A 125,414-nucleotide genomic window follows, 5' to 3' on the forward strand; every position below is an offset into this window, starting at 1 on the left:
TCTTTGTCCATTGTATGAAATTATATAGAATATAGATATTTACAGAATGCTCAGTGGTATGGGCTTTTGAATGTGCTGTCTTTAAGTACAAAGTCAGTGGCTTTAACTGCAGAGTCACTTCACATAGAGTTAAGATATTCAGTGGATGAAGGATCTGTCTCGTCATAACTTTTACATGCCTAAATGCTTCCCTAATAAGACTTTTTTTCCTTTTAAGTATGACTTTGTGCTACAATATTCTATGTTGTTCTATGTTACTTCATAATGGACTATCCCAAATTTATGTGAGTAAAACGGGTGCAGAGAGAAACTGAGAACGTTGATAACTTCTCCATGGAAAGCCTGTACAAAATACACTACTGGAATCCATGTTTCTTAAATTGTAATCCAGAGCATTGGATGTCCTGCAAAGTTTATCTTTTCCTACAGCTGTTCCGCATTGTCCTCCTTTTCATTAGTTTTCACTTTTTGGAAGGGAATTGGGGAAGAGAATGTAATAGAAGTTGGAACAGCATTCTGTCTGAGAGAAAGATCATGTGATGAGTTCTCCCAAAAAGGGTTTATGTGCAACAGAGGACTGAGTGAGAAAGGGTGTTTAAAACTTTCCAGCTTCTGAAGCTCTGATTGAAACTTAACGTTTCATTGCAATTTTGGATGGAAGGCTTGGTAATGTCAATTATTTGCAGGACTATGCTCTGTACTGTTATCCAGTACTGTGATCCAGTTATTTTCTTAATACATGTGCGCATCTCCTGCAGTCTGGCTTTCATATCTGCATGATTTTATCAATAATTTATATTTTAGTAAAAGTGATGAGCAGTCCTTTTTCCCTAAATACAATCAGATTAGCTTCTATATAAAGTTACAGGACTGCATGTAGCAAAATACGGAATGTTCTAATTCAAACTTTCTGTGTATGAGAATGACTCTTTATGCTTGGCTATTGATTTGAACTTCTGGCACACTGTTCATGCAATTAAATATTCCTTGCAATTTCATATATTTAGAAATACATTTGTACTGCTAGTGGGTATCTGGCAGGTAGCCAGTTTTGCCCTCCTGTGCTACAACTGACTGACTACAACTATACACATATCTTTACATAAACTGACTGTGTATAACATAGTATGACATATTGATAAGATGGCATTTTCACAAGATGAGGTAGGCTTGATGGATTTTTAGCTTCTGCAACTATTCCAAGAAGTGGTTAAAACAAGGAAAAAGCTGAACAACCTCTATTTTTCTAAACGAAGTTAATACTAGGCATTTCAAAATTATTCCAAATTTTACTGGAAGTTTCAACCAAATTAATGCTTTTTGATTCACACAAATTTCTGATTCAAACTTAGCATATTTGAAATTTACAAGTGAACTAAAGTGACCTTTTATAATAATTATGTGATCTTGGTGATGCATTTCCCTACCCAGGCTTGATGGCTCAAGAAATCCTTTTATTTACTCTTTACTACCTCTGGCTCAAGACAGGATGTGTCTTCTGATGTTCTGATGTTCTGATTCACTGAGTAACATAAGATTTATGTAATCTACCCTTTTGTCAGCGTTACATCCCATGTCTCTCAATCTGGGAACTAATGCTGGCCACAAAGTTTTCCAGCTCTGGTGGAACTGGCTTAATGTATTAGCAAAGGAGATGTCTAAGCAGGAAAGAATTCTGTATCTTGTGAAGAACCAGGCAAGGAAGGAAGAAATAGCAAGAAAATAAAAATTAAAATTAAAATAACAAAACCTTTGAAGAAAATTCATATAAGGATAGACATAGAAATAACAGAAATAAGAAGTAAGTATAGAAGCTTGAAAAGAAGCTGTGTCAAATACAGGAACAAGATCTGCATCCCTCTCAGAAGACTTTGTCTTGAAACAGAAGAAGTGGCATGTTAGTTGATGAAGAGAATGAAGTAGGAAAATATGTACAGTTTTATTTTTAATAGATTTGTGTTCTTTTTGCAGTGTTAATTAAAATCAGTAATATTCTCAAATTCAACATGAGATCTGGTACTATTTTTCTTACTATGTAGCTCTGGAAAGGGAAAATGTAGAGCAAGAGAAAGACATCTAGACATCATGTAGAGCTATAGAAAGACATCTATTGCCATCAGACCAGAGGCAAGAAAGTTCATCCTTAAACTGCAGCTTGTAGGAATTTTGTACTCTGAAGGTCCCAGTGGGACTGGGGTTATAGGCATGCCAGCACTCTGCTCCATTCCTGGGTTCTAAGGATATGCACCACTGCTGCAGCAGCTTGGGAGTATTTCACAAGAGTGTGTCAGAGACAATGACATTTGATCAGTCATTTAGTCTGTTTAGTAGAGCAAAAGAGAATTTAAATTGCTCTGTCACACTGAAAAATCATCAGGTCAAGTCTCATGGGAGCCCACACATTTGGCCTGTGCCAAGAAGAAAAGATGGTATCCTTCATCCACAGCAACAGCCTACAAACACAGCTGTACTAACCTCCTGGGGAAATGCAGCTAATCTTAGGATAAGATAGTGAGATCTCCAGGTTGTGGTCAAGGGTCTTTTCTCTTGTGAGAGAATAGACTTCCTGAGGAGACCGAGATAATCAAGGGTTGGACTACTCTGGATTTTCTGCGAGGCCCTGTTCTGTGCCAGAGCACTACTGTCTCATCAGTGTACAACTGAATAGATTCTCTTCTGGACTGAGAAAAATCACTCTTTGTGCAAAGATGAGAGAGGGCTTCTGGGAACTCTCAGGAATTATTCGTAACAGTGTAATTGTATTATGTAACATAAGTGTACTGAGTACTGTAGAAATCCATGACATACATGTCACATTATCTCATTTTCTGAAAAATGTCCAAGGCACACATAGGAACCAATGACAGCATTCTTGAGCTAAAAATAAAAATAAATGCAGACAAAGAAGAATTGGAAAATTTGCTTTAAAATATGGAAGAAGTTAATTTCCATACAGGATTAAGATGAACACAAAGTTGCATTATTTTATTAAGGTAGTATGATTATATATTGGGTTGACCTTGGCTAGCTTGCAAGGTGCCTACCAATCCCACTATCACTTCCCTGCCTCAACTGGGGATGTGACAGAAGGCTCACGGGTCAAGATAAGGGTGAGGACATGACTCAGTAATAACCATCATGGGCAAAACAGACTCAGTGTGGCGAAATTAATTTAATTTATTGCAAATCAAAAGTAGGATAATATGAAATAAAAACAAACCTTAAAACATATTCCTCCCACTGGTCCTCCCTTCTAGGGCTCAACTTAACTCTTGACTTCTTTATTTCCTCCTCCTGAACAGTGCAGGGAGATGGGGAATAGGGGTTCAGGTCAGTTCACAATGCTTTGTTCCTTCCTTCTCATGCTCTTCCCCCAGCATGGGGTGCCTCCTATGGGAGACAGTCTTACACAAAATTATACAACACAGGTCCTTCCCTTCGTGAACTGCTCCAGTGTGAGTCTCTTCCACAGGGTGCAGTCCTTCAGGAACAGACTGCTCCAGTGTGGGTTCCCAAATGGGGTCACAGGTCCTGCCAGAAAACCAGCTTCATCATGGGCTGCTCTCAATGGGGTCATAGGTGCTGTCAGAGGCCAGCTCAGGGATGGGCTTTTTTTTCTTTGGTTCACAGGTTCCTTCAGGGAGCATCCACCTGCTTGGACATGCTATCCTCCACAGGCTACAGGGTGGATGTCTGCTCCACAGGCTGCAGGGCCACAGCTGCCTCACCATGTGCTGCATCACAGTCTGCAGGGAAATCTCTCCTTCTGTGTCAGGAGCACCTCCTCCTGCTCCTTCTTCCTCTCCAGACCATGGGGTCTGAATAATTGTCTGTACCATTCTCTAACTCGTCAGCTGCTGTTGTGCAGCATCTTTTTCCCTTTGTTAAATACACTGTCACTGTGTGCTGCCACCAGGCTCAGCTTTGGCCAGCAGCAGGTCCATCAGAGCCAGCCGGAGCTGACTCTGACACAGAGGGAGCTTCTGGTATCTTCTCACAGAAGCCACCCCTGTAGCCTGCTTGCTACCAAAACCTTGTCATGTAACCCAAATACAGATAATCCAATAATGGGTATTTGTGATTTCATACTAGAATTTTCTAAAAATTAGTTTAGGAGAGGTAAAAGACAAGCATCTTGAACAACAAACAGCAGTTGAAAGAATGAAATAAAGTGACCAGCATTTTGTCTCATCTCTGTCCTAGCCACTTGTGAGGGAGGTACCTGATAGACTGTGAACTGAAGGGTGGAAAGGAGTGGATTAGGTTGGCAGCACATATATGCCCTGAGGTATAACTGATTTATTTGTGTGACTCATTTACCTTTGTCAAAACTTCATGATGCTACATTTTCAACACTATGACTTCAGGACTAGGAGCTAAATTACTAAATTCAGTTACATTAAATTGCTAAATTAAATTCAACAACAGAATCTCTAAAATCCTCTCCATCAGAGAATACAGGGTCTTCAAAGTATGACCAGAAATTAAGTGTTGTTACGTTCCTTGATAAAAAGCTCATCTCCATGCTCTAAATTTGATACAGACCAACAATATCAAGCAGGGGAACCTTCATCTTTATGGGTAACTCAGAAAAAAGATTCCCTGTCCCAGTCTCAGGAGCTTCACAAAGAGAACTGATGGTCTTCATCCAGGTCTGAAACACGCCAGATGAGTCTAGAAAGACTCTCCAGACAAACTTAGGGGTTGAAGTCAGGGGTACTATTGATGTCATTTGGGTTTTTCCCTTTTTTCTTTTATATGTTCTCTGTACTCTTAGCCCATATATTTGTAACATTATCATCTATTGTATTTGTAACTAATTTTCCCATTAATTTTCCATGGCCTTTCCCTAAGCAGAAAGACAAAACAAATTCCAGAGCTCCAAGCCCTGGGAGGTACCAGGCTCCATTCTATTTTGGTTCTTCCTGGGAACCAAGGCAGAAAACAACTCTTTGAGATACATTTTCATGGAAAAAGTACAGCTAGTGCTGAACAGGGGGCTCCAGAGAAAGGGCTTGACCTGGGGGGGGGGGGGGGATTGCATCACCACTTGTCCTAATTGGTGCTTTTATTAATTATGCTAATTCCTAAAACGCACTCACCTCTGGGGGGAGTGGGTTTTGGGGACATCTTTCCATAACTGCCTCTGAAGGCTTTCAAATAAAGATCCCTTTTTATATTGCCTCCTTACTAAAATTACCTTGAGTTTCATTTCCATGGTGGGCAAAAGGCAACACTATCTAGGGGGTATAAGACACACTGTGGGATGAAGAGGAGTGGGATGGGATGAGATGGGATGGGATGGGGTGGGGTGGGGTGGGATAGAAGAATAGAATAGAATAGAATAGAATAGAATAGAATAGAATAGAATAGAATAGAATAGAATAGAATAGAATAGAATAGAATAGAATAGAATAGAATAGAATAGAATAGAATAGAATAGAATAGAATAGAATAGAATAGAATAGAATGTTCATCAAGTCCAACTGTGTGATTGCAACAGGGCTGATTCAAAATTAAAGCTTTTTTTTAAGGACATTTTCCAAATGCCTCACACACTGACAGGCATGGGGCATCAGCAGCCTCTACAGAAGACCTGCTCCAGGGTATGACCATCCTCTTGGTAAAGAAATGTTTCCAGGTATCACGTCTGAACCTCCCCTGACATTCAGGGAGTCTTAGGATTGTACAAAACATATTTTGGCTGGTGTAGGGGACAAAACTAAAGGCAGAGGAAGGGATGGCTTATCTTGACTTGGGGAAAATGGGTCATAGAGGGCTAGGAGGACGAAAGTGGTTGCCCATGTGTAAACAGGTTGCTGGGCAGTATGCTTGTCAGGCCATGACCCATACCAGATGATCACCTGCTGTCCTGCCTTCTTCCTAAATTCCATTTCTAACTACTTTCCTAAATGAGTGGACTCTGTTCTGTGTCGATGTGATTGTAAGGATGTCTAAGAGTCAGCAACTGAAATCAGACAAGGGATTATAGGGCTTGCAAATCAGCAGAGTCATCAACTGAAGGGACTGGAGTGAATAAAAACAAGCATCAACAGCTGCACTGCAGATCAGGGTTTATATGTTTCTGTAGTGCGAGCAATTGAACCAAGTGACCATGTAAATATCAAGCCAAATAAGGTGGAGAAGAGATTAAGAGGCTTGGGAAGGAAGTATGTCTCTGGAAGTAAGGCAATTGGAGAAGGGGGCTTCCAAAGGGACCAAAAAGTCCATGCCAACTGATGGAGAGGATATAAAATCTGAAGATCAGCTGAGAGACTGCAGATGTCTCTGTGCATGTGTACCTGTGTGGGAGGAAGCTGGGGACAACAGTGATCCAGGATGGAAGGAGAGCCTAAGATATTTGTTTGCTCAGGAGAGATCCACAGTGTGCATGTTAATGTGCTGCTGTGTGCAAGGAAATCTGTACCAGCTGCTGGAGTGGGACTATGGGGTCTGGGGAATAGTGTGTCCAGATGCCAGTAACTGGGTGACTTGGGATCCACAGCCAGTTACTGGATGGACTGCACGTCTAAGCCCAGCTACTGAGAGAACCCTGGTGCACGTGAGTGAGGAGGTCTGTACCAGCCCTTGAGAGGGATTCATTTGTGAGGATACAGCAGCTGAGAAGACCGGAGATTCAGGTACCAGCAGATGATGGCATGTGTCTGTGGGTGACGAATGAAAAGCAACTACAGTGGGGTTGTAAGTCTTGGGAGCTTGTCTGCCCAGGGTACAGCAGTGGGGCATGTTGTGGATTCAGGGGTAGACTGGGTATCTAAGGTCAGCTACTGGAGGGATCCACATGATACATATGCATATATTTCTGAATAATACACTTTCACCCTGATTAGCCAAAGGGCAACAAGGTCAGACCATTGGTGCTGTTTGTGCTTGTGTGAATGCTCAGTGTTGCTGGCTGTATTGATCTGTGTAGCTGTCCATGGTGTATGCATGTATGTATTACAGAAATGAGCATGTACGACTGCGCCTACTAAGAACACATTTAGTTTCACTGCTGAGTACCAACACAGGCTGGGGGATGAAGGGATTTTGAGCAGCCCTACAGAGAAGGACTTGGAGGTGTTTGCAGATGATATTGATTTTGCTCTTATGAGAGACCACAGCTTCATTTGCCCTACACTACTACAAAACCTTCATTCATGCTACAGCCAAACTCAACCCTAACGTGAAGGGCTCTTGAAAGTCCCATTATGACAGTCTGGATCATTTCAATAATTGCCTTAAGTTACTGGAATCAGAGTTTTTAAGCTAATTCTATAATAGTCCATAACATATTGTGTATCCTGAGGCAAGTATAGGTATATAACCAATTAAAAAATTAGCCATATATATATCTCCTGCATGTGAAAAACTGAGAATCCATTGTGCAACGTTAGTATTTTGCTCTTTTCCCTCACGACTGCAGGTAGATTGTTTTAACTTCATTCCAGCCCAGCAGCAATCAAGTTACAGTCCACCAAACTCCGCAGGGTCATTGGACTCTGGTTATAAATTCACAAATGATGGCGCACAATGGCTGACTAGATTCCTGCTGACTCCTGGACTGTGTCTGTGCTCTAGGATTTTGGATGGGATTGCTCTAGAGTAGGTTTGTGGCTGCGCCTCTCCACTGCTCCCAGGCGAGAAGCAAGCTAAGGGAAGGTGAGGCTTTTACTGAGCACCCGCTGCACCTCACAGCCCAATCTTCCACATGGTTTTCATTTACGTCGACGATCCCAGCTTCAAACACAGCCGAGCGGCCATCCCGGCCCAAACCTCCCAGAGCGCGGCAGGACCCAGGAGGACATTGGTACCCTTGGTCTACCGGGAAGGGGTGGCACGGGATGCGCGAGCAGGGCGAGGCTCCACCTGCCGCCGCGCACCTGCCGCCGCGCTCCGGGCAGCAGAGAAAACGCGGATAACGGGGATAACGGGGATAACGGGGATAACGGGGATAACGCGGATAACGCGGATAACGGGGCCCGCGGCCGCACCAGCCGCCCATGTAAGGCAGCGGCGGCCGCGCGGCCCCTCAGCGGGGGCGGGGGGGCCGGGCGCGGCCCGGGCCGGACGGCGCGCGCCGCCTATGGGCGCTCGAGGCGGGCGGGCGGCGCCGCGCGCCCGCCAAAGGCCGCGCGGGGGGGGCGGTGCCGCTGCAACGGGCCCGCTGGGTGGGGACACCCGCGGCTGCTCCCGAAGGCGCCGGACGGAGCCGGGCCAGCTCTGCCAGACCTGCCGCACTCCACAGCCGGCGGTGAGTGTGCGGGTGCCGCTCCCGGGCCGGGCCGGGCGAGCGCCGCTCCGACGGGAGTGCGTGTCGTGTGCCGTGCCCGCTCCCTCCTTCCCATCGCGCCGCTAATCGATCGCCGGTCGGCTGCCGAAGGCGTGAGGGGAGGGGGCGGTGGCGGGGGTCTGGCGGCTCCGGTGCCCCCTCCCAGCGCCTGCTCCCAGCGGAGGGGCGCCCGAGCCCAGCCCTGCGCGGCCGCTGCCGCCGCCGTCGTTATGTAACGCCCGCGGGGGGCTTCGCGCCGCGGCCCCGCGTCCCTCCTTGGGGTTCACCTCCGTGCTGTGTCCCCGGTGTTCTGCGCTGCCCTCCGGGAACCGGGCACAAGGGGCCGGCGGGGAGCGGGGATCGGCGCGGAGCCGCGCGCCTTTGCTTGCCATGGGGATGGGCTCCGCAGCCGCATCCCCCGATCTCCATCGAGGAGGGACGCGCGGCCGCAGCCAGCGTGGGACCCGGGCGGCTTCCCGGCCCCGGGCGGCAGCGGGTCCGTGGCTGGGAGATGCTGGAGGCTGGCTGCGGGCGGCTGGCGAGCCCCGCGCTGCCCCCGCGGGCGGCTCCCGGAGCCGGGAAGGAGCCACCTTGCGCACACACGCCGAATGCTCCGCAGTCAACAACAAAGCCTCAGCGCCCCTGCTGCTTCATGCGCTCGTGTAGAGGCAGCGGTCCCCTTTTATGGAGACCGATGTGGAGAGGCTATTTGCAGTTTCTTTTTTTTTTTTTTTTTTTTTTTTTCCTTATTTCTTTTTCCTTGAAATCTCCGAGCGGTAGCTGGAGGAGCTTCGTCTTCGAGAGCCGCTGCTCTGTAGCATCCTACACAAAACCAGCATCAGTTGTGGGAGCCCATTTAGCGCCTGCGGGGTGATACCCGTAGGTATGGTGTACTGCCATGCACTCCGGCATGGAAAACGAGGACGAGACAAAATCCTGTGAATTAATCTGTAACCCTGGCTAGCTCGTTTGAAAATAAATACAACCCCTCCTCCACCAGGTCACCAATGTTTGTAAATATTCCTTCAGTCCTGGGTAAAAGCTCTTGTACATTGGTGAAGTTATTCCAAGGGGAAGTTGGGTGTATGCCACAAGGTGCTGAATGCACATGTAAATAGCATCTTAAACGCTGTCGGCTTCGAATCATATAGGAGATGCTGCTGACAACCAGTTTTCCTGTTCATGTTTTGCAGGCTCTACATGGGCAGGTTTGGGAGGGGACAATTTTTTTTTGGATTTTACGGAGGGTTGCATAACTCCTCATGTTTATTTGAAAAGAAGAGGAGGAGCAAACCCAAGCCCCAGCCTGAAATGAAACACATGATGTGAGACTGTTACTGAGCCATCCCACTGTTTTCTCAGCTAGCATCATTAAATAGCATGCTTTAGATGGGTTGGAAGGGGTTAGCATGATAATAAAGCATTAAGGTTTGGGGCTTTTTTTCCTCTAGTGCTGTGAAAACCTTGGGGAAAACCAAAGAGATACCTATACACTTTCATAATCATAGGCTTAAAATAGCATCACTGTTTATCAAACCTATACAACTTACTTTTAAAATGGCAATAGCCATTTTTTTAATCCTTTAGTGATGAGTCACTTCTTTATGTTTTTAGAGACCCTATCCCAACTCAACCTTTCATCTCCCAAATCCAAAATAAAATGCTGTTTTGAATGCCTTTGTACATTTCTGGGTCACAGTTATATGCTTTTAAATAGTCCATCATTTGTAACTGCTGAAGTGTATGTCCAGTATTAAATTATAGTACAGTGTAATGCTTAGACAGCATGCCATGCAAGGATCAAATTGCAGATAAAGTTCACATAGGAATCTCCTGCAGTGCTTGCACTTGACCCTTGTAAATCTAAGAAAAGATATTTATAAATGGAAATATACATCCAGCAAGTAGTTGTTTCTGTGTCATATTTAATCTGTGTCTTTACTGTGGTGAAAAATAATGTATTTTCATTTAATTTTTGTAGTAGATATATTCATTCCGGTAGCTTTCTGGAGGCAGCTGTGTGATAGAAGCTATTTTTGCCTCTTGTATCTTTGAAAAAATAAAATAAAGCTCTTTCAAGGAGTGAGGCAGTCAGTTATGTCATTTTATGTTAAGTGTATTCGCATTATAGGTAGAAGCAATTTATTGTACTCAGTATATCTCATAGTGCTTCAGATAATAAGCCATACAATGTTTAACCTTGATAACTTGCTCTCAGGTGATAAGCTAAAATACAAATTGAAATAATAACTGATATTTTTATTGCTTTACATACTTCAGTTATGTAAGTCTCCAGTGTGAGGATGTCACCATACTCACATGCATCTATCTCTCTATGTTTATATATTATTGTATATATTTCATGTACTAAGGCAAGAGCAGTCATTCTGCGGCATAGTCAGTCACTCAGTGATGTCATGTCCTTTTTATTTGTACATGCATACTGCTTATAGGCTTGCATAAATGGAATAGATTCTCTTCAGCAAACAACAAAGTTTGTTTTTGTCTACCCCTGAAATCCATTTTTATGCTGTGCCAAACTGAAATTAAATGCAGGTATATGATTTCCACACCTACTGTTTCCCTGCTGTACTGGCATGACTGCTGTGGACATGAGTGCTTCTAGAAGTCTCTGCTGGTTAGTTGAAAGGAAATATTTTGCTTACTGTTTGTATTGCCATAGTGTCTGGAGGCTGTGGTCAGGGACCTTTACTAATGTGCTATGTCCAGTATAATGGAACAAAAGTTTGGCATGACCCCCTAAATATTATGATCCTAAATAAAGAGCAAGGAACTGTGAGTGGTGCAAAAGATAATTCAAGCTGATGTTAGAAGGGTACATTGGTATGTGTGTGTTTTATCCAGCTGTGTACTTTCTCATTCTCGTGTAATAGCAAAGGGGATTGTAGAACTTAATATAAGACTCCCACTGTTCTTTGAGGGTTTTCCTTGGGACATGTGAATGGCTTGGGTTTGGGGGATTTTGAAATGTATCTAACTTGACTAAATGCTGAAAATTAAGGTTAAAAAAATCTACATCAACCCAATATGAAAAATTTGTACCCTAATTTTTACAGTTTTCTAAATTTAAGGTAATAGTTTAAAATTTTGAAATGGAGTTTTCATTTCAAATTCCAGTTATACAGGAACATTTTTTTCCCCTGTATTTCATGTTGTTTTTCTTTATCCTCAGTGTTTTCTATAAGCTGTTCCAGCTCTTTCTTCATCTCATCCCCTTCATGTGCCTAACCCCCTTAGAAATACATAATAACTACACCTTTAGCTAAAAGACTTATGTGAAGGAACACATCACTCTGCCCATACATCGAAGTACTGCAAGAATTTCCCATTTCATCGTAGACAGGTTATTTGGATACTTTGGAATAGTGATGAAAGGAACTGTTCATTGAAAGGACATTACTGGTAAAATACCCCTATATAAATACGGTCTTCAAGTACCAAGGGACTGTACATGTGTTACAGGACAAGTATGCGTATCCTGCTCAGGTTTCAGAACACTCTTCCTGAGTGGGTGTTTATCTCAAGTGGTGACAGAGCAGAACAGACTGATTATGTGCTACTCAGTTTTCTTGGCTCACAGTGGTATGTCCATCAAAATAGATGGGAAGTTTTTATTTATTGTTAGTTGTTAAATGTGGTGGGTGAGCAATTCACTTTGCTGCTGCTAAGAAGGATTCTTAACTCTGTCAGGACTCTGAGGCAGCTGTGGAGAAGCTTAGGCTCTTAATTCTTGCTAGTTGTCTTAAGGTTCCCTCTTTCTTTTCCTCCTCACCCTTCTCCTGCCTTGTAGTGTTCTGAGTTTGTGGTATGAGTTTACCTTGTCCTGGATAGAAACCCAAGAGGTGGCAGCTAAGAGTTTACAGATCAAAGGTTCAATGCATTATGTGGCTGATGAAAAGATAAAAACAAATCTGCAGTGTAACTGTTTTAAATAATGTTTTAAATAATCACTTGAAGTTAATTTTTGCTCAGTTTGGCTAATCTTAGGAGCATGCTTCTTTGTCAGTGTTCATATATTGGGAGCATTTGATCAAATGAACACAGAGAAACTTGAAGTTAAAAAAAAATCAATGAGGTAACAGTTTTGCTTGAATCTATGAGGGTTGCAGTCCTAGTTCAAGTTCTTAAATGGTGTTTTGTTGGATCAGTGCTAAGAAAATTCTTGCAGTTGTAGTGAAAATCTTAGAGATTTTGCTCACAAAATTATTTTTTCATTTGTTGATGACCCTGTTTATTTTTAATTTAAAACCAAACCTATTTAAGCCTGTCTCTTCTGATTTGACTATTGGAAGGAGTAGTACCCAAATATTGCATCTTAGAAGTACATATAGATGTGAAAGAGCTTACTGATTTAGCAAAGGAAGTATTTCTCTTCTTATTTAGGACCAGGCTGTGGGTGGTTGCAAAAAATCTGTACTTAAAGGTTAGTTTATTTTCATGGATTGAGACAAAAGTGAAGTAGCAGATTTTAAGAACATGAGGGAACTTTATACAGTCTAACCTGATTCATGTATTAGTTATATTGAGAGCAATAATCTACATTTGGTAAAAGTCTGTCTTTCAGAGACACTTGACTAAATATATCTTCTGTATTAGAGGCAGTCTAATATGTGGACATGAGGATGTGCGGTATTTGCAGCTATTCTTGGGTTACCTTTAGTACCTGGCATGGTTGATTGTCTCTTCATAAGGAAGTCATATTTCTAGTGTAGTCTGAATTTTCAACTGTAGAGTTTTTTAATATCTTTGTCAGTAAAGAGCCATTTAGTAGGTGATTCAGTTTCTCAGATTCATTCAGGTTTTTGGATCTCTCAAGAATTCCACCAGTGTAATTTGTAAAGTGTCTTAGGTAAAACATCTTGTCTCATGATTTTGCATCTCTTATGTCATCTTCCTTTCTTTGATCAGAGGTGGTGCTTTGTGATTACTAAATCTTACAGTGCTTTCAAGTCTCTGTTAGCTCAGTTTTTCTAATTCCATCCCTGTCAATAGTTGGTTCTCTAGATACTTTTACTTATGGGTGGTACTCAAAGTCCCCCATCTTCCTGGAGTTTGAAGTGATCTTTCTGTACAATCTTTGATCCGCTTTCATGGAGTGGATCTTCATTACTTATGGCTTTTCCAGAATTATTTTGAAAGGGTTCTGTGGAAGTTCCAGGCAGAGTCTGGTTTGTGTGGGGTGGGTGAGAGGATACAATGTACATTGTATGAAGGAATGAAGCTAAGCAAGCTCTACAATTGTATTTGAACCTGTACTCAGCTGATCCTAAGGTGATGACAGGCCCAGCATGTTATTCGGAGCTGTAAATTTACTGTGGAGAGCAGCCGTTGTCTTTCACTCTTTTCTGATCTGTGATTCTAAGTCTTTTTTTGATACACCATGAAAATGTATCTCATATAAACAGTTGAGTCTCCTCTTTTGTTGTGCTTTTGTTGGTGTCATGTTCACTTTCTCCTTTGAAGGTGGTTCTAGACACTGGCTAGTGTCCTTGCCCATGTGTGAAATTGCAGAATGTTTGTGTCCAGATTATTCATCTACCAATTACAGCAGCCTGGCAGAGCTTAGGATGAATACTTAGAAAGTGGAACTCTCAAATGGAGTAGTGGCATGATGAAAAAAAAGCATAATAAGGGTTCACCAGTACATGCACAAGTTGTGGATGCCTTATTTATGTTAGTTAAAATCTTGTGTAAGTGACACAGTGGTATTACACGATATTGTGGAGCTCGTTAAGAATTAGCTATATAGAGAATTTTTGTGTACTTTTAAGTGTTGTCAGGTGAACATGTTTTTTAAAAGAAGTTGCAATAGATCTATTACTGATAAAGTTTTGTCTGTCTGTGTACAAATGCTTTGTTAATATAGAGAGGTGATATTTATGAAGTGGTTCTTTGAAATGGAGGAGTGTAATTTACCAAGAACTAAACTTTGTTTTGTATCTCAAGTGACATTATAGAAGTAACTAGCTGGATAACAATAGTTTTCAGAAATACAACAGTAATAATAATTTGTCAGCAGTCAGAGTAATCTCTGTGCTTGTTAATGTGTTTTCTAAGTTAGATCCTTTAATGGCATATGTGATGGCATATGTTCACAGTCTGAAATACTGTTTTGCTGAGGAGAAACATTAGACAGGTTAAGTAGGTACCTTTTCTATTACTCTGTGTTCTGCTGAAGGTCTAAATGTATCTGTATGATCTGGCCAGCCTTAGCCTTATCCATAGTGCTAAATTCACATATATTCTTAAGAGAACTCGAGGTTCAGCCATGCTCTTCCTCATAAAGCCTGCAAAAGGATTTCATTTTCTTTAGGTAAAGATGGGTTTAACTGTAGATAAAATTGTTAGCTGTGCTTGTTTTGCAGTGGTCTCTGCACATTTGCCTTCTGTGTTGTATGCTAGGGAAAATGGATGGCTGTCATTCACTTCAGCATCATGTGTGGAGAAATATAACCAGAGCATATCTCTGAAGAGAAATGCCTTAACTCTGGTTCCTATAGGTAGCTGTGAAGGAAGCTTAAGGGAAGCTTTAAGAGTGGTCGAAAGCATTGCTTTTTATTATGAGGATGTTGCATTTCTCTGTCTGTTTATCCTTCCCTAAGCTTGAATGTTTATGCAAAAATGTGGGAAAAAGATTCCATCTGCTGTACTTTGTCTCTGCTGTTTTTATTTGGCATAAATAATTACAGAGAGAAAATAAATGAGAATTCCCTTTCATTGCAATTTTGTTAAGTTTTTATAACAAGGAGAAGATGGATCAAGTACTAAAATAAACCAGATGCAGTCAGGCAAATTCAAATGCCTTGCACAGTTTCATAATTCGTTATGAATTCAATTAACTCATAAAAATAGTACCTCCTGTGCTCATTGAAAAGTTGCTTTCTTTTTTACTTGAATTAGCTTTTTTACTTGAATTTACTTGAAAAAGGTAGAAAGTCTGAAGAAATTTTGGATGGTAACTGTTTGTGATGCATTGGATAAGTTTTACCAACAGTGCAGTAATATATTCTGATAAAAATTGTGTCCTAAGCACCTGCATGCTTACCAACACTTGGTGGGTAGGAAAAATCAGCAGGATAATGGAAGGTGAAAACAGGTAACACTGAACATATAAAACTAATTGTCTGGGGTGTATGGTAGAAAGGGTTAAGAAATTAGGGAGGTATCAGGGATAAGACTGAGACACTGAACAGACAGTACATTTTAGGTTGTAGGAGCCTGAGGAATTTGCACTGCAGTCTTTGGTTGTGAGCTAGATGATGGCCTTGATTCTCAGTGTAACCATAACTTTGGAGTCCTGTGTTGTCATGTTGCAGGTTGCACTGGAGGTCGGTATTACATCTGGGAAATAAATGACCCCTTAGTTCACACTAGACTGACTTTTGACCTCATTTTAGCAAATTCTTGGTTGGTAAGTATTCTAAAGAATGTACAGTTTTAAAATACAGTGCCTTTTCCGTTAATACATGAATGTATCTGAGGCTGTAATAATGCTGTGGTGTTCTAGTCTGTTCTGTTTTAGACAGTTACACTCATATTCGTTTCCATGGAAGTTGATGTTGTGAGATGACTGCCATTAAAACTGCTTTTTGACGTTGTTTAAAACTTGCTGCAAATGAAAGCTATTAGAGGTGAGCTAGACAAAGCAGATGAAAAAGTACATGGTATAGCCCAAAAAAAATAGGCATTGAGATTTTTGTACCCTGCTTTATATGTATATAGAAAACAGTTTTTTGATGTGGAGATCCTAAAGGGCTTTAATAGATTTGCAGCTAGTGAGATTGTATTTTTATTTCCTTTATCAAGTCAGAGAACATTGGTTCTTAGAGTAGTCATTGTGCTCATATATCTGCTTTATGTGACCTTAATAATTAAAGTAGTGTAGGATATGGGTCCCAGGGTGCTCATGATGTTCTGAATGCTGGCAGCAGAACAGACGTGTTTCTTCATCCCTCTCCTTTGATTTCCCTAATTGTGGCCTGTCAGTGATGATAACTTGTGTTACAAATACTAAGCTTTCTGCTGAGCAAATAAGCCATGAATTAGTTGTCAGGGTCAGGGCAGGAAAGTTGCTGTCGTGCATTCTGACCTGGTAGGATACATGCATATTCAAAGAGTTGCATAAGCTTCTGAAATTATTGGAAAAAATACTCTGGGATTTAGTAAGTCTTCCTTGCTGCTGAGAGATAGATTGCTTCTAAGAGCAATTCCCACAAATCTAAATCAGTGCTAAACCAGAATTCCTGCAATTTTTGACACTTAGAGTGGGTGTGGATAAGTGAAGGAGTGTAAATTAATATAAATCCTTCAGTGGAGTTGGCATTTGGTCAGTACTGAGGCCTTGGGTATTCACACAGCTCTAGAAATTGACAACTGAAATTCACAGAAACAGTAACTTCTTGTCCCATCTTTTTTGAAGAATCCAGGTTAATAAGTGCCTTTATATAGTGGAGGTCTCCCAGCTGTTTGTCTGCAGATGAGTATATATTCTAATCTCTGGCTAAAAGGAAGTTTGATATTAGAAAACTTTTTCTAATGGGTTAGGCATGTGCTGAGAACACAGATCTGCACTTTCAGTCTACTTAGCATAAGATAGTCATCAAGTCAGTGGCTGACATCAGTTAACATGAGTTAGTTTGATCCCTGGCTTAATCTCTGTGTAATGTACTGTATTATTTACCTATTGCAAAGTGAGGGATGGGACAAGACTGTTTTTTCATGTTACCAAAGGACACAGACTACAGCAGTTTATAACACTACGCCTGACTAAGTATTCTGTGGGTTTCTGAAACTCCATTTTTTTGGGGGATAGTTGTTATTTCATAAACCTCCTAAACTCTAGCATCTGCTTGTACCTCTTTCTTATCTGGCTGCTTTTGATGATGTGGACCTGATTGGTTGGAGCATGCAGTATTTGGAAAGGATTGTATTGGTGGTTAGTCCCACCTTCCTTCTTTCTGCTGGCTCTGGAAATTGGTACCGTGCAATTGTGTACATATTAGACTTTTTGGATAGTGATGAAAGGCATTTCTTTGGTTAGCTGTAATTGTAGTCGGCATCTACACAGCTCATGCTTTTGAACAGTGGCTTAATTTTGTTGTACTGAATTTTAGATTTGGTATTGTAATCACTTTCTTTCGTCTTTCACCAATCATCTTGCTATGGCCCTGCCCCAAATTACTCCTAATCTTTACTTCTAGCAGAATCTACCAAGCTCCTTTGTATTCCTTTGTCCAGGGAAAAAGGGTAAGGAAGACTCAAAGCAGCATTTGATCTTGAATTTTTGTCAAATAGGTTATGCTTCATTTCCATTTGAGAGAACATTTCTTCAATGTGACATGATCTCCTTCCTTATCTCTAATCACAAAAAAAAGTTAAAAGAGCTGGCCCCATTCAAAGTCTAATTTCACATCCTGTGTTATGCAGTTCTTTACCTTCTAATTACAGTATGTTAATAAATACAGTTCTCTTCACACTGTGTTGTTTGTAGTGTTTAGAAATAAAAGTTTAAATTGAGACTAGATAATTTTTTCATAAATCCAGGTAGCTTCTTTTTAATACATTTAATGCTATTACATAGGATTTTAACAAGTAAACTGTAATTATGATTCAACAAGGAGTGTCCATGATAATATTTGGCAACCACTGCACAGCCCTGGTTTTAATCTCTCCTTGACTTTCTGCTTTAGATGGCAAGGATTTATTTGAAATGAGTCTGTTTTGCATACCAGATTTCACCATTCAAAACTAATGTCTTTTCTGTAGTGTGTCTGCTCTGCCTGATCCAGAACTACTCAAACCAACACAAAGTCCATTTATTAATGAGTGAGAGAAGTAAGTCTGGAGCTACCTTTCTGAAGGCCAATTATGTTTCTTTGAGCATTTTTCTATAACAGGTCTATAAAGTTTAAATTTATTTGTAAAGTTGAAATTTATTAGCTACAGAAGGTAAGAAATCTTTTCAGTTGATACAGCTATCATATTAAAGACTGTATAAGATAGTAAAACATGATTTTGCTGTGCTGTGCAAAGTTGAGTTATGGTTATAGGCAAAAAATCATTAAGCAAAATTGGCCAGCAAGGCACTGACACTGGCTAAGGAAAGATTTTGTTCAGGAGATACTTAAAAATGTATGCACATAGTTATGTTTTCCAGTTTCAGATGAGACAGAGTTGCGCGGGTGTTTTCTTGTTTATCGCTTGTAAACTGTGCTATTGTTGTATCTTTTAAAGATACTTACTCTGAGTATAACTTCTTAAGAGAATTGCTAAGAGCAAGAAGGAGCTATCCTTGAACATTTCTTAAAAGTTTATTTGCCAAAAGATAAAATTACAATTTGATGCAAACCATACATACCTTGCCATGGCAAATTCCCACCTTGTCCTGTCCCATTTCTTGCATATGAAGGTAACTTTGGTTTTTAATATGCTGCAGAGACTTTGTTTTTTGCTGATCTGTACTCTCTCTAGCCAGTTAGTATTAGCTTGGAAAATTTCTGGCTCTATAGTCCAGCTCCAGTTGATTTGAAATGGTACAAGCTTGGATGAGACTTCTGCTTTTGGAAGTCAGGCTTCCTTGAATATAGAGGTACATCACAGATCTTCATGATCTGATTTTTAATGAAATACTCTTTGTATTTGTTGTGTCAATAGTATTTTTTGGTTTTTTTCTTACTAATGTTTTGGTAGCAAAAGAAAGTAGCCTGATGAAACAGAAGATTTGATCTAGACAAAATTTAGTAAATATATATGTATCTGTAATGTTTGTAGTAGCTTGCAATTTACTGTGCATGCTTTTTGTTTTGGAGTTTCAGTGTTGGGATGCTTTCAGATCAGTCTTCTGAGGTAAAATTCCTTTTTGGACAGTAGGCAAAATGCAAAGGAAATAGAAATGGGAATTGGTTACTTTTTAAACTCTTTAATGAACTTGCTATTTTCAAACTTTTTTCCCTTCTGTGTTTCTCTTTATTTCATAGATGCACATACAGTTCTCAGGCTACAGGTAGTAAATTTCTGTCATATTAATTACAATTTAGCATTTTGGTTTGTTGGCCAAAACTTGTGCTGGCTGTGTAAACAAAACAGAAGGATGCCCAGGCTTAGTATATAACAAGGGATTTAAGCATTTGCGTGAGTGTTTTCAAAAGAGGCAGTAGTGCTTTGGCCATGCTATGTTTTCTCAAGTGTGAAGGACAAAGGTCCTTTTAGTATGTTTTTAATCAAAAGATTCTTTCTAATTTAAAAGCTTAGCAATAACTGCTGCATAGCAAATAGTTATGGTTAGTTCTGTTACAGTGTGCAGGAAAGGGTATGTCTTGCTTGTTTGAGTGACAGAGTTTAAACAATATAGGATAGAGGTAGAATTTTAAAACTCTCCCTTGCTGAGCCATTTGTACTGATGTACAGTATATAAACCAAAAGAACTTCCTATCTGATGAAGAAATAAAACCTTAACTAGAAATACCTACCAATCTCTACATACGTTAATCATGTCTTACATACAGCTGGGACTTTGGAAGAAAGGCTAGGTAAGTATGACTGGCTTTCCAGCCCTCATCTAGCATTTCCAGATTTCTGACGCTTGAACCATGCCTTTATGGGTTAAAACTTTGTAGCAGCAGCACCGATGTGACTGTGACAACAGTCTGTGTGCAGCTGTTGGGGCAGGCAGGCAGTGTACCCTGTGCCTAGGCTCTTTAGTGCCTCCTACTTCTGCCATGCCAAGAGTGCATGGGCAGAAGGCAGAGGTTTCTGTGACATGCTTCTAACACATCATGGTTTGGTTTTTTTTATGAAGAGACCTGAAAATAGTATTCTATTGTTCAGTTAAGGTTTCATTTAAAAGGCAAACCTATACTATATGTACTTGGAGTAGTCAAGAAAGTTCTTGTCTGCAGTAATGACATCCCTTCTCAGTATGTATGCCTCTGTCATGGATGTGTTCATTCCAAATGAATTCCACAGGTACAGTTCTTTGGGCATAAACTTGAGAAATAAATAGTCTGGATAACAAGAGAGACTTATCATGTACTTGTTAGCCCTTACATAATGTATCATAAGGGTTCTAACATTAATATTTTTACTGCATTTCAGAAGTACTCGATTTTTCAGTTAAAAAAAACCAAACAAACTAAAAGCTAAAGTCCAGAAAATAGAGTGATGTTTCTTTTTCCTTCAGAAATACAAGTACATAGTAATGCCTGTGGTTTAAAGAACATACTTCTATTCAAATCAACAGAGTGACTGTGATGATTGCTATTTAAGAAAAAAAAAAGGAACAAATATTAAATATTCTTTTGATGGCTGATGTAATGATGGTGTAACTAGTTTTGTGTCCCTGGTTTCTTGCCCTCCCCTTTTTTTTTATATTTATTTTTTTAATTTTTAATGTACTAGAATTTTTTCCCCAGGTGGGCAGAGTTACATAGTTATCTGTTTAGACTGATGGTGGAGGGTAGTGAGTTCTTGCTAACTTTACAGACCATTTATTCTTCATATGGACTTCATATGTTGTGACATGGACTCTAGCTTGTAGATTGAAAATAATCTAGTGCAAATTAATGTAATAAGTTTACTCTCCTTTTCTTTGTAGCACAATGGCTGACAAATCAGCAAAACCAGCAAAAAGATTATCTGATTCAAACTCTGAGGGAGCTGCGGCAGGAGAGATAAGTGCTCTGGAAGAGGCCTTTAGAAAATTTGCCATCCATGGTGATACGAGAGCTACAGGAAAAGAAATGCATGGGAAGAACTGGTCAAAGCTATGTAAGGACTGCCATATCATAGATGGGAAGAATGTGACAACCACAGATGTTGACATTGTCTTCAGTAAAATCAAGTAAGTTCATTTTACCCATAATTTCATTGTCTCCCTCCCCCCATATTTTGTAGACACCATCTAAATTTACCTTCTGTTGCTTCTGATGTTGTGAAACTGTATTTGACAAAGTCAATTTCTTTCTTATTCCTTTACAAGATTTTCTTGCTTGATCTGAAGATACAGCTTTCAGCTTCTGATCTGCTATCTAAAATTGACTTCAGTTTCACAGGTGTTATTCTATACAAAGAGTATGATGTGATCAGGATAAATGTGGGCTATTCCAATAAACTGCACTGCAGTAAGTGCTGTCAATGTTTCATAAAAGATATCTGGATGAAAAGTCAGGATGTCAGGATGATCTTGCCAAAACTTGGCCTCAGAGGACTGAGGCTAAGGTGGGATATGTACTAAAAGTCAATTTTCTAACAACAATCATGATGTCTAGCACAATACCAGCTCAGGCTTGAAGTGTAGGGCCGTGCCAGACTGATGGTGAATATGGGATGGTGACCCTTGTCTGTGATGAATTAGGATTGTCTAGGTTGTCTGATCTTATTTTTGTGACTGGAGCTTTAGTGAAACTTTCTTCCCAGTTGAAAACCAGGCTTAGTCAGAAACTTGTAAAATCTAAGAGAAGATATTAAAGGAAATATGTTAACAAGGAATTAATCTGTTATGACATGTTCTGTATTAAGCCCCAAATATTTTTTTTTAGTTTTGCTTTATGTGTAAAATTAGATTATTTTCACCTTTTATATTCCCCTGGCATCTGATATGATAATCTTTTCTGCCTTTTATTACCACAGTAATTGTTTAAATTGTCTCAAACATCATTGTGTTGAGGGACATGCTTTTAAAAGGGGTCCCTTAATTGTACTTGTAGCTTGTAGGAACACTTGGCTTGTGTACTCAACTGTTGTGGTGTAATGCTGGGAGAACATGCAAACTGCATTGCTTACAAGGTAGTTGGAAAATCTTGCTACATGCACTACCCGTTTAGACTGCATCAAAGTGGGGAAAGACAGAGAAGAAAATACCTTTAATCTTGAAAGTTATCCAGTGTAACATATATAGTTAGAATGACTTTACTTATTTGATTTATTTCTATCTTTGTTTCTTTTCTCCTTGGGGATCTTATCTAGATAACTGAAAGCACTACATATGCATACTCTCACCCTCTTGTCCTTGTATCAGTCCCTACTTGTATTTTCTTGAAAGTTGTGGTAATGGAGTTAGATATACCATCAGAGAACTGGCTTATTTGAAATGGTTGTTTACGCTGTAAAGTTTTGTTTCTTTCTTGATCTATGATATTTTTAAGTTTTCTTTGACTTTCATCAGCTTAAAACTTTGTTTTATTATTTCCTGTAGATAAATATAATCTTATTGCTACTTTCTCATATCAGTTTCTAGGCTCTTTAGTGACAGAATGACCCTGTGATATGGCATAAACAGATGCACAGCATTAGCAGTTATAAAGAAGTATCAGGTTTGGTGATTGTTGGGGCAGAAGGAATCCAGTCCTGATGTGCAGGAGTGAATTGTAAGGTGGCTGAGACTCCTGGGGAATGTCAGCAAATCCCCTTGCTGCTGTTGAATGCTCCTGGCTCAGCCTGGGGGTTCTTGTCTTTGTCTCTTGAGGGGGAGGGCTAGTTCAGCAGTTTCTCAGAGTTCATTCCTGTGACTTCTGTTATGTGTTGTCATTTCTCTGGGAAGAGGCATGCCATCTTTTTCTCTATCCAGTTGTCCTGGTTTAACCCCAGCCAGCAGCCAAACCCCACACATCCACTTGCTCACTCCCCTACCAGCAGCACTGGGGAGAGAATTTAGAGTAAAAGCTGGAAAACTCATGGGTTGAGATAAAGACAGTTTAATAGGAAAAGCAAAAGCCATGTGCATAAGCAAAACAAAACAAGAAATTAATTCACTGCTTCCCTTGGGCAGCCAGATGTTCAGCCATCCCCAGAAGAGCAGTGCCCCATCACATGTCACAGTGACTTGGGAAGACAAACATCATCACTCCAAATGTCCCTCCTCTTTCTCCTTCTTCCTCACACTTTATTTACTGAACCATGATGTCATGTAGTCTGGAATATCCCTTGGTCATTTGGGGTCACTTGTCCTGGCTGGCTCTCCTCCCAAGCACCACCCCCCCCGCCCCCCCCCATTCCTTGCCAGCATGGCAGTATGGAAAGCAGAAAAGGCCTTGGCTCTGTGCAAGTCCTGCTCAGCAATAACAAATACACCTCTAAGTTATCAACCCTGTGCTCAGCATAAATCCAAAACAGCCCCACACCAGCCACTGGGAAGAAAACAAACTCTACCCCAGCCAAAACCAGCACTAGTAGTATTTAATAGCTTAGTAGATGGCTGCATCAAATGCAAAAGTATCTTGTTTAATTTTTTGTTCATTCTTTGACATGTACATGTACATATAACATGTATTTTATATATTCTTCTATTTTAAAATTACTTTATTTTTAAATTATATTGCTTAAGTGACATATGGAAGCTGAATTTGCTGTCTTTATTAGGAAGGTCTGTATTTTTTGAATGTATTCTTTCAGTAGGTATACTTCCACAGTTTCTTACCTGTTCAGGTTTTGTGGTTTTTTTACATTTTTATTCTTGGCTGCATGTGTCGCAAGTCTTTTTAGTCTAGATCACATTTATTTCACATGTGATATTTTAGGTTTTAAAAGGGAAGATCTAATGGCTATCGGAACTCAAGTGTTAGTAATATGCTTTAACTTAGGAGGGTTAAGCATCAGCTGGGTATACAGGATTTCTTGAGTATGTTCAGACAGCTGTTTTTCCTTGCTTTCTCTTTTACTTCACATTTAACCCTAAGCTCAAGGATAATGATAGATTTAGTAATGCATCAAAGCAGACATACTCACATAATAAACTCATACTCATTTTTATTTTATAAGCAGTTTTTTTTCCCAGCAGAGCTCTATGGTTTTTTGACATACCAAGTTTTTCCCTATGTATGTATGTTAAGTGTAAAACCTTAAACACTATAGAATAATCTTCAACTCCCTCCAAAAGTACAAAGTGCAGCTTCCATGCCTCAATAAGAATTCTGCTTATGGTTACCAGAAGGCTTTGTGCTTCACTCTTGGTTTTGGACTCCCGAGCTAAAGTGTGTCTCACAAGATTAGCCTCAGCCTGGGATTCTTATGATCAGCCAAAGTAATGGTTCAGTGGGATGGGGTGGACTTTAGCAGTTGTAGGCTAGCCAGGGAGCGCAACAAACATTTTAAAAAAGTGTTTGCCATACCCAACTACAATTGCCATCTAGCATTGTGCTAGAACTTCCAAATATATTTTCTGTTGGTTCTATTAATGGGAAGCAACTGTACATAGCAGGGTTGTTTTCTAACAACCTATACTTAGAGTTTATGACAATGGCATATACTGTTCAGACACTAGAAAATAATTAAACTAGTAGAAATGTTTTTTGGATTCATGAGTTACTATGTATAAAGCCTATATTTGTTGTCTTGCTAACTTTTCCAGGCTTCTGCCAGTAGTAGTAGATACTGGCAAAATAGGTAGGAACTAAACGTTGCTGATAGGGTAAAATAAAGAAAATTAGTGAGAGATATATTTACCTAAGAGCTACTGAAAGATAACATTCTATTTGCCGATTGGCAACTTGCTCTGCTCTAGGAGAGATTTTACCTCTGAAATAATGAACATTTTTATAGACTTACCCCTCTCAACCTCTGCCAAACCAAGTGAACAAAACTTCTGTAAGTTTTAAATGTCTGTGATACTTCTTGAAAACTGGGACCTATGTCCAGTTTCAGAGATTAGTCTTTCAGAGATTAGTTCATTTAAAGTTAAATTTAATATTGTTATAAAGGTTGCAGAAATTCCATTGAGCCTTTGTTCCAAAAAAGAAAATAAGTGTAGAATGCATGAGGATGTCAGGTGAGACTGAAATGTAATTTGTCTGTTTATCTTGCATAAAAGGTCTACTGAAGGGCTTCATGTGAGCACAACATTTATATGTACTTCAGGATAAGAAGAAATCTAATGCAAAGAATCCACAGCAGTAGACATGAAAAAAATATTTCTAGAATTACATTCTTTGGTAAGAAAATATGTAAATTTGGTGATCTCTCCCCTTCCCCCCCAAATATTTTTGTTTAACAGTAATTTTTAGGGTCCCACAAATCCTTCCAATTAGGTGGATTGTAATATAAGTTTGTTTGTTAAAATTGTCAGCTCAGAAAATACAAGAAATGAAGCAGCAAAGAATTTTGCAATGGAATTACTTGAAAGGAAAAGCTAAAGCCCATTTCCGAGAGTAGCCACATGTATGAATATTTATGATTTGCATCCCTAGAGACCAGAGTTAAAACACCTAAATTTATGCCAAATATTTGTATTGCATTAATGCAGTTGGAATAGACTGCTGTTTCTGTAATGAGTAGATGAGTAAACTTCTCTTATTTTTTAGGTTATAAAGCATACAATAAAGCCATCTCTTACAATGTCACTAACTTACCCTGCATCCTGTACCTGGGAGAGCAAACGAAATTGTGAAGAGTGAATGACAAAAGTTCTACCATGTCTTATGGGATGAAAAATGTTAAAAACTGCAGCAAAGCCAACAGAAGTGTACATAACTGTAAATGTAATTATGGAGTAAACTTTCTCTTTTGTAGTGTCATGGTCAGACTTGTGACGTTGTACTCCTCTCTTTGTATGTTCTGTGGACTACATAAAACAGTAACACCAGTTGCAGGGTAAATTTTAATTTCAAAGCTAGCTTAAAGTTACTTGTTTAAAGTTATGTAAAAATCCCTTCTGCTAATTGGTACCAGGAAAACCTTTGCTCTGTAAATAGGAAAAATGAGGCAACCTCTTCTCAGAAAAAAAACCAGCTTACATGATTGTTAAGAAGAAAAAAAAAAATCCTGAAAATACTTCATAGGAAGTGATTTTTTTAACTGGTCCATTAATTCACTGCCATACTTGAAGAAAAAGAATAAATCAGTCATATTCTACAGGAGAAGAAGTTTTTGTAAATTAGTGTATCTGAAGTATTTGTGACAGGACCAAAACTAGTACTACAACAATTTTTGTTATGATAATATCTTCAATTTCTTTGTAGCTCAGGTTTCTGCTAAAATGTAGTTTAGCATAAATATCTTAGTAATATTAGATCATTCAAATAATTAATTTTTCACATACTCTCTGAACTTTATGTAGACATCTTTCTTTTATATTTTTTTAATGAAAAGCAATAATGCAATCTGGGCCTACTGAATTTAGAGACATGCAATATGCAGGCATGCAATAGCATTTGAAGATGGATGTTTTTCCTGACAGTGGGAATTCCAGGGGCATTTTGGTAGCTGAAACACCTGCTTTCTTGGAAAATTTCTTCATTAACTGCTTCTTTTCTGGTACTCTTCTGAAGTTCTAAAAGTTTGTAGGCTGTGTGTCTTGTATTTTGCTTGCAGAGTGCAAGTATGGATTTACTGAATCTTGTTGCCTTGGAGAAAGCAAGGTCGTTTGTGACAGAGGAGAAGGGCACTGAAGAGTTCTGCATTTGGTATGAAAAGCAACATGTGGCTGCATTCTTCTTATTCCAGCAAGATGGTGGGACACAACAGTCTAAGAACTTCAGGATTTTTGTATTAAGGAAAGCAGAACACCCAAGAATAATAGATGCTACTGAACTCTGATCAGCATTCCAGCATGTTGCCTTAGGAACTTAAATTTCTTTGTTTATTGAGGGTCAACAACTGCTCTGGGAAATTTGATATGTTAGCTATGCCATACACATACTCCACTTGTTGTATGTAGTTAACATGGTAATAGTAATAGCCTTGATATAAATACGTCTGCTCTTATTTTAGAAGTGTTACCACTCAGCACAGCAAGAATATGTTTTAAGCACTGCCATAAAACTTCTAATTCTATGACATTATTAGATAGAAAAATAAAAATATTTCTGTTTACACTGGCATGTTGCTATGGTTGCAGGCAGGCCTGGGTGACGTCAGCCCTTGGATCCATTGTGAGCATTTATTTAGGTAGTCATCTCCATGGAAACATTTGTTTGTTTTGATGTTACTATGTGTTAAATTTTAAACAAAATTTTGCAGTTCTATACTGGATTGTTATTGAAGGTTAGTTAAGCTACAGAAGCATTGTATGTATACCTTACTCCCTCCCTCTAAAATATTCTTGATCAAGTGGAAGCATAATTGTCTTCTGAAATTCCGTTAGTAGTTCCTGATGTTGCTTTGACATGTTTTCTTGTTGCTGAGGAAGCCATGTATTCTAAAGGCCAGAAAACTCTCCTCCATCCATTTGAGAAAGGAAGGTTTTGTTCCCATGGAGAATCTTCACAACACACTTTATTGTGCCCTGACTTTTGAGCAGACCCACCCGTGTGCTATCCTCACTGTCTTGCACTCTTGGCTGTTTAGCTTAATTCCCACAGCCTGGATCAGTCAGGTCTCTGCAGGAGTGCTTCCACCTGAGAACAGCTGGGCCCTAATGCAGCAATAGTTCACCATGGCTGCAAGACTTGAAATGGGTAATGTTTGCTCTGAGAAGCTGGCAAGAAAACTCTTGGCAAGAATGAGTACATGCTTTTCTCATTTGTCAGCTGTAATATAATTGTTGTCTTTTCTTTGTATTGAACAAGTATGATGCTTCTTGTTTTCCTATTGTATTTGAAAGGACTAGCACTTTGACCCCTGAGCTTGTTCAAAACAAGTATCTATCCATGAGGTTTCTCTGAAGTAAATAGTCTTTAATAGAGATTTTTACTGAAGCCTCTCTTAAATTTTTGAAGTTTTTAGATAGGTGTGAAGTGGTTTTTATATATAAATGAAGCACCTAGTAGTTGCAAGCTGTGTTTTACATCCCTACTGCAGACATTCTTTTTGATAGTGGCACAGAAAAGGATTTTTATGCATAAAGTAGGCATAACAGTTAACTTTTTTACTTTAAGGTGTCTGCATCAGGAAGTTTTAAGTGGATATTAAACAATGCACAGAGCAAAATCTTTTCTGTTAAGTCTCTGGCAAATTGTGAAGCTGTGCATTTTTAGGTAGAAATGTAAGTTTCAACAGAAAGTGTTCTTTTTTGTGGCATTTTTATTTTAATTTAAATTAAGATTCAACTGCCTTTCTTGTCTAAAGAGCCAAATGTAATTTTGCCATTTGCACTTTATCCTTCAAAAGCTTTTTATTTAAAAAAACAAAGCAGCTCTTCTCCCTCTTCTGCCAAGAAGCATAAATTCTAAAAGTAAAATAGTGATTGCATATGAAATTGAATATGGTTTTAAATTCACTTGCTGTAACACAGGCTTGTTTGATGCATGTGTAATGGATACATTTTATACCTGTGATGATTGCTGATTAGGATTTTAAAAACACCATTTTGTAGGAGCAGACATCACATGAAAACCTATACATACAGTGGTGAGTGATTCATTTCCCAGCTGATAGGGAATGCTGCATGATGTCATACACAGTACTATATATAGCAGTTTGCTTGGTGTTTGCCACACTTTGTGGCCTATTCCACTTGTGTGCTACAAGAACTTCTACTGGCTTAGAGTAGAAGTTGGTTGTTGTTTTGTTGTTTAGTTTTGGTTTTTTTTGCAGGTCAGCCTATTGCACCATAATTTAAAACTGCCTGCTTTTCATTTATAAAAGCAGCTATGTGAAATCTGCCTTGGTTCTACTGATTAAATAAACTAAGTAACAAGCAAGCGTTTTCCAGATTGTTAAATATCAATTTTGATTTCATGGATTGAAGTAAAAGTTGGTTAAGACGTAGAGGACAAGGCAGCCTTTTTTGCAGAAACCAGGTGATTGTACACAAAGTTTAAGATCCTGAGAGGAATGATCAAGATTAACAACAGAATTACAAACCTGAACTTCAGAAGGGCATATCTTGGCCTCTTCATTTGCTCTCTGGAAACTGCCCTGGAGAGTAGAAGTGTCCAGGAGAGCTGGTTGGTCTTCAAGGAGGCTTCATCAGAGCACAAGAACGTTTCATTTCCATGTGCAGGATGTTGGGCAGGCATGGCAACAGGCTAGCAAGAGTAAACACGAAGCTTCTGACTGGGCTGGACCATGAGAAGGAGATACACAAGAGACAGAAGCAGGGAGAGGCTTTGTGGGAGGAATACAGCCCATGCATGAAGAGACACAGTGAGGAAAATTACAGGCCAATCAGCATAACCTCTCAGTCCCTGGGGAGGTTATGAAGCAAATCCTTCTGGAAGTCCCTCCTCAACACACAAAGGACAAGAAGGTGATTCGGAGCAACCAGCATGGATTTGCCAAGGAGGAGTTATGCCTGATTTCACTCACTGCTTTCTCTGATGAAATGACTGACACTGTGGGTAAAGGGGTGTAGTTAGTATGCACTGATTATGGCAAGGACTCGACCCCAGTCACATCATCACTAGATTGGTGAGGCATGGGCTGGAGAGCGGGCCAGCTGTGTAGGAGGCAGCTCAGGAGGTGATGATGGTGTCAGTGTCGTACTTTAACCCCAGCTGGAAAGTAAGCCCCATGTAGCCACTCTCTGTTTCTACCACCACTGGGATGGAGAAAAGAATCAGAAGGATAAGTGTGAGAAAACTTTTGAGTAAAAACAGTTCAATAAGAAAAGCAAAAAACTGCTCACACAAGCAGGAATTACAAATTACAAATTACAAGGAAGTAATTTACCCCTTCCCATAGGCAGGTAGGTATTCAGCCATCCCTAAAAAAACAGAGCTCCATCATGCAAAATAGTGACTTTAAAAGACCATCACTCTGAATATCCCCCCACTTCCTCATTCCCAATGCTTGTATGCTGAGTATGATGTCATATGATATGGAATATATCATGGGTCAGTTGGGGTCAGCTGTCGTGACCATATCCCTTCTCAACTCCTTGCATACCCCCAGTCTTCTCCCTGGAGGAGCAGTAGGAGAAGCAGAGAGGGCCATGGTGCTGTGTTAGTGCTGCTCAGCAGTAACAAACACGTCTCCATATTATCAACACTGTTTTCAAGACAAATCTAAAATACCACTTCATACTAGTCACCGTGAAGAAAATTAACTCTGCTCTAGCCACAACCAGCACAGATGGGAAACTTCTGAAGGTGAGGTGACAGCAGTCCTTGCAGTGAGAGTGACTTGTAGCAGCAAGGAAAGGTAGCTGCATCCTGGGCTACATGAGTTGGTGTGTGGTCAGCAGGTCTGGGGAAGTGATCCTTCCTTTCAGCTTAGATTTGTAGGACTGTATTGGGAGTGCTGTGCCCAGTCTGGGGCTCCCCTATGCAGGAAACCGGAACAGGCCTGGCGCAGGACCACCAAGGTGGTCAGGGCTGGCTGTTGTACATGGTGACCTCTGAAATAAATACAAGTTTCTTTGTGCTCCTGTATAGACAGTAGAAATTAACTTCTTGTTCTGAAGTTAGTGGAAATTTCATAGGGAAAAAAGTGTGTGTATATAGACGTTATTTACTCCTAAAAGTAGATGTGATCTAGAAATCCTTCATCTTGGAAAGAGTATTAATATACTATATCTGTTGTAATTAGATTCATTTAATCTGCCTATGTGTGTAAAACTACTGAAAGAATTTAGATCTAGTCTGCTTGGGATGTGATGTTTGTGAACGGAAGTGCACTCCATCTGACGTATTTATCATTCTTCAACCTTTTTATTTGCCTTAACTTTAAAAAATAACAGTGTCTTGACTTGGAAGAGCCTAATTGATGTATTCTTTCTATTATTGAGATGCTTATGAAGAATTTTTAATACTTAAATTTATTTGGAACAATTTTTAATTGGAAAAGTCTTATTAAATACTGGACATTAAATCCTCACCAGGATTAGTAAAAATGGTGTTATTTTCTGGCAGTATTGGAATTGTAGGGTTTTTTTGTGTGGGTGTGTCTATGTGCATGCTAAACTGAAGGAACATGAATGAAATCCAAATTTATTTTGACGCTTGATCTCTGTCTGACTTTCTGCAGAGTTTTAATGCATGTGCATGTATTCCCATGAATTTAAAAAGAAAGTAAACATAATTTTGGTAGGGAGTTCTGGTACAATCCTCCCCCTCAAAAAGGGCAGACTTTCCCTTTGAAACTTTTTCTTCCATGTTACAGTAATTTTTTGTTTCTCATTTTTACAAAGGTTGTGGATATTACCAGCAGATCAATAATTTTCAAAACCTTGCTGAGCCTATGAATGTTGGTGCTGATTCTGCAGGCTCCCAGAACATTTTAATTGGCTAAAGAAATCTCCATGGCAACTTTTTCTAGGGAGATGTTCTGTTGGATGGTGAAGTTTTATGGTTGAAGGAGCAAATGTAGGAAAGCCCTGAGTTTCAGCGAGGAAAGCTGACTGCAGCTGGCAGTGTAGGCAGGAGTACTGTGGTTAAGGTGTTGTACCCTTGTGGTGAGGAGTAAGAAGAGCAGCTCACCTCGTGCCTGTGCCCATTGTTTTTGGCAGTGCAGGCATTCCCAGCACTGATTGCTGAAAAGCCATTCAGTCCCTCAGGCGGGCAGGGGTTGTTTCTGTATTGTCTGGACATTTGTAATTGAGGAAGGAAGACCAACCAGAAAGCCCTACTGCAGGGTTTTGCATCATTAAGTTTCTGCCTAAGCTGTGCAGCAGCTTGAAACGCAACCGGAATTTTTGTCAGTGATGGCAAGCGGTGGAAAATACCTTGAGGCAAAGTTGTTTGAGTGGAGACAGGAGTTCATTGTGCAAGCCAGGGCACTCGGTGTCTGTTTTGAACATGTGATATTCCTGAAGTCCAGAAGGTTTCCTGGGTGCTCTTCCTGGTTCCCAGGAACTGGTTGTGGAGAACCTTTTGGGACTGATGCTACGCTGTGTGCAGAGCTGCCCAGCACAGAGTTCCCGCAAGCTCGCCAGGGCTGTGGTGCTGCAGAAGTGATGCCTGTGCAGCTGCAAGAGTGTGGTGCTGCAATGCCCTGCTCGTGGAGCTCTTTGCACTGTGCCAGGTGCAAATCTTTTGTGGCATTTGCTTGGGTTTTGAACCGTGAGCTTTGGAGAAGGGATGGTAACGTGTGCTGACAGAAGATGATGAATGCTACCTTGGCAGCACTGAATCGCCTTTCCTCTTCTTTGCTTCAACTTTGTTGTGGATGGAAAAGACCTGAAAGTGTGGGAAATCTTCCAGTCTCACACTGTTACCTTATTTTCATGATTGTGGCACTAGCTTCATATGGTGCTTCTAGCCTTTTGACACAAAATTTGATTTTATGGGGTCTTTTGATTCCATAAACTTCATGCAAGTTTTCCTGCTCCAAACAAGCAGCTGCAGAGCTTTCAGTGGATATATTTTCCTTCAGCAAACTTCTAGATACTTCTGTTACCTTATTTTCACAATTGTGGCACTCAGATTCTCAGAATAGGCAGAAATGTAGAAGACTCTAAAAAAAAGGAAAAGCCACCTCCATCATCTGGTGAACAGGAGCTAGTACATCTGTTTGTCTTTGCTGATACAGGAGAGCATTGTATCACTTAGTGCCATTTGTGATCATGGGCATGAGCAGCTGCAGAACACTGGTGATCTTTAGCACCAGGCTGTGACTCTCATGACACATGACAGCACTTGCTTCATTGCCCAGATGTCTTGGGTCTTTATTAGATGCCCTTCAGTTGCAAATATTGTTTAAAAATGAAAATAAGCTAACAAGTAGTTATTGTACTATAAGTGCGATATTTTTTAATGGTATGTAAAAGGTGCAACTGATAGCTTTTATGTCATTATAATTGTGTACAAGAGAAGTTGTTTTTCTTGCAGTTAGCAGATAATAACAGTGATACTGTAACGCTATAATAGTTCATTACCGTGCAACTGAAAAAATTGTGAGAGAAAACAAAATCGGTCTGTGCTTTTTGTCTGGAATCTCTCTCAGTTATATAGGATCTCCAGATGCACTCATTATAATTCCCAGTACAGTACCAATTAGCCCTGGATTTAGCTGCTTTGTGATATTGGAGGTATTACTCTTTGTGGGGTGGTGTTTGTTAAAATTCTGAATGGAACCAATAGTGCTGAGAATGGAGGGTTTATCTGACTCAGACCAGTGTGAGATCAATACAAGAAGCTACTGATGAGAGGATCGTAGAGTAGAGGGTGGGCAGTTCTTACTCATCATCATATTCAGTCTGTACTTTACAAAAAGGTGTTATGTGTTTGTTTTTGCTAGTACAAGTCTCTGTGTTATGGGCTGCCTTAAAAATGATGACTACAGTATTTACCATCTGCTCTCCCCTCACTCCCTGTGCACAGCAGCTCCTGCTGCTGCACACTAAGGTAGTTTGTGTCACTAGGGGGATGCAAGGCTGTCTTCCTGTGTTGCAGTTTGAAATAGGTAACCTTTCTTCCAAATTTAGGCTGTTTACATTTTCTTCCTGTCATGGATGCTGTATGGAAATAGATGCCTGGGGCATTTGTAATCCAAATGGAAATCAGCCTGTGTCAAACTGCATTTGGCATGGTGCCAACTGAAGGTTTTGTAGGTTTCTAAGCAGCATGCATTGATTAGTGTTTTCAGCTCTACTATAGGGTTTCTAGGGAGAATGTTTTATTTTATTTTTTTTGGCACCTTTTTAGTTTGCAGCAAAAAACTTAACAGGTGAGCTAGTATTCTTAAAAGAGCCTATAAATAGGAAAAACAAGAAAAAGGGAGTAATTTGGCATTTATAGATTGTGTCTTTTTTTAGTCTAAAGAACTTTGGGTTAAGAGGTAGGTTTTATGTCTAACAAAACAATATGAGAAGGTACAGAAAGGTAGTTCTAGTAAAAGAGAACATGTACCTCATACAGTAGCTGATAGTCGCTCTATGAGGCAATTGTCCTGTGTATATCCAGAAATAAAGAATTTTAATTCTAGATATCAGATGAAAATGGTGGTGAACTAACTGTCTGAGATTTGAGTTCAGGACATTCTTAATGCTAATTATTAGACATAATGAGTGGTGTGAATGAAAATCTAAAACTAATGACTATAGTCTGATTAAATGCTTTTTGTTCCTAGTAAGTTCTGGTACTAGTTTAAAAAGAACAATGTAGAATTTAGTAGATGCTTTAGAGAGCCAGTGCATTTGCCATGTGTTTCAGCAGTTCATCCTTTATTAAAAAACATAAATAGCATGATTTTTTCCCCAAGACTTTGCAGTAAAATCAGATAGAAATTATTTCCTTACCTTTACAGAAAAGCTGGAGCTGTGCAGTCCTCTTCCAGACAGGTTGCTTTTCTTTCATCACTCACCTCAGATGAGAGTAATGGGAGAGCTTTACATTATGCTGAAGTGGATGTTGTAGCTTGGAAATCTGTTGAACTAAAATGCGCAGAACTAGCTTGATCCTTTTTTTTTTCAAGACAACAGACTGTGGCCTGATGGGACTCCTCTAACCAGATGGGGAAAGCTATAGAGAATGTACTAGGCGGTTAAATGAGCTGCTTGGTTTTCCTGCTTATGTACTGAATAGGATGAATTTTGTGGACTGATTTAATTTAACATTCTGGTTTTGAGTGTGACTAGCAAATCCAGCTGACTGCAGCTTCAGTCAACATTGGCCATTTTGAACAATTTTGATAATTCCTTTCCTGATGCAGTTTTGTGTTCTTTGCCCAACACTACAGTATCTCATGCATGCTTGGAAGATTGTTCCTTTTATTTCCCTTTTAGATGCTACACTGTGTCACCAAGTCCTTGGCTTCCTTGTCTTTGAGTACTAATCTGAGAAAGCCATAGTCCAGGTGGACTTTGAAGTGATGGTAAGCTGAGGTATATTAGAGCAATCAGACTAAAGGACTACCCATGGAGATCTGGACTTCTTTAATGTTGGGTGTGTTGACTTGGTGTTATCTAACCTGACATTTGCTCTTTTTGGAAGTTTTTCGTCTCCATTTGTCAAAGCTTTGAGATAAAGATGACAAGACGTACTTTCTGGAGACAGTTACCCACATAACTTAGGCCAAGTGTTGACTAGATTTCTATATGTGCTTGCCCCTGGTGTGATCTCTTAATTTTGGAAGAAGTCATTTGCTAAAGAGCACAGCTTCTGTAACATACATAGTGATTTTTAAAGGAGTTACAGCATTGACTAACCTCTCAACAGCATTTTTAATTGTCATATGCTGTTGTTTTAAGAAAATTAAGCACATAGAATGTACCTGATTTGCATGTACTTGGAAGATTTCTGGCCAGAATTTCTGCTTGTCATCTTTGTTGGGCCCCATTTGAAAATCTGGAGGGTTTTTTGAGCTTTGAAGTGTGAGAGGATTTGGCTTCTAGTGCCTCTAAAGGGGTGGACACCCTATAAGTGCTGCAGGTTAGAAAGATGTAAAGACAGTAGTTTTTGTAGCTGTGATCTCAGAGCTTTGTTGATGTGATGTGTATAGGGTACTCTGTTGGTGTAGGATAAGGTGTTCAGGAGTGCATAAAATTTGCTTTGATTGTATTTTACCCTGTCAAACTTTGTGTAAGTAATTGAAGGAGAGTGTTATCCTGAAACATTTGCTGTTGAATTCATACTGGTTTTGCTGTCCTTGCTATGAGACATTAAATAACCATAAATACATTCATAAAGCTAGTTTAAATTGACTACTTGTATAAACATTCCTAATATAGAGTTTCTGTAATAAAAAAGACCAAAGTGTAAACCTGCAAAGATGTTTGTCAGTTGTGTGTTTTGGGAGGTTTCAGAGTAGACCTGCGTGGGCTGGTACATGCAACACAAAATACAGAGCTGAACTGTGTATATGTACATGGCATTGTGATAATCTATCGGTTTTGTACCATTCTATTTTCCTGCAAGAGCCAGTTTGCTTTGTGCTTTTTAGGTTGTGAGGATATATTTGGCTTGTTACAAATGGTATCTACCCTATTGGCAGTGCTGGTGGATGGTGAGACTCTATGTGTAGAGTTAGATCCCATGGAAATTCATCAGTGGTCCTCATTCAGAAGATTTTGTACCACAAATAAGTTACTATATACCTGGAAAATAAGACGATTTTTTGACATGCATTGGAATAAGAGCATGGAAGTATAATACTGATTGTTCCATTAGCTGTCCACTATTTAGAAAACTTGCTCTTCTATACAAAACATTGTGGGAATAGATACATTGAATATTCTTGTAGCAGTGTGTCAGTGGATGACCGTTTGGAGCAATACTTTGTTGCTTCTGCTGGTGAAATCAGAGGCTTTGAAGAAAACAGTTTCAGAATTGAGATAGTAATCCAAGAAAAATGGACATGAAGCTTAATTTTCTGAATGTAAGTAAGTAACTGAGAGCTTCTGGAGATTGCTAGTGTAAGAAGGTACTAATTTGTGTTTGTGGATGAAAATATCCTTTTGTACAAAGGAAAAACCAAGAGGGCAGCAATTCTTACCCAGCATTGCTCGATACCTTCCTTCAGTAGGTGCTGGTCTAAATAAGTCACAGATTTCCAAAAAGTGTGTATGCTTGCCCTTTCATAGTCACCTCTCTGCTTTCACAATTCATTCCAGCATCTTGGAGTCTTCCTAACTGTTCCTTATCATTTTGGTTTGTGATGATGATGTCTGCAATTATGTGGGTAAACCTCCATTTGTTGTAAACTTCTCCATGTTTTGACTAGAGGAGTGTGATGTAAATGAGAGACTATCTGTTTTGATATCAAATGCCATAATGTTATGCCTTTCTTTTGGGTTGATTTCAGATGCACATGAGTTAGCACTGTAAAGACTGATATGCAGATCTTTAATCCAGGGGAGGTGATAGATCGCCATAGAGAATTTGGACACTCTCTGTGTATAGCTTTGACAAAGTGCCAAGACAATATTGCAATGGACTGTTCTGCAGATTCTGTGGCACAACTGAGAGTTCTGTTTGGAAAATGTGTTTCGTGCTCTGGACACAGAGAGAGGATCAGTCTCTCTCACACAAGGAGTCAAAATGGCTTCTTTATGAAGCTGGATGTAGCTTTATTGTATCTACTTGTTTGGTAGGCTTTCTTTTTCTCTAGAGTTGGGTTTGTTTTTTTTTCTTGTCAGGAGATGGATAAAACTCTGTGCTTCATCTATGTTGAATTATTTTGGTCTCTGAGCTCACAGGCATGCCCTAATTAATTATGGAGTATATTGGGGCTTCCTACAGTTGTTCTTGGTTATGATTAGTTTGGGGATCTTCATTCAGATTGAGGGTTGCATCATCAATTGCTGCAACCTTGTGCTGAGATGGAAAGTACCTAGAGATTGCTCTTGAGGTATACCAAGTAAGTGGTCAAATGCATTAGCTATTTTTTCCCTAAGCTGTGCAAAGGTCATATCTCCACAAGATATGGTAAGGAGAAATGACAAAGGCATAGCAGAAGAACTTACTAAAGAATATTCTCGGCACTGGGAATAGGAGACATATGGAATTGGCTTGTGGATCTGTAGTGGAAATGAGGTGCTCTCATGTGTAAGTGCTACAGGGGTTTTGCTACTCTATAATTTAGCCTTAACATTTCCCATCTGCACTTTTTAAAAATAGTATTGTTCTCTTCAAGTGGATACCTCTTCAAATACTCCCCTACTCTCATTTGTAAACTGTTGGAGAGACTGTTTTGGCCACAGTCTACCTATTCTTCTGGCTTGTTTTTTGTTTTGTAAAATGAAAATGCTGCCAATGCGGACAATTGCATCTCTAGTGCCTGTTTCAGAAGACATAAAGATAAGAAGGACATGAGGAGCAGGACATCATTGTGAATATTGTTTTAACATAGAGTGAAATCTCCTTTGCAAGAAACAGACATAGAATGGGAAAATTCTCCATGACTGGAGACTGTATATTTAGAGCTTTGCTGTGACCATCCAATTTTCCCTTTCATATGGGAAGGCAGTCTTCCAGTAGGGGAGAAATATGCAGTTTCCTTATTATTTCTATTATATTGCTTGTTTTTTTTGAAAGAGAAGATGTCTGGTTTCTGCTCTGTGCATAACTGAAGTCTAGTTTCTCCTTTCTTGGAGGTCGTGATTTGGTCCTTGGCTATGGCAAAGAGTTTTGTGGCTTTCTCTGCATGTGACCTGTGGATATGGACTAACGCTGTAATTTAGTTTCTTTTTTCTTACTTGGTACGTCATTCTTGAGTTCACACCTTTCTGTCTCCAGCCGTGGTCAGTGACTCTTACACACTGAGATCACACTGGCGTCAGTTAACACCAGCTGTCTATTTTTAATACTGCCACCTTCTCATATTGCTAGCAAAAAATGTTAGCAGATACACATACATCCATGTTTTTTCTCTGTCATCAGGATCACTGGAACAACCTCTCCCACAAACACATACTTTTTTACTTGGAGAGTTCATGGTCATTGAGCTGTCACAGCGTTCAGAAGTTACTTTTTTGGTTAGATGTGATTTGACATGGAAAGCAATCCAACTCTGTGATATCCTTTGAAAAACTGGAATGGTGCTGTTGTAAAAACATCTTGCAATGATATTTTCTTATTGAGACAATATGATAAAACTTTTGGTTTTAAATTCTGTATAACTAAATTCTAAAGGAAAATTCCACCTTGGATTAGAGGACTGCTGCTCTGGCTTCCATAATTGTATTTTAGTAAGCAAAGAGTTGCTTACTTCTGAGCTTGTCTGCTGAGCTGACTGCAGTTCCCAAATACATGAAGCTGTGTTGCTTTGCTTAAATTATGTTTCAGAAATAATGATGCAAAACTATTTCTGAAAAATATGTATAACGCTTTTTATGTATAGTGTTAAATGGTATTCTACCTTTCTTGCAAAAAACTCACCAAAAACCAGTCTGCAACTGGAAATATTTACATGGAGGATAGGGAGGAATGTCCTGGAGCTGGTTACATCAGCTATCAGACAGCCCTTTCTGAATTTCTTGGCCAAGAAATTCAAGTAAACTTGCTGTATCCTGGCACACTATGGTGATTAACAAACAGCTGCCATGCCTGAACAATAGAGCGAATATGCTCTATATGAATTCAAGGTTGTGTTATTCATCCCTTTTCCTTCATTTTTCTTTTCATCAGCCAGGGACTTCTTTTCTTTACATTGACCAGTGTAATTTTTGAATTAGGGAGTTTTGTTAGAGGCCTCACTGAAACAGTGACCCAGACATCTTTCTCCATAGGAACAAGCAATAAAATGTTTGAGTTGTACTTGTGGTTTTACTTGGCCTTCATGATGATTTAAAAACATGTCCCCACAATACTCACCCTTTGTCTTGCCACCATTTTGCACTGTACTTGGGTCTGATCTGGATTGGCTCCATGTAGGAAAAGGGCTAAAAAATTAGGTAGTCATTAAATTTCTGTCTGGGAATTAAAAATCCCTGGTAATATTAGACATGGTAAGAATACAGCTAGAGTTTTTGCTGAAACGTCACAATATCTGGAGGAAAACAAGAAAGAAATTCCAGGAAAGTCAGTAGTGCATAAAAGTAGGGTTTTTGTTTTAATGTAATTTTAAGGAAAAATTGAAAGGAGAAAATTTTTTCAGTAATACATTGCTAGACAGAAGCTTGGATGTTCACCGTTGTTCCATAACGAAGAGTTGGATTCAGTTATTATTCTGACCCTTGTGCGATAGTTTACCTTCAAAGTCCAGTTCAGTTCTTAATGAAAGCATAATTTAAGCTCTAATATCTTGAGACTTAAGGAATTAAGATCTTACTGTGTCCAGTTCTATTTAATAATGCTATTGTTCTTTGTCCCCCTGAGTTTGAATTTTCTCTAAATCGAGTAGGATGTCATACCATATAACCTTTTAATATCTAGTTCTTAGATATGAAGCTTTTCTGTTCTGGGTCTCATTAATAAAAACAGCACTATCTTGCGTAACTCTGTTTTCCATTGTAAAAATTCTGCTTTTTATTTCCCGTCAAATGTCATGTCCTGTTCTTAGTTAACTGGTCTCATCAAAAAAGGTAACGTCTTCCCTAAATGTTGACTCAGTCACAACATTAATACTGTATGTAGAGAGAAAGCAGTAAGGAAGGCTACTGGTTACCAAAAACCTGAGGGTGCTAACATGGAAGTTCATTAGGTTCAAAGTGTCTCTTTTCCTATCTCTGAGTGCCATGTATTTATATAAATTCAGGTTAGGAATATAAATGAAGTCCTGAAAAATAGCTAGTAATCTGAAAGACATCCTTGAGAATATTTTTGTAGTCATACTTAGGAACAAATTTGTATAGTTTCTATGGATTAACTGCTTGGGATCAAATGCATTCACTTCTGCTGTGAGGATGTTTGGCCATGCAGTGTTGACCTTACTAGTGGTCACGGCTTCTCACAATGTTACAGAACAATGTTTGTGTTGGATGTTGATTCATTATACTTTGGTCTCATTTTTAATCAAACATTTTCACATTAGGTGTAAAATCAAGAGAGAAAATCAAATTAAGCCCAAATGCTGGTTGGTTTGTTTTTTTCTGTTCTGGGACATGAATGAGACATGTCAGCTCACATGGGATTGCTGGTGAGCTGTAGAAGGATGCCTTATCTGTGTATCCTGCTTTTTTTCCCTGGGTTATTAGGCAGTGTGTTCATGTGCACTGCTTTAATTCATGAAGAAAGTACAGGAGATGTTGATTCTTTTCCCTGTCCTCTCAGCTGTAAAGCCTTTGCCCTAAGCCCCTGCACTTCAACAGCAGAAACAGCTTTTGAAACTGCAGTGGTTGTATTAGCTTTTTCAGCTCTCTGGAGATAAAATGGTAAGTATTATATGAAAATAGCTTCTTACCACTAGCTTGTGTGATAAGCTCAGCCTGGGGAAGACTGACAGGTGAAGTGCTTAGTTATTAAGAATGCTTATTATATCTTCATCTATTCTTAACTGCTTTAATTTATTTATTTGAGGCTAACTTAATGAACGCTATGACATAATCTTCTTGGATTTTTGTATTTTGGATGTGCTCAGTAGTGTCTCTGGCAGCTGTGTGCTATATTGGGTTATTACACTGTGGTTTGTTTCTGCTCCTTTCCCCTATGGTCTGTGTCTATGCCTAGCCTAGTGCATATCCTTAAGATGACAAGAACCAAAGAGAACAGCAAATAAATCGAGCCTTCTAGAGGAGAAACCAGCATATATGCCTGAAGCCTGATTTTTAGACATAGTTTTTCTGCTTCAGCACTAGTTTTTTCCCTACCATTTGTGTCTAAGACCTATCTGCAGCCTCTTTTTTGAATTGCTCCTAATTTCCTACGTATTTCTGTACTTTGGCTAATATTCCTGCTAGTTTCCCTCACCCCTGCCATGTCCTTTAATGTCTTAACTTCCACCCAAATTGTGCTGTCAAATGGTATCAATCCTTAATGCACCCAAGGGATGGATTTCTATATTACTGAACAATATTTGCAAGTTGTATGTCATTTACTGGATTCTTTCACAGGAGTAGACAGCATTCTAAGGAGTGATAAAATTACTGTCTTCTATCTTCTGTTGTGTTTCTAGTTTTTGCATTCTTTGGGTAGAGTCCACAGGATTGACAACCATAAGATGTATATCTTTCTTCTTTAACAAGGAAGAGCTGAAGTATTCCCAGACTACTTGTTAGCACATGTTTCTATATTTTTCCAAGCTCTGGTCCATGACTGTCATGCCAAATGCACTTGCAAACTCCTTTAATGTAAGTTGGGATGTGTGCTTTCTTCAGGCTTCACAGAGTTTTCCTAGTACTTCTTATCAGAAACAAATCATTACATGAATCTTCATGATTAAATAATCAAATGTAATATTATTTTAGTTCTCTTAAACTGAAGAAAACCCCAAGCAAATGTGAAATAATTGGATTCTGCTATTCTGTTTAGCTAATTTAATCTTTTCCTTTAAGCCATATATAGCTATCAGAACTACTGTCTGCTTGGACTTTCTCTTTTCTTCATCCTCTGTAAATCCCATTAAATCTCTTTAACCCCTTTAACTTATTCTGGGATTTGCTTTCTTTTGGAAGCTTTTACTTAGTAATGTGTTTGCTGAGTCGTATTTCTGCAGTCCCCCTTCATTCCCTTCCCAATACTATTTCATCTGATAGGCTCATAGCTATTGGGTTTGTCTTTTTTTGAATTTCAGATTTTATTTTAAAGGAAACGAGTTTTCACCACGAGTGTAGCACATAGGAAGCATATAGGATAGAAAAAAAAGAGGAGAGATGTGTTAACTCAAGTATCAGAAAGCAGAGTTTTCATAAGAGAAGCCTAAAATATTGAAGTTGCAGTAAAGTCTAATCAGCTACTGTTTTAGTGAGCCATTGATGTCCTCTTGCTTCAGATTTTCACAGCTTAGCCGCTGCCCCAGTTTCAGATACTTACAATAAACTGGGCATACTCTGCTTTACCCTTGCTCAGTAATGAGACAAAAAGCACCAGGAGGGAAAACTTCCAAGGTCAATTCCTGAATGCATGAACTGAGGTGTTCTGACCTTGTGACCCATTCCCATAGAGGTTTCTGTAAATCATGACTATTTGCAGTGGTATAGTGAGAGAATTTTGTACTGCATTTTGCATTGTGCTTGTCTTGTTTTTCTTTCTTAGAAAACAATGGCATTCCCTTGTGGTCATGGGGTATATGAAGCCATCTAGTCCAACTGCTATACTATGACTTGGCCAAAATGCTTTCTATTTCAAGGAGATGAATTGTGAAGGTTATCTGGATATTGTGAAGGTCATCTGGATGTCTTCATTGTCAGTTGTATTCTTCCCCTCAAAAGAATCCACTTGTGGTAGATAGCCATGCAATAAAAGGTGCCTGTGTTCCAGAAGTGACCACTACTTTAGCTGAAGATCTCTGTTGTAGCTTCTTCCTAGGATCAGTTTTTTGAAAATATCTTCTATGCCTCTTCCCCCGGTAATTTGCCAAATTGCTCCTGCATGCATCAACATACAGATGTCTAATTTCAGTATCCCAGTTTTACCCATTGACAGGGCAGAAGTCTGATGTGAGGTGGTATCTGAAGTTTTGTTACTTTTTGTTTTTTTAACCATGTCTCTTTAGAAATGTTGGTTAGTGCAGTGCAAATACCCTGATAGTATTAAAGTAGCTTTCTTCACGTGCTCATCTGTCTTCAGATGTATTTTTAAAATTTATACAAGCCTGTGCTTTGGGTTCATCATACATTATTCAGTCTTATCCAAGAAAATGTTTTCTTTTTAATTTTTAAGGGTTTTTTTTCACTGTATATCTGAGGGGGGTTTTATTCTGTTCTTGACTAATATATAGCTAAAACCAGACCTTCAGAGGATTTCTTCAATACTCCATTAGATTGCAAGGTTCTACCAGCCTGGTTAGCTACCTAGGGACCTACCTTTAGTTTGGGACTTCTTCGCTATGAATTGTTATGCTGATAGCCCGCTGAGCTGTGTAAGAGAGGAGAAAGTGAAAATTGTAAACCACAAAAAGGAAAAAATAAACCACCAACAGCATAATCTGCTTTTTGGTTAAACAGCCCTGGACTTTGTGGTGATAACGTTACAGCAGACATTCTTGGAAAAAAATGCATCTGTTAGATGAGTGTTGTGTTTTGCAGAGACCAGTACAAACCTATTTTGCTTCAATTAATTTTAATTTGTCTCTGGTACCTCATGACTGTCAAGGTGTGTAGTACAAATACCCACTAGCAATTGTTATTGACATACATCATGTTTATAGATCTCATCATGAAGACTTGGTGTTTTTACAAGTAGCAAGGAAGGGAAAGTGTCTGTTCTACTAAACAAAGAGGGGTGAATGCTCTGGGCTGTAACAATAATAATAATAATAAAGTTGCTGCTGTAAAGTGGTAAATAAGAAAAATATTTTTATGAATATCACTAAGTTTCAGCTGTAGTGAGTTTTTGGTATGGCTTATTAAGATAAAAGAGAAACAGATAAAGTTTGAAGTCAGGGCTGAATGTCACTAGGAAATAAGCCTTTGGTTAGCCCTTAGGATAAAACACCCGACTTGTTCTCAGTGACAATGCCTTTTTATGGTTAATTTGAATATTTTTCAATGTTTATTTCTGATAATGTAGAAATATTTCTTTGTGTTAGTTAGCGGTTGCCTACGTGGATGTGGGAGCAATAGTGGCAAATCAGAGATAGCCTGATCAGGCTTATTGTGCCATTGAGTCAGAAACTGTGACAAATAAGCTGTTCATGTGCTCTCTTGCCAGCGTGGTCCCTAATTCTGTTTTCTGAATGAATGAGACTGCCTTGGGAATGGAATAAATATAGGAAGTACCCAATGTCCTGTTCTAATTTACAAGAAAAGATGCTGTTGTGTTTTACTTGACTGCTCAGTTGATCAGACACCCAAGTCCCTGGTGAATTTAGAACTTCAAACAAAACTCTTCCTGTTAGAGTTTATGCAAAAACTTTTGTTGGGCTCCCACTTCTAGTTACGGTGTTTTTAGACCCTTGTCAGGCCTGCTATGCTCCACAGACCTTTGTGAGTATGTGACAATTTCCACAGCAGAACAGTCCTGATTATTGTATCCTGCTATAATCTTCTCTGACATGCTAACAAAAATAGAAGCTTCTCTCAGTAGTTCTACATCTTTCCTATCTTCAATGTAAGAAAATAGAAAAATGTCCTATTGTGGTGGGAATTTGGGATGACTTTTGGTAGCTTGGAGATTACAGCAGGACCTATTAAGTTGTAGACTTTGTTGTATTAACAGTGAACTGTTTTAGTGCTGTGGAGATAAAAATCTCTAATACCAGTCAAGAATTTTGTGTACTGGGTATATGGAGTGTAGTTGTATAGCTTTTCAACTGAAATTGTGGACAACTTTTAATCCAAATAGTACTCAAGTTCACAGTATCCATTTGCAGCAGTACACTTTCACATTTAAGAACTCGGTGCACTGTTAGTAGTAATATTTGCAAATAAAATCTGCATCACTTGCTGTTCCAGTCTACTTTGGGCTAATGTTTGATACTTTGCACTTTGTTTACTGTGCCAATGTACAGACACAGAACGGATGCTTTTATATAGATGAACTTGGACTCCCAGGAGCAAACTAAGGCTTTCAAACTTATCAAGGAAGGGGAAGTGATGGGAAGCTTCCTAAAATTCTTCTGAGTATGTTCATTCTGTTCCCAAATGTAGGCATAGATACAGAAGGCTGTCATTATTGTACCATGAACATGGTTTCTGCCACTGAAGGATGATGCATTATTGTAATTCTGTTTATTGTAAGAAGCAGAGCTTAAAATAGAATGGTATGTAAGAATGTATCCTTTCTAAACATGAAAGTTTCTTTGTGTCATAATGAAATATAGGGCTTTAAAAATTTTTATTATTAATGTCTCTCATATATTTAGTTCTTTTTATTAAAGTGGCCAACCTTATGGCACTTGTTTTGTAAAAACCTTTTTTCTCTCCTACTTTCCCTTGTTTGCTGCTGTTTTCCATTTTGTCTCATTTTCTGGTCAGTTATAATTTTCATTCTGATGCCTTCATTTTTAAATTTTTTTTTAACATACAGTTTTTATCTTCTTTCTATACTAACTCTCTGGAATACTAAACCTAAGAGATGAGTGTTAAGAACTGAGTGATCACCCTTGGCATACTTAATTGCAGACAAGTTGTTTGAACTTGTAACACTTGGAGAATGGAAGTGAATATATTTGTTTTGCTATTCCCATGGAAACGAGATATTTATAATGAGCTTCTAAAAACAAGTTACAAATATACACAAAGAACCTGATTCTTTGTAGCAGTTGCTTAATAGAAAGGAATTAGTTTATTTGGAGGGGTTATGGGTTGGGGTTTCTTTCTTAAGTTCATGAGGTCTGAAGAGCTAGTACAAGCAAGGGATTTCCTGAATGTGAACAGTGCATTAAAAATGGTGAAAATAAACTGGGGGTATAACAGCCTTGTGTGTTATGTTGTGTTCAGAGTATTATAATTTTTCATACAGTTTGAGTTGGAGGGAGCTTTTTACATGTCATCTAGGTATACACCACCACCTCGCCCTTCTCTCCAGGGACACATTGCATGAGATCAGGTTGCTCATAGCCCCATCCAACCTGACCAGGGATGGACCATCTACCATTTCTCTGGACAACCTCTTGCAGTGTTTCAACACCCTCCTAAAAATGTCTTCCTTATACCTAGTCTGAATCCACCCTATTTTAGTTTTCAACTGTTACCTTGTCCTATCACAACAGCTGTGCTAAAAGCCTGCCCTCATCCTTCCTTGTAACTCCCCTAAAAGCTGCAGTAAGGTCTTCTGGAGCCATGTCTCCACCAGACTGAACAACCCCAACTCTCCCAACTTTTCTTCATGGCAGAGGTGTTCCTTCTCTCTGATGAACTCTGTGGCCCTCCTCTGGATTCACTGCAACAGGTCGATGTCTTTTCCTGTGCTGGGGACCCCAGAGCTGGATGCAGTGCTCTACGTGGGCTCCCACCAGAGCATTGTAGAGGGGCAGAATCCCCTCCCTCACCCAGCTCCCGCACTGCTTTTGGTGCAGCCTGGGATACGGTTGTATCTTTCTGGGCTGGGAGAGCACGTTGCTGGCTTATGTCCAATTTTCCATCTAATAGTACTAGCAAGTCATTATCCTTAGGGTGTTTTTGTGGACCTGGATTGGAGAGAGTATAAATCAGGGTTTGTTGAAAGACTTTTCTTCTGTCATTTCTACCTACTCAGTCAGTGGTCTCCTATACATTCAACCCGTGACTGTACAGACGGAGGAGAGGGGAGCATGCTGTTCTAGTTAGTAATCATGATGACAGAAACTGCTCAGAGCTCTTTGAGACCTGTCTCTGGAGACAGGAAGGGTGTAGGATTGCTGCTTGGTAATGTAGATGCTGGTACATGGCATACATGTACCATACCTCACATACCAAAAGTGCAAGAACATGTCGTGTTCCTAGGATTTTCCACAAGACTTGACATATTTTGCAGCTGTAGAGTTTTGGAGTTAATTAGGATGCTTTACAAGTGGATTTGATAATATTGTAATAGATGGGGAAGCGAGAGAGGATATTTTTGGAGTGTAGAAAAAGACAACAAACTTCAAAATTAAAGCTGGTTTATTTAGGAAACTTGGGATATAGTTGCAAAAATTCCTTCACTTCCAATCCCATTTTTAACATCACTCCAATTAATGTTGTTTGCTGATAAAGAATATCAGCTACAATGCGCATTTGTTCCTCTTTTGGGGTCCAGCTGCAATACTACGTTGGTCATATATGTGTCTAATTTGTGGTTATACCTTAAGCTGAAGGGGAAATATCCACTCACTTCCTTGCCCCATGTAAGTGACAGGCAAAAGACCAAATGTGAGAGCTAGCTATACCTCAGACCAAGTGTTCTTTGTTCCTCTTGGGAGCCATATTTATGTATTTTTCCTTTTAATTGAGACACAAAAAAGTTATGTTCTTCTATTTAATAAGAGTGCAACTTAACAAAATTCTTCATGTGTTAATAAAACCTTGAGATCAGTTCATTTAGAGCACAGTGCTAATAGCGATAAAATAATGGGTTTGATCATTTAAGAGCTGAACTCAATGATCCTTGTGGGTCCCTTCCAGCTCAGAATATTCTGTGAAAAATAAATGAGTCAACATGAATTTCTGCTGGTTTTGCTGAAAGTGATTATTCTCTTTCCCATTGTGATGATCCTGACTGATGATCCAAGCTAAACCTATATGCTGCAGAAAACTGCCTTTGGCAAGGCCTGCATGCTAGACTTGGCCTGTAGAGAATTTAGGGCCTTAGGGTGTTGTTATGCTGAAGCCTTGCAGTGATTGCCAGTGCTTTCTTTTTCTAAATGAGAGGCAAAACAAAATGAAGTCTTTGACCTCTTGAGCTACTTAAAAGTTCTTGGACATGTTTCATCAGAAGAGGGATGTTAATCCTTTTAATGAGAATCCTGGAGAAATTCCAGGTAGTTAATTGCAATTTATTCCACCTGTCTTTCTGATTAATGAAATGCTGGATTATATTCTTTATTTCTACTGTCATGATGTTCTTTTACCAGATAATTCTGTGAGATACTCCAGCATATGCTTTACCCAAAGCAGACAAGTAGTCTGCAAACAGCAAGGTTTGGTCAAAAAACACAAAGTTTATTTTGTGGGGTTGCTAATGTTTGCTACATTTGTTGGACTGCATTGAAAATAAAGAATGCTATGAGCAAATAAAGAATGTAATGAGCAATTATGTAACAGGTTCCCTTAGTGTTGAATTTTGTTGTGAATAACCAATTTCTCTTTGTTTTAAAAGCCTGGGATAAAATTTCATTTTTGTTTAGTTAATTGAAATAGGTTTCACTTTCTGACTGTTGGTTGCTAAACCAGAAATCTCACTTCCCCTTTTCATTAGGGGAGGCATCCTCCAGCTGAGAGAAATTTGACCTCTGAAGGTGTCCAAGAAAAGATCAAAGATAAATCCATGACATACAGCTGAATTGCTCTTCACAATAGTCTTTTTGACATTTGAAATAAAATTAGATTTCTATATACTGTTTTTCTAGCCCAAGATTTCTGTTGCCAGTACACACTTTGTCTATCCTAGCATCTATTGTTCCTTCCTCCTATATAAACAGCTGTCTCTGTTGAAAGGACTGGTCTGGGTTGTGTGTTGTTGGTGCTTGGTTATTTTTTTTCCCTTGATTTGCTTGAAATGTTCTCTAAATTGGCATAAAAAGAAATGCTGACGCAGCAAACAAAACTTCTATAGTAGCATGTTTCCAGCAACATGGACTCTCAAATATTACTTTAACTTTGAGACTTCTACTTTTTTTTTTTACTTTCACTTTTTTGTAATGTTGTAAACATTATCTGCTTTTGAAGATGGTACTGTTTAAGATTATATCAGCATAAGTATCAAAACATCTTTTTGAAAATTATTCTATTTGATATGTTAAATTTTAGTTCAAAATCTGTGGCTAAATTTGGGGGTGTAAATTCTTATTGAAAATATCAGAGGATCTGTAATTTACTACTACAGGAAAAGATGTGGTTTGTGTCTGCTGTAATTCATATCAACTAAAAATAGATGGTTTTGGTTTAATGGTGAGTAAACTCAGTAATGCTGTTGTTTCATACCTGAAATTTAAAATGAGGAGCACTAAAACTAGGTTAATACTAGAGAATTGAGTGGAACAGTGCATACTATACAATGTTATCTCCTACCTAAATTGAATATTTTAAAATGCTAGAAAACAGACATGCATTAACCTCCTTTTGGTTAAATACATCACTGTAGTAAATGCTTTGTAAGAGTTCTATCAACTGCAACCTTTGGTGTGATGGACCAAAAAAGGTCTGCAGGAATGACAGTGTAAACTGGTGTTTGTAAAGTGTGAATTTCGCATTCATCAGAATTTGCACCACACACTTGTACAGCAAAATCCTCTCCATTAAAAGTAAATATAAGTAAGTGATTTACTAATATGAACATATGGTCTTCCTGTTAGTGAAAACTACAGAAAGTATTCAGCTCCAAATTTCTGGGAGGTTTATGAGTTTACCAGACTACTATATTGTGTTTTTTCTGTACCTCTAAATATTTTTTGAAGATGATGGTCTACGAAGGAAAACCGGTATTGAATTTAAATGTGTCATTTAAAAACTTGTCAGTCTTCAATTGAGGAGGAATTTCAAGTTTTTAAATGTTTTTCAATAGTGCTTTACGCAATAGCAGAATAATTCTTAATTTATTTGTGAATACATGAATAGTGACTTATAAATAAAATGATGACCAGTTATTCAAAGAGGAATAAAAAATATTAAATAAAAGTACGCACCTAAGATGCTTCAGTTCTTGTCTTGTACATGCTGGCTTTATGAGTGATCAACAAAATGAGACTGTATTTAATTTGATGAGCTGCAGGCATTTTGACAGTAGACCCAGTCCCTTTATTTCCTCTTTATTTCTGAACATTAATCAAGGGAAGTCTATAAAGTGCTATCCTACTCATGTACATATAAAAATAAGATGGTATTGCTGGGTTATCTTTTATTTGATGCTATAAATGGATTGCATGTGCCTTCCTGTTCTGTTGCAATTTTCTGTTGTTCACTGTGGTAAACTGAAACCATTCTGCTATTCTTGAAATGCTTTTTGTGCTCTCTTGTAATTTCTTTCAATTGCTATGTGTTTCAACAGGGGAAAGTCTGTAAGAACTATTACTTTTGAGCAGTTTAAGGAAGCTCTTCAAGAACTCTCCAAGAAGCGATTTAAAGGCAAAAGTGATGAGGAAGCACTTCGAGAAATGTATAAACTAATTGAAGGAAAAGGCCCAGATTTAACTGGAGTAACGGTATGTTACTGATCTAATGGACAGATTGTTTCTACCTGTCCTTTGTTCTTCTGCAGTGTTATGTTCACCACTTCCCTCTACAAGCCACAATTCCAATTTCTCTGTGAGCCCGAAGGCAGCAATTGCTAAGCAGAATGGGAGCAGAGATTATGCAACAACTGAGTATTGCACTGCTGTCTGTTCTTGTTGCACTGTTGTCTGTCTTGCTCCTTCTAGGAATTGTACTACCACATAGTAGCACCTCAGAAATATCCTGAGCTCTTGTGTATGCTTAGAACAAGGAAGTGTTCATGAAGAGTGGTGTATCCAAATCAAATCAATAGAATCAAATCAGGAGAATGGCATTAGAGCCTCAATAAAAAGTTGTGTCTTGTGAAATACCAAAAAACAAAGGCATATTGAAATACATTTAATTGCACCATGTGAATCCCAGAATACTGGAAATCTGGGAATGATTATCATGTGGTCCGGTCTTTGTTTCTTGTTAGTTCCAAGCCTGTCAGCGCTGTAACGTTCTTTGTTTTTAATTTTAAAATACTGGTATTAAGCTTTGTATGTGAAAAGGAAGCTATAAAGCAGTATATATATATCCACTATATAATATATGTATATATTATAAGGTACATAATCTTGGTTGTCCTTCTAGATGTCCAGGATAGGCAAGTTTTTATCCAGTATTTTAGGAGATACTGTAGTGTTTACCATCAGCTTGAATAGTTCTGTTGGTTTAGTTCATCTGCTTAAAATTTGTGATCCTCTTGAATTTTGCCTATAAACCTGTGAATGAAAATATAATCGTTTCAGAAACTGGTTCTCTACAAATGGTCAGTGTAAATATCAAGTGGAAAGATCTCTTTTGAGTTGTAAAATAAGTCAGCTTTTTGCAATATTTTATTACTCTTCTACTCTCATTTATTGAACCTTTTTTTTTGTTCTTCACTTACCTGAGTAAATTTGAGTAACTTCTTCATCTGTTCAGGGATTCTTACATAGAATTTTGTACATTCTTCTAGGCCTCACTCCTGATTCCATTTTTGGTATTTCAGCAGGCAGACACTGAAATTATCAGTGTCTGCTACTAATGAAATGGTCTCTGTGTGGGGGACATGGATGAGACTTCCTGGAGAGTAAAATAAAGACCCGCAAACTTGGCAATTAAAGACAAATAAATAAATGAGTACATGGCCACTCTCCTCCTGCAACCCAGGAGTGCAGATATGAAATCTCTATACAAACTTTTAATTCTTTGTTTACTTTGTGAAGTCAATATTGTGGAAATTTTAAGTTGTGCTGCTTTTTGAATAGTTAGATAAAGCTACATTAAGCTTTTCTTAAAAATTCTAGGGTAAGTCAGTCATGCCATGTAGTGTGTTCCCTGCTCTGTAAAACTCTGCTATAGGTCATGTAGATTTGGTTCTGGTTTCAGACAGAAAACTTTGTGACTACTGACACATTGCTCTAAACATACTAGGGAAGGAGCTGAAAGCATGATTAAGTGAAGCTTGTGGATAAGAATACTTCAGTAGCCTGTGGGGAATTTTGTATCTTGGCTTCTTGTGTTCTGTACTGGGTATTTCGGGGAGTAGGTGGCAGGGGCAGTATGTCTGGAGTAAATGGCAGCCTGGGGAAAAGCGCTCCTTCAGCAGGACAGTTGGAAAGTTTACCTTCACATCAGACAATGAAGATTTTAGAGCATATTGTGATAGAAGTGATGGAAGGTTTTTTATCTTTTTCTGGTTTTTTTTTTCTTCTCTTTCATAGTGTTGCAGAATTACAAAACTCCCTGCTTGTCGTTGAGAAGGCTCAGTAGCCAGATATTGAAACCAAGTGAATTTTAGGCTGCTTTCTAATCTTGGAACAAAACATGTATGATTGACTTTGTCATACAGGAAGAAAGGAATAAGGGTTAATGAAGCCAGTGGCTTTATTAGCTTGCTTGGTTGTGATCTGTCAGTAGGATATGCAGTGCAGGTCAGTGGACAGCTTGCAAACAGACATGTAAATGAAGTCTAGGGCCTTTTAACAGTCCTCATTCCTACACAAAGGTTACAAAGAGCAAAACTGAGGTTCTTTCTTTCCCTGTTCCAAGAGAGTACCATAACAATGCTGAATGCATTTCAACACCTTCTGGAGAACAGATCCATGCTTTGGTCATTGTTTGCTGTTAAAATAAAGCCAGTTGAACTTCAGTGTATATTCATCAGGGTCCTTGACAGAGAAATGCAGAGCAATTTCAAGTGTAAGGAATCTGAGATGATCTCATTCACACCTTCTGTTCACCAGAGGGCTAATTTAAAGCCAGATCAGGTTGTTCAAAGCTCAGTCCAGTCAGATTCACGGTGAGAGGAGTATGAGTGGCAGGGCAGTACAGCAGCAACAGCACTTTAAAAGCTGGGTGATGGGTGTTCAGGGAGATGCTGATGTGGGCAAGATAATATTCTCACCAAAATGTACCTGTTAGGGCAAGAGGAAGGAAGCCAGAGCGCAGCCCACAGAGTGTGGTAAACGAGACATAACAGTTGTTGCAGCAGAAGTGCAAAGAGGTCTAGGAATTCCACTTAAGACTATGAGTCTCTGCTTGAATGCTACAGATTGGTAGTCTGGAAAAGCTGGAGGACATACTGTCCAGCACATGGACATCCATTAAGATGTGGAAGAAGTCTGCAGAACTGCCATTAGCACATCAGAGTCCTTGGCTCTGTTAGGAAGAAGTCCTAATAGAGTATCCATGTTGCATGCTTCAGAGAGCTCCTGTGTCTTCTCAATGTCAGGGTGGCGGTGGGCACTCTTGTGGGACTTGTGCTGTGGTCAAGGTCCTGAGATTTCAGCTGGTTGGAGGAGATGAAGAGGAGATTGATGTGATATTTGTGGAAAACCCAAGCTACACAAGGTGAGAAAGGAGTGACAGCTGGAAACCACATGGACAAAGACTACTGAGATAGAAAAGGCTGAAGGCTTGTGGCTTCTGGCACCAAAAAGTCACAGCTATGCTCCACTTGCAGTTCTTCAGTTTCAGAATACATACAGTATCCTGAGCACTGGTGAAGATCAGCAAGACCCATGAGAGACAGCTGAGCCTGAAATTAGTGTTCACACAAAAGGGGTAAAATGGGTAATAGTGTTGACCAGAATTATCTCACACTGTGGGGACAGACAGGTTCTTTTAAGGATCCTCGGTTGAATGAGAACTGGCCATGGATTTGTAGTTATATCAGGCCATAGCATGAGCTGTGTATTAGTGAAAATCTGGCAAGGAGTGAACAGTCACAGTTTTTTCCATCCCAAATATCTCGTGTGCTGTTACACTTCCCTGTTCTGTAATGGGTGACACTGTACTCTGGCAACAGTGCTGTACCATGAGTCAGGAGTAATGGGTACCAGTCACAGAAAATTCACTGAAGATTCTTCTTGTGGATGATCAAGGCATGTATTTTCTGATCTCATCTGATATCTCAGGAGTTTTATTGCTTGGTAGGTACCAGGATATGGGATTATTGCAGATGCATGGCCAAGATTTTTCCAGCCTCCTAACATGGACCTCTTCTTCCTCTTCCTTGTGGGTACCCAGAGTACTGCTCTGGAGGTAACCTGGAGCATATAAAGAGGAACTACAGAAGTCTAGGGGTGAGGATGATGGGTATGAAGCCTCAGATCTTGTCTTGCCAGTCCCAGGAGGAGGAAAGATTGGGCAGAAGTGGATTGTATGGCTTCTGTTGAAGATGGGGCTTTGGCTTCTAGGACCAGAGAAATGAGGGCTACTCAGCAGGGATGAAGTAAATCTAACAAAGTGGAACAAGAGTATCTTTACAAACTAGGCTTATTGATCTGCTGAGGAGACTATTAGACTGGGTATGAAACCTGAACATGAAAGCTCATAAGGGGCAGAGCAGGTATGTCTAGGTGACAAGCCTGACAAGGGAGGTTCTTGCCCATCAGTAAATGCAGCAGGACATGGGGTCTGTCTTTAACACCTGCAAAAGCATATAGTATGGGGAAAGCAGGGCAAATTCGTTGCAGAGATGTGATTCACTGGGATTGTGCAGGTGTGTTAACACAGCTCTTCTGACTGGAGTGCTGCACTGGATGAATAGAGGATCTTCAGGAAATTAATGAAAAAAATGAGAAAGAGGGATTATTGTAGTGTATGTAAAGGCTTATGTTGACAGCATCTAGCTTTGGAACAAGTCTCATTAAACTCATTAAAGACTGGGGGTAAGATTAAATTGAAGATGGATTCATCAACACCCTTATTTAAAAAAGAAAAAAAAAGACTCTGTAATATATTTCCCTTTCTATTTTGTCTTTGCCACCAACAAGAATGAAAAACTCCTCCTCAGAGAAGTGCTGGCACACTGTTTTTGTGAAAGGTCATATTAATCAGGCTGCTAGATCCCATGAGTTGGGATCATGTAGTGACTTGGACTGTTGAAATGGTGGAGAACTGGAGTTAAGGGGCTAATCTTACAGAGGAAAGGAAAGGGGCTCTTGTAGGTGGCAAGTGGGCAACACCTGATCTGCCCTTATAGCTTGCCATTACATGGTCTTCTCTTGATGGAGCTAGACCTGGGTCAGGCAGATTTGACAGATAAATATGAGTTTGTTGCTGGAAGTCATGTCATATATAAGGCACCTTTTTCATGTCTTTGGCTCTAGCTCTTGCTGGACTCCTAGTCAGTGGGAAGGTTTAGGTACTGTATATAAAACTAGGACTTACAGTGCTTATCACCAGAGCAGCATTACTGGGAACCACTCCATTGAAAGTCCTCACCAGGATTAGATAAAATGGTGTTACTTTCTGGCATTACTAAAGTGGAGTTGCTTATAATTTTCTTTTATGTGGGTGTATCTGTGCATATGTTAAACTGAAGAAACATGAATGAAATCCAAATTTTTTTGACGCTTGATCTCTCTGTCTGACTTTCTGCAGAGTTTTAATGCATGTGCATGTATTCCCATGAATTTAAAAAGAAAGTAAACATAATTTTGGTAGGGAGTTCTGGTACAATCCTCCCCCTCAAAAAGGGCAGACTTTCCCTTTGAAACTTTTTCTTCCATGTTACAGTAATTTTTTGTTTCTCATTTTTACAAAGGTTGTGGATATTGCCAGCAGATCAATAATTTTCAAAACCTTGCTGAGCCTATGAATGTTGGTGCTGATTCTGCAGGCTCCCAGAACATTTTAATTGGCTAAAGAAATCTCCATGGCAACTTTTTCTAGGGAGATGTTCTGTTGGATGGTGAAGTTTTATGGTTGAAGGAGCAAATGTAGGAAAGCCCTGAGTTTCAGCGAGGAAAGCTGACTGCAGCTGGCAGTGTAGGCAGGAGTACTGTGGTTAAGGTGTTGTACCCTTGTGGTGAGGAGTAAGAAGAGCAGCTCACCTCGTGCCTGTGCCCATTGTTTTTGGCAGTGCAGGCATTCCCAGCACTGATTGCTGAAAAGCCATTCAGTCCCTCAGGCGGGCAGGGGTTGTTTCTGTATTGTCTGGACATTTGTAATTGAGGAAAGAAGACCAACCAGAAAGCCCTACTGCAGGGTTTTGCATCATTAAGTTTCTGCCTAAGCTGTGCAGCAGCTTGAAACGCAACCGGAATTTTTGTCAGTGATGGCAAGCGGTGGAAAATACCTTGAGGCAAAGTTGTTTGAGTGGAAACAGGAGTTCATTGTGCAAGCCAGGGCACTCGGTGTCTGTTTTGAACATGTGATATTCCTGAAGTCCAGAAGGTTTCCTGGGTGCTCTTCCTGGTTCCCAGGAACTGGTTGTGGAGAACCTTTTGGGACTGATGCTACGCTGTGTGCAGAGCTGCCCAGCACAGAGTTCCCGCAAGCTCGCCAGGGCTGTGGTGCTGCAGAAGTGATGCCTGTGCAGCTGCAAGAGTGTGGTGCTGCAATGCCCTGCTCGTGGAGCTCTTTGCACTGTGCCAGGTGCAAATCTTTTGTGGCATTTGCTTGGGTTTTGAACCGTGAGCTTTGGAGAAGGGATGGTAACGTGTGCTGACAGAAGATGATGAATGCTACCTTGGCAGCACTGAATCGCCTTTCCTCTTCTTTGCCTCAACTTTGTTGTGGACGGAAAAGACCTGAAAGTGTGGGAAATCTTCCAGTCTCACACTGTTACCTTATTTTCATGATTGTGGCACTAGCTTCATATGGTGCTTCTAGCCTTTTGACACAAAATTTGATTTTATGGGGTCTGCCAAGCCAGTGCAGCTGCAGAGCTTTCAGTGGATATATTTTCCTTCAGCAAACTGCTAGATACTTTTGTGCAAAGATAGACAAAATACATGTTCTTGACTTCTGTGTTTTCATTTCCTTTTTACTGTAGTTCATTTCAGTTTCTAAGGGCTGATAATACATTTCTGTAACTAATTCAAATTCTTGAAAATAGTGAAATTGATTGTGTTGCTTGCTCTGTAAACTGCTCCTAGATTCATTAGTTATCTTCTGGTAGCTGGTAAAATCTGCATAAGTTTGCAGAGCTGTCTTTCTCGAGAAAGGTCTACGGAAGATTTGTTGATCTTTGTTCGTTAAGGTTTCCAGAGTTTAAGACTACAGCTTTCACTTCATCTTTGGTATGAGGGCTGCTTCAGACAGATAGAAATTGGACTATTTTTAAAATGGAATTTGGATAATATGTTGGATTGTTTTGTTTTGTTTACTTGCCTGCAGTGTGGTCAAACACTGGATTAAGTTGCCCATGGAGGTTGTGGAAATTTGGAGGTGTTCAGGACTTGACTGGACAAGTTTCTGTGTAAACTTTTTTGAGCCTTGCTGTGAGCAGGTCTTTATGCTACATAAAGACTCATATTCAAAGGTTTATTCCAACCTAAATTGTTCTGTGACTTAGTAATTTTAAGTTTTGATAATCCTCAGGGACAGAGACTCCCCCATTCTTTCCATGCTTCACCAACCACAGTGGTGAAAAGTTCTCATGTGTCTAGTTGGAATTCCATATCTTTCAAATCATGCCCATTATTGTTTACTTCTGAACTGTCTCTGTAATATAACCACTCTGTTGAGGACAGGAATAAGATTTGTCTCTCCCTTTTTTATTCTGAGTCTTGATAAACACATTCCTGTCATCTTTTCCATGTATGTCACATACTCCAAACCCCTTGCTGTCTTAGCAGCACTTCTTTGTAGACATTAACACAAAGTGAGGAAAAACACTGAATTGCTAAGAAAAAATGCACAAAAAATTAATAAGCTCAATTTGGAACACTAAATAATTATGTTTGATTCTGATGTGCTAAGTAAAACTATTCCTAACAGAAAGTTTTTAAAAGTAACAAAAAATTGAAGTTCACAGGCACCTTCTGTAATATGCAAACTTTGTGGTTAAGTGTATGTGCAAATAAGAGATGGAAAATTAAGGCTTCTATGGTCTCACAGAAAAAAAAGGAGGAGGCTGGCCCCAAGGAATGTATTACCTTTAGAATAATGTAACTAGAGACATTATTAACTTACTTGAGATAGTGAACAGTTCAAGCAGAATTGCTATATGATAAGGCAGAATCATTTGTCTGTGAATCATTGTGAAAAAGAAGGGAGAGTAGTGATTTGCTAATGTGGAAACTGTTCTCATCCAGCCTTTTGTGCTCTATGCGATATTTCTTCTTACATCTTTCTTCACTTAAGCAGGATGGTCAGCTTTCTCCCCCCATTATTTTCAAGAATTTGAATTAGTTACAGAAATGTATTATCAGCCCTTAGGAAACTGAAATGAACTACAGTAAGAAGGAAATGAAAACAGGCTGCGGTTCTTACTCAGGAAAAAACAATTTGAGAAAAACCGTTTACCTTGCAGCTACTGCCTTTAATGTTCATTTCACACATTATGATTCCTGTGATGCAGGAAACCATGTGGTCCATCTTGGGCTGGAAGGCGACTGAATGTGGGATCACTGTTGTCCTTGCTCTGGATTTGTGCTGTTCCTTGTGCTGGGAACACAAAGGAAAGGAAAATCCTTTTCTCAGGGAAAAAGAATCATATTTTTTAACCTGCCAAGCTGTTGCCCATCCTCAGTTTTCTTTGTTGGTTTGAAACATGTTGCTGTTTTCCCTACAGGTAATAGGAAAAGGAAGGGCTTGTGTGGCATGCTGCTATCATATTGTTGTAAAGATGGACCTTATAAGTCGTGTGTGTTGTGGTCTTATCAGAATGCAGGGGTCTTGATATAAACACCACGTTTCTCAAGTTTACCACTGGGAATAGCTTTCTGAGAACATCCTTCATTATTGACATGAGCCATTCTATTAATTCTCATTTTACTGTTTCTTCTTGCATGTTAATATGTGTGCATTTCCATCCTCTCACACAAGTTTTAATATGTATGTTACTAAATATGTTACCGTACAAAAATTCTCATATGTTTTTATTGTAGGTTGTGTATTGAGGAAAATTTCATACATTTCATGCCACACCTTTGAAATAGAGGAGCAGAAGCTGTAGTCTTCCTTTTTCAAATAGTCATTAAATTTACCACTACAGATTTCAGAATTTGTGAAAGTGTAGTCTGTCCTGAGAATGAATTTGGTAAAGGCAGTTAACTAGAGTTTCTGAGACTTCTCTGTGGATGTGACAGTAGAGAGTGTATGCACATGTAGATAAAACTGATTTTCTGTAAAGTAGTGGTTTTTAAATACAAGGAAAGCAAGTATGTTTTAAGTTTAATTAATTCCATATTGAATATATTGCCCTTGTCTTGCATTTGGAGTTTTCCTGGTTATAAGGTGCTACCAGTAAACTGTATATATTAAACCAATAGTTCTTCATAAGAATTGTCTTGATACCTATTTTTTCAGTATAGAAAAATAACCACTTCTACAAATAGTAATCTTAAATCTGCAAGACAGAAGTCCCCAAACATCATTTAGCAATTCTTTTGAGAAATGAATGCTCCAGTGGTCATTTTCTTTCAGATAGTGACAAGTGGTGCACATATAAAGGATGCCCAGATTTTAACACTCTTTGTTCATTTTAGCTCAAAAGTCTCATGTTTTTTGATTCTCCTGATTTTAAAACATAAATTTAAGGATCAGAGGCTGCTCCTAGTCCAATAACACAGGTTATCATGCTTCTATATTGTTATGTGAAATGTTGGGGTTTTTTTCTGTTTCTCAGTTGCTTTTATTTGGTCTCAATGACAACAAAACTGATTTTTGAGGAACCTGATATACCTCAGTGGAAGGAGTCTTTTCTCAGTGCCATTTCATAGAATGCTAATTTGCTAACATTAGAAATAACTTTCAGTCCTCCCAGTTTGTTACTTCTCTCACAAATCCTAGAGTTTAGAATGAAATTGTCTTTTGAAGCAATGAATTCTTGTTATATTGAAATACTTGTTCTATATTGGTGGAGCCAGGCTTTTGTGCTTTCATGCTGACATAATGGATTTTGAACATGGTTCAAAATGTGAAGTCAAGATACAACTTCTTCATATCTTTGGTGCTTAGAACTTGATTATTAATCAGAAGTATCTCATACTGACAGTCTCTTCTAAAGAAAGGGTTTTGACATAATTTGTGCTATTTCCTTTTCTTCTATATTATTATTGTCATTGTATGTAATGGCAAGAGACAAACATCTTTTGTATTCTATTACTGGCAATGAGTAGGTATATGCATAGGCTCTGTCATTAGCAAAGATTTAAATCTTAGTAGCATAAAGTATTTGTATTAAGACTAGCTGATTTCTGATGTGTCTTTTTGTTTTGTTTCTTTTTTTCTTCCTATAGAAAACTGTTGCATCTCCAACTGTTTCACGCCTTACAGATACTTCAAAATTCACGGGTTCTCACAAAGAGAGGTTTGATGCCAGTGGGAAAGGAAAAGGCAGAGCTGGCCGAGAAGATCTGGTGGATAACTCAGGATATGTATCTGGTTATAAGCATGCAGGCACATACGATCATAAAGTACAAGGAAACAAGTAAGGCTGAGGGTTTACAACACAGAGGGGAATAGAGTATATATTTGTAAGGATGATGTTATGAATCCCACATGTTTCGGTTATTGTGAATGTTGAGACTATGTTGTCAAGAAGTTGTCTTCAGGAACTGGAACTGATTTCAACATCTGCTGAGCTACTTGCAGCACAATGCCACTTCATTACATTCCTCATGCATATATTGGCAAAAATAAATGAATATGTAGGTATAAAAAATACATCATTTTGTTGAGCTTTAGGAAAAAAAAACCCAAACCAACAAACAACAAAGCCAAAGTCAAGAGCAGTTATAGCACACTTCGTCAATTCAAGCAAAATATCTCAAACATTCCTGATGTTCAGTTGTCCTGATGATGTCAAAGAGAACTTCTTGAAAAGAGGATCTTTTGTAGCAGTCTTTCTGAAGAATATCCCATTACTTATGCAGTTTCATTTGACTACTGTTTTAGGGGTTTTTTTTAAATGTCTTACATGGGATCTAGCACTTTTCTTAAAACATTCAACAATATACTATTGGGAAGTAAGTGGTAGTAATATACTAGGTTCTAGCCTGTGCTTATTGTATACCACTCACGTAAAGAAAGCTATTTCTAGGACAATATAGACTCTAAAGTATTTTATGTCAACAGAAAGAGTTGGAAAATACCAGTCCTTACTTTCCTCCTGTCTATACTTTGTGCTTGTTCTTGTGTGTACTGTAGCATGGTTCTGACTGGCTGGATTTGGATGGAGCTATTGTACTAACCTGAGAGGTGAGGAACAAGACTAAGAAAGTCTAGTTAAGGATTTTCACAGTCTGTTTTCAAGTTTGCAGTGCCTCACATTGGAAGTGAAGGGGGAATTAAGCCAATAATGCTTTAAAATACTGTTTATGACTAAACACTGCCAATCAGATTGCTATTAAATGAACGTTATTTTGCACATATGTTGGCACATAGTCCCTTTAAGCTCTAATGTATGTAAGAAAAGCTTATGGCTCCTTGGAGTAAGGACATTTACAATTAATATCAATGTAATTAGGTGCAATTTACCCACAAAAAAACCCCAAACCATTATGACTGGGCTACATTTTATGACAGATTCATTTGAAGTCAAGGGATTTGATTCTCTATTCACTCTTGCTGCCAAACTTGGGAGTAATAGCACTTCTGGGAATGGCTTTCCAATGTTACCAGTCCCACAGGTTTAAGGTACAGGCAGCTGAGTATGACTTAGCTGGGGTCCAGAATGCCAAAAGAAATTAATTGGTATAAAAATAACTCTTTTTTTCATATTGGTTGAAAAGGAGTGAAAAGTCCATTCCAATTTTCTGCAAGAGCTGAACAAGTACCTTAATGTATTACTCTGATTCTCTGAATTAGTTGTGAAAGATAGGATGTTCAGTATTCAAAACCAGCTCTTTGCAGTTCTGCCATGCTTCCTTTCAAAAGGAGCTTGTGCTCTGATTTTCATGTTGAACTCTGACTAAAGGTTAATAGATTTATTGCTCTTCCCCCAGCCATAAAAGCATCCCACTCAGAATACATAAATGTAGGTGAGCAGTGTGTGCTTTCATGTGCCATGCAGGTGAACAGTCTGTATTTGGCCAGTGTATGGAAGGAAAGGAAGCACAGGTTTTCAGCCCTTAAACTGCTCATGTTTTGTTCTGCTGACATTGTGTGATAGCCTGTCTTGTAGCTTTGCCCTCAGTGGCCCTTTGAGCCCATACATCAGCCTAAAACCAAAACAACAATAGCAAACAAAAGACAAGAGCTTCTTTGTGGACTTGGACATCCTTTTGTTTGTTTATAATTTATTTTGATGTTTGTTTTTAAGCGGGATGGAAGTTTGCCAAAACACACCACATGCTCTTGTAAAGATTTAAATAGTTTTTCCCATGGATGGCTTTGGTTACCTTGAAAGATTTTAGATGTATGTAAAGATGCTCAGGATGCAAAGTGTTTAGCTTTGTGAACCCTTTCCAAGAGTTACCCAGTGTTCTTGAAAAGTGAAGGTTACCCAGTTCTGTGTTGCACTGGGGACATGTCACACTCCAGAGCAGGAAATAGGATACTTGATACCAACAGTGGCTAAATGATTCTGGTATGGTAGTAAACTGTCTAAATGTAAAGAACCTTCTTTGTCACTGGTGCCTGTGCACCTGAAGATGGCTCCAGGGTAGTCTTGTTTTTTTTAATGAATAAAAAGGCTGAGCCTACAGCCCTTGATGGATCCTTCAGCTGAGTTACAGGCAAAATCAGTGTCCCTGTTTTTCCTTTTGACTTTAAGACTTGCCTATTAACTCACTGGTAATTGAAAAGTTCTGGACCCAGCCTCACTAAAGGGTGAAGTAGAGCCTACTGCAGAGTCCAAGAGCACACTGTTGACCTGGGTGTTTGTTGCTAGTTATCTGCCTTGTCTGGCACATTAGTGACTCTTTGCTTTTAGGTACACAAAGGACAGGTTTGCATAGGTACCCAAATACAGTGTCTGTAATGCCAGAATGTTTCCATACAGGAGGAGTGATTGGTTAGGAAGATTTAAAGATATAATTATGTTTTAAGTTGTTAGTTCAAAGTGAGAGAGATCAGCACACTCAGAAGGCATGGAAGGGAATTGAGAGTGCGGACAGAAGCAAGTTGACACTGTCTAGAAATTGAGTTACAAGAGGCTGATGTAGCGAGCTGAGGTTCTGCCAGAGTTTACTTTGCATTGTTTGTGCATTATAAAGTCCCTGCCATGAACCAAAGCACTTTATTTGGACCTGATGCAAACTTTGAAATTCTTTCAATGGCAGAGTAAGCTTGGGATCAGAACCTGAGAAGATGGTTCAGATATCAGTATTTTGTTTTGAGGAACACACTTCTTTTTTCTTCTTTGTTTCTACAGTCTGATAGTTTTAAACCTCAAAGCGATACATGAAAATAAATCATTCTGATGTGACAGTTACAAAGGAAAGTTGTTGCTGGGAAGATAGTACTTTGTAAAGGTTTTTTCTTTTACTGTGCTTGGTGTGAAAGATAATGGCTATGAATAAAAGCATCTTAAGCAGCTGTGTATTAGGGGTTCACTACCTACTTAAGCCCTTACTATTCCACTGATATTGGTAGGAAATAAAAAGCCTAAATATTTGCTTGATTATTAGCTCTTAAGTTTCAGGCCTGCTTGGGAATGAGGCAAAGTACATTTTCTTACTCATCTGCTATTCCCTCAACTCTCAGGACAGTAAGTACAGCTTATACCTCAAAGATGACAGGAAGGGATAGGTGAGGAGGTGCCCGATTTTCAACCCTTAGAGTGTTGTAGGGTATATTCTCTTCCAATGCACCATGCTCCAGACTGTAACTACATGTCATGTCTGAAGTAAGGACATGGGAACCTAATTGTTAGGTTCTCTTTTTGGGGGCATCTCAATTCATTCCATCTAAATTTCCAGCCTGATTTTCGGCATCTTCCACTATGTAGCACTGTCTTATGTGACATCTTCTATAAAACCCTATTGTTCCTTGTTATCTTTGCTTTCATTATTACAGTAGATGCTACCAAAATAAATACGATCATAAAGTTCAGATAGCTTTTAGAAATAAAACTGCCTTAAAGAACAAACTCAAATTGTACTTAAGTACTGTGGCAGTACACAATCCTTACCTATATGTCTACAGAAGCTTAACCTCACCATCAAAACCTTTACAAGACTGAGGACAAGAACTGAAAATCCTTACTGAGGCAAATGAATAGTCATTACAAATAATTTTCTAAAAATAATGTTTTTAAGTAAAATATGCAGCAGTCAAAAGGGATTTTCTTACTAGTGCTTGCTTACTAATTCTGTTTAGTCACTCCATGAGCTTTAGTTGAGAGTTTCACTGGGAGTTTTACAACCATCAGTATGGAAATATCAAAACTAAAAGTGATTGTCCTGCTCTTTGTGGTTATCAAAGCTATCACAATAGCATTACTGAGACTCAGACATTAAAAAACATGCACAGTTTCATGAGTCCTATATGAACAGTGGTAATTAATTGTAATCAAATATTTGGAATCCCAAGGGAAATGTTGAATATTAGGCTACAGCCAAAATTTAGCCCCTATTTTTTCAGCCTATAATACTTCTTACCTCCTTTTTATTTAGGGAAGGGAAAAGGAGATTTCAAAACTACTCATGTGTCACAGCTTGTGTTTTTTATCAGCATAGAGATTGTCTTTCAAAGATATTTTGAATTGAAGTGTGTATTTTATTGACCTTATGTAAATTTAAAATTCTGACAATTAAATTTAAAAGTCTGAAATTTTTTTAGCATTGTACAAAGCTTTGTTCAGAAATTACCATTTCAGTTATCTGTATTTTCCCTCTATTGGCTCAATTAATTTTTTTTATGGTAGCTGGAATTAGGCAGAAAAAGGCAAATGACTACTATGGATTTGGCTTGCAAGTGATAGGTATCCCAGCCATCTGTAACCATCTGTAGAGAAAATCCTCATGTATATTCCTCCAAAACCAAAACTTCAAAGTTGTAATTGATAGGTTTTTTTCCTTAAGGCTTTTCATAGTTACGAAATGAATTTTAATTCTTTGTGCCTGCATGTATGATAGTCAAAACATAACCCTGCCTTCAGGGATGCATGTATTCTGGGGGCACCTGCCTGTCATCTGTGAATAAGAATTCTCTGCACTGGCCAAGAGCAAACCTTTTACCTTCATGATAGAACAAATATAACATTGCACTGGTATTTGTCCTCTTAACTGACTGTCAGCCTTGCGTGTGTGCCAAAATAACTACACCTTTGTGTATGTTGTAGTGTGAATATTATGTTCTTGGCTTGTCACTTAGTTGGTATTAAGTAATGTAATGCACAAGACTTGTGTAGGTTTGTGTGTGTGTACACATGCTCTTTTGATCCAGCTTAAGTAATTAAACTGTATAAATGCTGATGAAAAAACTAAATCTTATTAGGGACAAGCTCTAGCCCTGCAGCCAGTGCTGTTCAGCTTGGCTGGTTGGGGACATTGTTATGCTCCGTTTGTAGCATGAAGGTAAAGGAGGCTTTTGCTGTTTTACCTGTCTACCCTGTTCTGAGAGAAATCACTCCTCAGCAATTCTAACATAGACTTAGTGTGACAAGAGTTTCTCTATGGTGAAGAAGTAGGAGAGAGAGTTAGGGTGAAAGCCAGCTTTCCTCAGAGTGCTCTTAGGAGACCGTTTAAAACTATGCTCTGCATGGGATCTGTATTTTCCTTTGCCCCAGCTTTGTAAAGCAACTTGACATTCACTGTGTAAACACGCAGTTGTTCATCATCCATTCATAAGTATAAAGCTGTGGTATAATGAGATGGGAACATCATACATCACCTGTGGACTCAAGTCTTGGACCTTTATACAATTAAATACCAGAAGCATAATGACAGCTCTTAAATTTGTGTGAAATCCTTAAAGTCTGGAGTACCTCAAATTAATACATGTGTACCTCCTGTACTTGGAGTATTTGCCCATAAAGTATCATTTAACATTCAGTTGCTCATTTTGTGCAACCCCAAAGTGCTCATTTGGCTTACTTAATATAAGCTGGAAATGATGGTCAGGGTTGTTCTTTTTAAGTCTTCAGAATCTTAGAACTACTAAGAAACCTGTAGTTGCATTCATGTTTGTTCATTAAACTCAAAACCAATGCTTTGAATGATGTCCCAGCTAAGAATAGTGCTTCTGGAAGTAAAAGAACATTGCAGATAGAACCTCTGTGTCTTAATTGTCCAAGTAATTTATTTTTGCAGGGAAAAATGTCTCTTACTATATTTGGTATATTTTTCATGTTTTGTATATTAGCCTTGGTATATTGCTTCAAAAACCCTATGGAGAAGGTGGATTTCAAAACAAGTTTAAGATACAACTCTTGACTTTGTTGTTAGAAAACATTTGAACTGACTTATTTCATTCAAACTAATTGATCATCCACTCAAGGTAGACTTTGGCAAGAGTAAGCTTGATCATAAATAAGAGGGGGAAAAATCCAGTCTCTTGGCTGAGCATTCTTGACAGACAATTGCAGTTCTGGTTGTCTGAAACAATTTTTTAAAAAAGAAGTTATCTTTTGTATTCATGTACATGTGCATGTGCATGCACACAGGCACTACTTGGGGGCATGGATATACATGAGGGCAAAACTACAGAAGAGACTTTTGGTTTTTCTCTTTAAACCTTGCATTTAGAAATTGACATTGAAATACCCAACTGACTAACCTGATTTGGAAAAATGATAAGCTTCTGTCATATTCCATTGCAGCTAAATAGCCAATGAATTAATTTTCAAATACAGTTACACAGCATCTCTTTTGTGAGTTACTGTAAAGCTTATGGCACTGTACAAAGTGAATTTTGATGTAAACATTTGGGATGGTCTCAAAGATAAAGCTCATGATAATTTGCCCTTACCTCCAGTTATCTTTATGCAAGATTTTTCTACTACTTTGCACATTTTTCAGAAAACATCAATAAAGTTAAACTTAACTAAATTAAAAATATGGCCCTTAAAGTACACTCAGTTCATCCATCTTTGCATTTTGATCACCAGCTATATTATAGATGAACAACAAAATAAGAAAAAAAGATGTCAGTCTGAATCCACACAGCAGTGAATTATTTTAAGTTCCAGTTTACATCAGATAAGTTTCTGTATGCTTGCATTTGCTCAAATGCTATTTTTAAACAAAGTAATGAAATAATGTGAAATAATGCAGCCTGGGCTCTGTTAAATAGGGTTATATTAATGCAATTGAAATGCTCTGTATGTCTGTTATAGTCAAGCTAACTATGTTCTAGATCTTTACAAAGGCTTTGTGTAAAGTCAGTTAACCTATAAACTGGTGTCCTGTATAAAATTGTGTTGGCAAATTACTTTTGTTAGCACTGTAGTGTATGAAAAGTTAAGATCATACTCAAAAACAAGTTATAGGGTGCAAAAAATTGTTTGTTTTTATCTATGTGCTGGGTTCAGAATATATCAGCTTTGGCAAATTCTTGCAGCAGGGAAATTTTTTTGTATAATGCTTGTAATACAAAGTAATTTGTCTTTACATTCTGTAAAGCAGAGAAATGGTCAATGTTGGATAAGTATATTGAAGTTTATTCTTAGCAAGGTGTTATGTTTCACAGATTTAAATATTAGAGGAGAAATATATATTTATACAGAAGTATAATTTTTGAATGAGGTTGATTTTGTTCAGTCATGAACCATTTATTTATCCACATTATTCCTCTGCTAGCTTGTTTATCAATCCATGCTGTTCCAACATCCATTTCTAATTTGATTTAGATGATTCTTCATTTGCACAAATATGGGTGTGCATGCTGTCAGGACCTGATCATAAAGGATGGAGGCAAAACTGTTTTGTCTTTGATTACCTAGAGCACTAATTAAAATTTAATAGTTAAGCAGTTGGGATATGGAGATAGGTCTTGACATAGTCTTCCTTGGAGCACTGTACACTATGATAAAAACCTCCAGTGAAGCTTACTAGTTTTTGTTATTATTTTCATTTGTCTTTCATCAACCAGGAAGCTGCTGTGTGCTAATAATTACCTGTAATATTTCTAATTGCAGGCATTGCAAACATTAACATGCAGCTGTACTAGCCTACTGTGTTCACTGTGAAATTTTCAATACGGTAAAAAACTTTACATGATCATTTAACCTTACAAGTTTACTTTTTCACACTAATTTAACACTGAATCTTCTTTTCATTATTGCAAATGAACAACTCAAGCATAGCATTTCTAAATATTAATTATAGCAGATAAACCTGTCCTAAGCAAAGATTTTTAACCACTTGATGAAGGGGGCCAGGCACCATCCAGTGCAAAGCACACTGGGCAAAATCTTATCCCCACTGCAGCCAGTTCCAAAATTCTAGCTGGTGTCAGCAAAAATAGAACCACCATTACCAAGGGGTTAATATGCTTAGTAACCATGACAAGAGGTTATGGGGGAGCACAACAGTGATTCTCTATTTCCATGTCTTTGTTTCTGTTAATTTAAAACTACTACTCTTCAATCTCTAAAATAAGTAAAAGAAACTTGAAGGGGGGATCATATACTACTAGTTTGTACTAGGTTTTTTCAGGAAAAGGAAACAAATTTATATATATATATATATATATGCAATATATTTTTACACTGTTTATTAATGCTAGAAAGTATTAAATGTATCACTTTATCTGTGTGAATGTTAAAGTAATGACAATGTTATGGATGTTTTGAACCTTTTGAAGTTGTCTTGTTAAATTCTAAACCCACATTAACAATGGAAAAGCTACTTTGTCTGCAACGTTATTGTTGATGTTTTAGGGGAAAAGTTCAAGTGCAGCAGTTGTTTTGATTAGCACTGTAAAAGCTTGGCTTGACAAGTTATAGTGAAATCCATATTTTAAACACCATTTTGTTAAGGCATAGCTTCTCATAAAGTACGTTACTGCTGTTGACTGACTGTATAAAATTGTATTTTTAGTTGGTAAAGTGATCAATAAATGTGTTACTACATCAGTTCTGGGATTTATTGAAGTAAATGGTATTTGCTGATAAACTTTGTAAGCAACAGTTATTTTAGCATTTTGATGTTAATTTAGTTGCTGATGAATTTATAAATTACATCAAAATACTCTCTGAACATCCAGCTGTCTGGTTCTGAGCAGAATCCATTTATTTTTTGCCGTTTATTTTCCTAGTCTGAATAATGACTAAAGTTGACCATTAATATTTTAAGGATTCTAGTATGATGCTTGAATAGCCATGATAATGGTGATCCACCAAATGAGATCTATCAGGGATTATGCCAATGTTCTTAACTAGCTATTTAAGACAGACTGATCCTCAGTGCAAAAGCTTAAGTTACTTCTTTCAGCATCTTTAAGTGGTGTTGAAAATATTTTACTTGTGAGGAAAGTAATTTGCTACATAGAACAGTGTTTCAATGTTGTTACATCCAAAAAAAGCAAATATGAACCTTTTGTTTATAGATAACATCACTCAGCTTTCCAGTAGCAAAAATACCATGATTTTTTTTCAAGAAGCAGAAGACTAAAGTACTTAACTCACAACATTGTAATAGCATAATTAATAATGTGACAAAAAAAAAGTCAGAGTGCTGCTCTAGAAATGTAGCAGTGTCAATTGACGATTTGTCGTTAATTGACAAAATGAGCAGTCAGTTACTAATCCAGTGATTAGCAACTGCAAGGAAACATAACTAAACAACTTATCCAGTTGTTCTCAAACTGGAAATTATACTCCTTGTTCTCACATACTGGACAACCTTCTTTAGAACTGCCTTTTAAGTGAAATCTAATACAGCTGTGTCCTGAAATAGCTTTTCTTCCTGCATGGAGACCATGGACTGTCCCCTTCTGTACTCCTTTTAACTCTTAGCATGTATGGTTACTGAAACTGTAAAAAACATAGTTGAGCAGAACCTATAGAAAAAATCAAATTTGTTACCATTCCAAAAGCCTTTAAGATAGGGGAAGATGGTATGCCCTATGAGAATATAAAACACTAAAATCTGTATTTTTAAGAGAGTTAAGTATATTTTCCTGTAGGGCCTCTAGAAATGCCCACTCACCCCTACACACTTCTTACACATCATGATTTTAAAATTAAAATAACCCCCCTCTGCTAGGATGCGTTCTCTTTACTCCAGGAATACAATTATAGTTGTATAACTAGTTTTCAGTCTGTTTTTCTACTCTTGCAGTAACTACACACTTCTGCTCTCGTGTCCATACTTCACGTGCAGGCTGATCTTTTGTGGTTCTGTCAAGTTGCTTTACCACAGCCAGGACTGTACAGACTGAAGTGTGGAGGCAAAGGCTACCTCTGCCAAATCTGAGTCTTCAAGGGACTTAGCCTGTCTTCTTAGCTAGGTCTTCTAGTTAGCTTTTGGTTTTTTCATTTCCTCAGCTTTCTATTTAACTCACTGCACTGACTTATAAATAATGTAAACTAACCCAAGCACATTGAAAGGTTGCATACTTACTGATAAGTATTCATTAAATCCCCTCTCAGTCATTTCTTCCACAACAATAGTGAATATATATGGAAGGAACCAAAGGCAGGGATGTAGGTGGTCTGGGGAGGAACAAGCACAAGAAATTAGAGGGATAAGGGATTAGTCACTGGTCCATGCAGTTATTTGGTGATGCCCTGGATCTCCTAAGTGCCAGCTGCCCTGTCTTATTAAATTTAATTTCTAGCTATTTTCTTGGAAGAGGGGATTCTCTGTTCTGTGTACATATGTGCTTATGGAGGTCTAATTGCTACCAGTGGAGTCATACCATGGGTCATAGTAGCCAGTGTTGCCTGTGGTGCCAGCAACTAGAGTGGAGGCTGTGGGTGACAGGGACCTGTATGCCTGTGATGCCAGCAGCTGGGCCAAGTGAGGGCATGTATAGCATCATTTGGCTGCTAGCACATACTGGGCTGAACCTAGACAGCAAACAGGGGCTTTAGCATCAGTCACCAAAGCATTCATAAGACTGGGCCAGATACTTGTATGTCTCTGGAACAGCTGGAAGCACATACCCAAGGGACCCAGCAGTCCGTAACAACCGCTGGGGAGGCTACAAGGTCTGATGGTGTGTGCCTCTGCACAGGAGATGATAGAATTTGCGGGATAGTTGCTCAGCTGGCTGCACATCTAATCCAAATTACTCAAGGGATCCAGTGTGTGCTGGTCTGCATTAGGTGGGAAGGGAATGATGTCATGGGACCATACCAACAGATGAAGTGTAGCTGTGATCTTCATAGACTTGTATTTCCAGATTCCCGCAGCAAGGGAAAATAGGGATCTAGGCATTAGCCATTGGATAGGCTGTCTGGAGGGAATCTCATTAAATATATGCGTGTTTCCTACTAACACCCCTTCATCCTGGTCAGCCATAGACAAGTTGTTTGAACCGATTTTGGTTTTGTTGGTGGTGCTGGCTTTGTTTTTTTTTAAGTGTGGAGGATTTCTGGCTGTGTCCATCAACACTACTGCCATAAAACAACTTTGCCTTCTTTTCAATGGTACTAACATCTGTTGTTGCCTGTATTGTTACAAAAACTTTGATTTGTTGTGTTTAACTGATAACAGCTCCCATTAAATTGCTCAAATCGAGTCTCAAGGCATGTGCATGTCTGTTAATTCTTGACAGAAATGAAAGTTCTTTACATGAAAACAATTCAGGCAATCAATTTTGTTCATTACCCCAGCTAAATCAAATTATTTTTCTTAATCTTTCCTTTTAGTAGTATTTTGGTGGGCTTATTCTATTTTAGTACTACTAATTTGAACTTTTACTACAAAGCAAACTCTTTAAAGGAACATTTCTTGTAAGTTTCTTAGTGGAAAAAGTTCTTGTAGTCATACACTGGCATTTATTCAGTGAGAGTAAGTTTCATACGTTGACATCACTGGACCAGATAGAGTATAAAATATGAAAAGTATAAATACAGTTTTTTTAATATAAGATTAAAATTTCTTATATCTTTATATGTAAAACATGTATGTGTGTGTATATATATGTCATGGTGTAGCTTTACCTTTAAGACAGCTTAGAAAGAGAGGAAGTTAGAGCCGCTAGTGGCTGATGGGAGTTTTTCCTCCTGACCAATTATCAGTCATTTCCAAGAATTGACAGCAGATCTGACCATTAAAAAGTGAATTCAACTTGTAAACACCCCCTTAAGAAGTACAGACAGAGTTCTCTTACCCTCTTTGGTTTCTGGCTTTTGACGAGGTAACAAGCTCTGTCCTGGCCTCCTTCCCCCCCTCCAGGCCGACAAGGCCGCAGGGAGGGCAGGGGGAGAGAAGCAGAGTCGGTCAGCTGAGCTTGGTTTTCAGTTTCTGCTGCGGGACTGAAACCTGACACTATGAACTCTTGCAGCTTTCTAAAGCTTTTGATTCTTTTACTACTTGGATAAATGAACAGATTACTCCTTTTTCTCAGAAAAGACAGAGAACGAGAGAGACAATCAACATGCAAAAAACATCACAGAACCACTAAAAACAGTGAGAGAAAGAGTTAAGTTTAAATAAGGAGAGAATAAGGAGATGCGTACAGCTGAAATATCTTTCTGTTAAAGCTATGGAGATGGATAATAGTAGTTTAAAAGACTCCTTTAATTCATGACTAGAGTATGGGAGGAATAGGGTATTCAAAGTGTGGACTTCTTAAAAAAAAGAGAGAGTAATTGCGATACTGTGAGTTGCTGGAGATGGGTAGAGTGAAGACTTTTTGAAGCCTTGAAGAGCAAAGCAAAAGCTGTTTTCCAGGAAGGCTCACAGAGACAGATGAAGAAGACTTCTGCCTTTGAATAACTCATCCTTAAAATAGTATCCCTAGACTCATTTGACCCATGCACACCTCGGAATAATGTGGAATGGGAGGAGTGAACTCTAAAAACTCCATAGATTGGCAAAAAGAAACTTCTGTTTCTCTACAAAGAATGAAATAAAGACTCTAGAAAAAATTGAGACTGTTTTTGACCACCAAAGTTCTAAAGTTTTTTTTTGTCTCTGTGTTATCATGTGTACAAAAGAATAGTTAAGTGGTGAGAGATAAAAGAGTTTTCTGGAAGTTTATTCTAGTGTTCTTATTCTTGTAGTTTGTTAATAAACTGTTTCTATTCCTTTTAAGTTTTAAGCCTGTTTTGCTCTTGTTCAAATCCATATCTCACAGAAAGAAATAGTAATTTTTTAGTTACTGGTTTTAAACCACAACAATATATAAATATACATATATATACATACACATGTTAAAATTGGTATAAAATGCTTCCCATTATTTGAAATCCCATCTCAGTTCTTAGGTACTATCAGCAGTATGAAGTGATGTTGTATGTTAATTTTGGGATCCTGCTTTAGCTAATTGCTATGACACAGACATCCTGAAGGATGTAATCTTCTTGAGTAAATCTTGCCTACCTTAAAGCAGCATCACAGCATTTTCTTATGTGCAGTCTTTGCTTGCTATTGCCTTCTCATTCTCATCATTCTCATAAACAGCACTTGACGATGGCTTTCATCGAGAGCTGTCTCATTCTGCTTTTCTCAGTTTCTTGTCTGTCTGCCCTCTGATGTCCCACTCTACGGAGAAGGAATCTCCCAAGATAGGTAAATGCTCACGGTCAAAAGGAATGACTAAAGTCAGAGGGTCCACGAAGTTTTACTAGTAAATTTCACACTTTGGCATGGAAATTGGTATGTTAGTCCCTGACCTGCTCTGTAAGTTAGCAAGGGGTTTTGAGTAAAGGGGTAGGGTCAGTGGGAAGAGAGAAAGGAAGAGAAGAGTTAAAGAGGGGAAGAGAAAGAGAGAGATCATCTGTTCGGCCAATGAGATGTGCAGAGTCCTGGGGATGTGTCCCTGGGCTTGATGGGAGTACCTTTTTACAGATCAGTTTTGCCTGCCCTGAGGACAGGTTTATTGCTTTCTATGCAAATTAGTTTTGTTTACTGCTTGAGCATTTCTTTTTATGCCAATTTAGAGAACATTTCAAGCAAATCAAGGGAAAAAAAAAAACCAAGCACCAACACACAACCCAGACCAGTCCTTTCAACAGAGACAGCTGTTTATATAGGAGGAAGGAACAATAGATGCTAGGATAGACAAAGTGTGTACTGGCAACAGAAATCTTGGGCTAGAAAATTTAGTTATCGTTTTACGTCTGTTCTTTCAGACCTATCTGAACATGGTTTGGAGTAGGTCACAGGGGTCTTGGGTGGTCTCATATCCTCCTGCTGGATTTGCCCTTGTTTGACAGTTCATGCCTATTGCTTCACGGATGCTGTCTTTTGTTTGTTGTGCCTCCAGGGACTAGAACAAGGAAGTTTGTCCCTGCTCTACCTCCACATGGTCCTCTTCTCCAATCAAATCTTGTTCTTGGAACAAACCCCCATGGCTGTCTGGTTAATGGTGTTTGACACATACGCATTAGCCCTTATCGTTGGGGCTTCTACATACTCCTGGGGTGTAGCTTGATCTCATGTAAATATTACCTGAGAGAATTTTGGACTAAGTAGTGTTTCTAATTCTTTTTAGAAGTAATATGAGATTGTCTTAAAAATTGCATTTTATCCAAAATTTTTATTTCTCTGCAGAATGCAGACCATATAACAACTCCTGATTTATTTACTGAATAAGTAGCTATTTTCCTCAGATATTTTACACCAACCAGAATGCCATTAATTATGATTGTTGATGTCATATATTAAAGAAAAAACACTTTATGGTGTTGCTAAATATATAACTGGATGTTGAAAAGAAGACATGAATTAAGCCTTGTTTCTGATAAATTAAGACATATTTTTTCACCAAAGTAATGGGGTTATGAGTTTTCTTTTTGGAAACGAGTAAATCCTGTATTTCATGGACCTGTGAAAGGATAAATCTTTGGCAGGATATTAAAAAAGAATCCAGTAGGTGGTGCACGAGGCATAGGAGAGACAGGCAATGCTCTGGAGACCTAACTGGCACCTAGGAACTGTTTTCAATTTAAAAAAAAAGTCATCACAAAGACTCGGAAATAACCCCAAAATCAAAGTTTAAAATCATTGATAAAAAACTTCAATGAGCAGTCCAGGATATAAGCAAATTTTACTTTGCCAATTAAAGTCTTCTTGCATTTCTATACAGATTCAATGACTACATCTGGGAGAAAACTAAATCTTACTGCTAAAAAGACAAAACCTTTTGTCCCAAAGCCTGCACAATGTGATATTGCTAGAGTGCAGAGCAGGGTGAGTGTGAATTACAAAATACCTAATGTGTGACATTGAGTTGAGACCCAAAGGTGACATCCATTTCTCCTATCACACAGAAGGAAGGAAGCAAAAAGGCTTGTGGATCAGTTCCCTGTAATTTCACCGGAGGATACGTGTCCCTTATGTCCAGTGTTAGCTTGAGATACTCTTCTGTACAGCCCACATGCATGTCTTCCTCTACAACACTACCTCCAGTTTTTAGTCAAATTCCCTTAGGTTTAGCTAAGTCATTACCTCCCTGTGCCCCAGAAGCACCCTCACACACACCTGCCTGCTAAGCAAGAGGCAGTTTTTGGCCAGTGTGCACAAAACTCAGCCAGCCAGCCACCCACCACAGGTATACACAAATGACTAAATGACTAAAGACTGCAGCCTTTTTTTCCTTCAGTAAAGACACTATCAGAAATTTCTATGACTGTTCTTGTGTTGGTCATCTCCTCTGTGTTCCAACTTCCATTTTATAAATTGGAGACATAATCATAATTTCTTTCTGACTTACAGTCTGTGTCATTTTTCACCACAATTCTGCATGTGACTCCATTAATCCACATTACAACTTCAGAATAGGATTTAGATGAAAAACAATTATGTATTTGATAATTTTCCAACACTGTCTTCAGAGAAGAAATCAAATTTAATATACTACACTGTATGTAACTTGATTGTATCTTAGAATCATAAAATAACTCAGGCTGTAAGGGACCTCTGCACATCCTCAATTATCCAACTTCTGGTTAAATGAGCTCTCTAACTTCAATGTCAACAAAGCTGCTGCACAGTGTTCTGTTCAATCATATTTCAAAAGTCATGTCTAGATGCTTGACCAGTGGAAAAAATGCTTCTTTAATGTCCAACTGGAATTGTCTTTGTTGCCATGGAAATGCTAGCTGCCTCTTACCATTTCACTGTGTGTGTTGGTGAAAATCTGGTTTCATCTTCTCCATATGCCCCCATGTGGAAGATAGTAATTAGATTCTCCTCCTGCTCGCTTTTCCCCAATTCTTCTCCAGACTAAACAAAACCATGTCGCTCAGCCTATTCCTAGTATATATTCTAGCCTATACCATCTTCTCTGGACTCTTGTGTGTTATGATCTCTTGTTTATGTGAGGAACCCCAAAGTGGAAAACAGCACTGCCTCGTAAGTGTTGAGTAGAGGAAAATAATTTCTTCTCTCAATTTGCTCTCGTTAATAAAGCCCAACTTGTAGTGCAGTCATGTTCAACTCATTATTCAGGAAAAGCCCAAATTTTCTGCAGGGCTTGTACATAACCTGTCAGATCCTGCACCTGCTGCAGGGGTTTATTCTACCCAGTGTACCACTTTGCATTTGTCTTTGCTGAACTCAATTAGGACTGCAAATTTCTCAAGCTTGGTTAAGTTCCTTCCTAACAGTAAGCCATTTCCAGTTTGTTCTTTGTTATACATTAGTAAACACAAAACTCCTTGTAATTTAGAAATTATCTTGTTGCTTTGGGATTGGAATAGGAAAAGTAATGTAAGTTTACCCAGAATACATTTATTCAGAATAACTTGCTCTATTGACTCACATTTTTAAAGATATCTATAGAATCACATGATCATGTAAAAAAAAACAATTGTAACTGAAGATGATGGCCCTGAATATAAGTTGATGGGTCCATTTTAGACACCTAAGTTTGAGCATGCTGAGGAAGTTTTGTAATGTTAGTAAATGACAGTTTTTTTTCCTTGTTCCACAATTTTCTGGCTGCATGTCCAGAAAAACAAGTTCTTAAGAATAGAGCAAGAACAGAGATACTAGAGTCTATGGATTCGCCATGTGAGCAGGTTCTACATACAACATGTGCTGGAGAGTCATTTCAGGCAACACAAGTTCTTGTTAGAAGGTTTCTATTGCTTAACTTTATATATGCTACCCATAGCTTTACAGAAAGAGGGCTGATGAAAGTATTTCAGACACTGACAGGTCTGGTAAAAATGATGTAAAGCCTTTATTTTATTTTATTTGCAAGTAAATCTTTGTGAGAGCTTTAAAAATGTAAGACTAAAAGCCTGATGAATTAACCATCTCCAAAATTAAAATCAGATGGCTAAAATAAGTCTGCTAATTTAGACCAGTTATTTGGCAGCATGGTTTGCCTGAGAACAGCTCAGAAAGCTGCAGTCTGCTAGGTAAGAAGGAGACAACGGAGCACTGCTGAACTGGAAAATGCTGGGCAAGCTAAAAATGATATTGTGACTGTATTTTTCTAAGCATACATATATAAAAAAATGATAAAGTTACAAAAAAAAAAAGTCACAGACACATTAAAAACAAAATACTAAAATTACTCGCATTGAAATTACTATATTCTAATACTGTATCTTGGCATAACAAAATGATAATACCAAAGCTAGCATTCAAAATTTAAAATAAATTCAGTTTTTATTGCCAAAGGAATGCTTAAAGGCACAATATGCAGTTACATAAATACAAAGAACCAACAGAATGGAAATTTAAATGCAACCAAAGAACACTCCAACCAGGTATTTCAAGACAACAGACCCATTCTGAATACATCAGAAATCCTTTTTTTCCTATGCTGACTAGTGATATTCAGTTTCCAAAATGCTTACAAACCCATTCCAGGTTTCAAAACAAGCTAGCAGGAACATAGGATGCTAGTGTTGAAAATTAATGTCTTAATGAGTCCACCAATTTTGTATGAATGTCAAGAAACTAATTGATGACATAGGATGCCAACTGAAAAGGCTCCTCCAAAAGTGAATTAATGCACAAGAAACTGACGAGGCTCGTTGGATGTCTCAGCTATATCTGTGCTGCTGAGCATACTGCAAGACAGCTGTTTTTAAATGAGACATGTGATGTACCAGAAATGTTCCAGCCACTGAAGAATGAAGCTGTATGTAACCAGTTTACCACACTGCAAGGCTGCAGTATTATATGTGTAATTATCTTTCCAAAATATTTAGGCAAAATTCAAATGGTTAGTGAAGTCTTGTAGGTTTTTTAAGTGTTTCACTATGGGTTTTACCTGAACTCACCTAACTCTACTATTCACTTTTGAATGAAGCTCAAACTTCTGTAACAGCATTGCAATATCACTGTTTCAATTAATGCATTTGTACCTTCAATTGTTTGATTCTGTTGCTCAGGAAGACCTAATTTTAATGCATTATCTGTCTTAAATTGCACCCAATATGCATTTGATTCATCACTCACTGGATGATCATCTACAAAAGGAATTGATTAAATTAGGACTTGTACAAGTGTTTAAGTCAGGAAGTTTGAGCAATACCACAAAATCTTTCAGAGTTGATTGATAAGCTGTTTTTTAATTCAATGTCATTATCAGTACTGAGGTGGGTAATATATATAAATATTAATGAAAAAAGTAAGTGCATTCAAGATAGCATTGTAGGACATGAAATTGATGCTGACATAGTAAATGTACACAAAACCTTGACAAATCATGTAGAACTAGCCATTTTTCAGAGGAAATAAGATTTTAATTTTTTTAAACTCACCTGTCAGGAAAAGGTTATTTTGTGATGGCCATTTAAAAAACTCCATTATGCTGAAATAATGGAACATAAGCTGCTGAAATTCATCTCCCATTGACAGTACATGTTAGAGCTATAAAGGAAGCATTAGGAACAAACTTGCTGACTTTATGTTAATGATACTTTTAGACTATCTAGGAATATAAAGAAAGCATGACAAATTTAGAATAGCAACATGCAAGGCATATAGAAAATTTAGGTTGGTATTGAACAATAAGAATTTTTGGTAATAGGCTCTGTTGCCAAAATTGATGACTAATGTCAGTAGCATTGGGACTTCATGTACAACTAGGAAAGCTTCTGAATACTGTTTGAATATGATGACTATTCTTTAAGTTAGTCTTACACATGAAATGATGTGATTCCATTATACAAAGGTAAGCATGCCAAATGTCTGCTTTGAAATTTGGTAACAGAAAATTGAACAAGTAAGTTTACTTGCAAAAAATAGTACAGAAATGACTACAAAAGTCACAGAAAACATAGGAAGGTCTCACGGTTGACTTCCACTCCAAATATACCTCTTGCTATATTGTTCAGTCAGTTAATAGTGTTAGTTATACTAGTAACTATTAATAGAAGTAGCTATCTTAACTGTGGCCTTTGATATCAGTAATAAAGCAATAAACTACAATATGGATGATAGATGGAAGTTTACAAAGCAATAATATGGCAATTTGTTTTGCAGCTCCAAAGATAATTAAAAACAACACAGCTTCCCAGGGGAAACAGAATCTAATTTTCTTCCCTGATGCTACTGTGAGCACAAGATAAGACAACATTTCCAAGGAGAAAGAAATAAAGCTATCTTCTCAAAACCATTTGTGTATAGTGTCAATTTGTAAGGGGAATTTGTGTATACCTGCGAATACCTGTGAATTAATCAAGTTATATCCTCATAGGACAGTAATATGAAAGCTTAAGTGCAAAACAGTACTGTTTTGCATTTCCTGAGTTTTACTTTGATTCCTACTTCAAAACAACTTTAGTCTGAACTAATTTTACATTTCCAAAATACAGTCCAGAGTGATAGAAATTTGATACTTTACAGAAGTGAGTAGTCCAAAACAACAAGCCTTTTAATTTAGATGAGCACGAAGTTAGAAGAGAAACAAGACTGAATTACAAATTCTGTTCTCCTTTAATACTGGCATTCATCAACCTGAGACTGTGACATGTCAAGATGACCTGATCCAAAAGCTCACATACACTGAAAGAGGAGATGACAATCCTTTCCCCCTGTTTTTTCATTCTCTTTTTCATGCTTCCAATCAGAAGTTGCCAATGCACATATTTTTTACCTTGCATAAACTCCTGTGTTCTCTGGATTCCTCTGTGAGCTCATGTCATATGTCAACTTGCCAGAAAACAAGTCAATCAGGAAAGAGAAGACTCTCTTCTTTGCTAGATTAATGAACTAAACTCACCTGGAGAATTGTCTGATGAGTGCCAGAGGGAAAGCAAAGGAATGTGCAGGACTGTGTGGCCAGGAGCCATGTATCAGGGAGTGAGGTAGGATCTCTGCCATGACAAGGAGGATACAGGAATAAAAGCTATCCTTTGCTGCATCAGCAAGGCATTCATTTCACTCCAGTTTTTTCATGAAAATATTCTCATTATTACAAACCTGGAAAAAATAGTGATTTTATTTTTATATTACCATTGAAAAAGTAAAAGAAACCTATAAAACTATACTACTATAGTAGCACTACTATAGTACTATACTATAGTACTACTAGTACTACTATACTTCTATAAACTACTATAAACTACTATAAAAAGTAGAAGAAAAACTAACAAGTTTCATTTTAATTACAAAAAAAAAAATCTTAGTGTAACGCATGACAATCAGCTTTTAAAGCAGCATGTGAAACCTAAGTGCTATTTCTCCTTTACCACTTCCAGTCACACCATTTTCTACATTATATCTTTTGAATATGTCAGTTATGTCACCACCACAGTTAACCAAACTGGAAAGCTGATCCTGTTGAAAGATAATCAACTGGGGTAATTTTTGGTGTTCATATATATATGTAAATCCTTTTAGATTTATTTCAGCATTCAGCCACACAAATGTCTTAGTGTTTGTGATAGGGAAGCAGCAGATACATTTGTTTTGGCAACACTACTGCTCAGCTTCAGTTCACACATAGACTTAATTGCTATTCCACCTAGGTCAGAGAAACTTCAAAAGTAGTAATATACTGATGCCATTTTTTCAATAAAAACACTTTAAGTTAGCTAAAATAACTCTAGAACAGAAACTGATGCCTTTTCCTTGGTCCTAAAAATTAAGAATCAGACATGGTTAAGTGTTGCAGTGGGATTCTGAGACCTCTCTCCCAGTTTGGCTGGGTCCAGCATGGCGGAATAGATTGGGACAGGTATGATGGAGTCCCCAAAGACAGATTTTAATGATCACAGAGACCACATGGTCTGAGGGACTGCTTCCAAAAACCAGGGGACATGTCAAACTTAACAATGTATAGGGGTATCTGAGGGCAGGTATCCAATCGTGACCATGGATCAGGGACATGGCCTATTGTAGAATGACTCCATCAGCATTCCCCCAGCACCCCACCTCCCAAGTCGTCAGATTTATTTCCTCTGTGTCAGGAACCTGGTCCAAGGTATCGTCTATCCCAGCTAATTCAGTTCCCACAGTTAAGAGGTAAAGGGTTTTTACTTTGGTATTTAATAAGGATCTTTATGGTGCACCACTTTGCCAAGGTGGCAAAGTGCCACCAAAGTGCCTATCAAAATGCACACCCCTGGTAGATTGTGTTTGCATTTTTATAGACCCTGCAGATCACCATATCTAATAAAGATGCCTCGATGAGAGGCTTGAATGAATAGTGTGATATCTCCCCATCCTGAAGAACTTCCCCCTGGAGTGGCCTAATCTTAATTTACAGGATGTATTTTAAAGAGGACCTTGATTTCTCAAGATAGCATAGGGTTTTCTGGCTTCTGACTGTGAGGCCTCTGGGATGTTTGGTCTTCTGGCCTAACAGAATACCAGGATAATGCTAAATTATCAGATTTATGGAATTACAAGTATGCATGCTAAGAGCACTGAAGATATAAAAAAAGTATATAAATGGTATATAAAAGAAAAGGCAAAAAATCATCATGGCATCAAAACAGCTATTCAGCACCTGTGATTCCCATGATGCTGCCAAGAGTTCTATGATTTGCTGTGTTTGAGTTCCTGTGAAATCACAGTTGCTATTAAAGAGAAGTTCCTTCAAGTGTTGTCAGTTCAACATGCAGAGACAATATGTTCTTCTGCATACTCACCCACTGGTGTAATAAAATCTTTGTGAAAGAAAAAAATTCGAAATACTTATCCAAGCTCTAAGTCTCCTTCACTCAGACTACTGCCAAAGGTCGGTTTGTGTTGGGTGCTCATTTTGAAATAGGCTAAATCCATGCATGCATTCTGAAGTGCCTTCTGGATAGCTACAGGAAAATATGTTTTAGATACTGAGGATCAAGTGCAGAAGTACGGTTACCGCCTCAGCATGAAACCTACCCACTTCTTAGGATACATGTCTCAGGAATCACCTTATTCACAGTGCTATATTGTAACTTGAATTAGGCACTGAAAGTCTCTCATTTCAAAAATGTAACTACTGCAATGTTGCTCTGCACAGCTGAGACCTTCCTAACCTTGTCTTCCATTGGCTTTCAAGATTTGGTGTGTATTGGTTACATCTTTCTTAACCCTAGTTGTTAGGAAAACTCTAACCAACCAACCAGCCAACCAACCAACCAACCAACATCCTTACCTCCAAGTTAACCAATGCATTATGAGAGAAATCTAGGGATTTCAGGTGACTAATTTTTTTAGAGAATTTCAAGGAATCATTTTCTTCTGTCAGAAAGGAGCAAGGATGGCACATCACCTACTTCAGAGCAAAAGGGCAGGCTGGGTGGGGCATGACTTGTAATATCCATAACCTCAAAATATATATAAGAAAAGCAGGTATATATTCTACATGTTTTAATACTTAATTGGGTTAATACAAAATGTATGATGAAGCTATTCTGTAGTATCAAGAATTCAGTATTAAAAATAGGAGGCTTTAATTTCTTGTTGCTGCTTGAGGGGCTTTTTTTTGGTGTTTTTTTTAATGGTAGAACTAATAATATTAAATATAGTAGCCATTGCAAAAGGATGCTAGAAAGAACTATTATGTCTTTCAAATGCCACTTAATATAAAGCCAGCCCCTAATCAATACTCTGCATATCCACTCTCTTCCAGGATAAAATAACCTCTCTGCTTCCAACTTTTCCTTGAAAACAAGTATTTATAGCAGGTGCATATTATACAAATTAAATCACTCTCATACAGGAAGAACATACATCAGGTACACAGATCTGTGTTTGATCTTTACTAGGAAAAAAGCTATGGAACAATAAAAGGTCAGTTTCTAAGTATATGAGGGTTTTGCTCACATAGGAGTCATAAATATAACAATTTTTAATTTTTTTTTTCTTTTTTAATGTAGAGGTAATTTATGAGAGAGAAAGTGGATTGTGCATTCCCTGGGTTTTGTGGTAGTCTTGGGCCCATCTCTGCTGAACTCTATGAAGGTATTTCTGTAGGAACAACTATAAAGAAAAGTTATTAATTCAGTGCAGGGGGCATCCAGAGTAAAATCTAGCCAGGATACAAGAAACAAAGTACGTATTTCTAAACTGGGAACTCCTACTCTCAGTCTGTGTATCAGGCCTTACCTTTATCCCTCCCTTGATTTAACTCCACATGTAACATTTTCTTTTGTGAAGAATTTATAATTTTTAATGAGCTTAGTTTCCATATCTCAGAATGCTGTTTCCAAGTATCCTGGGATGTTAGAACACTACATTATTTTTGAAAACTTTGAGTTTTCAAGCACTGAATTATGAAAAACACTTTGTATTTCACATTACTCAAAGTTCAAGAAACAATTCAAAATTTACTGAAGTATGTCAATGACAATCTAAATTGAGTTAGCTCTTAAAGTCATCTGCATCCTAGGCTGCATCAAAAGCGGTGTGGCCAGCAGGTAAAGGGAGGTGATTTACATGCTTTGCTCTGGCAAGATCCCACCTGGAGTGCTGCATCCAGCTTTGGGGTCCCCAGCACTGAAAAGACATGGACCTGTTGGAGTGATTCCAGAGAAAGGCCACAAAAATTATTAGAGAAGCAGAACATCTTTCCTCTGAAGAAAGACTGGGAGAGTTGGGGTTTTTGAGCTGAACAAGGCTTCAGGGAGAGTCTTTTGTGGCCTTTCTGTACTTAAGGGGATTTATAAGAAAAATGGGGACAGACTTTTTAGCAGGGCCTTGTGTGATAGGAAAAGGGAACAGTTTTAAACTAAAAGAGGGTAGATTCAGACTACATATAATCAAGAAATCTTTTATGATGAGGGTGGTGAAACACTGGAATAGGTTGCCCAGAAAGGCAGTAGGTGTCCCATCCCTGGGAAAATTCAAGGCCAGGTTTGGGCAGGGCTCTGAGCAACTTGGTCATTGTGGGGGATTGGACTAGATGAGCTTTAAAGGTCATCCTTTAAAGGCCCAACCATAACCATTCTGTGACTCTCTGATCCATAATCTACCAATAGAGAGAGGTAAAGGGTTATTAATGTCAGCTCAGCTGAAACAAGTAACATCTCCTGCCACTACCTGCAAACACATGAAAGGGGGATTGGAACCAATGCAAATTTGTATGCAGGAATTCCAAGCCTTCTGGCATATTTAAAGGAGAAAGATAAGGCAACCTGAGGGCTTTTTACCCACAGCTTACAGTTGGCAACTTTTAAATCTTGCTCCTCCCCTATCAACCTTCTTTCCAGGTATGTTCTCCTGTTGCTTTATTCTGCATTTACTCTGGTAGTAATTTAATCAACTTTCATGGAATAACAATGAAACCAGAATTATGCAAGAACTTTTTGCTGGATTACCAAATTGAATTGTAATACTGCATGAGACAATAAACACCAGACATGGTGCAAAGTAGAAAGATACAGCACTAGAAATGAGAAAAAGAGAAAGAGTGATGAGGAAAGCAAAAACAAAGCACCCCCATATATCAACCACCTTTTAATTAAGCATATTAAGAAATCAAATTTAAGAGCATGTTTCTCTCCTTCAGTACTTTTATGTGATATACATACATCTGAAGTTACACATTCTGATTTTGTAGAGATTTATATGCCTAGAGCACACAAAACAAACTACCATCTAAAATGTAAGATGACAAGGGACTTAATGAATCAGCAAGCTATAGCTATTCTGGTTTATTTTGTACACAGCAGCTAAAAATCAGTTTGTTCTTGTGGTGTGGTTGGATTTTTTTCCCGGATGACTCTTGACCAGCAAAACACTATGCATTTCCTTTTGCTTGGGCACGTTTTACTGGCTGCATTTGTAGGCAAAACACAGCAGAGAGCTTATGATTAAATATTCAGAGAGGACAGTTAATCTGTAGTGCCAAAACTCCAAACGCGGGTTAATTGGTCTTCTGACATTAACCACGACGGTGTCATTTGATCAATGCACCAATTGGTGGTCAGGGCAGTGCCACCAGTTAAATTTTCCCGCATTACAGTAACTGCGGTCGCTCAGGTTTGCAGCGAGCGAGAGCAGCCCGTACTCGTCTCTGGCTCTGCCCGCTGCGAGGGGCTGTGGCGGGGCACACCGCATCTCCCACGGCCGCTCCCTGCTTCCCTGCTTCCCTGCTTCCCTGCTTCTCTGCTTCCCTGCTTCCCTGCTTCCCTGCTTCCCTGCTTCCCCTCCCGGCCCTGCGCGGGCACGGCGGGGCTGCGGGGCCGGGACGGGCGGCAAGCGAGACCGGGCGGGTCTGCGCCTATGGGGACTGCCGCCACTGGGACTGCGCTTCCACCCCAGCAGCAAACTTCAGGCGCTGCCAGCCGGTGAGGAATCCCTGCACTTGCCCTCCTTTGGGCACCCGTGCGTGCAGCGCTGCTAGCCCCTTGTCAGCTCTGCACTTGAAATGTTTCATTTGTTGGTGATGTGAAAAACGACGTTCACTTTCCTGGTAAATTTAAAAAGATTCAATAAAAAAGACAATAGGAGGCAAAGACCATAAAGCAAAGGGTTAAAACGGCCGTATGCTTGGGCGTTCTGCCAAGAACACACCTGGTGTTTTGGAAACACCCTTTAATACCATTTCTATTGCATCAACTTGATGCATGTTCATAGACCTTTATGCATATTCAAACTTTTCTATTAACTAGTTTACATTTTCCAGGAACTTTTTAGCATGGCCACTCCTTGGGTCCACCTTTATTAGAGCATGCATGTTTCTTGGCTTGTGGTTTTAATCTTCTTTTTATCATCTTTTAATTTGGACCTTGGTTTCTTTTTTCCACAGACAGTGAGTGTTGATAATCAGCAGAGTCCCCATCATCTGTTCATTGAATGTTATCCTAACTAAGCAGACAGTTCAAACATGCTATATCGACTATTACAGCAAAGCCATTTTAATATTATGCATATAGCATTCATCTCAATACTTGCGAAAAGCCAATATTATATGTATTTATAACAGTGATGAGAAAGTAATTACATTCTGGTGTAGAATTGTGTTATGACAGAAAATAAAATGTGTTTTAGCTTCATGGCCTTCCTGCATTTTTTTAAACATCTTGAGCTGTAATATGTGTATGGTCTGTGAATGCAGCTGATCAGTTTTTACAAAGTTTCAGTTTAAAATACCAAACTTATACCCAGGGTTTGTGAACAAGTCCTTAACATCCTCTAAACCATAACCATGTTGCATTACTATCTTCAACCTTGAAAGTGTCTTGTCTTTTTACCTGCCTGTACTGCCAGCCTTTTACAAAAATTATATAAAGACAAGATCTGTTGAGTACTGATTGTCTAACTGGTTTTATCTCTGTTGATCTTCCCAAAATATTTACATCATGTTGACTATGCCTCCGATATATTTCCTTTCAGTATAAACAGGGAGTCATTCTGTTGGTTTAAAGGGAACTGATAAATTATAAAGAGCAGATAAAAAGCCTGATTCTGAGTAGTGGTGAATTTCTTAAAGAGAAAAGAAACCAAAGCTCCTCACAAGATCTGATCTTTTCACATTATCTTCTGCCTTAAGAACTGGTAAGTGTAAAATCTGTACAGGTACCGTGAATCTGGACAGAGGGCCAGGACGTATGTAGTTATGCTAATGTGCAGTTGTGATATTACTACATTTCTCTATAACTTGAAATGCAGTTTATATAGTGTATCTTTGGCTGGTTATGATTTTTAAGGGATGTTAGGAAGAAGGAAGAAAAGCGACTCAAAGAGCAAAGTAGTTGCAGCATTAATATCCATCATTGTGTTTGTTAAACATCTGACTTGGGTGCTTTTTTCTCTGAATTCCTATACATTAAATAGCACCTTTATTTGGATTATACTCATGTCACTTGAAATTCCTGTCCAGCGAATCCAAACCCACAGAATCATTGGACATCTTGATTTGGAAGGAACCTACGATTGTCAAGTCCAGCTCCCGACTCCACACAAAGCAGCCTAAAAGCTGAACAGCGTCAGAGTGCTGTCGAAACGTTGAGCACTGACAGCTTGGGGCCATGACCACCTCCCTGGGGAGCCTGTGCCAGTGCTTGGCCACTCTCACAGTGACAGTCTCTTTTCTAATACTCAATCTGAGCTTCCCCTGACTCAGCTTTATGTCATTTCCTCACATCCGGTCACCAAGCGTTCTTTCTGCTTAGTAGGAGATGTTTTTTAAAGATGTTTTCCTGAATTTCATTTTTCATAGTAAACATAATTTTCCTTTTTGTAGCTCAAAGATCTTACCTTTTTTATTTGATCTACTTTAGGCCACCTGTCATTCTTTATGTTAGCTGTTTAGGGCCTAATTTTGTCACCACGATAATATATGGCTGTCTGTCCATGTAGGCTTTTTTCAATTCTTGTTCTGTTTTTGGAAATTGGATAGTGTTTTATTTCTAACAGAATATACTCATCAATCTATTAAAGCCATTATCAGTTACTTTGAGATTAGAGTGTAAAACAAAAGCTGAAAGGTGAAAGTTGAAAAGCAGCAGGTCAATTAATATAATTGCCTTTAAAATAACTTTTAAAAGTAGAGTCAGGTTTTTTCTCATGTTATCATCTTCAAAGCAACCAATCCGACACTTTTTTGCTAATAGATCTGGGAAGGATTTTTTCTATTTTCTTATGGTCAAGGAAAACTTTCAGAGATTGGATGACAGTTTTAGACCACTGTCTGTCCTAACTAAGTCAGACAGGAGGCATTTGGCATAGATCTGTCAAAAGTTTTGTCCAGATTTTAGTCTAATGCTTTTCTCAATTCAAGTTCTGTAAGTATTAAAGTAGATGTAAAAGAAAGTATTTACTGTGTGCATTTCCCATTCACCCTAAATTTAGGTGTATTTTTTTTCCCATTCTAACCATACTAATTTTACCAAGAATGAGAGGAAAAGGTTTTATAAAGTAATGGCTATAAGTAAATATACCAAGTATATTTGGTATGGTAGTCAGCACCATTTTCCTCTGCAGATGTCCTGATTTTGAGCAATACTTGATCATGTAATGTAGCCCATCTGAACTATTTTTCATCAGTGGAAATTCTAAGCAAACATTTTTTTTTCATGTTCAATGTTTCTATGGTTCATCATAGTAATGGATGCAACTACTAATAAATTTTCAGGTTATTCATGTTTTAGAAAATAATATTGTTTAGAAATAGAGAGAATAGTAACTTATTTCTACCATTAAAGAATTTTGCAATAAAAGTTTGTTAAAAGCTACTCTTGCAAGTTTAAAGCAGTCCAGTTAGTTCCCAGAGCGCCTTCAACTGGACATTAACCAGAGGAAAATGAAATGTTATTTTCCCAAAATCTGTTTGACATCCAAATCCTTTAAATTCGTATTAAAAACAAACCCCAATCCATATAAATCTGCTAAGAAGTCCCTGCAATTAAACAGTCAAAAGAGGATTTTGAGTAGCTGTTTGAAGTTGTTGATAGGAAAAACAAGATTCACAAGAAAATAAAATGGTTTTGTGCTGAGTTCTTTTTTTTTAGGTTGACTCAGGAAAAAAGTCTCCTGCATTTGTGTAGAAATTGCATTCTGCTCATGTACTGAAGGGTTAATGTGTCTAATCCATGTTCTGTTCAGTGGGATTTTTTCGTTAATCATAACTGTACAAATAATGTAAATTTTAAAATAAATTATTGCTTGTTACTCTGTGAAGGAAGCACAGGCGGAAGTATTTTGATGTTCTGCCAGTGTTCAAAAATTTCTCTTTAAATATAGCTTTAGGATGATAATGTCTGGGACTGTTTATATTATCTTTAGTAGGATTTCTCCAACAAACACATACCAGCCAAGGAGAACTCATTATGTTAAAACAGACATTGTAATGTATTTCCATGCATTGGGAGGATTTTTTTTTTTCATAGTGGAGATGTCCTTTTGCAAGCATACACAGTCCTGAACAAGGTGCTAAATGCTAAATTTGTCAGAGCAGTATAGATTGTGTCAGAAATTTTTATTGCAGTCAATATATTACCTACTTTAAATAAATTATGACAAAATAGGAACAGATTCATTATATTGCAAATGAAGTGACTCAAACACAGTACTAAGTACCAGAATTTTCACCATCTGAATGTCTCATTCTAATGTCAATTATTTTGGCCCCAAAACTGGCTGTTGTTTGTGCTCATGTTCCCTCTGCTCGGGACTGCTGCTGTTCATGAAGTGCTGATTTCCAGTGTGCTCTATTTGTTCAGCTGTCAAGAATAATGCATAGCCATTAGAAATTAATCTCTGTCTGTTATTCTAACATTCTTTTGCAGATCTCATGCAAGTGTATTCAAGGAAATTTCCAAATGCATTGCTAGAAAGTGGGACCCAATGGACAATATCTTTTCTTGATGATTGATTTCTTATCTGCTGTTTTTGCCTTTGAAAAATGTGCCCCAAAGAATTTCTTCCCGTGGAAGGCCTACAGGAAAACAATTTCTGAATGGAGTGATAGTAAAGCTAGAAAATACACAGTATTCAAGATAAAAGAGTACATTTTTCTCTTAAGAGTCTAATTTAGAGGAAAAATTAAGAAAATCCTAACCCCAGATTTATTGACCAGATGAAAAAGAGAGCATTGGAAGATACTGGGTAAAGTTTAAAAAGTCTACACAACGTTTCTGAAAAAATCTATGGATTGAAAATACTGGCATTAAAACAAATGTGTTACCTTGGTTTCAAACTCATTAAAACATTTTTGATCAGACATCTCATGTTCCAGGAAACAATTACCAGTATGGGTTGGAAAAAGAAAGACAGGAAGATTAAGGACACCTAAAAATATCTGACACTACATAATCATAAAATTATGCTATAAAGTGTAGCAACTTTGAGGATTGTGTAAGTGAATGGAATTCACTCTTATGTCTGTTTCTGAGGTTTGCCATACCAGATTAGGAGCCAGTTCTTGCTTTATGTGAGGCTGTTTCTTGGATGTCATGGAAGGGATCTCCCCATGCCCCCTAGTTCCAGGCATGGCTGGCTAAAGCAAATTCCTTAATACCTTGTTTGGTCATTTCTGAACATCTCCAAGGATGAAAACTCCATAGCCTCTTTGTGCACCCTTATCCAGTGTTTGACCATAGCAATGGGTTTTTTTTCTTATGTTTAAATCGTATTTCCTGAATTTCAGTTTATGCCCATTGCCTGTTGTCCATCCACTGGATACCACTGAGGAGAGTCTGGCTGCAGCTTTATATACAATGGGATTCTCACTCACCAGGTTTGCAGATGACACCAAGCTGAGTGGTGCAGGTGATGCAGGAGGGAAGGGATGCCATATAGAGGTACTCTGACACGCTTGAGCTAGTGGGCCTCTGTGAACCTCATGAAGTTCAACAAAGCCAAGTCCTACAACTTGGTGTGGGCGTTCCCCAATATCAACACAGACTGGAGTATAAGGGGATTGAGAGCAGGCCTGTGAAGAAAGATTTGAGGATAAATTTGAGGTACATGAAAACTTTGACATGACCCAGCAATGTGCACTTGCAGGCCAGAAAGTCAACCATATCTTTGTCTGCATCAAAAGCAGCATGGCCAGCAGGTTGAGGGTGTGGTTCTGCCCCTCTGCTCTGGTCTCATAAGACCCCACTTCTGGAGTCCTCAATACAAGAGAGACATGGATCTGTTGGAGCAGGTCTAGAAGAGGGCATGAAAATTATTAGAGGGAGGATGGAACACCTCTTCTGTGGAAAAAGAAGAAAAAAAAGAGCTGAAAGAAGTTGTTCAGCCTGGAGAAGAAAAAGTTCCAGGGAAACCTTATTGTAGCCTTTCAATATATAAAGGGGGTAATAAGAAAGATAAAGACAAGACTTGAACAGCCAGATCTGGTAAAAGAGACTCTTCCATTGGCAGAGTGGTATTGGATCTCTGAAGGTTCCATTCAACCCAAATCATTCTATGGTTATATGATTCTGAGATTCTGTACAGGCAGCCAGTAACAGGACAAGGGACAGAGGCTTTAGACTAAAAGAGGACAAGTTTAGAGGACAAGAAGTTAGGAAGAAATTCCTTACTCAAAGAGTGATAAAGCACTAGAGTAGGCTGCTCACAGAAGTTGTGAATGCCCCATTGCTGGAAGTGTTGGAGGCCAGATTGGGTGGGGCCCTGTGAAACTTGATCTTGTGGGTGGTATCCCTGCCCAAGGCACTGGGGTTGGAACCAGGGGATCTTTAAGGTCCCAGCCAACCCAAACCATTCCATGATTCTGTTATTGTATATACCATTCAGATATACATAAACACTTGATAAGGTCTCCCTTGAGCCTTCTCTGCTAAACTAAACCACAGCTCTCTTGTTCTTTCCTCATTTAAGTACCAGTCTATTTCCTTGACTCAACTGATACAAGCCTTCATTTCAATAAAAAGGGATGGTTTTGCAGGTCAATGATACAGTGCCAAAAATAATTTAGAGACTTGGGAAGACATTTCAGAAATCTAAAATCTACTTCCAGTTGCAAAGCCAAGTGTATATCTTACTGTGTTGTGTTTGGTTTCTAGAGAGAAAATAAATCCACAATGCTGGGGACTGATTCTCAGTTCAGATCTGTATTCTCCAGTGTGGTAAAGAATTAGTCAAAAATCAAAGTTGGATGTTTTTTTCCCTTAATTTTTCTATTTTTTAAAAATTTCTATAAGTTTTGTGTGCCTAATTCTTCTTAAAAATCCAAATTTCATTACTCAAATCATACAGGAAACAAGAATTCACCAATTTCTATTAAATTCTGACCAGTTCTAGTATGTACATATATATTTTATATGTATATGCATGTGTATATGTATGTAAATATAAATCAATAAAATCCTTATATTTTTAATTGTTGTTTTCTCTCTTGAGTTCTTTGGTAATTTCAGTTGCCTGCCAGAGATTATACTTTACTTTGATAACTGCTGAAATTCTATATACATTGAATGTGATTCAGAATTGATTAATTGCTTAAAGGACTAAATACATTCTGAAGAGTGAAGTGTAAATAACCAGAAAGCAGTGGTATAACTGGAGTATTTTAACACTTATTTTTCTAAATATTTCTACGAGATAAAATCCAAAGGAGCTGGTTATCCAAATCAGCAGCATACCACAGTTATTACTCCCCTTTTGAAGTGATTTGACAGAAGTTATAGGCTAATTAAGGCTATTTATAAGAAACTAAAGCAGGTCACAAGACATTTTGTGCCATATTGCTTCAAGATAGAATGGGAAGGGAAAATGTTTCTTACTGAAATTGTGAAATAGGTGGTTAGAAACAAGCGTCACCCTAAAATCAGTTACCCTACAGATGCTTGGATCACGTGGTCCTTGTGGCAAGGATTTTGTGTTGCAAACATAGGAATCTGGACTTGATGACCACTATTCTTCTCTTGTAAAACTTTGACATTTGAAAAGTAAAGTCACATCTATTAATTTCTTAAATCTCAGTAATAACGTTTTACAGTTATCCTGTGTTGTGCAACTATCAAGAAATCCAAAGTAGGTTCAAATAAATGCAATTTCTGTTCCTTCATATAAGTGTCACCATTCTACTGTGCAGAGCTGCTGCATCTACCATCTAGCAAACACAGACACAGTGATTTGTGAGTAGTGGAAGTCTCATCTTCCATGTGAGAGAGGTGTTTTTCTGATGTCTGCTCAAGTTGTGCGCTCACATCCAAGCCAACAGGACACCATGCTTAGCTCAATGTTGGCATCACTACCAGGAGTGTTAATACATTCTGCCTGTCAACACTGCCTTAACTGAAGCTGTGCTGCTTTAAATCTGTTATCTGAACTCTGAGTGGCATGCTGAGGTCTGTGTCTTTTGTTTTGCAAATGAAATAATTTCATACCACTGTATTTAACCTTATGGTGTTTCTGGTGCTTATTAGATAATGAATAAAGATCAGGCAGGATTGGACCTTTGTGAGGAAATCTCTAAATATCTTAAATACTGTGGCAAGCAGTGGTGGTTACTCAGCAGATGCTGCTCCTTTGTTCCAGTTAGTTATCAGACAGTGCCATGTCAGGATGCTTGGTTGTTGTTTTTCTCACTCAAGCAAAACCAAAGTACTGGTTAAAAACCTGATCAGAGAATGGAAAGTGTATCTTGAAAAAAAAATAAAACTGAAAATTAAAAATCAGGTTCTTATGTGTAAGATTGACAGCTGGAAAATTTCCACTTACAGCCACAAAGAAACCAATTTATGAATGTCATACAATTTGTAAATTAAGGAATACTTAAATTTGGGAATACTGTAACATAAGATACTTGTGATACTGCAGTATTTCAGTTATAAATTTTGAATCTGAGTGTCAGAAGTCAAGTCAGCACAGCTGCTACTGCTACAGCACACCCACTACTCTGTGGTGCAGACTGTGGGCATGAAACTTGATATTTTAGAAGCAGACTTTAACAACAGCTCCAAAATTGAGCTGAGATAAATTTCTTCCATTTATACATTCGTACCTGTAATGTATCTGGATCTAAGCTAACAGCCCCCAATAATATTCTTGTAGCAGTTTTTATATGCGATAACATGTTGAGAATTTATTTCCAGAAAGGATATTGTACTCCAGATCCCTTGCTGGCTGTATAATGTAATTTCTGTATTTTAATAATTTTTCCAGTAGATGGCAGTAGCCACTTATTGGCTGATAAATGAACACTACCATAGTGCACTACATGAACATACAGCAGTAAAACCCAGATTCGTTCCTATGCAGGTACTTAGCACACTGTAATTGTGATCTGTAATTGTGTCTGTTACAAATGTCATCTCTTTGCCATATCTGAGCATGAAATCTTTTCTGAATATTTTCTTTTTGAGTCTGTTGGTTTGCTTAGAAATGTGTGATAGTGTAAAACTAATAAATAATGTTACAGGGCTGTTAAGGGTTAGGGACAAATGTATCTCAAAGTGTGCTCGGTTCTGAGGTCTCTGGATTGTGCCTACATTTGGAAACTTACTGTGAGTTACTCTGAGTTGATTAATTTTACAATGTCTTAAATTCAGATTAAAATGCTTCATTGTAAATGATCTGCCATTAAATTGTGCTTTTATGATTGAAATTTTACTCAAATAATATTAATATTACAGGTTTTCTTGTGCCAAAATCAGTATGGATGATTCTGCGTTGTGAAACATGTCATGTTGCAAGACTGTCAAAACCTACCATTGTTTTGCTATTTTTTTTTGCCTCTTCTAGGCGTTCTGTCCATCCATGCTGCCTTTTCTGTCCTGGAGGCATGTTACAGAAATTGTTTTTGTGCTGTTTAAACACTGATCTGAAGACTTTTATGTGGTTGTGCTGAAGTCATAACAAGTTCACAAACCAAAGCTCGTGGTGCTTCATCTGCCATATATGATGTTAGATGGAGTCATATTCTGAGAAGCTTGGAGAGGACATTTTTTTCCCCAGAATGACCTGAATTATTTTAACTGATCTGCAGTTGTATAAACAGTCAGCATTATGCAGATGAAGGATGACAGGGGATTAAATATGGTTTTGCCAAATGTCTCCTAGGTAGATTTTGGATAAGAATTACAGTGTTCCAGTGTTTTTATGAAAAGTTTGATTTTATTTTGGTAACTGGGCATTAGCAGTCTCAGTAACAGAAACAGGACAATGTCAAACACACTGGATCTCAGAAACCTCTAAAGAGATATGGGAAACTAGAAGACCTTGGAAAACACTGAAGAATCAGCCTGAAGCAAGAAGACAAGCAGAGGACAAAATGAATGCGTAGGGTCAAATCCAGTAAATAGAAATTGATACAGTGCTATTCAACTTCAGTGTAGGAGGGTAGGGAAGTTTAAATGAGATAATGGCACTAACATGTTTTTCCAGCCTTTTTTTGTTCCATGGATTAAGTGCCTTGCCTACTACCTTGCCTGCATTCTGGCTTCTATTCAGCTGTCCTGCACATAACCTGCTAGCACTTCCCCACGTAAGTACACATGTTGGGGGTGAGGTTCCTTTTCACCTAGAGAATTTTTCACATAAGTTTCTAAGAAACACTGACTACTGGGTACTTATGAAAACAAAAAAGTAGCCAAGCTCCAAGGGAAGGAGAGCATCTGGTTGCATGTCTCTCAGCTAGGAGAGTTTCTCTCTGAGGGATAGAGATACCACAGGAGTGAGGTGTGCAGGTGAGGGATGGGGCTTGGGCAGCTGTGGGTTCTCTCTCTCTCTCGGCTTTGGAGGAGGATGGTCAGAGCTGCTGCTTGGGGAAGGGAATTCGCTGCTATTGCCAAAGCCCAGCCCAGAGCTGTGGGGTGAGCCTCTGCTCATGAGAGCAGTCACTGAACTAGGACCTTACTAACATCCACCTCACGAGAAGAGGGACCTCTCCCTGTCTGCTTGGGTGCCCGGGATCTTGGGATGGCCTCTCCCTGCCCTGTTGGGAGCTGGGCTGCTGCTGTCCTGCCTCCACTGCTTCTTCAGCGCTGCTCTGAGCTTTCGCTGCACTGCGGCCCCAGCAGCCCCTGCCTGCCGAAACATCCCGCGGTTCCAACCACAAGCTCCTGATACATCTCGTCTACCACCCTGGGATTTTTGCTGATTCCTGCCGGCCCAGCTTGCTGCTTTCCCAGGGTCCTGCTGGGACACTGGGATCGATGTCCCCGGGGTTTGTGAAGGAAAGCCTCTCTCCCATCCCTTTCCATCTTGGACAAAGCCGCCATCACCGCGTGCTCCCCGGGCCCGCGCCACAGCGCCCCCTGCCGGCGCGGGGGAATCATCGCACCCGCCCTGCCTGGCCGGGAGCCACCAGCGCCCCCTGCCGGCTGTGCCCGGAACTGCACCGGAGGGGAAAGTGCCTGCGGCCCAGAGAAGGTGTCACTGGGACCCTGGGCTGTTTGTGCTCATGACAGAGTTGTTGTTGTTTGCTTTATTACACATACTAGTAAACAACTGTTATTTCTGTTCTCTTGTCTTTGCCTGAGAGCCCCTTAATTTCAAAAATTATAATAATTTAATGAGAAAGAGTTTATATTTTCCATTCCAAGAGAGGCTCCTGCCTTCCCTAGCAAACATTTGTCTTTCAAACCAAAACAGCACACTAGCAGAAACAGTGTCCCACTCTGTGCAAGATCATGGTGCTTCGACTCTTCCTTTCTGCCGAGTTCACTCTGATTCTCTGAGAAGGGTGCTGTTCAGGTGACAGTTTTGAAGACAGACATAGAGAAAAGGGTGAGCGATATCTTTGAGAGGATCAAAGAGCACACATAACTCTCAGCTTTTCACTAATACACTGTCAATATGTGTCTTTACAATATTCACAGGAGCACCCAGCTTATCAGTGGTCATCCATTTCTCTGGCTTGGCAGGGCTATCAGTTTTTACTGTAAAGCTTCTTCTTGCACATGGAGAGTAGCTATTCATGTGAGGAAGGTAACTTTTTCTCCTTTTTGCCTTATAGCTCTAATGCCATGGAAAAGAAAGGGTAGGGAGAGGGAAGGGCTAATGAATGATGATGCAAAGGCAGACAACTTCTTGACATACATACCAAAGTAGTCATTTGAATCTGCATAGTGCTATGAAAGCCTATGGCAAGATTTTTGTAAGTTAATTTTTTGGTATTGTTGTCTGATGAATAAAATACTTGACATTTTCTTCTTGTTGTTTTGGATCATCAGTCCTCCTTTTATTTCATCATCATGCATTCAAAGCCTCTGAAATGATATGGAAACGTCAACCTTTTCACAAGATCTGTATTACAAACTATGCATGAGTGTGCAGAAAAATAACATTAAATGTGATAACACTTGTCAAATCTGATTAAACTATGATAAACTGAGCCAAGAAGATATGTAGCATTCCTAAGACATGTCTTCTATGAAAAAAATGTATACTGATGAAAAGCTGAAATTAGTATCAGTACATGACTACAATACATTTCTCATTTTTTGAATTTGTCTCATTTTACTGAGTTCTCCTTTCTGATTTCCCAGGCTTGCTTTTCTCCTATTCCCTTTGCAAGGTTCTTTCTTTCTTGCTCTCCTGAGCTTCTTCAAAACACGTCCAGCAGCAATCAAAAGGAACATGTTTTTTTTTATTTTTTTTTCACTTCTGAAATCCCAGTCTTTCAGTCTTGTAGATGTGGCACTGTATTATGTCTTGGTCTTTCCTATATATCTCATTGCTGTAGGCGAATTTTACATATGCAGACGAAACACTGGTGTACCACAAAAGAAGATTTTTCTCTGTTTATGAACCTTGGGGTATGGAGTTAAAAAAAAAACTCTCAAACATTTTGACAATCAATAAACTTCTTTGATTTAGAGAATTTCAGCTCTGTAAAACAATTTGTTTTTGACTGAGCCTGAAGCCACTGCCTTCCTTTTCAGGTCATCCTGATTCACAAGTTACTTTGTATATGTTGGCAACAACTACTTGTGTTCATCATAATTTGCCCCTGACTGCCTGACTTCACAATGAAAAAGAAGTAGGGTAATAGAACTAAGAGGGAAATAAGACCAATAGAAGGGAAACTTTGCTAATGACAGAGGAGCTTCAAGCTTGAATGAATTTGTCCCACTCTGCAGTGGAATTGTGCACAAAAAGGTCTGTACAGACCAAGTTAGACAACACAAAATGAGTAAAGTCCAGCACAGTGGTCACAGACATCACATGGTGTCCTGCTTCATCTGCTGTGATAAGCATGACAGAGACAAGGTGGGTCACTGGTGAGCAGCATCCTGTAATGGGTCATTTCCATGTGGACACTGCAATTGTAAAGGCAAAGTCTGGCTTTGGACCAGTTGACTCCTGAACAGTGACAAGCTGTCCCATTCTCATAGGTATCTTCCACATCCCCAGCAAACATAGATTTTTTGCTCCTACTGTTTCAGGCACAGTGCTGAAGATTTGCATCTCTGAGTGGAGAGATAGGAGGTAGAAAAATTGTGCTGGCCTTGCCTTGAACTCTCCTTGCACCTGCTCGAAACAGGCCTGTAGAAAGAAAAAGTTCTCCCAGACAAGAGCTGGCAAGCTGCCCAAGATGTCAAAATGATTTACTGTGACCCTGCTCCATGACAACTCAATCAGTTCTAGGTTTTGTGCAATTTGCCAGTCTGGATAAATATTTCAGCGTCAATGACATATTTCTAGTGAACATTGTATCTTTCGAGTTGTTGTTAGGCTAAAATATATGTTGTTGGGCTAAAAATATGACAGGTCGTTGGCTTCTAGACTGGTCCTTTCACACACATTCTTACACAGTTGGCTGTCTGACCTTCCTGACACTGGTAATGTCAAGTTCCTGAAACACAAAGAGAACTTAAGCTTTGGCAGACACTTATCCACTGCCACTCTAGGTACGTGTTTAGCTCATGTCTTGATTTCCCGGAAGGAATATTTAGAATACATGTTAACTCTGTTGGAATGCAAACTTTGTTGTTCTGGAGATGATACATTTCCCTAGGTGTATAAATCCATGCTTTATGTGTAAATCACTTAGCTGCTGAGATAGGCAAGTAGGTTACTACTCCCAAGCAGGAGTAGCTGGCTCATAGTGGGCTTCTAGCTCCTGTTGCTATTTAAAGCCTTTAAAATCTGTTTACAGAGCTGTTTGTATGAATGCTCCCTATCCTTTTCATTCATACTTTTTATCCTGATCCCATCTGAGCTTGTTTTCCTGTGAGCTTTACACTCACTGGAGTGTGTGAACAAACATACTGCTCCAGGGAAGACAGAACTACTTATTTTCCAAAGATTTGGCCACGTGATAAATATTGGTTAGCTTGGATCGGAACTAGAAATTCTGCCTTATTGCAGGAATGGTATAAATGGAAAAATACCTTATAAGTGTTTCATTATAGTAATTTGAAAAATTAATTCAGGTTCTTTGTCTTTGCCCTCAAAAGCAGCTCTGAGTAGTTTTATCTATAAAAAGATGGTGTATTGCTAAATGTCACAAGTCAAGCAGACAAGGCAGAAGGATGGCTTGGCTGAACAGGGATCTTCTCTTGGAAACAAGATGGAAAAGGAAGGTTGTATGAAGTGGAAGCAAGGTCAGGTGACCCTGGGAAGGGAGGTTACTTGCCAGTGTAGGGAGAAAATTTGTGTGGCCAAAGCTCAGTTAGACATGAAGCTGGCAAGAACTGTGGAGGGGCAATAAAAAGAGGTTTTTTTCAAATATGTTAATGGCAAAAGACAGTTACAGCCCATTGCAGGATAAGGATGGTCATCTCACAGACAGGGACAAACAGAAGTGTTTAATGCATTCTTTGCCTCTGTCTTCAACATAGCCAGGAGCTGGACTCAATGACCCTGATGGTTCTCTTCCAACTCAGCATATTCTGTGATTCTGTGTTATTTCTGTCATTCTGTGTGTATCCACCTAGCTCCAAGGTGTGGAAACATAATGAACAGCTCTAGCAGCAAAAAAGCACTTTACAGTGTTTTTCAGTTTTTCTCTAACATATTTTAATATTAAGAAAGGGCATGAACATACCAGAGTGCTATGGGACATAACTAGCAAATAATTGTGATCTGTGAGTGATTGTGAGGCAGACAAGGGTCCTGTGATGAATTTAGATCCTCAATATAATCTGCTGCTCTCTGCTGTAGCATGTCTCAGTAGGAGGAAGCACTCAGTATTGAACACCATATATGTGTTAATTGTGCTATTTGCTGTTACATAGTTCTTTAAAAACCCAATCAGAGACATTGAAACCAGCATAAAGTGTAATTAAGATGGTATTGTTCCTCCTTCATTGTCATGAAGTCTGGAGGTGCTTGAGGTTGGGCCAGGAAACTGCCAATTCCTAAGCAGATGTTTTGTTCCTTGCAAATTGATCTGGAGCCTTATCTAACCCATTTTTTATCTTGGCCACAGAGAATTCACTCGGGATAGTTTAGAGATGAGCATTGTCTTTCAGGACTGTGCCATTCACTTTGAATGCAGATTCAGCAGGGGTTAAACAAGTGAAAACAGCTCAACTGACAGCAGTTGCAGACTTAATGAAATGACAGGTGTGAAAAAGGAGTATTTGCCTCAGTTAAAAATTGTATTTCACTAATCAGTTAATATAACTGTGAGGGCATAGTATTTTGTCAGCGAAGAAACCACTGAGACAAGTTTCAGGCAAATGCTGACTCCTGAAAAAATAGATTTGTCAGGTATGTAGACGTGCCACTAATTCGTATCCTTTCAGGAGTTAAGGAAAATTCCTGCTTTTGTTTTTCACTAGTAGAGCAAAAGGTTATTTTATTTAAAAGAAAAAAAAAAAAAAGTTGAACCAGTGTTCAACTCAACTAGTTGAGTAATTCACTTAGTTTGTGAAATCAAAAAAGCAGCCAAGGACTTCTGCCTGAGCAATAAATTAGGGCTCTTTTTTAATTGTAAGATTCACATGTTCACAGTGCTGCAACACTGGTTGGAGCTACATTAGAGTTTAAAGACAGTCACTCTTCATCTCTTTGTAGATGTGGAATGTATGATTTTTAGTTTTGTTTAACAAAGGATCTTTATTTAGCAAAATACTTGTTTTAGCAAGATCATAATTACAGAAATGCTGAACAAACCTGGTATTGGAGTTTTTAATGAGAACTTGAGACTTTGAGCTTTATTTTTCCATTCTTTAACAAGAGGCAAAGCCATATGAGCATTTCTCTATGTCAGATGTCTGCTTTTGAATCAGAACTTCATGATTTGGTACTCTGAGTAGAAGAGATCCAGCAGTCCATACATTTCTCCTATTTGAAACTTGGGATTCTATTTGAAATATTTCACCCACAATGAAATTTAATGAATCATGGTGCTGGAAATTTGTTGGTTGTCTGCAACCAGAAGGCATGAGATTTAGGAAAGGGGGATCATCTTTGGGAAATAAGGTTTTCCCTACTATGCTGTCACCCTATAAAATCATATATTTGGGCAAGTTCTTGTTCCCATTTACTAAAAGGCCTCCTAAAGTATTCAATTCAGTTCCATTTAATATGTGTTTAGCTAGCTTGAAAAATAATGCACTATTAAGCTTCCATGTGAACTGCATTTAATCATTGCCAAGTCTGCACAGACCAGCTCCTGCTGGTCTGAGAGTTTCATTGCAAGCTGAATTGTTACAGGGTACTCTCTTGAGACCACAGTGTATATGGGTTAAAATATCAACATGAATATGTTCTTACATTCTAGTATCAGAAATATAATTTACTGTTGTCTAGTAAGACAATTGACAGCAAATTCAGTGATTCAGACAGTAAAACCAAGATCGTCCCTGCTCCAGAGTTTAATAATTTCAAAAAGAAAAGACATAAATATTAGTAACAGGAAACTGCTGTTGTGCAAACACTCTTATAACCTCTGCAGCAACTAAGAGATAGGAAGCACTTAGGATTTTACCCATCTGTGCACATACAGACACAGGCACATCCCCTTGTATAAGAGTCTAAACGTCCTAAGAATTCTTGCATTTTTGGCTCAATTTGTTTCAGAGGCAAGCTTTGAATACCCCACCTAACTTGCGGGAAATCCTTTCTCTGTGTTTACAGATGGGGTTTTTTGTGTTTACATCATGCAAACCAAGAACAATGGTGGCTTTTTTTTAATTCTTTTTATCTCTTGGAATTGTTAGAGGTCCCACAGCTCTGCTGTCACTAGGTCACTTAGATAGTTTAGCTTTTTCCCCGTTGTGTATACTGTGACAGAGCACCTCTGCTTCCATAATTAAGGTCAGACTTCAAAGGATTCATCCAGTTCTGAAAGCTGGCTGAAGCATTGCATTTTTATAGAAAAAGCAAAAAATTATTTCCTGTTCTAGACACAGTTTTTCAGCTGATATAACTTTAGCAGAATACCTTGGCTTGCTCTCCTAAGGTGCACAGTAATGGCAGAGGGATGATTTGTCACTTGCATTTGGTGACAGGGTTTCCTGTCAGGTGTCCTGCATTAGGGTAAATGACAGGGACATGCTTCTGCATTGCTTAAGACCACAGACACATCCTGAGTGCAGCCATCCCTCCTTAGGACCTGTAGCTTCATAAGCAATGACCAGGTCAGGGAGCAAGGCTGGTCTGCTGTCAGCTCAGTTTTTGGGGTAGCCAGTGAATTTAGGCAATCTTCTTTATGTCATTGTATCTTGATTTGCATTTTATAATGATTTAGACCTCTTTCCAGAGCATGTTAACAAATTCTGTGTAAGTTCTGAGTATTGTTCTCTTTCTCTTTTTGTGAAAACCTAGGGTCTAAGTATTCTGATCATGGCAATCACAGACTTTTTTTATCCAAGGGTCTTTATGTTCAATGAAATATAGGTATAGGCAGAGACAGAAACATATCACTCACTTAGATTCTTTATTGATCAATTTTTGAAAATTTTCATTTTTAATGGGATTGTAATGTGAATTTGGCTAAAAGATTATGTGATGTGTATAGATGATGAATGGGAAAATGCTTCTGTTCAGAAGAGCTTTTCATTTATACAAGAACATTTACAAGCCATGGCATACATATAACTTTGCAAGAAATAGTTTGTTCAAGTTTAAAAATCCATTTATTGTTTAAGCTTAAAAAAAATAAATTATTACCAGTAATTGTATGTATAGTGCTAGAACCTAGATCATGAAACAGAACTTCAAATTCTTGTTGATTTGTGTGTTGTTGAGCTGTATTGTGCAATTCTAGGAAATGGAAAAGTGATCTTAAAACTTTCTAACCTATTAGTAACTCATGTACTTTGTAGAAAAGTCAGAAAAAATAGCTGGCCAGCAAATGTGAAAAAATGACCTTTTACTTGTGTTTCAGTTTATTTATGAGAGAAAAGCATTATTCTGAGAGATACAAAATAGGTGTTGGGGTTAGCTGCCTGTTCTGTGCATACATCATTGAATGTTCTTAGTGTGAATTCCTGCTAATACACGGCATGTTTAATACGCAGTAAAAACAAAAACAGTATCTCTGTTTTCAAGTTGTTGTGAGTTTTGTATCCTGTACATTATACTTCTGTGCAACAGGAATTATCAAGATTTCTCTCTAGAAGGACACAGTGAAATGTCCTTTGCTAGATATTATATCAAAGCTTGCAAGTGTTTTTTTTCCAATGAGCAATGGGCCCTCTTTTTCAGATTTTACTTAGCAGTTCTGTCAGCTTTAATGGTAGGGTGGCTGCTTTAAAATAATCTTTTTCCTTTTGCTTCTTGGTTTATCAGTTTCTTGATTATAGTCTGTATCTCTCCTGTTTCCACTGGACTGATGGTTCATGTATTTTACCAAAACCGAGTAATGTGCTGAGCTAGTGGACTATTAGAACTCCTTTGAAATGCTGTGTCCCTCCACTTATCTGCTTTATCTCAATTATGAGTAAGTTAATGCTGACTGAATAATTGGTTATTACCAGTAAATACATGCAACATGACTTGTCTCACGTCTAGGGAGTCCCTGACTCCTTTAGGACACTTTTAAGTGCTTGGGTTATACTGCTTCAGGCAGCAAGCAGAGATGAACTTGCAACATGGTGCTTTCCATGGTGTGCTTAATGAATGTCTCGTTATGCGGGCAATAGTCTGCCCCAGATAACGGCGAAGAACAGTGGAACCTTACCTGGATGGTAAAGGAGACCCTTCTGTCCAAAGCCTGAAACTTTGGATATGTCTCCATCACAGGGGACAGCTTCACACATAAATCTGGAGCTAGTTCTGAGCAAGCTGGAGTATCTACAGAGAACAGCTCAGTGCCATACAGAAATACGAGCCTTGACTGACATCAGCTCAGACTCCACTCTCAGTAACTCTGCTTCAGAGAATAACTGCAGTACAACAGAGCTTTACACTGAGGTGGCCACAATGCTGATCCCTAGGCTAACTAGTTTTCAGTAGGATAAATATCTTGGAAGGTCTGTTCCCTGTGCTACAGAGAGGTATTAAATCCTTCAATGCTTATATATTGTATCATCTTGGTTTTTTGAGCGTATGTATCAGAAGGATATGGGATAAAAGTGTAAAACTTCCCTAACTAAGCCAAATCTGCTTGTAGTTTCAGACTTCAAGAATTTCCTGGAATACATTTCTTAAGGAACATGCTTATTCATGTCAGTGCTGGTAAATAAGTAATTATTTTTCCCCAGAAACAGCATGGAGTCAACTATCACAGTCCTGGAAAGGCAGAGCCTACCTTAATTTTATTAATGTTGCAACCTGCTATCTTCTCAGTGCTCGACACAGGTCTGTTCTCTGCTCTTTGCCCTGTAGTTGTGCTATACTCTGACATATATATAGCACTTAAAAGATATAAAGGGTTGACCTTGACCTCAAACCCTTAAAGAGGATTGAGCTTTAAGAAGTCACCTTCTGGAACGTAAAATAAGAATTGAACAAGATTTTGTTATCAATATTTCAGGAGACACACTTATTTGCTATCTTATTAACAGTTGTTTCTTATATGCATTTATTTAATAAGCCAAGGGAGCTGAGGGGTGGTTTGGTGATTTTGTGTAACTCTGCTTCTCAGTGTTGAATGTTTATTTTGACAGTGTCTTCCATTAACAATAAAAGCTTTTCCCTCTACTTTTCCCCACCTAAGGTCTTTATAATGAGCACAAATGACTGCAAGTTTTTTCCCATTTTTAGGAAAAAATTATGGATACTGTACTGGGTTACATGAAGTGTATTACAAAATCAACTGGCAAGGATCGACTTGCATGCTGTTGGCACTTGTTGAAAAGAAAACTAAAAAAATTCTATCCTAATCTGGACAAGATTTTTTTAAATGCAAAAACTGCGTAGCCATGATGTGTGATGGTAAAATCAAACACACTGCCTTGCTCCAGTAATAACTTTTCCTACAATAAGAGGTTCAGTTAAGCTTTCATGGGGATTGTGTGTCTATGTGTGTGTCTAAATTGGTGTCACCTTGCAGCTGAAATACCTTGTGTCCTATCTCTTCCCAGCTTTTGCCACTACTTCTTTGATCACATGCTAAGATGACTCAATTCACTAATGGAGCAAAAATATGCATGTGTTTAGCTTGAATAAGTTCACAATGTAAGGTGAAAACAGTGCTTGAGTAGACAAGGAAAATGGAGGAAAGAGGAAGTGGGATCTCTCCTTTCAAATGCTGAAAAAATATTAATTTGGCTCCCTGTAACAAAACCCCATATTTAGTTATACAAGTAGAGTGCAAGTACAGTGATTATTCTGCAGAGACAAGAGAGAGCACGCTCTAATGCACATTTCTCATTTCTTTAACTTGCATGCTTGAGAATTTATAAAACAAATTTACAGAATGGCACAGTCATTGTTAAGAACAGACCACTTTGAATACAGTTCTTCTGGAGGAAAGTTACATGTAACTGTTCAGTCATTAAGGTTAAAATCCTGCATTTTCATCTGTCTACTATATCTAGCATTGCAAGTATTTTGCAGTCACCAACACTAATTGGTAATGAAAATAGGCATGTATTAAATGCCATTAGGCTGCATATTGCCAGACTCTGGTTCTAAAGAGTAAATAAAGTTTGCCAGAAAAAATGAAGAATGTCTGCTGGAGTTCCATTCCTAAAAATGATCTCTAAAACTTTTGTTTTTAATTTTTTTTCACAAATCATTTTCATGTCTCAAGTAGAGAAATATGTAGACCTTTCTTTGAGTAGCCCAACCCCTGACAGCAGAATAATGACCAGGAAATTCTATCTAAATAGAGTGTGACTGTTCACTCAGGTCTTGCTCAAATTTTGGCTGTCACACAGCTCATGCTAAGGCCATGCCTGGAGCAGTGCCATTTGCTCAACATGAGGGCAACATCTAGGCAGGGTATGATGGGGCAGAAATGGCTAAAGGTCATTGTGCAGCCGCTATCATCCACAGCCCATGGTCTCCTGCAGATTCCTTGCATTAGCACTTTTCTGGAAGTTTCCTCAGAATCCAGTAAAAAGGGATGGAAATAGATCAGACTTACAAACTGGAAGGTATAAATACATCAGCTCACCCCCCAAAAATCAGAGGTGGGTCCAGCAGCCACTGGGCTCCCAAAGTTTTTCTGCTTTTTGGTGGAATATAGGGAGTGCCCGCATCATGAGGAAGGATGAGCGTTCTCACCATCAGCTAGGTAACTACTTTGTTCATAGATGCATGAGTTAAAAGTTTCGATTTATAGAACATCTGAGTTAGAAACTTCATGAATTAAGTAATGAGTTAGTGAATTCTTGTGTTGGACTGTTCTATACAAATGGGATTGAGCCCTTGTTGGTCATGTTTATTAGTTTTCTTTCATGATGAGCTTATAAGATAAGGTTTGTTTCACAGAGTACATTTTCCCCTTACATGTGAGAGATCTGGACAGACAGTGACATATGAGCTGAGTAGAACTCTGGGACACTGGGCCTTACTTTAGAAAAATTGCTAGCAAGTGAGGAAGAGCAGGCAGATGTTACAGAGGGATGTAAATTTATGTTGAAATGTGCTGGACAGGTCTGTTTGAGCCTGACCAAGTCCCACTGTGTACTGGTGTGATCTTGTACCCTGTAGGGCAGGTTGCCAGGTGAGTCTAAATTGAACACTGCTGTTTCCATTGGTGGAATTACAGGTCAAATTCCAATGCTTCTAGGTAAATCCCTTTAGGGACAGTATGTCTGGAAATTTGGAAATAAAAGTGTAGCAAAGAATTTTTTAAAGTAATTTTATCTTTAAAACACTAAGATGCACCTCATCCTAGTCTGATTTCAGTTTGTGTGAGCCCAGATTCTCAGTATCTCGGATAAGGAAAAAACCTCTTACCAGCAAGGCTTTACTTCCTTGAACACCACTTTAATTTGCCTACTTCTCAAGCATAGTCCTTCATGGAGACATCAAGCTCCCCTGCAATGTGACAACTGTCAGCAATATGGCATGTTAATTGTTGCAGACAAGCTTATACATATATTCAGCATAAAATACAAACTGGTATTTATAATTTTACTCAGTCTTTTTCTCCCTCTGGCCTAACCTCTTCTACTCCAAGTCATTTTTTGTAGTATAAGTGTAGCTATAGGTGTTTCCCATAGCACTATATTCTGTCAAATTAGAACACTCAATGTATTATTATTATTATTATTATTATTATTATTATTATTATTATTATTATTATTATTATTATTATTATTATTATCCAAGCTTAAGTACTTCAGGTATTTAAAGTTAAAATCCCCCCCCCCCAAAAAAAAAACCACCAACCCCCCCCCCCCCCCAAACAGTAGAGTGATTAAAGCCTGACAGTATGTTTTCCATTATACACCTCTGTAAGAGGGAAGCTTTAAAGCAGAACAATAATGTTTGGAGTTTGACATCTACTCATCTCAAGATGGCAAATGAATAAAGAAAATTTTGTCTTAATGGAATTTGAACAAGGATAAGATGATTTACCTAATGGAAAGATCTTGGTTTCAAGGTTACCAGTCCATTGTGTGCTATCAGATCAGGCAAAGTTTAATATACTATTTCCTGTCATGCACCAAGTCTGGTATGGGGAAAGAATTTAGGTGCTTGTAGAAAGACAAATAAGCAGAAGAGCAGCTTACTCATCCAACTGTATTTTTGGTATCTAGATTTATACCTGGAGTGACTTGGACACCAAAATAAAGACTGTTTTGTACTTTTTTCTGGACTCTGATATGAGCATAATAAAAGTAGTACTAGATGAGGGCCATGAAGATGATCAGAGGGCTGGAGCAGCTCTCCTAAAAAGACAGGCAGTGAGAAATGGTCATTATCACCTCGTAAAAATGTCCCTTTCCAGATTTCTTGTAGGCCCCAGTGAGGTACTGGAGGGCTGCCACAAGCTCTCCCTGAAGCCTTCTGCCCTACAGGCTGAACACCTCAAATTCTCTCAGCCTTTTTTTGATTGGAGGGGTGTTCTGTGATCAACTCCGTGGCCCTCCTCTGGACCCACTCCAACATATCCATGTCTTTTTTTTTTTCTGAGGGCCCCAGAGCTTAAGGCAGTACTCCAAGAGAGCTATCACAAGAGATCAGAAGCAATGGTAGTTTTGAATCTCATTGTATTTGGGCCAAATTTTGCCTAGGAGCACATTCTGCAAGTGTGTAAAGGAATTGCAGTTTAGGAGAATGAGAAACTAAAACTGGCAGGTGTTGAGTTATATCAAAGCTTACGTAGTAGAACAAGTCAGAGAAGCCAGTTCTTTAGCTTAATTTGACCCTATCAATCAGTAAAACATGATAATAGAAAGGGAGTCTGAAGTCAGCTTTTTCTTAAAGGAAAAGGGAAATTGGTGTATATCTGTAAGACTTTTTTTCCCTAAAACTTTATTGTATGGTTTACTTTCCCTTCTTCAAATTAGTTTAATCCTTTACCTTAAAGATGATAATGCAAGTGGACTACTGCAAATAAATACAAAAATGAATAAATAAATAAATAAGGGTTTTTTTGGGTTTAATAGAAAGAATTGAAGTACCTACACTGTCTTTTTGGTAAAATAGAAGCAAGTTTTTCTTCATGGCAGGAGTTTTTATGGGTTGATGAGCTTCAAAGTGAAAACCAAGCAAGGAACCAACAAAACAAAAACTAAGGCAAATTTCTAGATGCTAAGGTATCTGGATAAGTTTGAAAAAATCCTTAGTTAAATGAATACTTTTAGGATTCCAACTATTTCATCTGTCATAGTAGAGTATGCAACCTTTTATAAGCTTTCTCCTTTATTTTGCAATATTTATTTCTTCTATGATATTGCAAACTATTTTTTTACTATTTTTACATATAATAAAAATCCAGCATATAAATAGTTTTGAGGTTATTTCGATGAAACAAGTAAAATTAGCAGAGCAATTGTGCTTTTCTTCCTTCCAAACCTTATTTGATCACTCTTTTCCAGGGTGTAAGTACTATCTTCTATTCCTTTGCCTACAGCTAGGTGAAGTAAGGAATTACAAAGAAGCAGTCAATCTAAATTATACAGAAAAGATGAATAAGTATCATGAGGTCTTGTGGAGAAAGTCTATAAAAATTCAGTTGGACAGTCAGTTCTCTGGTGACTTATCTGGACTAGGCACTTAGAAAAATAATTGTGGAAAACTGTCTCTTACACGCTTCCATTCCTTTCTGTGTGCAGACAACCTTCCACAGCAACATTCACAACCTTTTCAGAGCATGTGGGCAGACAGAAAACATGGAAGAGAAGCAGTCTAAGCCTCACACCGTACATCATGCAAGATGATGGGCAATGCTACTGATTGAGTAGTAAATTATTACCCCCCTGAGGCAATGAGGAAACAATATATTTAAGTTTGGCCCCTGAGGTGTGGCTCTGGGACACATTACCTCCTATGACTCCCACTGTAAGGTTAAACACCAACCTTTGCTTAGGGCTGTGCCCAAGAGTATCTTTTGGAAGCAAATTCAGGCTTTTATTTCTGCTCTTAGCAATATGCAGACAGCCAAGAAATGGAGTGGTGGCCCTGTATTCCCCTGATGGGGTACAAAGTAAAGCCAGAGCGGTATTCAGATATTCCTGAATCAATTTTACGTCCTTGTACTTGGTTGTAGGTGAAATGCTGTGGCTTCTGGAGCTCTAGTTTTGTAAAGATACAGATGACATTTAGCTTCACTGCATATTTTTTGGCTTTCCCAGAGGTGGGCTGAGCTTTACATATCAGAGGCAGATACCTGATGCAAAATGATGGAGGTAACCTGGGCTGCAGAAAACTTTCCCTTTATAAGATATATTCTCTATAGGATTGTATATTCATTAAAGAATTCATGATTTGGGTGATGGACTTTCCATTCTGTTGTTTCCTGTATGTATGTGGTTGTGGAGGCCAAATATAATTTAGTATCTTGACTTTTCCAATATTTTCCTGGATTTTAATTTGGCTACTAATGTGGATGCTGTAGTATATTTCATGCCATTATATAGTGCTGTAATTAATACAAATGGGGGAAATCCTTCTAGGACTTTTTGATTGACTCTATAAAGCTCAAAAATAATGTGAATGCATTCTTCCCACACTACTTGTTACTTAGAGTATTCAGTAATAATTACTTCTTTGCCATAATTTTCTACAAGGTTTCTGTGGTGCATTTCTAAGTTATGGGAGTTTTACCTATATTTATATAATTATTATTTTAAATATATTTATATTTATATAATTATATAATTGCCTGAAACTAGGAAGCATGTATGGGCTTTTGACTTGCTTCAGTACCCATTTTGTCCTGTTTATTCTGTGTTTCAAAGTTACTGTATGGCTTGGGGCAGGCATTAGGAAGTCCTGCATCTTAATACCTGCAGTATCACTGGCAATTTGCTGGATGTCCTAAGCTGACGGTCACTGAGAGCTGTGGAGTGAACACCCTGTATTTTTCAGTCTGCACACCTCTACCAGGTGTAGTTGTTAAGCTTTGGGGCACACTGTAAATATTTTTCTTGAGAGGTAGGCCAGGGAGGGTTTCACGTAACGTCATGTCTTGATACTAACAATTCAGGAAATTACAGGATACAAATAGATATAATCAATATGAAAATTAGCATCCCAGAATTTCCTGAAAGTAATTATTAAGCCTCCACATGTATTACTTCAGTTAGTTTATTCAGAGAGAGATTCCCACGTAGGAGCCAAAGGTCATAAAATGGGCCTTTGCTCTCCCTGGTTAATGATAGGCTATGGCCAATACAATTCCCTGATTCATTGACAACATTAATATTCCAGTGTTCTGAAATACAGAAGATAATGAAGTGGTAAGCAACTCTGCACAGTGGTAGGTGATAATACACAAACAGAGCCACGTTCCTAATGGGAATATCCATGTGCTGGTCTTTGACAGCAGCTGGAGAGCAATTTCTTATTCTTTTGTCTCACTTTGATGTCAGAATAATTATTAAGCAATGAAGTACCCCCATTTGGAAAATGGTCTTTATAGGAAGTCTGCCCACAAATACAAAAGGGTGAGAGTGAATGACAAATACATATATCTTGTAACAGTTTGTGCAGATTTGCTAAAATACCATCAGAAGACCACACAAAAATAAACTGTAAATTGTCTGTTCACAATCCTGTCACAAGGAAGAATGTGAATGGGTCTACAAAATGGAAGTAATTTTTAGAAGTGTCTCACCCCACAAGAGCCTTCATAACAGATAAATGTGGTTTAACAACAAAGACACTATGGTTTGATGTCCTCCTTTGGTAAGTTACTGACCAGTTACTAATGGGTACTGAAAGAACACATTACATCTGCCAGCCTTTATTCAAGGGTCTGGGTACTAACTTTAAGAAATGCAGTAATGTGTTTTTTTCTAGTTTATGTGTACTTCTGTTCCTGTAGAAATAATGCACTGAAGTGTTTTCCTCCTGGGCACAGTATAAAAACAACCATAGATGTTCACAAGTAATTCCCACTTGTTTGTAAATGAGTGGCTCCCAGGAGTAAGACACATGGGCACTAGAGATGAAATACAGCACAGGACCCAAATACCCAAAAACTCTGCTTGTGTTCTGCTGTCTGCACCCAGCATTGCTGAAAGCAGATGTGTTGAGCAGCACAGTGCAGGGATGCAGTGAGAGCTCTGAACAGCATTAGCTCATCCAGTTTGTTTGGCCTTGGAAGCCAGAAAGTGATAGCAGTAGCCCTGGAGCAGTGCAAGGTGAAGGCTCACTTCAGGAAGCTGATCCCAGTGAGATGCAGAACACTGGCAGATGCTTTCATGTGCCACAAACAGATTCAGAAACCACAGCCTGAAACTGTGCTGCTGTTACATGGTATTCTAAAGCAATAGCTGTGTGGCTTATCTCTCTGACAGTAACCATTCTTTTCCTTTTTTTTTTTTTTTTTTTTTGTAAATGTAAAAGCATTCATCAGTATTTCTCTGCTCTGCAGTTTGAGAAAATGTTTCTCCTTCTCAGCTGCAGATTCTCCCAGCACACCTACATGTGTCAAGATGCTTTTATGCATTATTTTTAAGTAAGGGTTTGAGTGTACATGAATAACAGCAGCAATGTGCTTTAATTTGTCTAGGCTTATTGGAGCCAAAAGACTTGAAGTAATTCACTCAAAATCTCAGTCCAATTAGAATATTTCCATAATATCCATCTCAAGTTATTTTAAAAGATAGATTGACTTAGACTATAGTCATTTGAGCTCTTAGTTTGTTCCAGTAACAAGTGGGAAACATTACCACTGAAAAAGTTCTTAGTTCTTAGTTCTATTTCAGTGCTATTTCATTCCTCTTGTAGCAGACCATGCACATACCTCTCTTTCTTCAGTGACAGTAATTTCTTTATCTACTGCTGTTTTTCAAAATTCTGACTTGACTGTGATTAATAGAAGGAGTCTCAGGAGCAATAAAGTTTGCTTCTGGAAAAGCAAAAACATAGTACAGGCTTTGTCTAAGGAAAGTTAAGGTAGTTTTAAAAAGAAAAGCCATTAGGCTGAAATGGATGGGTGAACAGTGACTAACAAATATCTGTACTTAGTATTGTTTATTCTATAAGACCCCCCCCCTTTATTTGATCAGTGAGTAGTAGAAGAAAGAATAATTTAAACTTTCTAATGTTATTGTTCTCATTGCAATTTTCAGTTTTACGATTTTTAATCATATAAAATTCATTCTTTCATTGTCTTGATCCCTTTATAATTGATGCTGTCTTGTTTTTGTTTTGTTTTGTTCTTGTCTAGAAGTGATTTACTGATATAATTTTTTCTGTCCAAAAAATCTCTACCTGACAAGACCAGACTGTTGGATAGCTGTGATACTCAGATATGCTGTTTGACCTATTCTGGGAGTGGCAGCTAAAAGGAGTTTGAGCAACAATGCCTGCTAAAGATGTGTTCTCATGGATATGAGTAAACCAGCTGAGAAATCCCAAATGCAAGTAAACCATTCACAAATGAATGTGAAGTGTATGAATGGGATGGCTGAACTATCCTGTTTTCATTAATAGCTGCTCTTAATGGGCTCATGAGCTACCTTAGATATGAACCACAGCTGTAGAAGAAAGAGTCAGCAAAGCCTAATTGTCTAGTTCAAACAGAAACAATTCAGTTCCAGGAGGATGCTAAATAGAGGAGAAAGACTGGATAGAAGTAGTATCAGCTATTGCTGTTAAGAAATCAAGGGCTGGAAAATTCAGTAAGAAGCCATTTTCCTATAACGTAAAACAGCATGTTGATCCACCCTCTTGAAAATAATGAAGGTACAGTAAGCTCAAATTAATATAAAAAAGAAGGAATCAAATATGTATGTATTGACTTTTGGAGAAGAGTTTTCTTCCTGTAGAGTATCAGAAGTAGTATGCAACTTTTCCTGATAGAAGACTAATTTTGGATTACTGAATCCTGCTTACACCTTTAAAAGGAAGTATGATTTCTTGGGTCTGAAGGGAGTTTGTGTGGATAGCATGATTCATGAAATCTGCTAAGATATTATTCACTTCCTCATTTACATTCATAAAAAAGTAAAAATCAACCAAAAGAAGATTTTTTTTTGTTCTCTCCCCCACCAAAGTCTGATAATGTGATATGCTCCTTCAGCTGCAACAACTGGACAAGAGTATCACAAATGTTACAGTGAAAGGAAGGGAATAGCAAAAACCATTTCTTCCTGTTGTGTCTGCCTCCTTTCTCAGCTTCTGTTTCTAGCATTGCAAAATCTACCATCAATAACCTGCTGAGAGGCTAGAGATCCATTCCAGGTACAAGAATCAGTATAAAGCTGCTTCCCAGTTCTTGGAACCCTGGGCACAGAGAATTTCATGCTTTCTGTGCTGACAGTCACAGATCCACAAGAGAACACTCTGTTTGACCTGAGGCCATGGAAAACGCTTCTAAAATTAATAGATAGGACTGAAATGGTGAGTATGTGGTTTAAACAGAAGTGTGTTATATCACTTGGTGGAAAATTTAAACTTTAAGGTTTTAGAATATAGTAATATGTATGCAACAAGATGGGGGTTTTAGGGCGTTGACTTGTTCTTTCAGCTTCTTCCTCATAGATTTTAGTAATATTGTGTGATTGGACAGAAAAGTAAACAATGCGGAACACAGGTGTTTGGCTATTGGGTTAAAAGTAAAAATAAATGAGTTGGCATTTGATATTGGATAGTTTATGTTTAAAATGCCTTGTGGACCGAGCCCTAGGTCACCATTTGTAGCTTGTTAGATTATTAGTGTGTAGAAGAGATCTCTGTCTGTAAAAATGTAATATAGATAAGAAAAGTAAACATCCCAAGTCGGAACGTGAAAGCCGTCTCTCTGCTTGTTAATCCCCATCAGGGGAAAAGAACTGACCACCTTTACACCCAATGAGATCAAATTATGGGCAGTCATCAAGACATGAAGTGTGTGCCAGAACCATGGTCCCTAGGCCACAACACACACTACTTTCTATTTCAGGCCATTTCCTTGCTGTCCCAAGCAAGTGTTTTTCTTTTGCCCTGTGTTCATCATATCCTTGTTTTTCAACTCAGGTTTTTCCAATTTTCTTCACTACTCACACTGCTTATACTGTACCTTCCCTTAATACCAGAAACCCAAGTTTCTGACTTTCTCTCATTTGTATCTCCTCCCATTCTTAGAAATTTTGTAAAAGAGCATCCTGTGACTATACCTTAACAGCAAAAGCTAGGGTCATTCATGTGAAGAACAACCCCTAAAACCTGGGATGTGTGAAAGTGAGAATAATTATACTCACAGTTAGTCCCATATATCCAGGCTGACAAAACCTGAAATGCCAGCAAAGCCTTGCCAGCTCTTACTGTACCGCGTAGTTATTTAATTGGTAAATAATGACACTGTGATCATTTACTCATCCCTATCTCATAGAGACAACTCACTATTCATTGGTGATGTGCTGTGGTTTTTCAGTGTGTGAGGAGATGCAAAAAAAGCTTAATAAATATGAATAAGCTTACACCTCACCTTTCCTCAGTGTTCTCTTTTCCTGGGATCTCTTGAGGAAGTTTCATAGACACCTTTCACTCATTGGCAAGAGCTCTTCATACTACAGTTAGTAACAAACCTTACAGTGAAACAAAAATTTGTCAGAAAATACTGATTTCTTGATGAAGACCATCAGTTGCCTTTTTTTTCTTTGGCACTGAAAGTCCTGGGAGTCTAATCCCCCTCTACACTCTGGGGATCATGAAGTGTTAGTGTAGGTTTCATGGGTCTGTGGCTTCTGGGCAGCCTGCAGATGGGGTCTACCCTGAGGACAAGTTTTGATACCCACACAGTCGCCCAGAGAAATTGTTGCTCCTGTCAATTCTGATTATTAATTTGTTAGAAGAAAACCGATAGCTGCTGAACTCTAAATTCCTTGAGCAGCTGCAAGGCACCTGGGGCACTTTGCTTACAGCTTCAGGTTCTGGGACTACAGCTGAAGAGAATGTCAGACCTTTTCCAGCCAAATGTAAACAAGTGTAAGCAAACTCTGCTTTTCAGAGAACTTGACAACTCCTTGTACTTCACACCTGCTTCAGAACAGACAGTTTTAGTAGTCTTGGCAGCAACATTTTGAAATGAACTCATTCTCTGTTACGCTAAATCTTAGTTCACTTATTTCTTCACATACTACTGTACCAGAATAACAAGTTCTACTTAATTTGAGACCTATCATAAATTGTAAAAATTATGTGATATGTGTTGGGGGATCAACATTTGGAATTAATATAACAGAAGTTTGTTTTCCAAATATAACTGTTCCTATTTTTTCAGTGCAATTTTATTTATTTTCCTGTGTATTACAGTCAGTAACAGGAAAACTTCATTTTCTGCTATATCCAGTGGAATAATACTGGAACACTTTGGTTCTTAATCAATTTTAATTGCCAAAAATGAACTCAGTACAGAGCAATCAGCTTCAGACCAAGTTATCCCACAGTGTTTACAAACAGCTGGTGGAAATGAAAATGGGATCTGGGTCCTACTTATGTATAAGTTTGTAATCAGAACCTGTCTTATTACTAGATAGATACAAAAAAGCTAACAGTCATGGCAGGAAAAGGATAAAAACAAATTAATGCTGTTTTCAAAATATTTCTAGGGCAAATCAAAAGAATGATTATGTATGCTGACCATTCCCATCTTTGTTATTTATAGTTAAATATGACATGGGTTGTTTTTTAAGGGAAGTTCAAAGGTACCCACAAGAAAAAAGCTCTAATTTCTAGATACATTTATGATCTAGATTTTTGGTAAAAGATTGCCAAAGGCTACAGCAAAAATATTGCTGTCTGTCTTCACAGAGACCCAGGTGCAGAATTTGTTTTCCTGCCATGAGCTATCAATCTGCTTTTAAATGTATTTTCTATAAAAAAGTATTTTAATGGTCATTTTGGAATGTTTGTATATATATATATATATATGTAAACAAAATTATGTTCAATAGAACACTTTTTCTGAGGAAAAGTCATAACAGTAAAGTCTGTTTTTTCTTTTGATTTGAATCTTTCAGTTTCTGCTAAAACTTTTCAGATAGGCTAGGTAACAATACAGCTTCAAAAGGATAACATGGAGGAGGAAAGAGAAGTCCTACAAGTAAACACATCTTTTTGCTTAGTGTGTATTCCCCACTTCTCTCTGATATCTTTGGTGGGGTAGTCACTGTATTCAATTTCCTAAAGCAATACAACTTACAAAGACCCCCAAGAGGGAGAAGAATGACCAAGATTATGTTAGGCTTTGTGTTTGATATATGGGAAGTTACTCAAAGCTGCAAGGAAGAACAACATGTAGAAGTGGCTTTGTTGTTGTTGCATTTGTTACATTGCCAAAATTTGAGTTTACTGAGGGCTACGGTTCAGTTTGCAAACTAAAGCAAATGTCTTATTTGATCTAAAATAGGATCATACTCTCATCAGTTCAAAAGAAAATACAAGTTGTTTTCATATAACTGTGAAAATGCAAAGAGATTTTAGCTTTTCAAACGGTGCTTTCTATTTCACATTTTCAACTGATATGGTTTTCTTTGTAGCATTTGATTAAGAACTTTTGAAACAGTAGAAATTAAGTTTATTGAAATCTGCCACTCCTTGGTTAAAGATGCTTTAAGTTCAAATATATTTAAATTGTAGTATCTTCCAATTTAATACACTTTAAAATATGCAAGTGACATTATGTTTCAGAAACTAGTCAGGGTAAGACATAAGTGTGAGAAACCACTCAGAAAATTCTGAAGTAAATCTTATCATCTTCTGGACAGGTTATATGTAATAATTTCTTGGCTCAACACAACACCCCCCTCCCCCCCAAAAACAACAAATGAAACAACCCTGGCAAGCATGTATAGAAATTAGAATTGCTTTAAAAAATAGGAAAAGAAAAAAAGAAATTACAATCTTATTTGGAATATTTTGTTCACTATCTTTAACTTCACTCCATTTTCTTCTCAAGTAATAAGAGTATCTTTGAGATAGCTGAATTATGAAAATAGATCACTTAACCCTACTTTTAACATTAAGAGGCATCTCCAGAAAGAAGTTCATTTATTTTTTTTAATATCCTGAGTTTCCCTGTGGACTGCCTGTGTCTTTCCATTGATTTTGTAATGCTAAAGTGAGTATGGTCCTAACTTTAGTGAGTTATATATTGTAAGGTTAAATTAAATTGTATCCCACTGCAAACTGTTGATGTAGTAATTCAGAATGAAAACACACTGATGAATCTGGGAAACATGGCAAAAATCCTTGCATCTAAAGAAAAGGTTCAAAGCATTATATGGTTCAAGAGAAAAGTGAGTAAGAGTGTATATGATAAATACACGTGGTAGAATAACACAGGAAGCAAGACAGCAGAATCTTTTGTTCTTCCTATCAATAATACAAACAAGGAAATATGCTGTGAAATTGTAGGATAATAAACTTAAAACTAATGAGCAGGAAAAAAACACAGTCAGTCTGTTACTACAATCCTAATAATTAAAGATAGGAGTGGCAAAGATGTTAGTCAGTTCTTGTGGGCATGAGTCACATTATTCCAAGTAAATAATAAAACCACTGAATGCTCTAGTCTGTAAATATAAATCCTGTCTTCTTAATTTTTTTTACAGCTCTCCAGACTTTAATGTCTCCTAATTTTATTAAAAATTTATCTTGCTTTTATAAAGTCTAATAATTTGAAATATTGCCTAGACTCAACCCCTGCTGTTGATTTTAATCTTTGTTTTAAACTGTGTTGTTCATACATTACTGCTTTCTGTTTCAGAAGCTTTCTGACCTTTCAGAAACCTCCCCTATAATGAGAAACTGACACTGTTTAGCTTTTTTTTCCATTGCTAGATTATTTTCTAGGTCATGAAGCTTCACTTTAAGTGTTACTGATACACACCACTGCTAGAGCTAAATGAGATATGAACAAAAGAATATAAGAAAGGTCACACTGATTCAAACCAGTCACCTACTTCTTTTACAGTGGCAGGTAACTGTTGCTTCATAAGGAGTTCAAGAATAGGATAATTATGCCCCTGGTATTTCTTGTTGGAAGGAAACTGTGTGTTTATTCCTGGAGTTTTGTTTGAACGTTGTTTTCCAATTCCTATTACAATTTTGAGCAGCCTGCAGGTTTTGAAGGTGTTTTGGTAGTAGTTGGCTGGAACTGACTTCTTTCTGTGTAGCTTGTAGTCTAGAGAATATTAAAAGAATTTCGATTACATACTTCCACTGAAATACATTTGGGACTCTTCTTCTTTCCTCTCTCCCACAGCCTGCAAATCATTATAAACATACTTCCACTGATATAACTGAAAAGTAAATATGATTTTAGGAATAGTGTCCCGTATTAATACCAACAGCTAAATTATGATAAACTTATTTATATATAATGAGAGCAAAATTCAATCTACCATAATTCATTATATGAGAGAAAGAAGACACATTTGTTGAAAGAGAAAAATAAGAAACAGAGAAGTTTACTAATATTTCTTATAGATCTACCACCACTGATAATCCAGAGTATTCAATCTTATCTAAAGACTGTATATACCAGAATAAATAAGGAGATGATATGACAAGCAGTTTCATTCATCCTTAGATTTGGTGATCAGCCTATAGTAATCAAGGATACAGTGCCCTGATGTGCTCCGTTTTGTAACTAGTAATTAATCCAAATTAATGAATGCATATTCTTTTCTGTAGAAGAGAGATATATTTTTATCTTACACTACTTATATTTTGATATCTGCTTTTTAATGCCACTAAGGTTGTATATATATAAGGGCTCTCCCAAAGAAACACAACACACACATAGGGACATCATAATTTCTCTCAGCAATTTGAGATGTCTGTGCATGTAGGGCCAGAAAATCAAATAGTATCCTTTGATTAATGAATATGTCATCCTTGAGTTTCAAAAAGATTTAGCTGAAGAGTGAGAAACTTTAACATGCAGCTGGTATTCACATCTATATGGAACAATAGTTTATAGTGCATAAAGATCCTGAGCTTGCTTACTTGATTGCTTTAGAAGGTACTTGTTGCTTCAACATGCCCGTGGTTATTTTCACCTCTGCTGTGACATGGAGGAGTGGGATAAAGGTAGTTGTTGCAAGGTCTGGCACAGAACATGATGATGCAAGGTAATGCAAACTGATTTAGAATAAACCAAGATTTACTGCCTGACCTAACAGATGGACTGTCAAAGTTGTAGTACAAGGCAGTAGGGAAGTAACAACTTGTAGTTTGTGTGGTTTCTTCAGATACTCTGTTGAAGTGGCATTATCCCCATCAGTTCTGAAGCTTCTCCTTCCTCTGTGATTTTAGCCAGGAGTACCATTCTGATCATGTGAAGACTTCCAAAGGAAAGAATCATAAAAATATGTATGTTCCACTTAAATGTTTGGATTTTGGTAAACTGGAATTAGCTAACAAAAATCCCCGCTATGTCTAATGCATTTTTCTTAATTAGCAACAGGTTTTCAAGTACATGTCAACAACAAAGTATACAAATGTAGTACAGGGAAAAGTAGTGTCACCTGCCATTTACATCTTTTTTCGCTTTTGGAATCCAGAACTGATTGCTGATAATGCAAAGTTTGGAGTTGCCATCCATATAGAGGAAGACTGTATAGAAAGGACATGGTGATACTGAGGACTCGGGTAGTTTTAATATAATGAAAATAAAGTTACAATAGCAATACAAGAGTCAGTTAGCTATAGGTTCATTCACTGGAATCTATGGAGAAGAGTAGGACTTTGGTACATCACGGGATTTTGGGGTGAGTGTTGTGATAAGTTCTGGGATGTAGCCATTGAAAACAAATACCATTCACTTGTGCTTCAGGCCATATTTTTGTGATGAAGTATTGCTGCCAGCCTACAAAGCTTAGCAAAAACTTCACTTGAGTGGGTCCTGGTTGGCTCTGTTCAAGAAGGATTAATTAAAACTTCTTTTCAAGTGTGTGATTTCTTCTAAAGGATAATAAACAACAGAAGAAGAAACAGTGTTTAAGGACAATAGTCACACAAAAATAAATAGGTTGTGAACCTTCCTATTAAGTTTAGGCTAGAAATTATATGAATATGCTTAACCAGCAGAAAGTATTTGAGATAAGGTTTTCAAGACAATGTGTGGCAAATGTATGCAGGAAGTATGCAATGTGGTGCCTGTAGTCCCAGGAGAATGGATTTAGTGGCCAGGGCAGTCCTCATAGTCTCACATTATTGTATCTCTCTTCAGTATTACCTGCATTTCCACGTTTTTTTTTTCACATTTTAAGACTAGAGTAAAGTCCATAAAGCTTGATGATGTTCTGAACCAAGATTAAGCTAGTGGGGGCCTTTCAGAACAATTACCTCTGATTTTAGTGTCACCTCATTCAGCACTGCAGTGAGAAATGGCTTATCAAAAGGTCCAGCAAGGAAATAGAAGGGAAATTGTAAGAATGTGCATCCAGGGGCCAAGTGATAGGATCACTTGAATCAGGAATTGAATTAGTCCCAGGAACAAAATTTCCAGCAGCTCCCAAAACTGGATACATGCCAATGTCATCATATCAAACAGAGTCAACAATGTGGTACAACAGTTAAAATTTAGAAAGGTTTCCCAAATTATTTGTGTACTATGTGGTTTCTTATTTCCATGCAGGAGATGAAATTAATACTTCTTCTCTGCAGCTGTTCAGCTTATTTTTCCGTATTTCCAATTGTGAGACTTTGTAGGAAATAGCAGTTTAAAATACATTAGTCTGTCATAGCCTGGATCCACTGCTTAATTTTATTTGTGCAGTTTCATGAGAGTAATATTCTCATAATTTCCTTTCTTGTTTTCACTTTAAAATTATCATGTTTTGGTTCTAAATAGTATTCTTGAAAATTCACTTAATAACATTTCTGATCAAGGCTTCAAGATTCCAAAAAATTTGTCATAGCAGACAGATGTAGCTAGTTATAAAATATTAAAAGTGTCGAATTATTTTGCATATTTGGACAACATCCTTCTTTATGTAAGTTTGTTTACTTACTCATTTACTGATATTAGTCAGTTAGTTTATGGGTGCTATTTTGGTAATGTGGAAGTGCATGCTATGTACACTCTGCACCTTGTGGCCTTTGGAACTTGAGTGAGATAAGGAGCAGTCCAGTTCAGATTCCCCCAATTCAAAGTGGAGTGCCCTTGGACTTCAAAGAATCTGTCACTTTTTACACCAGTAGTGACAGACCCATCTCTTCCCATTCCACTCCACTACTGTACAGTGGACTGCAAAACAAGTGCAGCATTCCTTCTAAATGGCATTTGAAATAACACCTGCAAACTTCTCCAAATTGATTGTAACTTTTAATGAAGATTTGTGTAATAATGTAATAACTGTTTTTAATAACCCAAACTGGAGGAAAAGTAGTTTTTTGGGTTTTTTTCCTCAAGAATTGAAGTTTCAGCAATTGCTTTTGCTTCAGTGCAGAATAAAATAAAATCAGACCCATGTTAAAATCTTCTGAATCATGATCAAGGCATTCACCTGAAATATATAAGATTCAAGTTTATGTCTTTGCACTAAACTAGGCAGATTCTTCACATTGTCAGTTCTGAAGCTTCTCCTTCCTCTGTGACTTTAGCCAGGAGTACCATTCTGATCATGTGAAGACTTCCAAAGGAAAGAATCACAAAAATATGTATGTTCCACTTAAACGTTTGGATTTTGGTAAACTGGAATTAACTAACAAAAATCCCTGCTACATCTAATGCATTGATCTTAAATAGCAATGGGTTTTAAAGTATGTCAAAAACAAAGTAGTATCACCTGCCATTTACATCTTTTTTTGTTAATAAAATTGCCATAATCAATACCTTAAGTCATAGATTGTGTTGGCAGATTTTTATTTTTTTTTGGCATCATAATTAATTTAATTATTTGACTCTTTGGTTTATGAGCTTTAAGTTCAAATGAATTGCTAATTATTACAAGACTATTGCTGCTCCTCAGCCAAGGTTCACTTTTTCCTTTATCATAATTTAGATAAAGAAAAAGAACATGAAATTTTGCACTCACAAAATCTCAACTGCCTTGTAGAAATATTTTAGAGGAAAATCTCTTTATGTGCAGTGATAGAGGGGAGGCTTAGGTTGGGCATTTTGATGCTGGGAAGCATCCTAAAGGTAAGAGTAGCTTTAAACTATCATCAGATCCAAGATGCTTAAGGAAGTCCTGCATGCTCTCAAGCCCAGGCTGACCACCTTCTGCTGGAATTAGCTTTGGATTGCAAGGGGGAGGTAAATTCATTCGTGTGGCTGGGTTTTCACACACTGGTTAAACTGTGCACATCCACCCCATGGCCTAGCAGCTGAAACAAGTAGGAGTCACTGCAGGGCAGTGGCTGCTGCCAGGTGAGCAGACCTCAGCAGGCACGGCAGGCAGGGACAGCAGGACGCACTTTGGGGAGGCTGGTGGGGTGTCTCCACCTGCAGGTGTCAGAGGTGATTTTGGGTAATCAATCTACGTGCCTGCCAAAACAGGAGCACTGGGCATGGTGTATTGAATCTGGAGTGGCTTTAGGTAAATTCAGCTGAACTTCTTCACATGAACATGCGCACATTTAGCTAGGCGGGGGAGGCATGAATGATGGATTTCACAGAGCCATGGTATGTGGAGAATCGGGAAAAGGAAAGATTCCCTCTCTGTAGATCATCCAAAAATTAAGAGCAAGAAGCATCAGAGCCTTCTTATAAACTTAAGAAGTAAGTAGAAATTATCATGCTAGTAATTGAAATTATTCTACTTGTTATTTAAGAGTCTTTCTGTTTTTCCTGAAAAATTAATCTGCTTTAGTTTTCCTCTCAGGTTGAGCTACAGGAAGCTGAATACCTGTACACAGAAAAATGCTGAGGTGCACCTTAATTTTCCTTTTTTCCCCACTGGATCTCTGAAATCTGTGCTTATCGCTTCTGTCCCAGTCTTCCCCCAGCTATTTTACCATAAAACAAAATTATGATTTTTAAAGACCAGCAAGTACAATCTCCATTATGACTAGAGAAACCAGTAATCACTGGCATCTTGTGTCTAATATAAACATTTGTGTTGGTCAGGCTGATGTGAGTACCCAGGAGTTTATGTGCTGAAAAATGACAAAGCTGAACTGGAAGGGATAGAGAGATAATCATATCTTAAATATTGTGTTGAAACATCATACACAAATGCCATTTTGAGTGTTCCTTAGAGAATTGTTAGGGATTTTTGGTGAGTATTGACAGAAAGCATGAAAAGGAAAGAGAGCAGAGACATGGAGAACAAAGAACAGAGAAATGAATGGGATGCCAATAACATGGGAATGAGGTGAGTACAAGACAGAAAGTGTGGAAGATGCAGACTGTCACAGGTGAAAATCTCTGTGGCCATCTTTGACTAGTAGCAACCCCAGAAGAGTCCTCGTAAACAACAGAAGAATTTTCCTTGAAATTGGAACTGAGATAAAGAACACTTTTAATACATGCGACATTTTATAAAAATATGTGGGTTTTTTTTCCTGAACATAAATGATAAAAAAATACCAAGTGTCTGGTGATATGCAAGAACTTCTTTTTCTGTCCCATTCCCTTTTCACTGTTCTTGGCATTGAGAGCTCACACAGATATAATCCCTTATGGTGGGGGACTCTCCTTAATGAAGATCCCAGGCTGTGTCAATGTTTGTCATTCATAGTCTTCCCCTCCTACTAGATTATCTTCTAATCTGGTATAAATGTGAGGGTCCATTAAAAACAGTAATAGCAACAACAACACACCAGAAAAATATCACAATCTTCCTAAAATATCTGCCAATTTCAAAAAATTTTAAGCTAAAAATGAAGGTTCTGGTAAGAATCCCCTTCACTTACTGTCCTTACAGTGAGTCTTGTCTTGAAATGAGTCATGAAGAATTCAGCTAATTTCCTCTTCCACCCTACTTCCCAGCAAAATCTATTTCCGACTACCTCTCTGATTAATTCATTCTCACCCTGGTCTTCATCTTATTCACTTTAACTGGTAGTAATGTTTGTGGGCTGAATTAATACACTTTCTAATGTAATTTCAGAGGTTCATATTTACAATGTTGTAACACAGTGCTCTGCAATATCACTTAGTCCAGCAGTATTTGTCCAACTCCTTGCAGCATAAACTTGCACAGTGGCACTCATTTCACTTGGAGAGTGGATGGAAAAATGTCAGCTGTTGAATCAAGTAAATTCACTATAAATTCCTATATGTGGTTCTGCATTCATCTGCATGTAAACCACATTAATTTTCATGAAATTGTGCAGTTATATTGGTGCAATGCCACTCAAAATAATTACTGTTCTATTTAATTTTGTATACCGTTGGTTTTATGGCATAAAAATATATACTGGAACTATATTCCATTAAATTCTTAACCTTCTTACACATTTAATAGACATTAATATAAAAAAGTGCATTTTCTTGAGGAAAAACAGGAGTGATAATAAATGATTTATGATGGCATATGTTGCATCAGGAGATTTTTCATGCTTCACTTGACAATTATTTGCTATTTATTAATTTGTCTTTCCTTTCATGAGAGTTCTCAGTTTGACAGGGACATGTTTCTTAATTTCATATCACCTTAAACAGATTTGTGGCAAATGCTAATATTAAAAGTTAACTCTAGCCTCTACATCTAAATTAGCATGACTAAAATACTTCGTGTGCTTTTTGGAGAAAACTGATACAATTTTAGGGATTTTTTTTTTAATTGAAATTGTCTTTTACCTCAGCTTTGAAAAAATGGCCAAGAAGTAATCTTTACAGGACACAGGTCATGTGAAGGGTATATAAGAT

The 125,414-nt window shown here is 38.2% G+C and overlaps 1 protein-coding gene across 5 annotated transcripts; it reads left to right on the forward strand.

Moving 5' to 3' along the window:
• The first annotated feature begins 8,165 nt into the window (after window positions 1-8,165).
• Window positions 8,166-91,963, forward strand: TPPP (tubulin polymerization promoting protein). Of its 5 annotated transcripts, XR_001331617.2 has the most exons (6): window positions 8,166-8,254; window positions 20,886-21,131; window positions 50,245-50,398; window positions 60,134-60,324; window positions 74,985-75,088; window positions 79,346-79,478. XR_001331617.2 is itself a non-coding variant. In XM_005525227.3 (5 exons), exons 2-5 carry the CDS (start codon window positions 20,890-20,892, stop codon window positions 89,603-89,605), a joined length of 666 nt encoding a protein of 221 aa, XP_005525284.2. In that variant the 5' UTR covers window positions 8,166-8,254; window positions 20,886-20,889; the 3' UTR covers window positions 89,606-91,963. The 5 variants fall into 5 exon arrangements, 4 of the variants coding, with proteins under 4 accessions (XP_005525284.2, XP_014110006.1, XP_014110005.1 ...); XM_005525227.3 differs by lacking the exons at window positions 74,985-75,088; window positions 79,346-79,478 and adding an exon at window positions 89,527-91,963; XM_014254531.2 differs by lacking the exons at window positions 74,985-75,088; window positions 79,346-79,478 and adding an exon at window positions 86,046-86,266.
• Window positions 91,964-125,414: the final 33,451 nt, after the last annotated feature.

The sequence above is a fragment of the Pseudopodoces humilis genome, chromosome 1 (assembly GCF_049639895.1).
Source record: "Pseudopodoces humilis isolate 2021_Gansu_Grassland_sample_001 chromosome 1, ASM4963989v1, whole genome shotgun sequence".
Classification (NCBI taxonomy): Eukaryota; Metazoa; Chordata; class Aves; order Passeriformes; family Paridae; genus Pseudopodoces; species Pseudopodoces humilis.

Excerpts from the sequence above, each read along its gene's own strand:
- TPPP (XM_005525227.3), top strand. The coding sequence starts at position 20,890 with ATGGCTGACAAATCAGCAAAACCAGCAAAAAGATTATCTGATTCAAAC. Across the intron at positions 50,399-60,133 it reads CAGATTTAACTGGAGTAACG|AAAACTGTTGCATCTCCAAC; the intron begins GTATGTTACTGA and ends TTCTTCCTATAG. Across the intron at positions 60,325-89,526 it reads CATAAAGTACAAGGAAACAA|ATCTCATGCAAGTGTATTCA; the intron begins GTAAGGCTGAGG and ends ATTCTTTTGCAG.